At 38.7% G+C, this 144,179-nt stretch overlaps 4 protein-coding genes across 4 annotated transcripts in view; 3 read left to right on the top strand and 1 right to left on the bottom strand.

The window, feature by feature from the left end:
* The window catches only part of LOC105384582, a 3,158-nt gene extending 1,493 nt beyond the window's left edge, over nt 1–1,665 (top strand). Inside the window, exon 2 of the mRNA XM_011554846.3 lies at nt 1–1,665. This exon is cut by the window's left edge and continues 284 nt beyond it. Coding sequence (XP_011553148.3) covers nt 1–670 — 670 coding nt within the window. The 3' untranslated portion in view covers nt 671–1,665.
* Nucleotides 1,666–24,279: 22,614 nt separating this feature from the next.
* Nucleotides 24,280–30,005, bottom strand: LOC125491277 (probable cytochrome P450 303a1). Its single transcript, XM_048632842.1, has 3 exons — nt 28,835–30,005; nt 27,111–27,228; nt 24,280–24,608 (listed from the first exon to the last, which is right to left on the bottom strand). The coding sequence occupies exons 1-3, from the start codon at nt 29,896–29,898 to the stop codon at nt 24,288–24,290; spliced, it is 1,503 nt and encodes a 500-aa protein (XP_048488799.1). The 5' UTR covers nt 29,899–30,005; the 3' UTR covers nt 24,280–24,287.
* Nucleotides 30,006–42,410: 12,405 nt separating this feature from the next.
* Nucleotides 42,411–103,080, top strand: LOC105384583 (Krueppel-like factor luna). Its single transcript, XM_011554847.3, has 4 exons — nt 42,411–42,603; nt 94,699–95,062; nt 95,648–95,851; nt 98,771–103,080. The coding sequence occupies exons 1-4, from the start codon at nt 42,502–42,504 to the stop codon at nt 98,944–98,946; spliced, it is 846 nt and encodes a 281-aa protein (XP_011553149.3). The 5' UTR covers nt 42,411–42,501; the 3' UTR covers nt 98,947–103,080.
* Nucleotides 65,340–71,897, top strand: LOC125491310. Its single transcript, XM_048632933.1, has 2 exons — nt 65,340–66,023; nt 66,168–71,897. The coding sequence occupies exons 1-2, from the start codon at nt 65,588–65,590 to the stop codon at nt 66,797–66,799; spliced, it is 1,068 nt and encodes a 355-aa protein (XP_048488890.1). The 5' UTR covers nt 65,340–65,587; the 3' UTR covers nt 66,800–71,897.
* Nucleotides 103,081–144,179: the final 41,099 nt, after the last annotated feature.

Here is a 144,179-nt window from a genome sequence, read left to right as displayed (position 1 = left end):
AAAGGTCTCTCAGTGGAAGGAGGAACAAGTACCAGCCTGGAAGGTAGTTCAGAAGCCCATATGGAAGGAAATCCAAGTCCCTGTTTGGAAGGAGGTGCAAGTGCCCGACTGGAAGAAAGTATGGAAACCAGTATGGAAGGAGATCCAAGTCCCGATCACCAAAGATATCCAGGTGCCCGAATGGAAACAGTCGTACGTCCCCGAGTGGGTCAAGGAGGGAGTACCCGGCGAGAAGTACCTCGGCAAGGACGACCACGGTTGGGAGTACACCAGTCACGACTTGTGGCGCAAGAAGATGATCTGGAAGCCCGTGTGGAAGAAGGTCTGGAAGACGGTACACAAGCAGGAATGGGTCACCGAGAAGAAGCTGGAATGGAAGGAGGAGTGGAAGCAGATCTGGCGGACCGAAAAGAAACAGGCTTGGGTGACCGAGAAGAAACAGGAGTGGGTCGATGAGAAAGTGCAAGTGTGGAAGACCATCAAGAAGGAGATCTGGGTACCAGTGCAGAAGAAGATCTGGGTAGAGAAATGGAAGCAGATCCAAGTCCCAGTCTGGAAGACCATTGAAGTGCCAGCGTGGAAGAAGGTATGGAAGCCGGTGTGGGAGAAGGTGTGGGTGCCGATCCACCACGAGCACCACGAGCACCACGAGGAGCACGGCTGGGACTAGACCCCGCACCCTCCTCCGAGAGACCACCACTTTGTAAATACGGGATCGATGGCAGTGAAGTTAACTGATAGTTACCGAATGATACCAAGTATCGTCAAACGATTATAATGGATATATTTTTATTCGATTAAATTAGAAATTCAATACTCATGTAACAGTAAGTGTACACGTACATAGGCGATCTAGCGCGGAATCCCGGTCCGGATAGTCGGTGAGTTGAACAGGTTTCTATATAAAGGCGTACGCGAAGGCGATTGCGAATTACTGCAAATGCGAATGTGCAAGCCCTGGCTTGGGAGATACTCTGCTGCTTGGCTTTGCGTGCGCCTCAGACGGGAGCCCAGGGTGGCCCAGAGATACATCATTCTAACCACATTTAATATCCGAGCGAGACAAAACGTCATCTTCTTCGCTCTCATTAGTGCCAACTCTGGACTCCCGTCTCTGAAATCTGATTACTCATTGAACCAGTAGTTGTTTCAAAGTAATGTGTAGTTGAATCCAAATCTATATTTAATCATTTGTATGAATTCTAAGTGTTGTATCAATATCAATTAATACATTCCCTTTAATGAGAGAATGTTCATAAGCCAGTTGAATTATTTTTTCCTTATTTTAAAGGATTTAGTCACAAGAGTATGAAGGAGATTTTTTACTTTTAGTTTTAGGAGGCGACCTTGCGAACCATCAGTTTATTGTTTTATGTATCCGTTTGTTTGTAAAACAAACTGGTACATTTGTTTATTTTTTAGTATCTTAAGTAACCGATTTTATTTACATATACGAACATCTTTGTTTATATTTATTATATACAACAATGATTTTTGTTAAAGTACAAATTTAAAGAAAACTCAGATTTCTTCTACTTAATAATCGGTTGCTTTATGTTGTTGGCCATGGTTTGGCGTTTCAGAGTACAATGTTGTTTTAATTGTTTATTTGTAGGTACCTACAAATTTAGACTATAGATTTAAGAAATATACGAATACGAGATTAATTTGCATTTTTTATTTCCCTGTTCCACTAAACTAGATTGATCTTCAGCAGCTATTCTGTAAGATAGTCGTCACCGCGTGTTGAAACCCAATCTATAACAATAATCTAATCTAATGAATTTCATTGTTTACTTAAGTTATTTTAAATCTCTTATAATTGAATATTACATCACAACAGCGATTAAAATAATAACAAACAGCGAATAAAATAGGAACAAAATAATAATATTGAATGTTGGAATCCCCAACGAAGGATTATTTTCTGTTTGAATGGTATCATTTACTTTGACTGCCATTTTCAATCTAATGAATTTAGAAAAAATTAAGGACTTATAGGAAAAAATTGGTAAGTATGTATTTCATTGTATGACATAAGTAACCTAATTTATTAAATTCAATTATTGTCCATCTTCGTAGATAGGAACCTAGTTATACAGACTAGCTTGTATTAAGAAAGCTTGCATAGATCTGATAGTTAGCTTTGTAATAGTAATAGTAATATATTTATTGCAACTAATTATGTTAAGTTTTACACTGATCAATAAATTGCAACACTTTTACAGTTTTAGAGATATCCCATAATTAATTTCTACAGATTTTGTCTATCAACATTGTATGAGTCGTATACAATCTATTAACTGAGCCAGATTTGGGTATAGTCTCTGCATAATTCGTATACAATGTCACAGGAATCATCTTCAACGATTAATCAGCTGAAACGAGGTATAGGGTCTGACACCAGGAAGTAAAAAGTTGATCAATTAGGTACATGACATTGGATTAGTACGGCTCATACAATAAGTCGGTAGAAAAATCTTTAGAATTTATTTATAATGTTATCACGTTATCAGTTTAATTCCTGCCGGCATGTCAACAAATCTAAAGCGGGGAAAAATGCGGTATACAAGGGACTATAATAAAGGATAAATCCAAAATCCCCCAAAAAATAGCTCTTTACGATTCATTTGCCAATATTTGTGCCCAAACTAATTATAATAATAATTTATTTATTTCAGACAATTTGTCCATATAAAAACACACATTTACAAAACTTAAATTCTAATATCTACTTAACACTACTTAATAACTAAAACAGATTTTGTTCTTATGACTAGTTGCCAGACAAGTGGACTGTCATTTCTTTCTGCTATAGCAATTAGAACAAACCGATTTTCTCACCCTGATAATTATGTACGCAAACATTGACCTGCCGACGAGAACACTGATAAAATTACTTACACCCTATTTCTAGACTGGGAAGTAAGCGACTGACGATTGGTCTGGCTGGTCTTTGACCACGGTGACAAATTATCCTGGTCTATAAGCTCTAAATATAAGAAGACACGACTCGACTGTAGATGGGCGTGCTTAGAGATCAGATCATCAATAAGTAGGAATGTAGGTAAAAAGTGACACAGAAGGTAAAAGCACAAACAATAAATATCATAGTCCAGATTTAAAACACCGATCTTGGTATAAATTTAAGAGTTATTTGTTCAGATTCTCTAATGCTTTGGCATCATAATCCAAATTACACTTACACTGATCAAAAATATCACTACATCGCTATAGGTAGGTACTTCCACTCTACTCGGAAGTTTGTGAACTCTATTATTGAGATCACTTGCGCTCACCAAATCGGTCCAGCGATCATGCAATACAGGTGTGTTTTGTGGGAAGGTGACAATAATTTAGGTGTTGGTAGAATCAAATTGGGCAATAAAATGTACCTATTTGCGTCCCAGTAGGTACACCGCACAAAGTAGTTAGTCAGTTCCTTACAGTTTTCTTTAAAATGAGCATTTGTTCGCAACTTTTCAGACGTTTTTCTGAAAGTTTCAACAGTTTTAAAATGAACTTTGAAGTAAACTTTTAAAATGAGTTTGTTAGTCAATACGTATACTTACGTCTGGTAAGTTTAATGGGTCACCCACAAGGGCTTTGTCGACACAAACGTCACCCGAGTACCCCACGTATTCCATCCCTCTTGGCGACAGAACTGGTGCAGTATTATAGGGTTCCTCTGTTCTGGGTCATAGAACACCGATCCCTTAGCAACAGAAACTTTAATTCCATAATAATATTGTAATCCATTATTAGCAACGTTTTCTAACTCGCTCAATCATCATCATCAGCCAAATAATCATCCACTGCTGGACATAGGCCTCTCCCAAGGAGCGCCACAACACTCGGTCCTCGGCCTTCCTCATCCAACCACTACCCGCCACCCGCCTAAGGTCGTCAGTCCAGCGGGCAGGAGGGCGTCCCACGCTGCGTTTGCCTGTTCGTGGTCTCCACTCGAGAACTCGTCTACCCCAACGGTTATCGGTTCTTCGGCAGATATGGCCAGCCCACTGCCACTTCAGCTTGCATATTTTGACAGCTATGTCGGTAACCTTAGTCCTCTGACGGATAACCTCATTTCTGATACGATCCATCAGAGAAACCCCAAGCATAGCTCTCTCCATAGCACGCTGAGCGACTTTAAATCGGTGGACCAGTCCTACCGTCAGTGTCCACGTCTCTGCACCATACGTCATCACTGGCAGGACGCACTGGTTGAAGACTTTTGTCTTCAGGCTCTGAGGAATGGCCGAGGAGAATATGTGACGAAGTTTCCCGAATGCAGCCCAACCCAGTTGGATGCGCCTTGCAGCCTCCTTGTCGAAGTTGCTTCTGCCTAGCCGAATAGTCTGCCCGAGGTAGACATATTCTTGCACAACTTCGATTGTTGCCTCACCAACGGCGACCGGCTCCGGTTTGATGTGAGCATTGTACATGACTTTCGTCTTGTCCAAGTTCATACCGAGGCCAACACGTCGGGAAGCAGCATTTAGGCCACTTAGCATCCAGCTGAGTTCCTGCAGAGATTCTGCCATAATAACGATGTCGTCCGCGAAGCGGAGGTGTGACATGTACTCGCCATTTATACAAATGCCATGTCCTTTCCAGTCCAACGTCTTAAAGACATCTTCCAATGCATTGGTGAACAGTTTCGGAGATATCACATCCCCCTGTCTCACTCCACGTTGCAGTTGGATAGGTCTTGTCTTGTGGTCCTGTACTTGGACAGTCATAGTAGCGGCATTGTACAGACATCTCAACATCTCGATATAGCGCCAATCGATTTGGCATCTCTCCAAGGATTCCAAAACTGCCCAGGTCTCGATGGAGTCGAAGGCTTTTTCATAGTCAACAAAGGCTAGACACAGAGGCTGATTATACTCTTCGGTCTTCTGTATAATCTGCCTTACTGTGTGGATGTGGTCTATTGTACTAAAGCCTTTTCGAAACCCAGCCTGCTCTGGGGGCTGGAACTCGTCTAACTTTTGGGCAAGACGGTTCGTGATAACCCTTGAGAACAGCTTGTATACATGGCTTAAAAGCGAGATCGGTCTATAGTTCTTCAGAAGGGTTTTGTCACCCTTCTTAAAGAACAATACCACGACGCTCTCAGACCATGCCTCCGGTGTAATGCCACTGTGAAGAACCGAATTGGAGAGCCTCTGGAGCTGTTCGAGGATTGCAATACCTCCAGCTTTCAGAAGCTCTGTAGTAATTCCGTCTTCACCCGGAGCCTTGTTGTTTTTAAGCTGCTCAAGGGCTATCCTAATCTCGCCTATGTCGACGTCAGGGATGTCGTCAGTGTAGTGGCGTATTAGTGGCGCTCTGGAATCGGTGAGCTGAGCCACACACTTCTGCGCGTGTGAAGCATAAAGTTGTCCGTAAAAACCTTCGATTTCGGCAAGAACCTCCGGCTTAGAGGCAACGATATTACCATCTGCAGACTTCAACTTCGTCAAGTGGCTTCTCCCAAGTTGCTGAACGAAGACTTTTGACCCCCGATTTTGCTCAATTGCTGCTTCTATGGCGCGTGTGTTGGAGCGACGGAGATGTCTTCGTATCAGCTTCTTTATACGCTTGTTGAGTACCCGTAGTTCTGACGAAGTGTCACCTGCCGACGGAAATTCGCGTCTCTGCCTCATAAGCTCGAGTGTCTCGCTTGAAAGTTTAGACTCCTTGCTTTTGCTTCTCATGCTAAAATGTCTGTGGCCCACCTCACGAAGAGCCTTCACTATTTGGATTGTATCCGCGTCAATATCCGTAGTGGTTTCCAGCGATTCGAATCGGCTCTGTAGTTCTCTCTGGAACTCGCTCAATGAAATTATAAATTAAATTACGACTGGAAAAACTAGCGTAGTCCTCATTTCGGTCCTCTGTCTAAGCGGTTCCGACGCCGCGCCCTAGTGCCTGGATGAGGTAGGCCGAGTACTTATTGTTACATTACATTCCATCCTTAGTCGTACACCTGTGGATTTTGATTATCTGTAATCAACATTGATTCCGAACCATAGCAAGTCCATTAATAAAAAGAACATTGGCCACGGCCACTGTTAATAGCCAGCCTGTAAAGCCAACGGCTACAAATTAAGTCCAGTATGGTGGAGTTTCTATTACAGTAAATAATTGCCCGATAGTCTCATCTTATTATCCACAACCCCCCGAGTGCCCGTGACGCCCGCGTGGTGCGGCGTGTCTCTCGGATCCAGGCCAAGGAACTAGTTTCCGATTCACATTCTAGATCTAAAGATTTGTTTCGATTCGATCTACTCACAGGACATACACTCTCGAATTCGAATCTTCCCAACATGGATATGCTAACCGCGACTCTGTTGCTTCGGAATAGAGGCGGGTGTTGCGTGACCGTGCAGCGTATGGTGTTCGTAAATTGGAGTTATCGTCCGAAATACAACAATGGCCGAGCGAGTGCCTCGTGATCCGTCTTTGTTAACTTTGTATTTTATACATTCAGTGCATTTAAACAGACTGAATCCTTCAAAGTCAATAGAATAGAGAACTAAGTGTATTGCCGTATCATATACAGTTTGTAGATAATAGTATAAAAGGTAGGTTTTACGCTGATTTGAGATCCTTTCAAGATTATTTAGCTTTGGTTGAATTAAGTAACTTAGTTAAATAGAAAGCTAATAAAAACGCTGACCATTCTGACCAATATTGTTATTTAAATTAACATCACAGAATGCGAAAACATTATGTATTCGATAATTTATATTGAGTCGTGAAAAACAATGTTGAAATTAGACAATGAACACACCGACGGCGTATTTTGACGCGTCGTCGGTAGTCGGCTATACTTAATCTCAATTGTTTTCAATGGTTTTAACGTTTTTACAGGAACCGCGGGTTTTTCTGGCCACATCGACATTGATGTCTAATCTTCGTGAGTGCGCGGCACAATGGGGAAAGTTCTGATGATCGCATGTCCGCGTACTGAGGAAGACCAATGAACTCTGGAGAGACGCACACATAATTACACGTATTGTACCTATTTTGATTATAGCATGAATAACTTTATGGTAAAACATAACATCTTAGAAACAAATCAGGAAATTCGTTAAGAGACCCTTCTAGGTTACAACTAGGCCGTGTTCAGAGTGATTCAGGTAATTTTCAGTGTTCCTAAGTTCAAAAGCTATAATTTATTAAAAAAATTAAAAAACCGACTTCAAAAAACCACTAAAATGTAAGAAATAATTTAAGGTTTACACAAATTCTACTCGTATGAGACAGTACAAATATACCTAAGCAGGAACTGTTCTTTTTTGATGTTGGTGCGGTGACAAAGTAATCTGAAGAAATATGGCACCAACTTCAAAAAAGAACAGTTCCTGCTTAGGTATATTTGTACTGTCTCATACGAGTAGAATTTGTGTAAACCTTAAATTATTTCTTACATTTTAGTGGTATTTTGAAGTCGGTTTTTTAATTTTTTTAATTATTATTTTATTTAATAGTTTTTAGTTTATTTGTAATAATTTTCAATCAAGAGTAAGGTGCAAATGATACCAAAAAGTCCTGCTAAGCAATACGAATCATTCAAGCCTAAACACGAAGTAGTTGCTATATACCGTTGAGGAGTTCCCCTGACTGCCTTCCGTTTCCATCATCAGATTAGCTCAAGGTCACCATCATATTTTTTTGTTATAAGAACTATATTTACGTTCTTAATTTCATTAGAATCGGTTAATATGTGCCCAAAATGGAAATTCATACCCTGTTTTAACCCCTTTACCCACCCTTGGGGGTGAGATAAAATTCTGAAAAAAAAATGGGACCACCTGGGAGCTCAACCCAATACAACAAAAAAAGAATTTTCAAAATCAGTTCATAAACGGCGGAGTAATCGGTGAACATACATAAAAAAAAAAAAAAAAAAAAAAAAAAGATCCCGACGAATTGAGAACCTCCTCCTTTTTTTGAAGTCGGTTAAAAATTAAGTAGGTATTATTTAAAATATGTAATAATAAGTTAACTCATAATTATACATATCCGGTTCCGTGTTCCAGAATAAATAGTAAGTATACCTATACTCACAAGAATAATGGTAGATGTACGCTTTGATTAAATATTCCTTTTCAGGATGCGCCGGGCTGAAGACCATAATGATTAATTTTTAAGGTATTTTAGGCAGTTATTAGTTATTTAGGTTTTTAAACAGTGTTTCTTTGTACCTAAATACAAGTCGGTAATGGTAAAATATTATCAAAAGCTGAAGACAGAATGTTGAAGGCACCTCCTCAAGTCTTGTGGAGATTGCCATCAATTATGCAACCACATAAACAAAGCATTGTGAGAAATGAGAAGGCGTTAAGTTATTTATTTACGATCGATATTAAAAAATGTAACAGATAATACAAATATGCTAATAGACATGCTAATACGCGTTATGCTAATAAGTTGTGTCAAAGGTACTGTAATTCGTATTTTTATGTGCTAGTGTATAATGCAACAGGTCAGGGTATCGCCCACAGAATTAAAGCATAGCGTTTAGATATTTTAATAGCTTTTGTTTTGGTCAATACCTCCGCTCCGCCCGTTTCGGGTACCGCCGATATCGTTGTCGTACTTGTATTGACATAACCTCTTGTAGAATTAGTAACTACTGCATGACGCATGACATATTAAAACTTGTAGTTCTGTCAAGTTTTGTAAAGTCAACCATGAAATGAAAAGTGCGGGTTTGATTGGGTTTGATTACCAATACTCAAAATGGTGAATCTTTGTATATATGAGTACTTTATATCTTTATTTATTTTTGTGAGCATTTTTTTAAAAATATTGTTTGATTTTGAGATATTATCATAAAGACAAATTGTTGATAAGTTAATAGATAGAGACCTCAAATAGAAACACTTAGCGCAAGACGCCTCCCAGCCCACAACGCTACCTTAGACAACGATGGCAAAAATAAACAATAATATATTAAAGTTACAAGCACTTGTAAGTTCCTAAACCATTTGGCACAAATGGTTGTATGTTCTGACACGCAACCAACCCATAGGAACGGTAGGCCACGAACAAACTATGTAATTACAAATAACTAAAACAAATTATAGCAATCTAGATAATCTCAGCAAACTGGCAATCCGCGGAATAACGTTTTTTAGAGCACGTTAAAGGAAGTCGGTATTTAAGTAAAGGATACAGTGGCTTCCCAGGCCGGCTTGCACCACCCGAACCGCTGCGACTAGAATTTTAATTTATATACTGCATATCGTTTTTCACGTAAATGCAGCATTAAATAATTAATCAATACTCGTCAATTTATACAAAATTCTTACTTATTGTCTCGGTATTTATATATTTTCTTAAATATTAAGTATAAATAAAATCATTGAACTTAAAAATTATAATATGTGTAAAAAATCTTAAACCGCAGTTAAACTCGAGAAGAAATAAACCGCGGTGCAAGTGGGCCCAAGTTGAAGTGGTGCTTCGTAATCAGAGAGTAAGGAAGTTAAGTAACGGCTATGGAGGAAATGTTACTTGATGAACCCGGGGGATAAAGGCGATGGGCCCAGACATTAGGCCATGGGTACACTGAGCGATTTTACAGTCACAAATTTTCAATGATACAAAAACCACACAAACATACGTAAAAAAAATTCTATGGAATACTGAAAGAAATTGACAAGTGGTTTTCGTAACATCTGATTCGGTATTAGGTAAATATAAAATCAAATACTTATTAGGTAATGTAAAATGACTAGGTACTTAAATATAACATAGTGTAAGTAAATTACTTACCTACATCAAAATAAATATAATTCACCGACGGGGCCATAGCGTACGATTCCTAACTTTTATAGAAGATCTAGGTAATGTAAAATATTTTTGCATATATTTTTTTTTATTAATTAAAGCAAGAGAATCTAAAGAACATTTAACATTTTGATAAAATTAAATATTCACTAACTAACTAAATTATTAAAATAAGTAGGTAAATATAAACAAACGCTATACTAAATTATTATTTTTATTTAATATTTGCAGTCACAGAAAGTCTGATCCAGGCTTTACAGCCATAACCCCACGAGTCATCTGTTAGGTCAACGACGTCGCTCGCTTTGTCTCATCTTGTTCTCAACACCCGCTATGAGCGGGGGAGAGACGGGAGATGTGATGTAATTCGGGACTTCACTATTGCTTGTGATTAGGAAAAAAAAACAGTCTTAACTCGCATAGCTCATATTTTTGATGCCAGGTTAAAAATTACGATTTCAATAGACCTAATTTAAGGTTTAAAATTGTTTCATAATTCATAGTAATATTTTATAATTTATCACTGTTGACTTTTCGGAAAAGGGCTTAGTAGGCTAAAGACCATTGACTTATTATATTACTAGCGTAAGGACAGACAGGTCCTACCGCTCAAGAAAACCATTGCTAAAGACTATTATTATTTAGGCATCTTTGGTGTGTGTAAATCAGTTAGTTTGTGAGTCAGAGAAGTATGAAATTCTCCCGTTTGCAGGCTTTTAGTGTATAGTGTAATAATTTTAACAGGATACCATATCATCAGAGATATATGAAATTCAGGTAGGTACATAGTATTACCAGGATTCCTTTATGAAACACGTATAATTTGACCTACTTTTACGTAATGCTAACCTACTGCTCGTGGTTATTTATAAACCCACAACTATTTTTGGAAACACATTAATTTGAACCAAACAAGCAGCAATTGCAGTCTAAGCATAGAAATGGATACAAATAACACCGAAAGCCTGTCCATTTGAATTCGGACATTATAAACAGTAATTTAAGATTCACATCACTTTAAAAACAAAGGCTTAATTTTTTGTTTTGTTTCAAAATAATGCCCCGTAGAATCGGGCACGGTGTCTCCGTACAATCGCGTGCACAAGTGGTTGAGATCGCGGGGTCACTCCCCACGACCAAGGATGTTCGAAATTGAGATAATTGATGTTAAAAAAACTGTTTTTAATAAATAATTATTACAAGCTCTGTACATTAGGCGGAGATATCGATCAGGCCGGTGCCTGCATGTCAAGGTGAGTCGTATTGTATGCTAAGGAAACGGCTAATATTCTTTGGGTCTATTGTATGCTGCAGCTCAAATGTACGACAGGAAATCATGGAATTATGTTTTTTAATACACTGTTCCGGATACTTTTTTGTTCGCGTTAATGTAAGTAGCTGTATGTGGATGCCAAGATTATATGAAATTTACTAAGTACTGAGTGAGTAAGTATAAGTTGCCTAACTGAATTAATTTGTATATGGTAGGTACTAACTAAAGTCTATTCTATTATATCGGATACTTAATTTTATTGACAAGTGCGAATGTCAAGTTGAATAAAATCTTAAATTATATTTAACAATTTGACATTTGCACTTGTTAATTTAGTAACGGAGACAAAAAAAAAACTTTAATCATCATTTAGAACCTAGAGTCGTAGTATAACTTCAGTTGTAGGAAAAATAATAAAAAAATAATGTGAGTACCTATGTGAGGATAAATATCGAACAGTTAATCACCTGGATTTCCGTGTGAGAGAAAGTTAATTTAGCTTTTTATATCTCTATGACTTAATGACTTCATAGGCAAAGGTAAGTTTAAACAACTACTCCGATACGAATTTCTGGTTGTTTACCTACTTAACGGTAGGTTACATCAATTATAATTATGTGTATGTATTTATAAATGTAGAAAAATTAAAACAGAAATACGCTGCCAAACATTAATAATGCTAAAATTCAATATTAACTTAAAATGAGAAAAACATGTATAATATATGAAATACAAAGGAATTTATTTACACAAGTTGGTGTTTTGTCCAGCCTTTTGCAAGGAGCGCTACATACTCTTCTCTCAGCCTTTCTCATACAGCTAGTAGGTATTTCTGAAACTCAATTAAGTATTGTTCATTTTCGATATCCTACTAAATTCACTGATTTAATTATATGACAGATTCTCTGCAAGCCTCTCAGCTCAAAAAGCCTTAATATTTTCAATAGCTACGTATACTGTTCAATCTAACATTAAATATTGAATTTGGCTACTTGTTGGCGAGTACAAGTGCGTTTGCGCAGCACTTGACCACAGTTCTGATATAACATAAAGTTGCGACATTTCTGCACTCGACTGTACCTTCTCAATTACTCTGGTGAAACTGCGTGAGGTGAATTCCCATTATACTTACACCGGGCGAGTAGGTGTCCAGTGCGGCAGCAAGGAACAAGCGATAGCGAGCACTAGTACAGTCATTTGTGTCGTTTACTAGCTGACACCTGAAACCTTTCGCCGCCATTTCAGCCATTTCAACGGTAAACGACCAAATGAAAGTCTAGTAGTCAATTTTAAAACTAATTTAAGTATGTAGATAAAAAATAATTAAATGAGCCTTCCACTATTTTAGGAAAGACTATTAATTCTATTGAAGACCTAATGGCAAAACGGAGACCAAATGGTTAAAAAACTCCTCGACAGCTCCCAACTCTCTGTACTTTTCAACCTATCAAACGTTTCATCTTCCTCTCACATTGTTTCCTCGCCAACCTCTCTCGCCCGTGAGTTGGTCCACCACGTACCTGCTCAAACACCTCTTACTTGCGACACGCTACGGGAGAATCTCCGTAGTTTGCGCAACGAGCCATCCTAGGTGACGCGACAGCGGGTCACGCTGATTGGCTGCCGAGTCCAGCTGAACGACACCTGTGCTGCGCGGGCGCAACAAAGGATGACACTGATGACTCTGAAGCCGCTGTTCCGGATTTACCTAACCTATGTTAATTCAACCAGAAATGATTGTCAGTGACTAACATAATTACGCACTATAAAGTAGAATTGGAAGGATTGGCCAGTTAGGTTATTATCGATAGACGCTGACTGGCAGCCTAGGCTGGCGCCGAACGGTGCCAGGATCAAGTGGTACTGGACTCGAGGAGGCTGAATTCATGAAAACAAAAACACTCCCAGTTTTATAACGATAAAAATGATTTAAAAGGCTCATCCATTCGGCAAATATGTATACTTATGCCTTTGATATAAGTACACGTTATAGGTATCTATGGAGGTTTGCGATCAAACAAGGGTGAATTGGATTAACTTCTATTCTATTCCATTCTATTCTCTGTGGGGGTGTTAGTACCTGCACCTGGCTCTCTCGAATGGAACCTTTGTGCATATCCCCAAGGTCTAAACTGCCTTCCTAAGCTTGGACCATTTCCCCACTACGCTGGTTCACTGCGGGTTGGTTGAGCTACCACCGCTCCTGGATTAACTTATTGTTTGTGGTAATTAATTACTACGTAGTCTACGTACTTACTTGTAATTATAGCTTCTATTCCTCCTATTACATAGGAAGGAAGGAATTCCTTTCTATATGTAAGATAATCCGATAGTGGAGTATGTCCACACGTTGCCCAGTCTTGTGTTATTATGATTATACATAATACAAGGAAATCCTTAGCACGTTCAACATAACACTATACGCAAGCCAGGCCCTCTCGGCTTACTATGGCACGTTTGCAACACATAAATAAGTCGGCACAAAAAAAAAACTTATACAAAATTACTACTCGTATGTGTCTAAATTTAATGAAAGTAATGACCCGTTATGAAAGATAAGTCATAGGAACTGCCCATTAATGAAACACATTATTACAGGTATGATATCTCAGTGGCGAATGGAGAGAAGTAAAAATATCATCATCATCATCACGACCCATCACGTCCCAGCTGCTGGGGCACGGGTCTCCTTCCAAAGAAAGAAGGGTTTATGCCTAAAAATATAAGTCATAAGTAAATCAAATTCCTTCGAAATCACTACTTACATTATACAATACCTAGGTTAAAGTGTCAGGAGGATAAGTACATACCTATACATGGATAAAACATGCGTTACAAATTACACTAGTCAACTTCACTATTGTACCTAACATCATCAAAGAAACCACAAGGAAATGAAATCGAAACTGTAACAAAACCTATAAAGTGCGTGTGTGGTCACTTTTACTGACCCTAAATACCTAACCGGAGTTTTATCTAGATCTTATTGTCGTGGCCATATGAGGCAAGGTGGTTTGACAAAACCCGCGATGGCCGGATAAAAGCTGAACACTAGATCGATTGTTATTCCAAGCATTATTCTGTGATGCCATGTGAAGTAACAGAGAATACCATAATGTTACCTACCTAGTTAGTAGCGGCGCGTGTAATAAATCACTTTAATGGGCTCTTTGCAAACTGTAAGTGAAGTTATCATTTACTATTTTAATATCACTCGTTTCTCAACTTGTGTGTGTTAATCATCTCTAGCAGTTGCAATAAGTTTGTGTCAGTTTATTGGATCTTGATTGCCTGCTAAAAAGTTGAATGTGGTTTTAAATTATTATTTAAAACAATTTGTTCTCTCCTCGAGTAGTGCCAGACATATTTTTGCATAAGTTGTTCCGAGCTCATCGATCTTATCTCTCAGATAAACTGTCCGCTAATAAACATGTCAGACTGTCAGTGCGTTTCCCAATGTAATTGTATCTGTATCTCGGCGGTCAAGGCTTCACTTTCCTTATTCTCCGGTCGAATCTCGGAGAATCCACCGAGAACTGGAGGGCTACTCTATACTGACGAAAAATGAACTGACGAGAGCTGTTGTGCAATCGGTACGTTTAATACAAAGAGATAGAGTCGTGGCTCACGCAGCAACTCTTCGAAATTGAGTTTTTCGTTATTATAAATGCGATAGTAACTGTGTCTGTCTGTCTGTCTGTTACTCTTTCACGCCAAAACTACTGAACGGATTTGAATGAAATTTGGTATACATACGGTCTAGACCCTAGGAAAGAACATAGGCTACTTTTTATCCCGGAATTCCCACGGGAAAACTTTTAAAGGCGAAGCGAAGCGCGCGGGAACAGCTAGTACATAATAAAGTGACCCCCCTGAGACCGTATCATTTATTGTGATGTAACTCATAATTAGCAGGCGCGGGTCGAGATCTGGCTCGGGTCGGATCCACGCATTGTTGTTTTGAGTTTCTTTTTTTAATAGCACGCTGCTCTAATGATCGCCGCTTACTTGGTCATTTAGTTTGTTTACTCTCCGTAAGTTTACTCAAAAACCTCAGTAAAGCTAAAGCTAGGTAATGGTATTGGGGGTGCACGAGTGATCTTCTGTATCAATTTCTATGTCATATTATGTCTAGAGCACCTTGGATAGTCAGTGACACCATAAGAGGATCTGGCTACACCCATCAAAACTAGGTACCTTCACCTTTCTACATGATTCAAGATACTTGTCCTTACAAAACAGTAAAAAATATACAATTCGGAGAGACATCAAAATTAAACCAAATTCGTTCTGTATTACATATTAACGTCAAAAAACGAACGAACGAATAAGCTAATAGTTTATTCAAGCTAAGTAATAAATAAGCATAAATTGCATTGTTGTACCACCGCCATCTACATTAAACTACCGCGAACTACTAGTAGCGGTGAAAGTGCTGGCTGCCTACAAGAGGCTTGTAAGTTCATTTTAGCACGGCCAAGCGACCTCTTCCTATGGTATTATTATCGTCAGATAGATGGCAGGTTTAAATTAAATATAATATATTATCATATCATAATAATATTATTATTATGATATGCGAGGTGTGTTTATACCCACATATAATAGATATTAATTTTTCCATCTAAAATGGAACTAGGTAATTAACTAACTAATCAGACGTATGCAAATAATTTTAAAGATTTATCATTAAAGGAAATACACAGTGGTGAATAAATTGGCTCATACATATATCATATCACAATTTAGAGCATAGCCAAAATGATTAAATTACTTAAATCCCCACTTTTTATATCTTTTGCGAGAGGGTTTGTTATTTTTGGTATTATCTACCTAGGTTCGAAATAAATACCAATGCTATCTCTATGAATGCTGTTGAACTAAAATGTAGTGTAGTTATAGTCCGTAAGAGATTACTTTCCATTCGAACACGGAACAAAACTCACTAACGGTAGCATATAAGTTTAATAAAACTTAAATGAAGATGACGCTACCGTGCTTCTTAAGCTTAACCAGAAAAATATAAATTATGATACCGTTGGGGAATGTGTTATTTTAAATCCTGCACATATTTGGAGATAGGTACTTAACATTTTTTTAGCACCATAAAATCTAACGATTTGTTCTAATATTCATATTTTACAATTGCGTAAATATAAATTGCATTTCCCGCGAGCTTCGCATTGAATGATTTGAAGTGGTAAAAAACATAAGTAAGTACTAACAAACTATCACAGAATATTTATCGTTATTTCACACAAATGTTTTTTCCCGCTTACTCCCGTTCCCATGGGAATTTTGAAATATCCTGTTGTAACTAAGCTTTAAATTAACTAAGGTACCTGCATGCCAAATTTCAACCCTAGAACTAAAGAAGTATATATTTTTCATAATAAATATAATATTTTCCCTCTAATTTCCGTTCCCGTGAGAATTTCGGGAAAACCTTTTTTTCGTGCACCTCAACGGTACTTAATCTATGTCCCTTCCATATTTAAAAACCCTACTATTAAAACTATAGAAGTTTCATACAAACTTTGACACCCCTTTTCCCTCCCAGGGGTTGAATTTCGCAAAATTCCTTCTTAGTGAGCACCTAGGTCCTAAAAGGAAACCCCATACAAAATTTCAGACTATTAGCACTTGAGGTTTCTGAGATTTCGTGATAATTCAGTGTATAGTATACGTGACCTTTCGCATTTATAAATATACCTAGATAGTACCTAATACCTAAGTAAATGACTTTTTTGGGCTTTCACCGCTCCAATAAATATATTTTTATAATAAATTTCATAATAGCATGAATCTAAATACTTTGTTATTATAAAAAATACTTTGTAAGTAAAAAGTAAGTATTATATTTTTTTCAAATAAGTTTGCGTAAGAAGATTAATTTAGCACTAGATGAGGTCTCGAGTACAGACTACGAGCAGGCAATCTAACAGCCACTTTTTAACCCCCAACGACAAAGAGGTATGTTATGAGTGAATGTTTCTGTGTGTAATTGTGAATGTATGTATCAGTCTGTCAAACGGCTGAATCTTTTTTGTGGATTATCACAATATGACTTTACTGTGGAGTAGACTAACCTAGTTATGACCAACTGACTCATCCCTTTTCGTCTCACTATAGGTACCACATTTGCCCTGTAGAATAACTATCTAAAGATTATTATCCTTTAATCCAACAAAAACCTTTCTTTAAGTACTTAGCGCTCAAGGACTGAGCGTTTCTTGAAATTTCCATTTTTGTGAATTCTACTGAAAAAGCTCCGAAAAAGGCTGAAGAATCGTGAAAAGAGGTCGTGCCGTCCACTTTTATCTGCATCTGAGAAGCGCCTCTGAGTGACCCATTTACCCCCCACGTCCCGAGATCTTCATAAGTAGGTACAGTCAGCTAAATTAGTGTGAGCCCTGATTCTCATATGTACAAAACTGATACAATTGAGTCGAGTCTGGCCATAATCTCGTCGCAATCTCACCATAGTCTTCAAAAGTACTAATGAGGATCAGGGCTCTGTATAATCTGTACATAGTATGTTTTTGGCCACTTTTGTAAATTGGCTAATTTACGAACTTCCATTCTTAACCTCCTGAGACCCAGAGACCAAAAAATTCGCAACTTTCAGATTTCGGCAACCATAGCGCCCATAGAAACAAAACAGCCCTATTGAATCGAAGCACCTGAAACACGGGAATGCAAAATGGTATTAAGCTCAACGCAAGAAGAATCTCTAAGTAAAACTCAGGAAAACATCGTATTCACTTTAAACTCGGGAAAGATGTTGAGAATTCCCTGAAGAAGTACCTAACAAGTTGCCAGTACTCTTAAATGTACTAGCACTAGGATACTTTGTTACTACGTCTGAGTAAGCCCGACTTTTAGCAATCAATATTTTCCAAGGCTTCTTAGAATGTATAAATTGTAGTAGTGAAGAGCTTATTACACGATATCAGGTGAACTAATGAAGACATAGCTTATACATAACAGAAACTACCTAGTATATAATAAATAATATGTACTTGAAATTGATAAAAAAAGACTACTTGATTGTATTCTGACATGTATACATAGGTAGGTACATGAATACACTCACGAGCAATGAAAAGGTTCCAGTGACAATAGCAATAATTTACTCCTAAACGAAAAGACTAGCCGTCTACAATATTAAAGTATATTTAACGGCGCTGAAAGATTATTACCAAATAAAAACTTAAATATTTCTGTCGTTTCGGGTAGAGATTTTGTATAAGTGAAACTTTTTCATTGCTCGTGGGTGTATTATCAAGAGGAACTTGTATATAGTCGTATAAGTAGGTTTGTTAATAAGAAGTTAGTGTTAGTAAGTGATACGTAGTGGTTAGTGACCCTGACTACTGAGACGATGGTCCCGGTTTCGATTCCCGGCTGGGGCAGATATTTGTTTAAACACAGATATTTGTTCTCAGGTCTTGGTTGTGCGCGTAAGATGGTAATAGGCCCGCCCCCTATTACATTGGGACTAACATACGTACCTACCCGCTACCTCGAAAATATTCTAGAACGGGATAAGTACTAGGCTCACTTCGTTTCTGAGTTCGAGTTCGGCGCTGTCCCCTCGTCAGTACGCGTACCGCGAGGGCCACTCCACGGCGCAGCTGGTGCGGGAGGTGGTGGGCCGCGTGCTGCGCGCGCGCGACGCTCGCCTGCAGGTGGCCGTGCTCTGCTGCGACCTGTCCAAGGCATTCGACGTCGCCGACCACGACGTCATCGCCGCCAAGCTGCGACACTACGGCATCGGTGGTATGACGTTAGCCCTCCTCTCAGACTTCCTGAGAAATAGATCACAGGTGGTTGTTGGGGATAAAGGTAAGACGAGATCAGATCCACTGAGTACGACAATAGGAGTGGCCCAAGGCTCGTCGGTGTCCAACATACTGTTCTCGCTACTGCTTAACGACCTCCGCGACGCAGTTACCGGTGGGGAGGTGTTCATGCGCCGACGCCGACGATGTGGCGGCGGTAGCCACTGCACCCACTGTCGAAGTGCAGCTGAATGTTACGGCATCTCAGCTGGCTCAGTGGTTCCGACTTAACGGTCTCGTTCTTAACATTGAGAAAACCCACTTCTTACACTTTGACCTATCAGGGCGACCACCGAAGCCAATACATGTCGTAGTCGGGAACTCGAAAATAGATCAAGTAGATGTAACTACGTTCCTAGGTTTCGAGATGGACAGAAAACTGACATGGGGGCCGCATATTGATAAGATGTGCGGACGGCTCGGCGGCGCGTGCTTCGCCCTGCGGCGAGTGGCGCGGGCGTGCTACTCTAGCGACCGTGCACTCCGTGCTGCAGTACGGCACAGAGCTGTGGGGGCGCGCTGCCGACTGGGAGCGTGCCTTCAGAATGCAAAAGAGGGCAATTAGAGCGCTAGCAGGCGTCTCTTGGGATACCTCAGCCAAGCCGCACTTTAGGTCGCTCGAAATCCTCACGTTGCCGTCGGTACTGATACTGCAGATTGCACTATATGTGAGGCAGAATCTACCCACATACAAGAAGCACAGTGACGCGCACAGATACGCGACCCGGGGCGCCGACAGACTCGCTGAACTGCCGCGAAGACTCGCCAAGTTCTCCAAGACCACTCGCATCGCGGGCCCGGCAGTGTATAACTCTCTGCCAAACGATGTAACGTCCGCCACAAACATACATTGTTTTAAGTCTAGGCTTAAGAAATGGCTTGTTGAGCAAGCGTTCTATACCTTTGATGAATTATTTGGGCCATTATTTTATTTTGGGTACAATTTGGCATACTTTTACAGATATTTTTTTCAAAAATAAACTTCTTATTAATTAACCTTTCAATATTTATTTATGTTAAATAACATTTATATTATTCATTAAATACATTTGCAGCGATGTTTTCTTGCTATTTCTTAAAGTTATTGACGTTTAATCGAGGAACGATGAGAAAAAAATACTACTGCGTTACTTTCATACAAAATTATGTTTTATTGTTAGGAACATATATTTTGGTTCGTAAACATATACCAGATAAAAAGTAAGAAAAAAAACATTAATCTAACAGTTTAAATTACAAAATATTCTCAGTTTCGTTATTCATTCTATAATAAAGTTTCCCACTGCGTTACCAATCAATAAGTTTTAATGCAATACTTTTCGAAAAAAGGACAAAATAATCATAATTTTTTGCTCAAGGTTTTAGAAATAGCTCTAAATAAGGTGAATTATAATTATTATATTTAGTTTAACATTCTTTCTAATATAGAGTAGCTAAAATGTTTGTGAATACTCTCAGGAAGCGAGGGACAAATGGATAACGCTGTGGTTAATTGGTAACACAGTGGTATTTCAATCACAATCTTTATACTTTCTTCAATTAAAACTAATCATAATGTGAAAAAAACTATCAAACTAAAATTAACAGAACTCTTTGTTTAATAACAAATATTAAAATCGCTGAAAATATAACAACTTAATACTAAGAAATATTTCTCATTTTTTTTGCCTATAAAGCCGTTGTTTTTCAGCCGCTGTTTACGCCATTGAGTCTGAAATGTTATACTGTAACAATATAATATGCTCAAATGTTATATTTGTACCATAAATTGAGTAACAGATACCTGAAAACTATAAGAAAAACCCCTGAGTTACTATAGCTACAACTGCGTTACTGAAAAAGTAACGAAGTGTAGCGGTAACGCAGTTGTAAAACAATAACCTATTTGAAGTTAGTACTTAAATGAATACACATACATGGGATATCAAAATGCCCTCATAATTGTTACTAATTATTACATATATTGCATGAAATAAAATAATAAATATCTATAAAACTCACCGTATGTCGCCGGTAACTCAGTGGCGTCACAATAAATACACGCGCTTCTCTCCAGGACTCTCATCCGAAAGACTTGGTCATTTTATCCGTCCCGCTCTCCTTCCTGCACTCCGATACAAATACACAGCCATTCAAATGATCTTAGGTGTAAGAAAGTGAAAAAAAGTTTATTTATGATTGAGTTTCCTAGGGTAACCTAGTGTAGCTGTATTTTTGCTTAGGCTTGGGGACTCGGCCAGGAATATTAATTGTCCCATAATATGTTCATATAAAATCATGATTATTACTGTGAAGTAAAGTTTAAATAATGACATATTCGTTATAATATTAAAAAAAAATGTTTCCATAATATTTTTTTACACACGTTGTGCTTGTTTCATATGACTCGCTCCGAGGGACAGACAATTTTTGTATGAAAAACAATTGCGTTACCAAAAACAACAACAGAGTTACCGTAATTTGTAAATAAATAAAGTATTTTACATAAATTCATTATATTTTCTGTGACCGGTGTCTTATTTAATTGCTACAGACGGTAGCTATATTCCTGAATTTCATTATTTAATTTTTAAAAAATGTTTCTTTGTAGGGGACCGTCAATGGTCCCTAAAATAAAATAATGGCCCATTTACTGTATAATTATTCCAAATACCTATGTTACTATGACTATTGTTAATGATTGAATTTATTTTAATCATTGAATTTATTTTTAATTATTTAAATTAATGTGACTTTGACGACGTGTACACTTTTTTGTTTAATCTATTGATTAAAATTATTATTAACATAATGAATATTATAGTTACTTATAATAAATATAATATTTGTAACATAGTTTCTAACGAATTCTTTTGACGTGTAATGTAAAAACTTACCAATAAATATGTTTCAATGTTTCAATGTTTCATAACACTCTGGCGAAAAGTGGGTGCAGCAATGCTCCTCTGCCTACCCCGCAAGGGAGTACATTAGTACAAGGCGTGAGTGCGTGTTTTTTTTAGCAGACATGCTTTATTATTCATTTGCAGTGATCTGATACATCATTTTATTATGACTTTAAAGACCCTCTAGACAAAGTAAGTATTCTTGATAACAAGTATCTTTAATTCGTCTCAAGAGGTTCTATAGGAGATTTTATAAAACATGAGTTTTTCCGTAGGTGTGATGGAATCTTTCATTTCATATTTCACCAGAAATTGTCTCTCAAGTTATTATACTCATTCTATCAGACCACATTTAAGTATATGTCCCTAATAAATAAGTACTTGTATAATTTTTTTTCGACATTATTTACTTACACATTTTGTTCCGTTATATTGTATGTTATGCTTGGAAAGAAGCCCTCAAAATTCTTAAATACAGGATGCTATATTTTATGCGTAACTTACTTGTTGCAGGACAGCCGTACTCGATACCTAATAATTATTTACTACTCTAATCATAGTTCAGATTCAGATCTCTGAAATTCTCTTTAGACCTGTGTTTTGGTTAAAAAATTCATCTGCTGATTTTAATAGCTAAAAATAGACTAATGAGTAATGATAGTTGCTCCTATATGGCAGGTACACTTATATGAATGTTTGAAAGTAAATAAGAGTGATTTAATATGAATAGGTAGACATTGAGCCGTCACGAAGGACATCGATAGAATTTCTTCTTTTCAAAAATTATATCTAGGTAATTTATTTAACATTCCTGAAACTAATTTATTTGTCCATATTTCTATTACTGTGAGCTCCGTTTATCGGATCGTTGGCTGTTCTGTGAAATTTGTCTAGACATGCCTCCGTGGCACTTATATTATACGTTTGGGAATAAATACTTACAAATTTCATTATTTTTGGTTCACATAATAGCCTTAACAAGTATGGCTGCTGTCTCACATGAGTACACATACTTACATAGTATAATATACAGCTGACTTATTATGTGTCGTTAGTGTCGTTACTACAAAATTAAATATATACTCTACATAATTATTACATAAGAACCTCATAATTCTATGGTCATACTGTTGACGACGCCACGACGCTACCCAAAAGACCATGTTTTATATTATTCTTGCACCTCCATAATCAGCTGCATCGTTAAAATGGTCCTTCGAGTTCAACTTCAACAAAATTTTAGGATATACAATACAAAATGTGCACTCGGTCGAAGCCGAAGGCGAACATCGAAACTCGGCTACAAAATATGCCGTCGACGTCACATGATGTCCATCGACGTCGACGGAGCCCTCACCAAAGGCAACAGTGAGAACCGGAGACTCGGTGTCGCAGCAGCACAATGAGCGTCATCCGAAACAGACTGTCCACCACGCAGACCGTAGGTAGTGAGCACGATAGTGGGAGCAACAGAGCGAGAACTGGGCAAGCACAGGGCCTGCACATGATGTAATAACCGGGTCCCGCGCGCCCGCCGGCTGAGCCCGGCACTGATCGGGGCCTGCACCATGATGATACAACCGTGGGTCCCGCGCTGCCGCCGGGTGAAGCTGGCACTGATGTCCCGGTCCAGCAGCTCGCCGCCGCCGCTGCCCACACACCCCAGGGGGGAAGCATGTTGACGAAGCCACGACTCCTTATTATGTGGCCATGTACATACATAGTTTGAATTTAGAACCTTTTATTGTTTATAGTCTATGTCTATGTCATTGTGACTTTGTTTGATACTTTTATACCATCATTTCATTCATTGTAAAGAAACACCCTAAGACCATGTTTTATATTATTCTTGCACCTCCATAATCAGCTGCATCGTTACAAGTCATACCTTAAAAAACAAAATTATGTAGGATTTAATACTATTAAAAATGGTATAGAAGTGAATTACTTAGACAATTTAATCCAAATAAATCTTTTATTTTATTTACTTAAAGAAGGCACAAAATAAGGTAACATATCGTTGAAATGATAATCAGTCTTTTAATAAAATTATTATGCCACATGGAGTAAGTGCTATAAAATATTCACCATCACGTTATTTACCCGACTGTCGAAGAAGAAGGGTAAAGTTATTGAAGGCTGTTTTATGAAATATTTTGAACTGCGGGAGCTCGTAGGTCTACGGTAGCAGCTATTTCAGTACCTAATGAATGAAAACTTAAAAATTCACAAGACCAAAGAAGTCTAATAAAAACAAATCACGACTGGACCACGTGAGGTACGTCAGCGACAAATCGAAAAAAAAAACGATTGGTCGTGAATGAAAACTACCGACCAATCAGAAGGCGTGCTTCTACAAAACGTCACTCGACCTCACATAGTCACCTAACCATCAGCCATCTCATTAGGCGGGTCCACACCTTACGATCCAACCTTGGAGCACTCGACGAGATCTTGTTGGATCGTCTAGTGTGAATCCCTCTATTGGGCATAGCCTCAGGTCCTCGGCACGATGAGGGCTTTGAACGGCGCGGCGGAGGGCGTGGCGCCATCCACGTGATCCAGCGAGGGCAGCGGCTCGCCCGGCGCCTGGAGGAAGCTGAACCGCTGCAGCAGCGTGGTGGTGAACACGAAGATGTTGCATTTGGCCAACACCTCGCCCATGCAGCGGTGCTTGGCCAGCCCGTACGGGAAGTAGTGGTCGGGGATGGACACCTTGCCGTCCGACAGGAACCGCTCCGGCCGAAAGGCGTAAGGGTCGGGGTACACCTTCTCATCCATCAGGATGTTGGTGAAGTTGGAGACCACCATCGTGTCCTGTGGAGGGTAGTGGGTGGTTAGATTGTGATGGTTTAGGAATCTTCTGCTGTGGGTGACAGCTACAGCGGTGACTCGGCTTGGTCACCGTGGTGCAAGGATTTTGGGCGGTCAGATCGCTGAAGCCAACTGTCATTAATTTACAACACATTTTAGATGATGATTGTATTGCGACTTGTTACGAGGGAAAGCATATTCTTTAAATTATTTAATAACAGTAAAAATTAAAAATTGTGAAAAAAAATAAGACCACCCTTGAGCTCAACCCAATACAACAAAAAAAGAATTTTCAAAATCGGCCCACAAATGGCGTAGTAATACATAAAAAACATACAAACGGATTGAGAACCTCCTCCTTTTTTCGAAGTCGGTTAAAAATGCTATTAAAACACCTTCAATCACTGTCATGTCATTTTGCACTAAACGATATCAATAAAGTGTAATAGTTGTTTAAATTTAATAATCCATTGACCTACGTTATAGCACCATGTGAAATTCAATAACATGTCAATATTCACACCGCTGAAAGCTTTGAAAGTCAAAAAGTGAAATATTAAATACGTGCGCAAATTAATATTGTACATTTTGCGAAGCCACATTGAGAACTACATTAAATTTGAGGTGTCGTGGAAAATCATTTAAAGTGTAAATTTTACATCGGTAATTAATTGTACCTGATGTGTTTGCGGCGAATGCGAATAAATTATTTATTGAACTATAATATTCTGCGAAGCAGCCGCACAGAACGCTAATGTTCGATCATTCTAAATAAATAGAGCAAACTAATTTATCATTGTGAAGTTTAATAGAGGAAAACGTTGTTTTATGTATCTATTTACTTACCTAAGTATTCTGCAATGGTCCGTAGCCTTTGTCCCCATAGAAACTAACGAACTATCGAAAACAAGAATTCCTGTCAACCGTGAGCTATTGATTGGTCTGCTAAGAAAAAATCTTTATAACTTATGTGTATGTACCTACCCCAAAATTCGTAGCTTCGTTTCTGCAACTTACAATGCATACTTACACGAGGTGATAGGCAAAGCGAGGAAAACTTTGCATACCGAAACTAGACGAGCCAGTATGGGTTATGTATGAGGCTGTCGGCATGTCCCGGCAAGTGTCGACGATCATGTAGTTACGAAGTTCGGATTGGTAACTATCGATGCAAGGGCAAAGTTACGTAACTACATCGGGAATTCGATTAGGTACGACGTTCTCACTCTGGAATGTCTATTTCGTATATTGATTTGCCGAAGTTTAATACAAGTCGTCTTGATTATTGGCGTGAATCGCCGTAGTTATAATATTAAGTTATACACACATTTATGATTCTATTTAATTAATGTTAATTAATTATATTAGATATATTATGGTATCGATTATAACAAATAATCCTGATGATGATGATGTGTGTATGTTTGTTACTTCTTCACGTTAAAACGGCTGAAATGATTTTAACGAAATTTGGTATGTATTTAACTGAGAGCCTGGATTAACACATACTACTTACTACTACTTTTTATCGCCGTATTCCCACGGGAAAAGTTTTTAAGGCGAAAGCTCGCGGGAACAGCAGTAAAACATAAATATACATATAAACGTGTATAATTGTGTACCTATAATAATATTGTGACAAAACATTTTATATTATCATGCAATTTATTCACAGTGAGGTTTCCTTCGCCATTTCCTTGGAAATATAATTTTATGAAAAATCTACCTTCATTTTCGATCAGAAGCCTTACGCAAAGAGCTCTTTAATACGCTTGAGATGTCTAAGCTCGGAGCTTGGTTGAAAGTTGTAATTTTGCTTAGATTATTAAATGCATCCTGGGAAGTTCTTACGTCACGACTTCACGAGAGCGAAGTTGAGGGAAACCACAAACTTCGTACCTGCAGACCGAATTGGACGTCTTGTGCGCCCGCCGAGCTTTGTGCATGACAAATTTATACACCGAAGCCCTAGGGCTGTAAAGTAATAAGATAAACGTTGAAGCTTGTTATTTGCAAACACTAAAGGTGACTAAAGTTGAGATACTGTTTTAATTAATAATTACCAAGTCCGCGTTGTTCTAGGTTATTAGCGTTATTACCTACCCTGACTACATCCAACCAAAACAGAGCTTTGTTCTTTTCAGATTATGATTACTTATCCATCGCTGAAATTAACAATTTTATTCTACCTCTACCTACCTCTGTTACCCACAACAGCTGTGATTTCCAAAACAGCGCCCGTAGAAAGGCGTTCAAACCCGTAAAAAAAGCTATCGACGGCGCTGGTAAAAACCGCCCTTCCTCAATACGACAACTGCTACTGCTTAGAGCGAATTAACTGCACGTGACTGACAAAAACCAGAGGTCATATTAACTAGCTTTGGCGTACCCGGCGTGACCCCTGGTTCGTGCTGGCTAGGTGCACAGTTTATTCGTCTCTATCTCTTTCTGTTCTACTTATCTACCATCCATCGCTATCTCCGTCTTTGTCTCTCTCGCACATACCTTGGGTATGATGCAGCCAGCCAGCACGGTGTCCTTGAGCGCGCGGTGGGGCACGCCGAACGTGCGCCCCATGAAGTGGCGCACGCACTCGTGCACCACAGCCTCGTTGTACGGCATGCTGGAACAAGGAAGAGGAGGATGAGGCTTTGAAGTTGGAGTTATCATCATCATCACATCACATCACGACCCATTACGTCCCCACTGCTGGGGCACGGGTCTCCTTCCAATGAAGGAAGGGTTTAGGCCTAGTCCACCACGCTGGCCAAGTGCGGGTTGGTGGACCCCAACACATATCATCATCAGCCGACAATTTTCTTGTGCTGGACGTAAGCCACTCACAAAAGCAGCGTTTGTAAGGACCGCATCTTTCCTCATCTAACCACCACCGGCTCAACATCATCAACCTATAACAGCTTTTTGCTGGACGTACGTGCCGAAGCATGGCACAGGATGACATCTATAGGCTTTCAGGTTACCATTACGGCTAACTGTCTATATTTGACACTTTTCAGTACCTAGCGGGAAAAAATATGTCTTTATATTGATGTATTTGACTTGGAATGATCCAGTACAAAATACTAGTACAGTGTAAAATACTACCGAAAGCAGGCTTCATTAAATGGATCTAAATGTGTCGGTCCCTGAGACAGACAGAAAAAATCGTAAAGTAGGCCACTTTGAGAATAGGTACTGAATCGAAATGGGTCACGAGGGTTACTCTACATTGACAAAAACTAACGAATGAGGGTGGTCATGGTCATGCAATCTGTATGTTTAATAATACAGTGATATAGAATCACGGTTAGCACAGAAGCGCTTTGAAACTTTGTGTTTCGTAATGTAGAGTGACCCCGTTGATACTGCTCTAGGCGCTGCGGTGCACGGGACTGAAACAGACGTTCAACATCCGAACTTTCGTCGTTGTTTAAAAATTCTAAATGAGAAGTTAATGGAACTCTAAAATAGGCAAGACCCGTCTCGTTTGTACGTAGTAGCAAGAGAACGCCATTTCATTTGGGTCGCATTTTCTATTTGGTTTATTGAAGGGGAATTTTCAATAAATATTTTGTGTAGTGGTTTAGTTAATAAAATATGAGTAATTAAGTGTCTGGCAATATTAATAAAGTTATTAAGTATGCACCTACGTATAGATTTTTAAAATTGTAAAATAGAATATCCATAAACTTATTTTTTTTAATTCCCACAAGCGTATTAAAAATCCTCGTATGGTTCCAGGGCTTCTATCACAATCTCGGAAGCAAATTAAACTCTCGAGAGCGTCTCGGGGAAGCAATATTCCACAGCGAAGACAATCTTCCTCTATTTCATGACAAGGTAAGGTAATATAAATAATAATATGTATAAACAATTGTATATAATATATATCAGCTGTACGATACCCATATTTTAGGCTCTGTCTACCTAGCTTGGGGTCAAATAGCCGTGTGTAAGATGTCCCACATATAATAATAATTATTATTAGGTACAGTATTAGTATAAGGCAGAAAAATCTGACCCCTCTCAGTAGTGTTGTTACCATGAATGGGGGGTCAGGTTTCGCTGATGAATGTATGTAAGGGAATGTTAAAGAGAAGTATGAAAGTGAGTGCTATATGTTAAATTATTATTTTAACGATTTGGGTTTTGTGTTCCTGTTATGTTACAATGTGTGTGTGTAAATAAAAATAAATAAATATCAATACTCTGCACACGAAGGTACTCACTTGACGCGGTCGCCGAGGCAGGGCATCCGGTCGCGGCCCACCACGCGGTCGATCTCGGCCTGCGCTCGCGCCTGCACCGTCTGCTCGCGCACCAGGTACGAGAAGCAGAAGCTCATGCTCTTGGTGGTGGTCTCCGTGCCCGCCATGAACATGTCCATGCACATCGCCACCAGCTGCCCCTCCGAGTACGTGTTCCCCTCGCCCTTCTCCTTCAACACTCTGATGTAAACGTCCATAAAGTCCTTATCCTCGTTCTCGGGATTGAACCGGTCTTTGTGCTTCTTTAGCTCCGCGTTCAGAAACGCCCAGATCCTCTTGTGGGTACGGACGAAGTACTTGTAGCCGGAGAGCGTGGGCGCCAGGAAGCGCAGCACGGGGAAGTGGCTGAAGGCTGTGCCCACCATGTCGATGCCGGCGAACAGGTCGAACAGCAGCCCGTACAGCACCTGCATCTCCGGGTCGCTCGCCTTGTAGCGCAGCCCCGCCATCATGGTCCACAGCGTGTTCAGGATGTACGTGTTGAAGAAGTTGTGCATCTGAACGACGGCGGTGCGGTCGGGGCTGCTGTCGATGAGCTCCAGGATGTCCTTGACCATGGCGGTGGCCTCGAACTGCGCGATCTCGCCCATGCCCTGGCGCCCGAAGCCGAACTCCTTGAGGTGCCTCAGCAGGAACTTGCGCTGCTCCTTCCACAGCTCGCCGTCGGTCAGCAGCACCCCCCGCCGCTGGCCCCACGTGCGCGTCTGGTAGAATATGCCCCGAGGTCTTCCGTCCAAGTCTTCGTTGTAGAGCATCTCCTTGTTAGCTTCCAACGAGTTCACCATCACGATCTTGTCTTTTCCTATCTTTAGTCCCAGGGTGGGTCCATTGTGGCAGTATTGCTCGGAGAGTTTCTTCACGGCTTTGTAGAGGTAGCCGGTTTTCTCCCTGAGCCTGGAGACTTCTCTAGCGCTCCCTAGTATAGGCATCCATTTGGGACCAGGCGGAAAATTTCGTGGCTTGATAGTGTCCAGGTAGAGCAGCAGGCAGACTGCTAACACGATTATTAACACTGCCAGCCACATCTGGAAAATAAAACGTTAATATCGTTAATAAAGTTTACTGCAACGAAACCGGCGACAACATCCTTCCTCTGAGTTCATAAACCTCATTCATAAAAGCATAATTTCGCTCGGAATTATTGATATCGCATAATGTTTCAATATACAGTGGTATCAACGCCTGAAGTAAATAGAGCAGAGCGGTGTACATTGAAAGGAGGCGCAGTAATCAGGAAGTTTTATAACATTAGTTACGTGTTCAGCGCGTGCCGAGCTGTTACATAGTCGGTTATAATATACTTGTACATAAGTATGATTTGAATGTATATAGGTCGATATGACGAGCTCTGTTATAATTATTTATTATTATAGCATATGCCATTTCATTAGACTAATATCATAATAGAGACTAATATCATAGTATTTCTGTTTTAACAATTGTTTAACACATAATTTGACTAGTCATAAGGTATTAGACGTTACAGGCTTACAGCGTTAATCCACGTCTCTATGTACTTTTTGTGTTATTTATAAATAGCTATAGCAGTTTCTGAAAGGAACTACATTTTGAAATGTAAAATTGAAATATAGTTTTAGTAAATATTATGAACAATAAACGCATGAAACACCAGCATGAAGCTAATTCGCTGCGGTTTGCGGTAAGTGGTCAGTCGCATAGCATTCAAAAACTAAAAGCGAAATACTTGCTTTGCTACAGTTTTCTAACAATAATAATACGCAATAAGTGTTTAATTTAACAGTTTTCAGCGACAGGTTTTTATTCTGAGGGTGATTTTAAATGTAAATTGAAACTGTAAAATCTATTGAAGCCTATATAATAGATGAAGCCTAATAATAAAAATGCTTTCCTTAGAAAATATCTTCCAGAAGGCCCATTTTACTAAGTCCCAATTCAATGCTAAGAGCCTATAGAAAAATATAAAGAAAGAACACTTAGCGAATGGCACAACTTGGCCGTCGACTTATATTGGTACTCGTAAAGTTCTGTACAATTTTTCAAATTGAAAAGAAAAACAGAACGTTCGATGGTAGGCAAATTGTTCAAACGAAGATTCGGCATTTAACCACGGAAAACACGTCGAAATGTCGATGTCACTTCAACATTTTGCCAAATATTCCCGCTGTAGAGTCAAATAGAAACGCGCCACCCTCGGGAGCGGCGACGGTGGCCCAAACACCGCGTGGAACACTTTCGCATCCAAACGTTTGATTAAATCCGTCAATTTACAACGACAACCTAGTTTCACATGTACCGAATTTCGCCACCAGCTAATAATTTATACATTGGACATTTTGGCACCTAAACAAATATTTACGTAGATAGAGAATTACCGGGAATTCGTGATGGATGTAACACAAACGTTTTGACCCGGCGGATAATTAAATTATCGGAATTCATCTTGTTGAGCACATTAATAAGTTATCTCAATCCTTAATAAAGCGGGGGTTTTACACGAGAATACACTCGCGGGCAATGAAAAAGTTCCACTTAAAGAGCAGACACCAAAGGGCCCCAATTTTTCAAAATAATTAATCAATTTAATATACTAAATAAGAAAAATTTTAACAATAATTAGGCTTTTAGTTGGTAGTAGGTATTTAAATGTAGTTTCATATTTTAGACAGCGTGATTAAGCTAGCCTTTTCTGTTTAGGACTAATTTGGTGCTACTAATTTTGGCACTGGAACTTGTTCATTGTTCACGAGTGTACACGTATAGTACGCAATGATCGTAAATAATCTTATCGTATAAACGCCACTTTGTGTCTTCAATGGCATCTCTAATTTCACACACGAACGTGTGACTGAAACCTTTTGGAACAAACTTCACAAATTGATAGCAAACACTTCTGAAACTTTCGCAAATCGTAGCAGCCAACCTCCGAATAGTCAGAAGCGGATCAAAGCCTTAATTACTTCCATCCCACAACCACGTTATCACAAATAACTTTAAGCACAAGGAGATCCGATATCCTAGCTCACTGCACTGTGAATCTCTCGCCACCGTGGAATGATTATTCCACGTACTAAGGTTAGCGCTTAAGAAAACTCTTAGTTTGCGGCGTTACGGAATGAAACATAACTTGGTTACCTCAGTAAGTGCTCGCGCGAAAGTGTTCGCTTTCACTGAAGGTGGTTTCCGGAAGTGCGCGGTATAATAACCGCCACCCCGCCAGCAGGCGGCGGACCAAAGGGTTACTTTAGCTTCACAATTAAATTATTTGAAAACTGTCATCATGCAATCAGTACGTTTAACACAGCGAGATAGAGTCGTGGTTAGTGCAGCTGCGTCCCGAAACTTCGTTTTTCGTAAGTAAGAGTGACCCCCCTGGTACTAGGATCACTATCCAGTGCGGATAGAAACAGGTTATCTGAAGACTAGTCTTGAGGTTAGGTATACATGTACGCGCTGTTGCATGAAAGGTTAGATTTAAAAAAACCGGCCAAGTGCGAGTCGGGCTCGCGCACAAAGGGTTCCGTAGCAGCAAAATTACAGTTAAATCAACCTATCTCAAAAACTATAAGAGATACTTTGATCAAACCAAAAATCGTTGAAAGAGTTAATTAGCATGCATCACCTCTATTTTTTTTAGAATTTTATACCCCGTAGTTATAAAAATAGAGGGGGGGGGACATACTTTTTACGACTTTGAGAGCTGATATCTCAAAAACCGTTCACTTTAAGAAAAATGTTTTTTAGAAAACTTTATATCATTTTAAAAGACCTTTCCATTGATACCCCACACGGGTATGTACATCGAAAAAAAAAAATTCATCCCTCAGTTACATGTATGGGGGGCCCCACCCCCAATTCTTTTTTTTACTATTTAGTGTCATATTTTTGTAGCGGTTCATACAACACATATTCCCATCAAATTTCATCACTGTAGTACTTATAGTTTCCGAGTAAATCGGCTGTGACAGACGGACAGACGGACAGACGGACATGACGAAACTATAAGGGTTCCGTTTTTGCCATTTTGGCTACGGAACCCTAAAAAGGGTTTTATCTTATAAAAAATAATACCCATTATACCCACACATCTTAAAATAAACTAACTGTCCCTTTTGAAGTTGGCAAGGAATGCATTGCTAGTTACCTCCTGTTGACTATCCGTACTGTTAATGCCAATAAGTTATTCTCTGCATTGGGATGTTATTGATGAATTGATCCTAAAGAGTACATGAAACTATAAAAAAAATTACTATAGGCTTTAGATATTCCATATTGTGTATTTTAAGGGCCACTTGCAGTAACATACTAAATCTAGATTTAGTGTCAAATCTCGATTTAAGAAACGTCAGTCCATAATCCATATACAATTTGACAATAAATGGAGATTTAACACTAAATCTAGATTTAATATGTTGGTGCAAGTGGCCCTAAGTGTTATTGGAAAAGAAATAGCCGATCACAAGCATCAATGTGAAGCAAAATAAAACTCGACACCCAAAAAATATATGTAACCGTGGGTAGTACATAAGGAACCATTTACCCAGCAGTGAGTCACTATCATGGAATAACGAGTACTCTATACTTGCTATTCTATGGTCACTAAGTCACTATACAGGTAAGGTAACACCAAAAAAGGTTCATCCGTTTGGCTGCTACGCTACAAAAACAGTTACACAAACACACAGATACGTAAAACTTATAATACGGAGATTGAAATACATTCAGACTTTCCGTGAAAATAATAGTACATATTATAATAAAGAAACACCTAGACTTTATTTTCAGTTTTAGAAGAGAAAAACACTGCGGCTAAAACTTAATTTCTCAAAGTGAACTCTCGAAGTGTCTCAAAAACAATGCAATTAGAAAAATAACATTTTAAATTATTTTTAGAGGTGTCCGAGTAATATTTTACTCTTTAGTTCTTTACACAGTCAAAAGCTTTAACTTAATTATTTTCTGCGAGAACATAAAATAAAACTAAAATATAACAACCTTGTTGTGTTCTGTTAATGGAAAACTTATTTATAGAAGAAAGTTTTGCTTTTCTTCATTTCTAAGAATACTTAATTAAAAACAGTCCTATTTATTTCGATTCGATTTTAATGTAAGATTTTAGGTTTGTAGACAAAACATCATCTTAACCTACTTACATCTAAATTAATATCAACTTAGCTTAAATAACGGAGCTCTTATATAGGAATCAAACTAATTTAAAAGAGTATTTTTTTTCTGTACAATTTTTTTTCAACGCGTACGAAATTGGACATCTCTTGTCACTTCGGCCGGACTCCGGAATCCTGTTTTCACTGAAATGTCCTGGACACGGCTTTTGCATAATAATTTCAGAACTGTATCCGAACGAGCATATCATATTAGTACACAGAGCGGGAAATACGTTCAAAAACCGTTTCATTTTAAAGTCTGCGTGGCTCGTGTAGGAATTATTGGCTGCTCTGTTTGATTATCGTATTGTTTGGTTTCTGTTCATTTTTAACTGAGTTTAATCTTGGTATAGATACGTAATATGGTGTGATTTTCTGTTTGATTGAATAAAAATAGTGTATTAAATAAGAATGAAAGGTGTGCAAAAGTGCTAAGTAAGCCGAAAGACGGTGCCTTACTTATCATTCTGAACACCTTTTGTTTCATACTATTGGAAATTCGTGAAAACAAATTGACTCCTCAACTTCCCATACTAAAGACACGTAATATGATGAACAAAAGTTAAAATTATGTAGGTACTTAGATGCAATTAAACTTCGCGAACTTCCTGAAAAGAGTAACTAATTATACATAAAAAAAAACCGGCCAAGTGCGAGTCGGGCTCGCGCACAAAGGGTTCCGTAGCAGCAATTACAGTTAAATCAACCTATCTCAAAAACTATAAGAGATACTTTGATCAAACCAAAAATCGTTGAAAGAGTTAATTAGCATGCATCACCTCTATTTTTTTTAGAATTTTATACCCCGTAGTTATAAAAATAGAGGGGGGGGGGACATACTTTTTACGACTTTGAGAGCTGATATCTCAAAAACCGTTCACTTTAAGAAAAATGTTTTTTAGAAAACTTTATATCATTTTAAAAGACCTTTCCATTGATACCCCACACGGGTATGTACATCGAAAAAAAAATTTCATCCCTCAGTTACATGTATGGGGGGCCCCACCCCCAAGTCTTTTTTTTACTATTTAGTGTCATATTTTTGTAGCGGTTCATACAACACATATTCCCATCAAATTTCATCACTGTAGTACTTATAGTTTCCGAGTAAATCGGCTGTGACAGACGGACAGACGGACAGACGGACAGACGGACAGACGGACATGACGAAACTATAAGGGTTCCGTTTTTGCCATTTTGGCTACGGAACCCTAAAAATGGTTTTGATTAGAATAATGAACTCTTGATTCACTTATTTTTCGCTGACTCTTTTTGAACATTCTGTATCTCAAAAATGTGGTGTATTCTCTGTTTTATTCCTACGATTATTTCATGAATCCTTTTGTATTGACTTATTTTTGCGTTTAATGTAACCAATAAATTGATCTGGTGCGAATATCTACTTTTTGTATTCGTGTTGGAATTTCGATAACTATTTTAGGGTTGCCAGCCGGTGTTTTATTGCTGGAAATTTGCTTTTTGAGCCTGAGCGCATATACGATTATATTTATTTAATCCTATATAATACACTCGCGATTAATGCAAAAGTTCCACTAACTAGGTAAGTTTCTATATCACTGAAACTTTTATATATTTTTATTGTGTGTGTTTCTTTTAGGTACTTATGGAGACAAATTTTTTTATTTACTTAGGGAACAAAGGATGTATATATGAATTCGAGTTGTTGTTGTTTAATTGCACAATTTACAACAATAATAATGTACAATCGTGCCGTCTGTACAAGGTTCAGAGAGTGGTGTAAATAAGAGGTTATAAAATAAAATACCTAAACTTACTTAACAATTTAAAAACCATCGAAATTATAGCAATAATACGAGTAATATGATAGGGTAAGTAAGAGGTTATAAAATATAACACCTAAACTTACTTATGAATTTTAAAATCATTGAAATTTCGACAATAATAATATTATGATAGGTATAATTTTGTTTCTCTTCGCTGGCAACACCGGCGGGCGCTCGCCGCCAGGCCGGGGGCTGCGGTCCATGACGCGCGCCCACTCGAGCGGCGCTTCCGGGGCTCCGCTGGGAAGTGGGGCATCCAGCGCCTGGGGACACCCTTCTGTCAACGTGGACCTCGGCCGTGTACTAATGTGACTAATGACCCCGAACTCTATGCAGTTTCGGAAGCCTCCAGACTACGTCACACCTTACAGAGTGTCCTAATGCCCCAAAGTGCAGTCAAGGAGACCTGATGAAGGCCAATGATCTCACAATAAGAGTAGCAAAATAATGGAGGAAGTTAGCTTAGTGCATTTACACGATTGAAGAAGAAGACCCCGAACTAGGAAGAGCCTAGCGAGTAGTGTGGGTTTCGGACAGCGCAGATACATATATATTATATTAAAACCCAAAAATCCGATACGTTTAATACCACGGGATAACACGGGAGAAACCCTGTACAATGCAACCTGGAGGTTTCCTAGAAACTAGAGGGATCCTCCGGACCTCCTGGTTGCATTGTACTGGTGTCTCCCTGCGATGCCAGATGAAGAGGCTGTTAAAAGGAAATAAATAAAAAAGATAGTTAATTCTACTCTTGCTTTTTTTTCTGTGCATTAAAAAAAATCTGAAACATAAAGTTAACTTTTTACACTTTACATCAAAGTTAAAGCAGCCGAATTATGAGCTACGCTCGTATTGATAAGCAATTTCGCTTGAGCGCCATGAGGGGAATATTTACCCGAAATGACGCTGAATATTGCTGAAACAATTTTAAACGATGGAAATTCGATCTGGCTACTTCAGGATTCAGGCGCACGTTCACACATTCTGTTAAATTTTAACTCAATATAGTTACTTACAGATAATTGCACAGCCTGTCGAAAGATTTACTTTTGAAGTTGTAAAACTAGGGGATGAAAGGAATAATTTTAAAATGGCTCAGCAATTTTTATATGAATATGAGAACATGAGTGTTTAAATGAAGTATTTTGAAAATAAATGCACTACCTGCTGAAGATAGGACCTTTCGATTTTGTTCTCTGTCCTCGGCTTTCCACATCCTGCTAAATAAATACACATACGTTATTATATTCATAGATGGTTTCAACACACATAAACCAGTATTAAATTACTTTAGCATGATTTTGACACCTGTAAACATATACATATACATCTTTATTTTACTATCGCTTAAAAATTTACAAATGTGCAGAAATCACATCTAAGCAAAAATATGTTAATCGTCTCTACAATTTCTGTAATATTATATGATTTTTCCTTCTTGATGATTTTTAGTGTTCAGTTTATCGGGTAAATTACCCAGAGAACAGTAACGAGACTGACATAAATTTGCACTGTAGAAAATTGTTCCATTGAGTTTTTATCGTAGCTGAAGCAAAACTTTGTGACTGAAGCAAAAAAAAACAGTATTTTTTATTTAGCACCTCAATTTTATGAATTAATTTTAATACTTTACCATGGCCGAGTGTATTCTTGCAACATTCATTTTGGATTATAAAACCTTGGTGGAAATATACTTATTAGAATTGTGCTAGACTAGACAATTGATTACCTAAATGCAGAGAAGAAAAAAAAATGTTTCCATTTACTCGGGCGACTGGAATAGTTCTTTATATAGGGTGTTGCAAAATGTGGCATTCATTAACAACTTTAGTTCCAACTACGACTTTAGAGACTTCGCGATTATTTTCGTTCGTCACGCAACTTTTAATATAGGGGAAGTGGAGTAGATAATATATATATATACTAAAAAAGGCATGTCTGAAATTTTGTGAGTCTGATGGATAAATGTGAGAACTTTATTATTAACTAAGTATTATTATAATTGTGCCTCTATGCAGCGCTAAGGTTTTCTTTTTAACTGTAATGCTATGTAGTGTGATGATGAATAAATAAATAAATAACTATTGGCTTTATAAAAATCAGTTGGTTGAGGTTAGTCTTGACTACAAGCTTATATGCAGTAGATCCTTAATTACCTTTAATCACATAATTGTTCTGTAAGTTTTTTGAATAAGTAGATATTATACTGAATAGTAAACTGTTCTGGAAATCTCACTCTGAATGCCTCCTACATGGTGGTAAGTGGTAGGTGGCCAAATGATAAAATTTCACCCTGTTTATCAGCTATACAGGAATATTTATAGTAGAATATGTACCTACAAACTGAAGGCCCCCGTACAAGCTCAAGTTGCAAGTTTTCTTGCTGGAGAAAACATCGTGAATCCTCTGAGCCGGACTAATTAGAACGAGGCTATGGAAACTATTTGTTGTACAGATCGAACTTTTCCAAGTATCGACATTAGAATTTGTAATAATAATTTATAGAACCTACTGTGTGCACAGGGAAGGCTATAGTCGATATCCGTTAAATAACCTTCGATCAAGTATAGTTCTATATGGTTCGGGACTCCGTTTAAAACCACCGACATTCAACACTCTCAGTCGCATAACTTTTGAATAGCTAAGCTGTTTTTGATAGCTAACAACACTGGGGCTGTTCTTAACCATGGACAGCTAACAACACGCGGGTAACACTAGCTAGGACCCAAAAACAAATAAAAATCAAACGTTACACTACCACAGAGATATTCAGCACAAAGATACCTACATAGAGACGTTAAACACCCTTCTTTTTAAAGACCACAAACCTATTTCTCTTTTAAATAAATGTTTGCCTGCTTGTTTGTATTTTCGCGCCACCTTTGTAATTACTGGATGGGTTTTTATCCAGTTTTCTCGGAAAAATAAAACGACGTTCACAAGCAAAAGAGAGTAAAAATATACCTATATTATCAAATGTACTTACCTACAACAACATATCGGAGTGTTGTACTTGATAACAGGAACACTAATTAAGTAGGTTATAAGAAGAATGTTATTATGTTTTGATATTTATTAAGATTCTATGAAGCATTAATTTAATTAGATGTGCCCTTTGCTCAAGGTTTATGTCAACAATATCTTTGTAACACTCTGTGATCGTAGGTACAAGATGTAAAAGTAAGTAATAAAATATATTTCTACTATTGAGTGCCTGCTATGTGAATATAGGCGCCTGATAAAAAATGGTGAAGTGAGTCCCACCTCTGCAATGTTGCCGACACACGGCTTGGATGCCACAAAAAACAACCACATTTTACCGTCTGTCTACTGAGATATCTGTCTTAAGAACTCCATTTGATTAGTTGAAAATATTTCTCTCCGATGCACCGTTTTCGAGATATAAGCTAAAACCCAAAAAATCATCCCTTAATCCCCCCTCCTCCCCCCCGCTCATCACCTAGGAGTCAGGACTTTTGGTATGTTAACAACCTAAGCCCCCTGAACAAGTTTCTGAAGGAATCTCTTAGTTACCTGCTCACGCACTCTACACCTCATTCCTTGACTGGACTATATTGTATTTCCCCTGCTGCCATGTTATTTACATGTATTGGTTTATTTGGCTATACAATGCTCGTTAACTTAAACAAAATATTATTGTAGACCAAAAAGGGCCGAATATTAATTAGGTTCATAATTATTTATGTTATTCATTCAGATCATTTTAGGCTTCATCATTTTATCGGACACTTAAATTAATATAAGATAAACCTACAGAACTGTATTAATTTGTCGTTTACAGAACAGTAACTCAACTTTAACTTTGACATATAATATGAATTCATCGAGTACTTTTATTACTCTGAAGCATTTACAAACAAATCACATAAACGTCATACAAAATAGCCACCGAGCTCGGTAGTTAGACTGACACAGTCCCAATGGATCGAAGAGTGGTTTGTGGTTTATTGTTATATTTCGGACGCAAATCGAAACTACAAATTGTTTAACATGACTGTGTATAAAAGCTAACGGTTTCAAATCCAACTTTAAGATTCATTCTTACTCAATGATGTATATAGTAAAGGGCTTATACCACTTAAGTATGTAAATTCCATTAAGTATGGCATTTATTATAGAATCCTAATCCTAGCATCGTTAAGTACTATAAAAAAGTTGTATGTTGTTTAGTGTTAAAAATGCCATCACTTTCGGACAACCTCTATAAACAAGCAGACACATTCATAATGAATAACTTAGGTAAGCGTAACGTTTCAAGTATACTTAGGTACTTAATATTTTCTTCGCAACAAATATATTTTCGCACAATAGACAATTTCTTTAGATAAATATAAAAATAAAAGCTTGTGTAATAGTATTATCTCGTTCACTTAGATTCTTCGGAAAAGGTCTTTATAAGTTTGTAAACTTTTTAAGCTTGTTGCGATCCGCGTCTTTTCTATAGCGTTTTCTGAAATACAGGAAATAAATATGAGCAATTTGCTATTTAAACAGGGTGTAAAAGTGATGCTCCCAGTTTAACCTCATAAATCATTGGTTCAACTGAACAACAAAAACATGCCTTATTTCGCCAGTTTTAATAGATCGTGAGCTTTCATTCTCACGAGACTTTTCGGTGCGACAGGAATTTCACCAAGGATTTCAGCATCTTGGCTGCAGGTCTGAGGTTAAGGAAAATACTTTTTATTTTTCTATTATTATAATAGCCGGCCCTTGAAGTTGTTTGGTTAGTGTCTCGGTGCCATGATGCATCTCAAACTTCCTTATTTCCACTAGCTGTAAGGAAATTCGCTAGTAACGGACATAACTACTAAAATCTGCAATCTGAAGTGGCAGTGGGCGGGCTATAATATACTTACGTTTATATCAAAGAAGATTGATGACTAGTGGGGTAGACCACCAGGGATGTCCTCCGGTATACCATAGACTGACGAATTAAGACAGGTGGCTGGAAATAGCCTGGATGCAGGTCGAGCACATATTGTTGTGGCGCTCCTTGGGAGAGGGCCGCCATGTCCGGCACTCTTACCAGCATAGACTATTACTACCACTTTGTCCGGCCTTACCCTAACAATCCCTGGATGTCCAGTGTTCTTAACTTGAGATTTAACTTTGTGAGTTGTAGTTCGCCTTCATAAAATGTCGGTGACATAGGGTTTTTCACCATGGTGAAGTCAGTTTGGCACCAGTCTCTGACTGCCCAGGTGGCGTCGTTCCTGGGTAAGAAACAGGTGATGGTTCACCTGAATATTTGGTTCCTGCGCGTCACGAGCTGGACTGAAGGCGGTAATAAAGCTGCTGATAGTGACGGTGTTAACTATGAATAGGCCTATATTTTTCCTGGTGGGGCGGTTTTTATCAAGAATGTACTTACCTAACATACGAAGCCATAGGGTAATAGTGAATTGTTAGGATGAATTAGGGATTATTTTATAAAGCGCTCCAAGTAAGTATTTAGTTTTCATGGTTAGAAAAATATTATAAATAGAGATAATTTTAAATAAGGGAAACGATTCGAAAGATAGAGCTTTCAAATAAATTGCTCCGGACGTCCTTAAACTTAGTTGGAGATAGTTTGCAGTAGCTCGATGCTCGTGTAATTCTGTTTATTTATTTTATTTTCTTTAACTACTTACCTGTTCCCTTTGAAATAAAATCCTTGAAGTGGCCTCCTCCTGGCTCCCTAACAAGCTTGTTTACTTCCACAAATTGATAGATTTCCTTACAATCTCTACCGGGCTGATTGCAATTGACTCCCATTTTATAGGAGAGAAATGAAGTCAACAACTATAATGAGTGCCACTGTATATAGTTTTCTTCCGAGACTTCCTTTTACTGTAGGATTTCTTTGGAAAACATTAAATAGCTGGAAAAAAGCATCTTTCATTTAATAACTGAAGGACTCCTTGCAAATGGAAAAAATGCTTTTACCCGCGACCGTAAAAGTAGGGAGTATAGCACGTTTGTGGTGTTGTAATATATTTAAGTTTAAGTACTTATAACTAAATATTATGATTATATTTTATACTTAGGTACTTACTTACCTTCTTATTAAGAGTAGAACGATAAAAAAAATGCAGGAAACGGGGTCAGCCTAATAGGTGAGTTGAGCCCAGATCTTTAGAACAACTTTACTTTACTGAACTGTTTTTACTCGTAACTACCTACAATCATTTCCAAACATTTTAAGAACTCACTTAAGTGTTAAGTACATAGTTACTTATTAATATCTACTTAAGTACTTAAATGGCTACATACGGATTCAAAACCTTCGCTTAAAACACCCTCTTTTCGCGGTCAGGGTTTAAAAATAAACGCAGAAGGTACACTCCGGCCTCGCATCGTACCCACGTCCGTAAACCTATACGTAAGAAACTCTACAACTTACGTTGATCTTCGTGTCGGCTTCACGTGCTGCGAGTCCCGAACTCTCCCGATAATCTCTTTTGGAGAAAAGGACGAAAAAAGAGAGAGGGGCACAATCGCTATCTCTGTTTCTTAAATACTGAGAGCGGTGCGGGGTGCGTGGCGCGGGGTGCGGGGGCGAGCGCGTCGTGGTAACGGCCGCTGAGTCAGTCCAGTACAGCGCGCCGAGGAGGCCGCCCGCGCGTGTTCCGTGTATACTCTCGTCTCGTGGGCACATGTTAACGCAATAATGGATGTCCTGCCTAGCGGTAACCTATTCCGCGAACTGCAGGACGTGACCGACACCGGCTACTTCGAGTGGAAGCTGTCCCTCGAGGACTACTGGCAACAGGTAAGTGTCGGCTGAGCGATGACGGACCCCGGCTGGAATGCAAGCGAACGAGCTAAGCGCATTATTGTTTAACAGTTTTGAGTTTCTGATACTGACACTCGCGTAGTGAAGACCGCGCTTGCGTGGGACTGCCTACCCGCGGTCGATTTCAACGTTTCTTAACCTAAACCAGCGAAATTATTGAGCACACTTACTCCAGAGTTAGTTGAATGAATGGAGCATTCCGCCGCTGCCTCGCCGGGGCCTGCTGAGCGCCGCGTCCACTCTCGCAACAGTTTCACTCGAGTTTACACCACTGCCGACTACTTTAAACAATCTTTCCACAACTACCTATAAATACCCAATAAAGTTTTTTAACCTTAAAAAACTTTCTTGCTCCATGGATTGGAATCTAACATGATTTGCCCTATACTTTAATACATATTAGTGTATGTTGCTGAGGCCAAAAACAGAGAAATTTGCAGTAAAACGTCCACAAACTTTACTTGTGTTTATAAACACGCTGATTCTATCTTTATCTTGGTAGGTACACCGCATACCTATGCTTCTCTACCTGCCTATCTTACTTTCAGATATCGTAACCCCATTATGAATACGGTCAATTGAGTACATAATATGTGTACTATTTAACTGGTCCAACACAGTTTTTTTAAAACGTATATACCTAGTACTTATATATAAAAATTAACATATACCTACTTACACAGTATTTTGAACTCCCTTTCCTTGTTTATTTACTGCTGGTAAGTAACAGGGGGAGCAGCTATATTAAGGAAAAACAATGTACCTACTTATGGATTTAATTGCTAATTCATAATACCAAAATATTAGCAATCATCAATTAAATTCATAAGATAACTAAATCCCTAGTTGTAAAGTTATGCATCGATCTATAAAGCTTGATCTTATAATTATAATTTTTCATTGTTGTATATAAATAAAAGCGGTGTCAAAAATATTCCTTGTGGAAACAAAGCGTATAATGCACATTCTCCGCCAATAATATTGAATGTAATTTGAAAAATCCGCAATCGTTTTATCTCGATAGTGAAATATTTATGCGACTCGCAGATTATTTAATTAAAAACCTCTCGATCCAAGCTGGAATGTATTGTTATAAAAAGATAAAAATAGCTTTGGTTACTGGCTTAATGGTATGTAAAATAAACCAACATTTTTGATTTTTGAGATGTTTTATTGATTTGTTGGTTTGTATTTATATTTAATACATTTAACACTCTCAGAAACTCTTCTTTTCTTCATTGAATTTAAAAGCCTTTCCTAATTATCCTTAAAAGGTCCTCCTAAAGTATCAGTTCGTAGGTTGCCCGCCTTTTAGTTTTGTTCAATCTCATGTCACGATATTCTAGCTCAGCTGATTAGGCTTAATTATTGTCAATTAGTGTAACGAGTATTTAGGTAGTAAGTAGGTAGGTAAGTAAAAGTCGGATAATAAAAAACAAACATTCACAGAAATATAAATATGGAAGAGTGACAGAATTTAAATCTTTTTTAGTTTGTCTGAGATGCTTTACCGACAAATTGATAACATTATAAGAATTCCTTCTTTCCACTGTAAAAAGTTGTGCCCTGAAGAATTCTAAGCATTCGGAAATATCCCAGAATCAATCATTTCCAGGCTTGTTTTCCAGTTTACAGCTTCTCGGAACTCAATAGGAAGTCGTACTTCGATAATAGATTATTTTCTTTTTCACTGAAAGCATTTTGTGCATTTAAATTTTCTACATTTACATTCAGTTTAATCAGCTGATCGAAACCACTATCTGCGAACCGTTTAAATAAACTGATAACGTATGTATGGTTTTTACTTTGCGGATAATTTTCTTTTTGGTTATCACTGTAAAATATAGCATTCTACGTAGGTGTGAAAAAGTATGGAGTTATCTATTTATCATAAATGTTCGAACAAACAATTGTTATACTTATCACACATATCTATATCTGCTCTGCATACTATATCTACTACCTACTTTGATACATACACATATTTGGAGTATCACATTAATATATTACCAAGTTTAATTGAATTAATGTTTGAGAACTTTATGCATTTATAAATACTTAGACCAAAAATAAGTTTATCTTCTTTACGATTATTTTTGGAAATGTTATGTATGTATATACTTACTGTTGTTATTAGTTAAAGTTCTCATGATTCATAAATTAATTACATAAAAATTGGACGTATCAACGAGATAAATATAAATTGATTCGAATTTACTTTTTTATGTACGAATTCCCAAAATATGCAAGTAGTAGGTACTTATAAATACAGATTTTTTCCACCAGCCACCTTCCTGTTCCCATCACGAGTGGCAGTGTGTGAGTGTGAGTGTGTGAGGTTTAAATTAAGAACGCGCGCTGCGTGTTTTATCGATGTTTTCCAGTGGCTTCGTTATCTCGGCCAAATTACCTGCTCTCTACATGAACGCAAATCCCCTTCTACAAATGGCGTGTACACAAAATGCATGTTGGCAAACACCACTTTTCCAACAAAAACAGAAATACAGCGGTATTTTTTCAGCTTCGTCCTTCACTTAACTGTTTTATTTGAACTTTTTTTTCAGCGTCGCTCTTCACTTTGCTGTTAGATTAGATTAGAATCTCATTGGAATATATAAATCTACCTATATATATACATATTGCATATAGTTTTTTGATGACAATATTTATTTATAATTTTATTTTAAAACTCAACAAGTTTATCTGAATTGATACAGCTACTTCGCGCTAGTCCAAATCCGGTGATGACGTCTGGCGATCGGCCGCTTCAACCGCCAGTTCTATGAATCGTCTTCCTTATACAAAGTTGAGACCTAAACGACCGCACGATGTGCGATAAACAATGACTGTATTTCATGGACTGTTTTACATTGTTTGTCTTTCTTCCTGTTGTGTGTGTAATCTTTATCATAGAGCTGGCCGTAACATATTTTCGACTTTAATTAATTATGAACAAACACTGGCGGTATACATTCAGTGATCTCTGTTGATATTAAAAAAAAATCGACAGATTAGCTTGAAAGGTCAGTCAGTGGCACAGTGGGGTGGAGATCTTGTCCAAGTTCGGAGACGCTTCAGTTATGGGATATGGGTATTCAATTTTGTCATGTTTGGATCAATACTAAAATACCGATGTATCTATCCTGTCAGATCTTCCCATTTTAATCATTCTTCTTGTTAGTCAGTCATGTTACATTTGTTACGTTTAAAGAACCTAAACATAAACCACAACATTGTGTAAATGAATTAATCGGCTGAAATAGAAGGTACCTACGCGGATAATGGGCGAGAACACAATACGTCGAACATGTTGGTCGGATCAAGTGGTGAGTTTTGGCCGTAGCGCTGCCGATGTGCATATAATCCCCCGCACACTCTGTCCGATTCATCGTCAAAATCTGACCAGCCCGGATTATGTTTACATGCCTGATTTCCTGTGTGCCATTAGTCGATTAGTAGATGGCTCTGCTCACAATATTCAGTGCATTATACGGTTGTAAATTTTATTGTTGACGTGAAAAGGAGATTGAGATTATTTGCGCTGAGGCAGGAAATAATACGGTTATGGTTAGAAAATATATAAGCCTAAATCATCTAAATGTTTCTTAGGGAAAGATTATATATACATGCATAAGTACATGCACCATTAAATCAATATTGACTGATGTAATGACGGACAAAGAGAGACCATCGAATGACAAAATGAATCAAAGCCACTCCGAGAGATTAGTTGATTGCTGATTAAATAATCCCTCAAACGCAAAGCTTCCAACGACAATGTTTCGTTTAGAAATGAATGCAATGATTCAGTATGATAGTCCCTGAGCTATTATTCAATGATGACGGCATCATGGGCGAGCGACGGTGGGCTACAAATGGCAGGCGGCGGTCGGAATTCATGCCCAATTTGTCAATGTTTTCAGTAAAGTCAACTTAATTGGCGCACGGCCGGGTCACGGCGGTCGGCAACTGACCTGTCTGTAACTATGTTATATCAAATTAACTACATAAATTATTATGTACTTATGTATACATACATTACATTATTTGAGGCAGCATCAGCATACTCCGTGCGTAGAACTAAACGCATTAACTCGTTTCGAAGCGGCAAGAGACGCGGGTCTGTTTAAGGCCATTTGGCGGCTCATTTAAGTGTCCGTCGACTAGCTCCGGAGTCTTTGATCACCCGCATGGCGCGGCCAGTCTCACTGAGGGACCACTCCGCCTTTGAGGGGAATATTATTGAATTTAGCAATGGACCATTTTATCAATGAACCGTTTCGGAGTTCTAAATTAAGTGTGCGGTTGCTCTGTGTGCCAGTAATTAACATTTGAGATACGTTTTAACGCAACGTTAAATGTACGTCGAAATTGTGACACATTTAAATACCGTGTTTTAGATATAGAGAAAATGTGAATCATTGCAAATCAGTATGCTATTTAACGTCAGTTACAAATATTTAGCTATTATGGTGACGTATGAGTGTTGTTAAATGATGATTCATATCGCTAATTGAATTAAATTAGCTAAATAATATAATTATGTAGTGAGTGTCGTAAATTTCTGATAAACTAATCGAAATGATGATCATTCCATGACATACAGGGCAGGGGATTGGTACTCTAAGATACAAACAATATGCAAGCAGATGCCGTGGTCGTAGAGCACTAAGTGCTGGATGGATTTACTCCAACGCAACCAATTACTCGTCGGTTCTCGCGCCGGAACCCCATTCATCGGCTTAGCGAGTATTTCATCGCATACCATGCACTTGCCTATCGTTCGCAACTTTAGCCGCACAGCCAAAGGAATTTAGACGCTATCTCAACACCGCAACGCGCACACCACTCGGACCAGTCAGCATTCTTAAGCAATGCCGTGCATAATAATCGTATGATTACGTTGAAAACGCGTTGAAAACATTATCCATTATTTATCAGACAGACAGGATACGAAATGTGACTTTCAATTCATCACGCAACTGATATATTGATATTTGTACGTTAGTGTATCTTCCGTCCCGCTCGCTCTTGGCGTGGTGGTGTCTTGTCTCTGTTGCGAATGCCGAAGATGGCGGCACACGCATCAAGGGACTATTTTCACTGGGCTGATCTGCCGCGGGCCGACCGTGAGAGTATTAGCCGAGCTAGCCTGTTTCTGTATGGTGTTGTGTTGAGCGAATGTCTAATTCCAGCTCCCAGTGTAGTGTAGTAGTATAGCGGTCGGCGCAGCGTGACCTAGCCGTGAACCGGCAGTCACTACTGGCGCGTGACCAAAACCAACTGTTTCATTTCACGGGAAATCTGTGTCAAAATATGTCAATTATTTATCGTCACTGTTATAGATTGTATTCGTACGATATACAGGGAAACAGGTTACGATACGGCGTAATGTTTTTGATTCCTTAATGAATAAGTAATAACCTAATTCCAAGTAAGCGGGTACTTTAGTTCTGCGAAATGTTTTACCGTGAATATTCAACCAATAACAGGCACTTTGACATGAGTCAACTGCAGACGTTGCAAATAATATATTAGTCACGTTCACAAGCCAAGACAGGTGACGCTAAAACTATACAACTTACAGCTGACCGCAATAATATTCGTAGATTCTCAGGCGAAATTGAACCTTATGGCGAAGACGAAACGAGCAAAACAACCGATGCGCCTCGGCCATTCATAGCTGATAAAGTAACTACTAGCGATGTTGTAAATGAGATATCTGGTATGACTAATATGGTTATTAACATTACAGAATGTGTCAGGATTCGGGGTCAGTCTCGTCTTGTGAGCGTATGTCCCTCCTTGTAATGCATTTACTGTTCTGTTAAATAATCATTCTCTGAAATAGAAACTGCAACGGCAAGCGACACGAAAAATAACATAATCAATAGAGGGATCAAAGTTCTTGTTTTTGACTGACTAGACTACGAGTAGACACAAAAACCTTTGGAATAAGACGAAAGACACATGAAACGTGACGTGATATCATAAAATACTAAAGATGAATATTTCTGAATGAGTTACTTACAGTAAACAAGGTTTTTTGAATATTTATACCAACATTACTGATACATTAATATGAAATAATGAATTTAACTCAAATTTTCAGACCACTGATCATTGAGGTCTACTCTACCGGAATGGCATGGTTTTGTAAACATAGACAGATTCGGGACAGACCTCGCATATATTATGATGTCGCTAAATTACTGTGTATTGTCCTGTTGGCTGCGAGATGCATGCAATATTAACTTCAGGGCACTACGCGGAGGCAATCAGTGGTTCACTGTAAAAGATCCGCTCGTTTTTTTTTAACAAGATATAACTTTTTTTTTGTTTTTAAGAAAGAAAGAAAGAAAGAAAAACTTTATTTGTCTAAGTAACATAAGTAATTATATTGTTTAATATTTGATTTAATAAAACATCTACGGTTCAGTAATGTGGACTCGGGATTAGAGTACATAATAATACGTACACAGCAATGCCAGGTAATGCTTCGTCCTAATATTGTCTTTAATGGAGCTAATCACAGTGCGGCGAGGTAAATAAACAATGTGTTTAACGGCATACCAATCATACCATGCGTTTGTACTCGTATTCGTACATGAGAAGCATTATAATTCATTATCTGCTAGTTAATGAGATTGCAACTCTTCATTTTTCATTTGGGTCTCAGAAGCTACGGATACTTATAAAAAAGCATTTTAATTTTTAAAATAAATTATTTATTCAATATAGTTGCTATTGGTAGGTTAACGTCAGTTTTCAATAGAGCAGTATTTATTTATTTGGCTAACTACATGGGTACTTAGTAGTTATTTTTTAGCCTGTAGAGCAAGGTATGAAATTCAAGCAGATTTTATATTTAAACAAAAATATGTTTGTAGATCTAGACGGTAAGGGTTCCAAATAACACTTAGGTATACAATACCGAGAAAAACTTAGACTGCTGATGATGAGTAGAGTTAGGAAAAGTGATTGATAATGCAAGTTCTAAACTTGTAATAGACATTAATACTCGTGTGTACGATACGTGCTGGGGACGCGGCGTGGGTGTAATCTGTGCGCGAATAAGATTATCCACGATTCCACTCACAAAGTTTAAGCCAAGTTTCACTGTCTACCCAGCAGGTTAGGCCCAAGTCACACGGGCCCGTGCTTTGGAAGCTCCGTTTACATGGCAAGTGACAAGCACTAAGTATAATATTATTAAATAAACCTATGAAAATTATAATACTTATTATGTTTGTACGACGTGGACCGTTTTATGTACTTAAGTCACTCTATATTACTCACCGAATCGTAAACTACATGTTTGTGTACGATTAAATATGACTTTCATCCATAAACTTATTTACCAGTGTGGTAGATAAGACTTTCTGCTACTCAGAAACTTTCATTTCTATCCTCGAGATATGCTTTATCTAGACCCTGTGAAACAGTGACTAAGTGAACCAGAATTTAGTCATCAATTATCCACTTGTAAGCCAAGAGTCTAATAGTAGAGTCAGCAGCTGCAGACGATATTGACCAATGATTGGGGTTGTTAGGTCAATATCAATCTTGTGTCACAAACGGAGCAAGTATTAGTACTTGTACCCGTTCTGTATTATCCGTACTTTCCATATCCCTTGAACACGCTTCTCACATTGCAATGGAAGACTGTAGGTATTTTATGTCGAGTTTCAGACAAACACGCTACGAAATAACAAAGAGAACAGTTAAATATAGCCACAATGATGTGACCTAAGTTTAAACCGATTGAACAGAGATAGTCAAGAAGCATAATAACATTTCAACGGCTGAACATGGCGGCTTATCTTGTTTCTTTGTCGGGACAATTTGCACCTCAATGTTCTATCTACCTACAGATCTCGCTAATACGAATGACAAACTCCATTACTTACCTTTTCACATTTCGGTCGAGTTTTAAAAATAATGTACCTACTATACAACGCTAGTCATTAAATTTTCGAGAAAAGCGACATTGCCTTCGACCTACATAAAGAGTTAGACTTCAGTATTAGAACCTCTGTATGTACTCTACAATTAGGTGTAGGAACTAGACCATTAGGTCTATTCATAATGTACCTGGAGACTAACAGCTGGTGTAAATAGTGCGCTAGAATAGTAAGTTGTTTCTGGAATTCAAATGTGTCTGAATCACTTAAGTGCCATCATTACCTTGGCGTCAATCAATCGATATGGCGATTCAACTGCATTTTTAATTATACATCACTATTACATGGCACTCGTTCTCGTGTTTTCTTTGCACTACTTTATTATGTGGTGTAAAAATAGTTCCTAGTGATATTATTTTATTCGATTCCCGGCTGGGGCAGATATTTGTTTAAACACAGATATTTGTTCTCGGGTCTTGGATGTGCCCGTAAAATGGCAATAGGCCCACCCCCTATTACATTGGGACTAACATAACACTCTGGCGAAAAGTGGGTGCAGCAATGCACCTCTGCCTACCCCGCAAGGGAGTACATTAGTACAAGGCGTGAGTGCGTGTGTGTGTGTGTGTGATATTATTTTAAATATTTAATATATTTCTTCAGTTTTTACTTAATAGCTATCTTTTTTTGTTTCGTCACGTTAGTTTACATGACATAACTAGGTTAACTATGTAAATTAATATGTTGATTCCAGAAATTATCTTGCACATGAGTCCTAGTAATAATACTGAGATGATCTTTAATTATATTTTAGTGGTACCCCGGTGTCATATTATCAGCTTCCTGTTTAGTGTTGTATTTCCCAGAGGTTGATTCAAACGAATTTTATAATTACTTTACTTACTCAATTTACAAACTAAATTACGTTGTTCAGTCTTGCGAAATAACCTAACTCATTACTGCAAATACGAAGGCATAAGTAATCTTGAACCTATTGGAATTTATATTGCCTAGGAATATTAAATAATGACTAAGACGCATTAGAATGTCTAGATTCTAGACTCTAGAATTCACGTTCTAAAACGTTGTTGCGAAGGTCAGTTCGCAGGCTCCACGGCTAATCTGCAGATAGCTAAGTACATTTTAAACACTAAAATGTATCTAAATAGTAACCTACTGTTTCTTAATGTTTTAATAAATACCTACTTTGAGTTTTGTATGCGATCATTTTCACAGCTACCATAAAAACTGGTTTAAAAGAGAACTCCTAATTTTGTTAGTCAGGTAAAAACTTCACTCGTTTGCATGATTATTGTAGGTACTACTATTATCATGATTACTTATCTGATAAGTACAAATATTATTGAAGAAAGCGAGGTAATTATTTTGAAACAAATGGCACATGACAACATTTCAAAGTATGCAAACTTACACACAAAACAAGCACACAGTCTATACAACTGAGGGGCTATCCTGAAATCAAAACGAAGCAACATTACCTTATAATCCGAAAATCGTGGTTAAAATAAAAGAAGTTCGCAATAGGGTTCCCGCCGGCCACAACTCACGCCACCCTGCGGAGCGCTAAGATGGGCCCTCCCATAGATGAAAGTATTAATATTTCACCAGCTTTTCTGCACTCTTTATTAAAGTTTCATCAAATAAATATGCAAACAAGCCCCGCGTCAAACCTCGTATAAAATTACATTAATTACGCTGTGTAAGTTCCCTAACGATATTGGTAATTATTATTAATTTATTCTGTTTTCCTCATTAACACACGGGAGACGCTAAAAATAACATGGTTGGCGATATTGAGTGTTATTTTACTTACAATGTTGACAATATTGCACAGTTTGTGATGCTTTATGATGAGAGTGTTGAGGATGAGTCATCAATTTATCAACATAGGTAATTATTATGTTTTAAAATCAATCGTTACCACAGTTGTAAGTAACTACTGAATCTTTCACCACGATATTATTTTGCTACAATATTCCACCAGGAAACCCTTTAAAAGCGATGCTAAGCTCGAATATCAAAAATAAAATAAGGAGAGACATTTTGTTTATATAAGGAAGAAAGATTTTCTGAAATTCCTATCCATTGTATACAATAGTCGTAGTCGTAGGGGTACAATGTTGATTCAGTTGAAATAAATTAGCTTTTTCATTGGTTATGCGCGTAGACAAACAGAGAAGTCACCAACTGTTCATACAAATCATAAAGCTTTTAATATGGGTAATTTCATTACTATTTAAAAAAGTAAAGTTTAAATATTATATTTGTGGAGGAAAAAGCGGACTGAGTGCTGTAGCGTTTCTTTCGAAATATATAAATTAGGTAAAGTATACATAAGGTACCTCTAGACAGGCATTCGTCAGAGAATATATTGTATTTACTGATGATGATAAAAATGATAATTATAATGAGTTATACACACGCATTATAAATTCTAAAGTGCACTACTCCTATAATATTCTAAATGTAGCTATCCTAATAAATTATAACATTACATTAGAAATTCAGGTGATAATGATTTTATTATTAGCAACAGTTACAGTTCTGCATGTCTGAAATATTAATCATACAAGTGTTGGAAATTAATTTAGAACTATGAGCGAGTGGCGTCGGCGAATGCCCTTAATTGATTTTAGTCGAGATTGCAAATTCCGCCTTCCTTTCCTTGTCCGAAGTGTTTGGCGATATTAAAAGCAATTTCAACGATAATCCAATAGAACTCAAAGTATTAAATTTCTTTCAGACATTCTCGCTTGGCAATGCTTGAATCCTTAACTTCGTAACCAAAATAACCCTTAAAGTGTGGGAATAAGAATCTACCGAATCATGTAACTACTTAACGTAGTAGGTGTAAAATATGTTGAACTGTTTTTCGGCCGGCAGTCACGCACACCGCAACCAGGGAGGGTGAGGGACAAGGTCGGAGGGTAGAGCGAGACGGAAACAGGACCCTTCCTGAATATTCAGTTATTCGTAGCTATCTTTAGTTAACTCCGAAAATATCTGACCACTATAAAGAATCGAGATTCGAGACCCATTTGGCACCCGTGTCAAATATGTTTACTCGACAATACGATTTGTTGTGTTTACAGCGTGTGTACATTACTTAACAGAAACCATACTATTTCCGTAACAGAAATAAATACTCGCTAAGTTATACAGAAGAAGTGTGTCCATGAATTCCATCAGTCACACCCGCCTCCATTTAGTGGTTTTGTCTTGTTATAGGAACAGAGGTAAGACGAATAAATTGGGACAAAAAGTTGCGCTTAAAAGACGTTTCCAACTGTTGAGAAAATCCCGAATAGCTGGCCCTTCCCCCCGCGGGCCCGCAGCACCAGGCGCCGCGCGGGGCGGGGGAGCGCGACACAGCCTGGTCAGGTTAGATAAGCTCCTACTTGTATAGCTGTTCCAGTACCGGCAATGTAGGGTAACATTTCACCCGAGAAGAAAATAGAAACGGCGAGTCGAGGCCCCGTATACAGCAGCCAGCCTCGCGGCGTTATTTGATTAGGCGAAATTAACAGGACGTTTGTCTTTGAATTAGAATGTAAGCAAACAACCGCGCGGCGGAAGCGCTAATTGCCCTAAGTGCTCCGATACCCGATACCTGCGCTCGGAGGCGTCGAGAACAAACGAGCGGGATAGAATGTCGGAACAGATTTTAATACACGGAACAGTGGAGTCAGTAGATGACGCTGTAGTGACCGGCGTCGAGGAAGCCCGTGAAGAGGAGGTGGCACACGCGCGCGCCGTAGCCGTAGTCGATGGTCTTCTCCCCGCCGTGGATGTGCACCTTGAAGGTGTACTGCGGGAACTCCTCGCTGGCGCTGTGCAGCTCCACGTGGCCCGCGTACTCGCCGTCGCGGCCCATCAGGTACGCGTAGTCGCCGGCGCTGCGGACGCCCTTATAGGAGGGGTCCCCGATGATGAAGTCCCGGTAGTGGGTCCAGTTGGCGGCCACGCGGCGCACGACGCTGGTGCGCACGTCGCGGTGGCGCTCCTGGCTGCCCAGCACGCAGTGCGCCAGCGAGCGGAAGAGGCAGTTCCCGTCGCCCCGGATGGACACCACGCGCCGCGCCATCGCGCCACACCAACCTCTCACACGTCATGCTTGGCCAGTTTTGTGTCTGTTACTGTCTTTTTGAGGATTTTATTGTTTGTTTTGAATTGGTAACACGGCTGAAATCTGACACAGAGTTATTGAGTGGTATGTGAGTGGTGTCCATGTCCATAGACATAACGTTAGTCTGTGATCGTGTTATCTGTAGGTTTTGGGCTGAGAATAAGGTACCCTAGAACGATGATAATATCTCGGAATAATAACGACTTGGTGTCTGCAAGAACACTCGGATGAAAATGTTGATTTACAAACGAATATTCAAAAGTTTATATTACTATGTGCATGCAATTCTACGATTTCCAGCTTACACGCATAGCGCTTTAGTGGTTTGAATAAAAAGATGAGTCAATATTCAACTTGCTACGAGTATGCAGTGAATGTCGCACAGTCCGGCCGCCACTGTTACTGCCGCGCGTTGCACTTAGATTAGCCACTCGACCCGATAGTGAAAGTTGTTTCTACAAATCTTATCAACTAGATTCTTATCAGCGTCGAATCATCGTAGGTATGCCATAAACTCATTTACCATTACATTTACCTGTTTCTTTTCAATGTTGGTTCCACGATTTCGACCTCAAAGTGAAACTTGTTGTCGTTTGTCGTTCGCTTACGTATAGTACAGTACTCCTCTCACCGCAATCCGATGAAGCTTCCAGTTTCTTAACGAGAAAGACCTTTTAACACTTGTGTAATGCGATAAATTGAATCTCACATTCGTCCACGTGGGTGTCACAAACATCTGCGGAGAGTTGAGTCGTCCTCGTTGCGTAATGATTGTTGTCGCGAACTCGCACCGCCGCCGCCGCCGCCGCCGCCGCCGGTGCCGGCACCAAATTCAATGTCAATACATTAGCTCGGTGCTAGCCGCGTCGCGCCGGCCGGTGGCGTGCCATATGATATGTTTGCGGTGTTGCAGCGCCCGCCATCAATTCATCTACTGATTTGTTAAGATCGATTAATTCATTATGTTATTTAATTGTTTTGTACTGGAAAGTCAGCTTACAGCTTCCACTGGCGTACTACGCAAGGCAGCTAAATATTTAGATTACTTACTTCAGCTACAAATTTATGCAACACGCACGAAAACAAACCTAAAACTCTCAGATGCTAATCGCCTATTGGGCTCTCCTTCATCCGTCCGTTTTTCTATTATCAGCCAAACGGTTTTGTGAATGATGTCATCAGGCTAACATACATGTAGGTTGTATTGTGTCTCACAAGTGAAGACCTTCACCGATTGGTCAGTCTGTAAGGGGTCATTCCAGTTTACTAAAAGCGAAGGTATTAAACACTGCTGTCATAACCACGAGTCTATCTCGTTGTAATAAACATGTATCTTGCGAGAACTATCACCTCTGGTTCGATAGTTTTTAGTGAAGCTAGAGTGACCTCATGCTGTCGGTACAATATCGTCATTCGGGAGGAATTCGGCGTCGGTCGGCGGTAAAAAACCGATTAGTGAAACAACCGGTTCTTTTTATCTGAGGGTATGCGTTTTCGCGCGCTCGCGCCGAACCTTCGTTTTTGTTCACAACATTGTTGTGTTAGCGTAACCAACGGCCGAAATAACCTCGTTTTAACCTTTTTCTCGGAAACAAGATATATTCGCGGAGGTTTTAGGTACGTTGTAGATAGCGTCTGCTGTGTGGTGTGTGCTCTACAGTGTATACTCAGGTATAAAGTTTTCTGCTGAATATTTTACTTGACATGGAACACTCAACGTTTCTTACTACTGATTCCTGATCAAAAATAATAATCCATCCATATCAAACCCATTAATATCACATTTATCGGCCATCAAAAGAAATGACAATCTGATAGAGCGGCTATTCAATAATATTTTCTTTCTTGAGTATACTTTATCTATACCAATACAGAGAAGGCTGTGTAAAGGGAGGCAACGTTAAATGTATGCTCAAGGTTCATCCCTCGGGAACTCGATCAGGCTCGACGCGACGTGATTGTATAAAGCTCCAGTGAGAGAGGTGTTTACTGTCAACATCGTTAGGATCTGACAACGTTGTCGCCGCGTGCACATCGCACGGTAGGCAAGCAGACACCGTGAACTAACACTTGCACTCCAACTTTAATCCTTGCGCCGCACGGATCAAGAACGTCGCAAGTCCAAAGAGTTGCTCTGCACTCACGTGACTGAAGTCTATGTGCAGCTAGAAGTACAGCGAGGATCTTTCGAGGTGATATTGATGGGAGGCGCTGGAGTTTATGTGTGAAGCGTCTTGCAGCGAGGTGGTGGTTGTAGTTCCGATTCGGGCCACGTGCCAAGATTCCCGTGTTGTGCACACACACACACACACACACACACACACACACACACACACGCGTGGCTACAGTGTACTCACGCCGCACGGATGGTTGTGTTTACGAAGTCGGCTGCACAAGATTCGATTCACAGGCGGATTGCAGGTGTGTTGGCGCATGAATGAATGCTGTTTTCTCTTCTGTTGCCAATTTCGTAGACACAAAGCTCCATTGTCGAGGATGCCCAATTTGGTGCCAATGGCAATGTAGGTATTGGGATACCTATGTTTGTTGCATTAAATGTGTGTAACGTAACAAGAAATTTAACATCTATAAAAATAAGTAAGGGAAACAAAACTATGCCAATCCAAACGATTCCCCAATTTCCATCTGTCACTGACGTTCCATATTATGTCCCTGGAACTTTTTTATTGCTCACGAGTATGTTTACCGTAGAATTTAGTTTCAACCTGTACGTATAGTGTATACGCTGAAGGCCTAAAATATGTGTCAGTACATGTCATTGTATTGAGTTGGTTTGGTAATAGGTTACCTTGTTCCTGTGAGCACCTCGGGCCGGTGGTCGAAGTGATCGAATCTATGAGGCGGAGTGATTGGGAGTGATTGTTCGAGGCCGGGGAGATTGATGAGAGAATTAACTTTTTACTCGCAAACAACTGCCTCAGCTGCGGAACTTGCTTTATTATTTTATAATAATTGTATTTTAACTTAGTTTAACTCATTAATCATTTTATGAAATGTATTTGCCTGTTGCAGGACTAAAACAGCCTAACAACAATACAGGCAGGGTAATCTATGATGAACAATGCATGAACATAAAATAAAATATCATGTCCATTTACAAATTATTAATAAAGTAATAATTTTTTTCATGTATACTTTTCTTATATTATAAAAGTAATATTTTTCTCCGGTAAAATTATGAGAATGATTTTGATTGACTAAAGCATGAGTAAACTTCACCTTACTTACTTGGATTTTGGCGCGCAAATTTATTTCTTACGAAGCAGATAATTCTTTCAGATTCAGATAATTCTTTCAGAATCTGGTGTGTTACTATATAACTACTACTAACCTGTACCAGAAAGTTTAAAAATCGTCTACCCTTTATCGTATGAATCACTGAAGTGTGAAGGTAAAGCCAGTACCAGATTAACATATATCTAATAAGGTGACCCAAGCCTACCATTAGTCTCTATATGGTCTCTATAATCTGTATCTAAGTTTATGTAAACCAGCTACAGGAATCACGAAACATGGCTGAAAGCATTCTCGATCACCTTAAAATTAAAACGAAGCCCTTAGTAGCTCCATTTGTTTCTGAAATGATTCTACCATCAGATTCACATAGGTATTAAACTTATAATAATACTTCCCTTTCTCGCCTTCGGGTTAATAATGCGGCTGTCTGGATAGCATAGCGTCATCATCGGAACTAAAAATAAGAGTTACCGAATCTGCCGAAATCGTTATAAACCGGTTGTAACAGATTTGAATATATCTGTTGTGTGAAAAAAATAAATATGGAGATGTGAAAACTTGAATGTTAGGCTCAAGGTCGCCACACTTTCTATGTAGGTGTGAGTATAGTGACTAGTGACACGCTAACATAGCACTATTATGCGATGCTTACTTACTATGCGATTAAGATAATTAAGTTATCTTTATTTTATTATGCAAACTTATAATTAGCAATTATTAATATCACATTTACTTTGAATTTTCAAAAACCTACGGCTAGAATATTTAAACCTCAACGAAAATAAGAAGTGACTGTAATTTAGTTTGACTGGGGCCACGGTTCTGAACGTAAATGCACCAAGTCGTATTTTAGTTCGAAATTATGCAAAACTAGTAGTTGCCCGCAGGCTTCTCTTCGCCTTCGGGTTGCCCGTGGAACTTCCAGAACCAGTCAATCTTATCTTTGAAACCTTCTCTGGACGTTTACCAATAATTCTAAACAAAAATAAACCAAATTGGTCTTGCCGTTACGAACCTAACATTTTGCAAACAAAAATATATTTATATACCTAACATGGATTAATTTCGGGAAAAAAGTTAGCATTTACAAAATTAATTACAGTTGACTTTACTTAAGTAACGTTTTAGGGCGGATTTTAAAACATTTACCTCAAAATCCAAGGGTGATTTGGGGCTTTATTTCGTCAGATAAAAGTTAAAATTAGTGTAAAAGTAATTGATAAAGAATGTCGAGTATTCTCGTTCAATATATTCAGCCTAATTGTTGAGTCAATTAGCCGGCTAAATTATGTAGAACATTTAGAGTACGCCGATACGTGTTATCGACTCTGCCGTATATACTTTCGAGGCAACATATTAAAAAATCTTATTTATAAATCCACTGGTTTTACGTGCATTATCGTTTTGAAAGTAAGAGTTCGGGGCTAAATAATAATATATGTATCTCTTTTAACACCATGGTTGTCGTTTCCCCTACCATACTATATCGGGGAAACAGTCAGTGTCCCACCAGATGAGAACCGCTTGAAGCATGTCTTCTACTACCGTACCACCGTCCCGTAGCCCTTCAAACGTCTGTCAGATCCTTACAAGTTACGTCAGATTTGACAAGCGAGCGACGCGACGCAATATTCGGTGGTAGCAACCCCACTACAAACACCCGCACGCTGGCACGATGAGTTGCGTACGGGTATTGTTTAGAAAATTGACAAGTATGGATTTCCCCGGCGGTCCATCAGTTTGGAAATAACTTGAAAATTTACGGAACGTTTGACGGGATCGAAACTTATGTAACCTTATCTAAATTTAGGCCTAAACCCTCGTTCAACTTTATCCGATCGTGGTCGGTAAACATTAATTATTAAGCTTTAATTAAAACGCATCTTACGGATGTCTCCGAGACCGCATTGTCTATGGCTGTCGCTTGCAAATGGTGCGGTTAGTTGCGGGTTAGTTAGACAACTGAGGTGAGAAGCAATAATGTCTTGACTTGATGCTGATTGGTCGGCACTCGGCATCCAATGGCGGGACTCACATGCCTGCGTCATACTATGAGGACGAATATTATCAACGACTATAATGTTATGTATTTAATAGATCATATTATTATTATTATTATACATATATAAATGTCAATGGGCTCAGCACTTTGGAGAACATCGACGTTTTAGGGAGACTTCCTTTTACGGGTGCATAGAGGGAGAAATCCTCAAAATTTGTAGGTATCCCACTTTTAAAATGGTAATAATAATAATCACAAAATGAGTCTTTTAACAAAATCTATATTTAAGCCAAAAATCCAGGCTAAGAATAAACAAAAAAATTGAATAGTGTTACAATTATTTTCGCAGGCATGTATATTCTCAGTGGGGCATTTTTCGAGGCAATCCAGTAGCGTAGCTGCAATGGTGTGATTCCGGTATTTTATAAAAATGCCCGGCATCCGTCACGGATACTCACTATTTGTTTTAGATCGCCCTTTGTTGAAAATCCCGTTTTAAATGCAGTTATTTTATATTGTTCTATAGAATACTGTTTTATTGTGGGAGAAAAGATACCTACTTTAGAAATTTTGGCTTGCTCTTCGGTCATCTGATGTAAGGGAGTTTATCACTTGCTTATTGTAACGATATTGACTTCCCCGTGGTCGCAAGTGTTACGTTTGAACTGCACGCGTGCCATGTACGTTGTACGGGACTTGCTAATTACGCATGTGTGAAACCGGCATTCATTTAGCTAACTAGCAGGTTTCTACGACGCCAAGCTAATATTCTCTTCGGCTTCCACGACGGTCATACGATACTAACATTCAAAACTTCAAACTTCAAACTTCAAAATCATTTATTTGTGACACATAGGTTTCAGACAGGTGTTTACAAAGTCAGTTTTAAATCTACTGCTATGGTCTACCGTAAAGGTGTACAAATAATATTAGTTATAAATTGATTATATAAAATATTTAAATGTCATGCTATGTCATGCTATGATATCATACAGAAAGTCAAATTACCTACATAAATTATCAAATTGTACAGACATTAAAATAAAAAAATAATATATAACGTAACGCGTCCCTATTCCGAGGTAAATCACAACATTTGAAAGTAAGTAAGAAAAATAAGCATTTGTAACCATCAATATTGATGTGAAACATTGTCTTCTGTAAGAGTATACGTTAAATTTTATATTTCATTGTTACATTTGTTTAACCCTGAAAATCATTTTCAGGGTTCAGTACATCGAAATTGAAAACGGATCACTTATATTATCACTTCGTTGTCCACCCGCCTGTTCGAATTTCAAATGAGGCTCTTTTCTTCCTTCGTATTTTTTTATGCAGTAGATATTATTGTACTGTATTGTATAGAGAGATTTATATGTACTTTTCATCCCGGAATACCCACGGGCAAACCTTTTGGGGCGAAAGCTAGTTAATGTATAATTAAGCGAGCGTAGTCTAACAGTCTTTGAATTTACTTCCCTATAGTTGAAAATGTTGAAATTCAAATAATCTATTTCAATATGAACTCATCAATATCACAAGAAATAATAAAGCTTCGGATGACACACAACAAGCACGGCTACCTGGTAAAATTACAACGCTTCTCTCGGCCGTAATGGAAATGAATCGGTTCCCGTGATGTGGTTTACTCACCCGCCGCAGAAGCGAAAGTTTTCTCTGCCTGCGTTTTTTAATTACAAAATTGAAACCATTTACGAACTGGTCAAAGAGGTAATTTAATTAATGCAACTTGTTTGCAAGATTTTATTTGTATTTAAGGAGCAAATAAGCCTTTGATTACTTTGAGTAGAAATGTGTGGCTTTCTTCTTTACTTTATCCAATTGTCTTTAGTACTTAGACGTAAGCTTAACGCGTTGATCAACTACATAGTAAAATATATTGAATTTATGATTAATTATTTGAATTCACAGCTTATACAAATTGGTCTTCTAACTATTAAGTATATTATTACACAGAACCTATATACCTATAGTGCTATAAGGAAAAAAAATCGCACTGATTTTGCACGGTTTCACTTTCACTATAATAGAATTTAAGAGTCTCCCGAGTCAGTGCACATACACTGCACCTATGTACAGTACATGGTGTGTACATAGGTCGATGTAATCCCTGAAGCTGCAAGCTTTGTATCGTTAACTGTAATAGCCAGCGTCGCTCGAGGCCATTTGACTCTGCCCTAAAGCAATCAATGTTGCGATAGTTTGATCCTATTAATAAACTGTTTTGGATATGGCTCATCGGTGAATTTGAGGTCATGCGTCAAGTGAAGACTAAGAATAGGCAAACGTTAACGTAGCGTGGGACACCCTCCGGCTGGGACTTACGACTGGTAGCCACTAGGGGTGAGGAAGGCTGAGGTCAGTGTGTGGACCCAGAGATATTCTTTAAATAATGCACCATAGGAATGCTCGTTAGCGATGGCTTCTTATTATCTTTTAAATACCAATCTTAAAGTCAGCGTTGAGTTATCAACTCATCACATCGTAGACCGATGAAAACGGACTTTACTTGGAATTGACACATCTATTGGAGAACCTCCTTCTATTCTGGTAGCAAAATAACATAAATAGGATTTCATTTCCCAAAGCAGCTCCGGCGTGTATTGGCCGCTGCGGGAAATCCTATTTTGTTTGTATTCCTTGGTCGCCGGTGCCGGCTGCAGATACCACATTCACGTGTATATGGATTTAACAGTAATTTAGTAATTTAATAGAATGTTGAGCGTTCATCGCAAATTGAGATGGATGCTCACTGCTGACTTACGATGTGTGGTTGATCAATTTTGGTAAACACTCAATCTGTCCGCTCCAGCTCAGGCGGGGTTCCGATCAATAATAGTACTTTTACAACAAAAACCAACAAAACATCAAACTAATTCCTAACGATTTCTATAGTTTTTGACATTTATGTTGGGCGAAGACTAGAATGATAAATATATTTTGACATAATCCCATCCCAAGTGTATGTTTGGACTTGGAAATGGGAAAGCCGTGTAGTGGACGCGGCGTCACCCGCAGTTGCACCGCACACGCTAATAGAATCGACGCCGTGGCCGGTGATCCCTGAACTATGTGGATGGACGGATCATGGAATAAACGGAGCGAAAATGTCTACTAAGGCCATATTTCAAACTGGGGATAGTTCCTTCTTTAGCACTTACACTCATACATAAATGTTATTTAAATACCAATACCAATGGCGGCAGGTAAATCATCATTAATGATGTGCATTGTAATGATATTTTGCCATCATCAACAAAAAAACTCATTTACTTGCGTACATACATAGACGGAGAGACACCCCACTCCACCCCTGTTTTGTAAATAACACAAGGCAGTGAGGCTACACGTGTAAAGGTTTTGACAAGGAAATCTTCGTGAAATAATGTATGTATAATTGATCAGAAGCTGTCGATATTCAGACATCAGTGTGCCGAAGAGAGGAAACATGGGAGACAATACTGCCCCCCGCGTCCCCACATACCCCCCCGCTCCCTTCCGTCTGTCATCAACTCACCAGGTTATCACATCCACAATAAGGAAACTAAAACTCGGATATAAAATAAAATAAAAATTGCGAATTTCTGCTGCATTTATAATGCTTTGTTTTTTCCTAAGCCGCAATTACTTTTTTAATGATTGTGATAATCAGCCCTTTTTATTTAATTACAAGTTACAATATTATAGTTAAGTGGCGATTCAATCATAATAATAATTATTATGCATGGTAGTGGTCAATATAATTATTAAAATATGGTTCACATGTTCGTTTGGAAACCTACATGGTCATCTGATCACGGGCGTTACGATCAAGAGGAAAAATATTTATGCACAAAGACAATCAAACTTACACTAAAGTTACGTACACCTTTAAGCTTCCTTTACGTTATCGATAAAAAAATCCTGACAGCAAAATGATCTTAAACATGTAAGACCAAAATAGCTCCACTATTTTCATTACCATGTACTGTGACTGTGTCATAGTACTATAAGGTATAAGCCTACAACAATAGTGGGCCTCATGACGTCACCGGGTCGCTGACCGCTTGCCGCGAAGGTTGATCGTGGGGGTTACTTTAGCTAAAGTCTTGTTTGTCAAAAACCGAACGAACGATAACTGTCATGCCATATTTTCGTTTCATACATCGAAATAGTAGAGTCGGTGTAACCAGTGTATCTATCGCAAACTTGTTTTGAAAACCATTTTAGGATTCAAGAATTTGACACAATGACTTCGTATACTTTTACTTATGTTATTTTGTTTTGACGTCGCGATAGGGCCCCCAGCATTACGAAACTCAAGTATTTCTTAAGCGAGAGTGACCCCTCTGTGGCTATTGTGGAAGCACCTCTAGGCACACAACATTCGCCTATGGGTGGGTGTTAATAGCGTAATGCTACTTTACTAAACTATAATCAACTACTTCATTGGTGGTTGTTATGCTAGTGTGCGTGTATTTTTAGCTTCGATTCAGTTTGATACGGTACGTTGTACTAGTGAAGTTTTTACTATTTGATCCAGATTTCTTTATTAAGTATTTATAAAAATAAATATGAATTCATAGAACTTATTTACTAAAGAAATCAAGCATCTAAAATCTCTCAGAGGATTTCCGCCTCTCAGAAGAGGATGGAGTTCTCAATTTAGATTTTAGACAAGCCAATACGTTTCAGTTATTTACTGCAGGCGAGCCCTCCTGCCCTCTCCCCTACAGACAGAAGTGGAAGCACCAGTTTAGAATACCAGGGGGTCACTCTTTAATGAAGAAAACGAAGTTTCGGAGAGCTGCTGCGCGAGTTACGACTCTGTCTCGTTGTATTTGACGTGCCGATTGCACGACAGCTCTCGTTCGTTGGTTTTTTGCCAGTATAGAGTAACCCTCCAGGTCCGTTCATAATTGAACGCTCTAAGACTGGCCTGAACTTTGTCTGGTGCGGTAGCCTCAATTTAATAAAAAGCTTACAGGCCAGACGTTGCTATTATTGTAACTACTTCGTTATCGCGTTATGTAAGAGTATATTTTGGGTTGATGTTACATTCAACATGTGGCTCACTGTCCATGGTATAAACAAACACACTGTGTAGTGTGTAAAAGCATGTTTAGGTATCGGCGATAATTTTATTGATATCAGTAGGTTTCTGCTCCACTTTACTGGTCATGGAAATATGACCAGCAAAGGAATGGAGGACTCCTCCCGAATGGATCACTTTTCAGGCCTACTCCTTGATTTTCAAAGAGATATTCTAGTGCGCTATTGCGGGTTAGCCTGGTTTCTACAGACAATGACCTTACGACGAAACTATTCAGTATTATGTGGTCGCAAATCGCGAATTTCATGCCATTGGTGCCAAATAATCCCACTTTACTAGAGATATAACTTTTTTTCCTCTGGCAACACTGGTGCCTGCTAGTTTGGTTTTTGAAACTCCTGAGCAAAATTTCATAAATTTAGACTGAATTATCAATTTTCAATACGTTGTGTATAGTCTAAAACATAAAAGTGAACATCTTTCTTATAATTAAATAGTCCAGCACTCCAAGTGACTTCAAAAATTTTGGTTTTGCATTCTAAACAAATTTGGTGCGCGTGGGCTGTCGGCCATCATTACCTTTTTACCAAAACAAAATGATTTGCCCGGCATGCGAAAAACCAATAGGTGACCGTGAGTTATTACGATGCACCGCGTGTAATAAGTGCTACAACTTCCAATGCGTGAATATTTCGGTCTCCTACTATCAGGCTAACCTACAAAATCTGCGTCGTCTATGGCAATGTCCTGAATGTAACGGCAAGATAAATACTAGACGGCGAGGCGACAGCACTCCGATCCGCCGCCTACCTGATGCAGTCAGTGCAGGTGCGCCCGATATGGATATGTCATGTGAGGAAATAGAGCCAGCTACTGAAAATGCTGCAACTCATCGCACAGGCTCTGGAGATTCCGACAGTATCACGTACGATAAGTTTGCTGAACTGATGGACAAGAAGCTGGAATACAAACTTGGCACCAAAATAGATAGTCTGAAGTGCATTCTGGAAGGCAAACTTGAGGCCATGATAAGTAAGTTTGAATCTAATCTTACTAACATAAGTGACACCCTCTCCACCCGCCTGCAGCAGGCCTGCGATGACATAATTTCCCTCAACAAACGTCTCCTTACTGTGGAGCTAGAGAACCAACAATTACGATCTGATCTCTCCGCAGCCAATGCAAACCACAATGCTGCTGCTGGGCCTGGCTCGGAACAAGATGGAACGATTGCACAGCTGCAGGAATCTATTGCAGAACTACGCTCGGACCTCAATGAGCGGGAACAATCAGCTCTGCTTACAGATATTGAGATCTCTGGGATCCCGGAGCTTGATGGTGAGTCCCCACTTCATATAGTGATGGCTGTTGCGAAAAAGCTGGGAACTATTCTTGAGGAAAGGGACATTGTGTCTGCCATGCGCATGGGACCAAGGCGCATTGTCAGCATAAGCAGCAGTGGACCCACATCGCGGCCCCGCCCCCTGGTAATCCGTTTGGCTCGGCGTGCTACCCGTGATGAGCTGATCAAGTGTGCTAGGGTGCGGCGAGGGGCAACCACAACAGACCTTGGCTTGGCAGCTCATGACCCCAAGCCATTTTACCTGAACGAGCGTCTCACAAAATTCAACAGAATTCTATTTGGAAAGGTCAGAGTGAGTCGACAGCAAAAAAATTGGAAGCATGCTTGGACGAGGGATGGCAGAATATATGCAAGGCAAACTGATGTCTCCCCAGCCTTCCTGATCCGTTCTGAAGCTGATCTAGAGCACATTTTTGGTGTTAATTTGCCTAAATCTTCTACCTGAGCTATTTAATATATTTGTTTTTATTCAATGTGTCATTTACCTACTTAGTGTCCATTCTGCATTGGAATTTGTGTGTTCATACTTGATCATAGGCTCTGTTATTTTATATCAAGCTGATTTTGAATTGAATAACATACCGACACTGCTTTCAAACTGCAGTTTTGTCCTTTCTAACCTGTGCATTCTACATAGTTTAGTGGCATTCCAGTTTTTACATGTAGAATCCTATCATTATAATGTTCCTTTTAACTTTTGGTTGTACCTTATGTTAATATCAAAACACTTTAAAATGTTATCTAACTGTTATTATTGTTATGTAACTAGTCTGATGTTTGAAAATAGTCTAGCCTTCCTGATCTGTTCTGAAGCTGATCTAGAGCGTGTTTTTGGTGTCAATTTGCCTAAATCTTCTACCTGAGCTATCTAATATATTTGTTTTTTCTTCAATGTGTCATTTACCTACTTAGTGTCCATTCTGCATTGGAATTTGTGTGTTCATACTTGATCATAGGCGCTGTTATTTTATATCAAGCTGATTTTGAATTGAATAACATACCGACACTGCTTTCAAACTGCAGTTTTGTCCTTTCTAACCTGTGCATTCTACATATTTTAGTGGCATTCCAGTTTTTACATGTAGAATCCTATCATTATAATGTTCCTAACTTTTGGTTGTACCTCATATTAATATCAAAACACTTTAAACTGTTATCTAACTGGTGTTATTGTTATGTAACTAGTCTGATGTTTGAAAATAGTATTAATGAAACAACCCTTGCTGTCTATGTTTCTGTATTAAACATCTGTAGCATTGTCGACAGCTAATATCTTCTTGTATCTTACATGTCTAATGCTATGCTATATAGTAGTCTACTGGAAATATGAATAATTAAACAACTGTTGCTTTTTTATGATTCTGTATTAAATATATGTGGCATTGTTCACATCAATCAATCAGTGCTACTTATTCATTTGCTGGAAATTAATATTATTTGTTACATTAATGTTTTCAAAGTACACTAGAATCTTGCATTATATTATTGTGATAGCTCATAGATATGTATTACTGTACCTATATTCATGCCTGCATAATGTTTTTTTTAGTTCTGTCTGTCTGTGTGGTAATGACTGTGTGTTTGTTACTGAGACTAGTATTTATATAACATAAACTATAATACCTACAGGTTTTGTTTGCTTAGTGCTATTTCACCTACTTATATCAATATACATAAATACTGTTCTTGAATTAATTAACATGCCCACACTATTTCCATGCAGGAGCATTGGGCTGTTTTACATCTGTGTATTGTACCTACATAATTATTTTTATTATGTGATATTCCTCTGTGTACTTGTGGGTGCCTATAATCATAGACTAAATAATCCTCAATATTTTCTGATATACCTTAGCAATGAGTTGAAACTATGTAACTATTGTTTTGTGGTTGTCTTTGTGTTATATACATACTGGAGGTGTACTATGTACCAGTTAGGATGTTGCTTGCTCAATTTAAATTCAGACAGGTTGAGTGTTGAAGTGGAACAGGAGACTGATTCTTTTTCAGCCACATATGTGTGGCACAGGTGCTGTGATGATGGTTTTGTCCTTTTCATAGTATATACTGGGCATTTTCAGCTTGAAAACAAATCTGTTTTATTTATTTGTCATTTGCACTGGTTTATTATGCATACACTTTAGTAAGTGGGTAGGTATGCCACCCTGATCTCTTTTCCATGAATAATAACAAATTCTTAAAATTAGGTCTATTTAATGCAGGTTCTTTAAATACAGGACATGATGACTTTATTTTCGCAATGGATCGTTTTCAGGCAGATATAGTTGCTATAAATGAGACGTGGCTGGGCCAGGGACAGGGGGCGTGCGCGCCCTCAGTGCCGGGCTACAGGCTACGCCATGCACCCCGCCCCGCACACATGGGGCGCTCTCGCGGGGGCGGTGTTGGTTTTTATATTAAGAATAATATTAATGTGCGTTACCTAAATCACCCTTCAGTTAATGTAGAACAATACTGGATTTCAACGCGAGTTAAAGGATACCGTATAGCTATAGGTACGGCTTATAGACCGTCGTGGATAAATCTAGATGTATTTATTGATGCCTTAACAGAATCAGTAACTTCTTTTTCTAATCATGATCAAGTGGTCCTACTAGGTGATTTTAATGTTAATATGATGGATATGAGTACTAATGAAGCTAAAAAAATTAACCAATTTATTGATTACCTACATTTAAAACAAGTAGTTACTCAGCCTACACATTACTCTGTGGGTAATGAGACTCTTATAGACCTTGTTTGTACTAATATAAAAGTTAGTGATGTCACTGTCACCAATATCACCGGGTCGTTGGGACACGCCATGATAAATGTAACTTTAGCCATAAAAAAAATTAAACCCCCAGTTAAATTCTTAACTTTTAGACCTATAAATCATATAAACTTAGAAAACTTTAACAGAGATCTTTTTGCATTAGACTTCGAAGCTTTAATTAGTTGCTCTACAGTGGATTTGGCAGTAAATCAATTTAACATCTTAATAACATCACTCTTTGATAAACATGCACCTGTTAGATCCATTAGGGTTCGAGAGGGTCAGTCTCTCCCGTGGGTGACTGACTCTTGCAAGCTAATGATTGACTTACGTAACAAAGCACATGAGAAATTTAGACTAACTAAATCCGATGAACATAAAAAGCACTATAAAGATTTAAAAAAACTTGTCGTTACTAGTATAGCCAATGAAAAACGCGCCTATTTTGATCAATTTATTAATACCCAAATTAATGAACCGAAAAAGCTTTGGAAAAATTTGAAGAATAAGGTCTTAGTCGATCCTTCTAAAAGTGACAGCTTACCAGATTCTTTTAATGATCCAAACAAAATTAATGAGCATTTTTTAGATATTCCTGGTACTAACGATGTTCCTGTTTCCAACCTTGACTTTTTTACTACTCACCGTTTTGGTACTGCTGTGTTCGAGCTTAACCCAGTCTCTGAAACTGAGATTGCCAGATATATTGTTGCTATAACATCCAATGCTACAGGCATAGATGGTATTAACCGGGATATGATTTTGCTTACACTTCCACATACTTTAACAGCTATTACTGCTATCGTTAATAGGTCTATTACTGAACAGTCTGTTCCGAAGTGCTGGAAATCAGCACTAATTAACCCACTGCCTAAGGTCGACCAACCCACTTCACTTAAGGATCTAAGGCCAATTAGTATTCTACCTTTTTTATCAAAACTAGTAGAGAAAGCCGTCTACACCCAACTTATAAAATTTATTGAGGAAAACAATATACTTCCATCCTTACAGTCTGGATTCCGCAAGAATCGTGGTACAATTACTGCATTGCTTGATGTTACAGATAATATTCTGGCTGAACAGGACATAGGTAATGCGACGATTCTATCGTTGCTGGACTTCTCACGTGCGTTTGATTGCCTGGATATTGATCTGCTTCTAGCTAAATTAACTTACTATGGTATAAGTGGTCATGCCATTGATTGGTTCAACAGTTATCTGTCGAATAGAACCCAGTCTGTCAAACTAATGCTGAATAATGGCACTAGCATCACATCAAATCCTTTACCCGTTAGTCGTGGGGTACCGCAAGGCTCAATCCTTGGTCCCCTTTTGTTTATAATTTATAGCACGGATCTAACCGCTGAAATTAAATATTGTAAGTACCACTGTTACGCTGATGATGTTCAACTCTATGCATCAGTCGCACCGGATAATTTGCAAAAAGTACTGGAGGGAATCAATGGTGATCTTGATAACATAGATAACTGGTCTAAAGATAATGCATTGGTGCTGAACCCATCTAAATCGAAATATATGGTTTTGGGCTCCACTATGCAGGTCAGAAACATTATTAATACTAATGCTTTAACTATAAACATGAAAGGCCAGAGTATTGAACGCGTTCACGAGGCAAAGTGTCTGGGTTTGCTCCTTGATAGTGGTTTAAAATTTGAAAATCACATTCAGAATATTGTCAAAAACTGTTTTTTCCGTCTTAAAGTTCTATATAAAATCCGCTCCTTACTAACAGAAAAAGTACGCATTACGCTGTGTGAGACTCTAATCCTCTCTAGGCTGAATTATGGAGATACTGTTTACGGCCCTTGTCTTCTTGAGCGAACTCGGCGTCTAATACAGCGGGTGCAAAACGCCTGCTGTCGTTTTTGTTTTGACGTACCACCTCGAGGACACATTACTCCTTTTCTAAATAAAGCATCCATGCTAAACATGGAGGCCCGAAGGTACCTGCATACTTGTAGCCTAGTTTTCGACGTGTTAAAGTTTCAAAAACCTGAATACTTGTTTTCTAAACTTTGTTTCTCCCCTTTTCATGACAGGTATGGTACTAGATCTTTCCGCCCAATTTTGTCTGTCCCTAAACATGTTAGCGCCGCGTTTGAAGGAAGTTTCCGTTATCAAGCAACAAAATGCTGGAATAATATTCCACCACCTATAAGGCTCTTAAAAAATAAAATTAATTTTAAAAATAAAATAAAATTGTTTCTTCTTATTAAGCAAAAGACTTGATAACAAATTTAGTTATCTACAATAACTATTTATTCATTACATATTTTCTATATTTTTGTTACATCCGGCGCAGATCGTCTAACAATAAATACATTCATGCAATATTAATACTATGGTGGGTGCTCTGTCATCCACTGAGTACGACCCTGTGTCTCTTGCTGGTTAGCTGCACACCTTTACAACATTATCAAACTAAAATAGGTAATTTTTCTTCAAAACAATATATTTTAAGTAGTTTATTTTGCTCACAATTTATGTAATTCGGCACCCTTGGAACAATTAAATGGGAGGTAACTGAAAATCAGCGGTTTGCTCCTGGAGTAAACATCCACGCTGAGTTACTTCACCCTTTTGGTCCGCTTCAACACACAACCTGCCAAGTACAAACCTGTCTTTATCATAGCTACTATTTACCTAGTTATAAGTACAAATGTGTATATCTGTAATTGTGATTTGTTGTGTATGTAAGAAAGTGGATCAAATAAACGCTTTATCTATCTATCTATCTATCTATCTATCTAAGATATAAAAATTCACAAATCAAATAAATAAATGAAATCCTTGGCTTTGTTTGATTTATTCGCAATCACTGGCCATTCACAGCCAACAGTCTGCATGACATCGAAGAGCGCACAAGTCTTCGTTTGAATGGTAATCGACCATTGTTTTTCCTCAGTAGCGGTTTGCTTACGCATGTTGCAATCATTTGCCTCGCCCCGCTGTGTGGCTCCAGCGCTAATGCAGGTCGGTTTCTTTTCATTCCATGGCTGAATTTTAGTTCGGGGAGAAACGTAATTGTAATATAATATGATTGAAAACATATATTACTGCATATAATTATATATCTTCATCTATAAAACAAACAAAAAATTATTTCGACTTTTACAGCAGGAGGACTTTTTGCATATTTTCCATTATTACATATTTACGCTCATAATAATATAGACGACCGAATGGCGTAGTGGTTAGTGACCTGACTACTGAGCCGATGGTCCCGGGTTCGATTCCCGGCTGGGGCAGATATTTGTTTAAACACAGATATTTGTTCTCGGGTCTTGGATGTGCCCGAAAAATGGCAATAGGCCCGCCCCCTATTACATTGGGACTAACATAACACTCTGGCGAAAAGTGGGTGCAGCAATGCACCTCTGCCTACCCCGCAAGGGAGTACATTAGTACAAGGCGCGAGTGCGTGTGTGTTTTTTTTTTAATAATATAGTTAAAGCTTAAAAGTTTTTTTTTTAATATATAAAAAACTACATATTTTTAAGACGTCATTGCCGGTACCTTAATACGCACATTTCTAGAAATAATTACAAAATGAGTAAATAAGTTTTTATGACGTAGGTAAGGAAGCTCGTTTCTTTCATACGAGTATTTTTAGAATGCATTTTATAAATCCGGATGACGTTGAGTCCCTGTATTGTTTGTTTCCTATAACGTATCAAAGGAAGAGGACACGAGTGAACCCACACGTCTTGTCAGAGAAAATAGCAAACCCATTGTACGTATGACAATATTTTAAAACCAATTCAAAGGAGCTCGTTTCAAAGGAAGCACAGAGAGTGGGTTGGTGTGCTGATGAGGAAAATGTAGCATTTCATCAACTATTTTTCAAACAAGCCATGAGTATAAGCTTTGACTACAAAGGAATATTACTAGTGCTGAATATGTGTTCTGAACGCAACCGCGGGTAGCTTATGTTGGGGCACTGAGGGATTCCAAAGCGATACCGAATACAGAACCACTGAATTGCTTCAGGACCTGCCATAGTTTTTGTTATAGTTTGGTTACAAATATAATTATTTCGGGAAGTTAGACGATCAATATTCCCAGTCGGATCGTGATCTACGGCTGATCTCAATGAAACAGTGTCTTCACATTACTATTACTACTTATAGTATATAATATATAGTTTTAAAAACTCTGTCCGGCCCTGAATAGTAGACGCAATCCTCCGCGGTGACAGGTTATTCCGTGCCGGTGACATTTACTTTATTGTCGTCTAAAAAAGTTTTCTGCGAGTGGAATCACGTGGAATTTACTGCCGGCGCTCCGCTAACCACTTTCCTGACACAATGTTGGTATTTTAGTGAAATAATCCTCGGGTAAAGTGGCTTAAATAAACTTTGAAAGGCTTTGTGTAAACTTGTATAGAATAGTTGACATCGTTGCCCCGCTCGTGCGGCCTTTGTGGACACCCGTGCATTTTGAGGGGTTTCATGCCGAAGTTACACGTTATTATGTTATTTATGAGTTAACGAATTTATGCTGCATTTCTGAGCAGGTATTTTATATGAAGAGGAAAATTTTAATGAAACTTGCAATTTATAAGGGTACGACTGAGTTTTCGTTTGCCAATTGATCACAGTTTATAGTAATAGTAATAGTAATATGTTTATTGTTTCCTAGTCTCTCTATGCAATTTGCTGCTTTACGATAACAAGTGAGCAGTTGCCCTACTGGGAATGCAGCCTTATGACGCATCAATTAAGAATTGTCAATATCCATAGTGTGACGCTCAGTGAGTCATGCTCAGTGCACCTCGGGCGTGTACTCCGACATTTGAATCCTCCGCAGACACGAACAAGACTCGTTCATCCAATCGCATCGTCCGGATTGCTTGCTCTGACAAGTGGAATGGCCGTTTTCCACTGCCCGGTATTTTGACGACGGAATATCGTTTTTATTAAACCTAACAAATGACGTTTAAAATCTGTCCATGGCTGTTGAACGGACAAACCGTAATGAAGTTCATAGCTAACGATTTAATGATCAACATACCTGCTACACTAGCATTATGCCCGCGGTTTTGCAACGTACTTCTAATACTATACAATATACATACACAGTTACAAATTGGTGTAGGTACAAACACGGTAAAAGTCAAATTTACTTACAAACCACATCCACCTTTGAGTTGGGAATTAAAATACTAAAACGCAACATCGTATGAACCGTATCGGTACCTACTATCGGCAGTCATAGCTCACCGGAGCAGTGGAAAAGGCCTCAACATTCTGTACGTGAGTTTTCACAGACGCGGAATTCAGCACGCTTTTCTGTTTGTCACAAGTACTATTGGACTTTCCTCCAACGAATGGGTAACGTAGGAATTGCTGCATTTATAGTACTTAGATATATTTGTTCGCTTATGTAAGAGCGATTGTACAATTTATAGGATGAATTTGAGGATTTCCTCTTTGTTATTTCCACAAAATGCAGATAGACCAGTTTGTAAAACATAAATTACACACAATACAATTTAAAAAGAGAATTTTTAATTGTCCATTACAATACGATATTAACAAATCTGTAAAGATAAATGCGTAACGTATTTATCGATAAAGCCATACATTAAAACCGCCGTTCTTTAATTTGCAGGTAGCACACACAAGTAATCGTAACAATAATGCAGTCATCAACAGGTGCGTGTGTCAAGCGTTCATTAATTAGGGGTGGTAAATTATTTCCACGTCGGCGGTCGATTGAGTACAATTTACATGAAGTAACGCAATTTATATTGATCGGCGGCAGCCCTGCCGTCGCTGGATACTCGCTGAAACGATACCGTGGTGTAGAAACGCGGCGAATATTGCGATATTAAATTAAACCGATTTCGAACTCTACCCTAATCCGATTTTCTCGAAAACTATCCGGCCTAATGTATTAGCGGTAGGATATTAGTTTGATGTAAAATGTTACTGTTAATACCTAATATTATGACCTAAATCAGCGTTTTGTATGTAAGGTGGATCAGAATAAAGGTTACCATTACTTGTTTAGATTACCATATCTTGCATATTCTTCGTCTTAGCGTGTCCGAGACAAACATTAGCTAGAGCTGAACGCTGAATCGCGGTTATGGAATTATCCAGTCAGACAGTTGATAACCTGTTGAAGACATTTATTATTTCCATTAATTTATCGAAATTGTCTATGAATGAATAATGTTTTGATTTCTGCGTGATATCATTTTTTTTATGTAGCCTGCATCGTTTCCCACTGCAGGGCAAAGGCCTCCTTGATATCATTTACAATAAAAAAAAACGGAAGTCAGCTTTAAATGTAATTTCATGCAGCCCTTCGTAAATAGTATGAATTCAACTAGGTACTATTAACATTTCACCTCTACACTAGGTATAATACTTTAAAAGCCGAATCTGTAAATGTATTGTTTGTTTGTTATTCATTTTATCTCGCGCACACACTACAAACGGATCGGCTTATAGAATAACCGTTCTGTTTTATTTCTATACACTCTGAAACGGTGATCGCAAAGACTTTTCTCGGACTGTATGAAAAATAGCAATTTTAGTCAATCTTTAAGCTGATATAATACACAAAGCCAAACGGACAATGCCGTCAATGGACTGTGACTGGACCATTCCATGAAAATACTATTCATTTTTCTGAACGTTTACCTTTGTTATCTATAGCTTTATGTAACTCTCGTTGAGACCAAGAAGAACTGAAAGTAAATAAAGAGTTAACAAAACTGAGACATTAATTAAATACCTACTATTGTTTATTTTAAATTTACGATACACCTTCAAACCTGTTTCTTTTTCACAAATTACAAAGTATTTTCAAAATGTTTAGTAGGTAATTAAATTACTTTACTGTGATTCAGTATAGCTATACTTGTAATGATAGGAGCAGCTATTGCATTGTAACGTAAAACCAACACTTGTCCAAATCTTATGCACAATCTATATAATGTGCTTTTTTAAACTACTTTACGATTATTATAACTTCCCAGGTAGTTTAGAGTATAGCAACAACGAGGATGTCTCATGTATGCGTCACGCCTTGCCCCCCGTGGGTCACGTGGGTCACGTGGGTCACGGGGGCACACATCGTGACCCCCGCGACCCCTGATGTCGTCAATTAGTTCATTAATCTCTTCTCAACTCGAAACGACACGTAAGGGAGTCATTGGGTGATCTGCAGGATTACTCACTATATTATGGATATATGTAAAGATGTACCTACGAGCTATTATTTTCATAAAACGATACATAATAGAAGAATATCTAGCGGAATAATGTTCCGTTCGATGATGGTGAGCAAGTAAATCTTTATTTGCTTATAGATATAATTACTTTACGTTTACCTAAGAAGATTTGTCCCCTGTTTGTTTTATTCGTCATTGTCTTTGACCAAAATATTGACACTGCGATGGCGTAGCGTCATGGTCCGAATATTAATGTGTATGCATTCTAAGTGTACGCAAATATTGGCTTGACCTGGATATAGTATCCACGCGTTGTAAACCGCTACTGCGATCAAATTCTTTCTCATTTTCTCGGTTAAAAATTCATTTATATATAGCTATCAACTAAAGATAAAGGTGTTATAAGTACCTACTTTATCTGTGTGTACCTTTTTATCTGTGCGGTTTTTACTTTTACAAGGCACAAAAGCATATAATATTATTGTCTAACGACATAATATCTATGATTTCGAGAGTTTTTATTTCATTCCATTGAGGGGTAATTTAACCCAGTGTGTTCTTATCGTTAATTAATCATTCACCCAAGCAATTGCTTTCCGCTTTTATACCTCCATTATTCATAAGTAGTGTCGATAACTTAACTAACAATGTTACCTACGTCTACATACTACCCAATGATCAGACTACAAACTCAAAGTATTAATAAGTTAAACAATAGTCACACCAACAAGAATGTTTGCATAAAATGATTTCCCATTAAGACTGTCACATAATGATGTGATTACCTTGTGTGAGCTGCGCCGGCGCAGTTAGTCACCGCTGTCTGTCGCGGGCGAGTACATCCGTACTCAAGGTCACTCACATTACTCATCGGTACTCGTGTGTACTATAAACTATAAAGCTATGTGCAGACTATGGCACATTATTCGCAAACAGCACAGTGACGGCGGCAGCGCATAAAGTGCTTTCGTGGTCACTGATATTTATAAACTAGCTTTTGACTCGAGCCAATATAACCTGTACGAATTGCGGTAACTATAAATAAAATACCAAGCTTATAAGTTTAGTAAGAGTGTCAGCTTTCAGCTTACTACAAGTCGAATTTCACAAAAAAAGGTTTAGCTGTTTTTCCTGAAAGATATATATTAATACAAAGTTAAAGTTAGAGCGTAGCCTCTTAACTTTTCAAATACTATTACTATAAATCTGAAAAAAATGTTCTATACCTAAACCATCAACGAAAACTTAAGCGGACATACATCTATCATACATAGTTATTTTTATACAAAGCAACCAACTTATGACGTGCAGATGCCCTAACTAAATGGTAATGAATTAAAAAAAAGAGTCAAGCTACGGAACCTTTTCATGTGCCTGTCCGACACGCTTTTGGCCGTTTTTTTGCGTTTATAGTACATATTAGTAGGATATTAGCTGCGATAGCTGGTTTCCTAGTGCATTCCGTGGACAATGTCCGATGATATACGGGGCTTAACTAGATGTACATAGGTATAAGATAGGTTGTATAAGCAAGTAGGACAACTCTATTCTCTTTCGTTTGCATGTTGAACCGATTTAATTTCCGTCTTCTTTTATATTGTTGGTTGCTCCTGTTTATAATATGGATATTTTATTTATAGACTAGTTGAGAGAGGGTTGAAAATGTTTGCTACAGTTTTCACTGAGTCAGTTGTAGATATTTGTAAAAACTTAGCTGCGCAAAGGATCTACCTATTTTGATGAAGATTTGATGATAGGTCATCAGTAGCCATAACTCATTGCCCATATTCCGAATCGGTGCAGGTGCTAAAGTTAAAGTTATAACTTTGTTTCCATAGCGGTGGAATGCATTTCAAACGAGGACAATAACGTTATACAATACTATTGTATGCACTAACTAAAGCATAAAATCCTCTTAGTACTTTTTAGTTTACACAATAGAGTTTTAAAAGTTTTATTATAGTTCTGATATGAAATGATTGCAGCATTCACATTTATTTTACTCACATCTGTTGTGCTACTTCTACATTCATTCATAAGTGTTTCTATTTAAAGCTTATTTCTGTGCAGTTATGAGTGATATCAGTTTTAGATACGTACACACAAACTCACTCCATCTTCTTCTATTATGGTAGTGTTTCGAAGAAAACATCTAAGTTTATACAGGTTCTTTTATGAAAAGTTAAAATAGAAGTAGTAAGTATTTTTTTTTCCTTTTACGTATAAGTATTCTAATTTGATGTACCTACATGATAGTTGCCAACGATTATAGGTACTGTATGGAATTACCAAGTTATTTATGCAATTCGTGTATTCAGAAAATTGCACAGATATTGAAAAAAAAATACTGGATCTCACAACTTTTTACGGTTCTGAACCGGCTAATCTTTTGTACTCAGGTCCAATATTACAATGATGTGTGTGATATGAATTTAAATAATATTATGATGGATTGAGTTTGTTTCGTTTGAATAAACTCTATGCTCAAATATGAAAAAAAAAATACCTTACATCATGAAATAAAAACTACAGGTCGGTATATATTATTCTAATTTTGAATATATAACTAGGTAGGTACCAAAGTAAAAAAAAGAAATAACTTCAAACATCTAAAATCTATAATAAGGTACGCGTCATAAATCGCTGCTCATCTCATAACAGACCCATCACAAACTTTACCAGCTTATTATAAGTTAGTGCTCCAATAGTTGGGCGTCACGTATTATAATGCACCGATACTTTCAAAACTTGGTTCTGTATAACGACTTCAGGTGTCTGTAGGGTTACTCTATACTGACGAAAAACGAACGAACAAGAGCTATCGGGCAATCGGCAAGTTAAATACAACGAGATAGAGTCGAAGCACGCGTAGCAGCACTCCGAAATTTAGTGTTTCGTCATATGGAGTGACCCCCACTCTATATAGTTTTGCTTGTAACTAGTAACTACAAGCAAAACTTTAACACACCTATTATTCATGTGGGTTAAACAGGGACTATGATAGTTTACTCGCAGTAAGAACGGCTACAGTATGCGCTGCTTATTCATTAGGCCTGGGTCTCCTATTTACGCCGCAGGTCGCGTCCAGCGTCACGCCGTAGGCCGCGTCACGATGCTCACTATAGAAATGTACTGATGCAGTCTCCCTCACACGCCGACGTTGGCGCGTAGACGTAGTGAGCATCGTGACGCGGCCTACGGCGTGACGCTGGACGCGACCTACGGCGTAAATAGGAGACCCAGGCCTTAAACAAGTGGGCGAACGAAGCTCATTGTCGTATTAATACAATTAACTTTTTGAAGTCACTGACCCTACCATGTAATCCTACCGAGCTTTCTATTATAAGTTTTTTTTTTACTACGACAGTCGAGAAAATAACAAAAAAAACTTATGGTTATATTTTAAACACTGCAGGGTTGACGTGCTTTATACACTAATGGAGACTTGGACCTAAATATTGAATCAAGATTTACTGTTAAAATATCGATGAATGTTACTGAAATCAAGATGACAAACTTATAGATTTAAGATTTTGGTGCAAATCGTCTTTAGTGTTTAGAGCACGTAACCTTGCAGTGTTGGTACAGACAGTGCAGTTTTATCACACGTGATATCTATATTTAACCTATATTACCTACCTGACGATTTATTAAGTCGATAATCGTAAATGCGGAAATTCAACTCCCATTCGGATTTCTGTAAATGATTGTGTATGCTATTTATTTTAATCCCCCGCAATTTGCGAAACCCGAACATCATCACCCAAGTGTTCAAACAATTATTGTAAAAGCTTTGTTCCCGCAAAATTGTTTTCATAGTCCACACACAAATATTTTAATATGTAAGAATTAATCCATTATTCCATTAATTAGCAAAGTCAATGAAACTGTGTGGATTCAGCCGGTGCAGTCTTGTCCTGCGTCCTTAGTGCGAGTTTTGATAGTTTACTCATACGGAGATCTTTGCGTATTCATCACTGCACTCATATTATATCGTCACAATTGAGTAACTGGAGTTGTTGTAGGTGTTGTAACAAAACGGTAACTGTCATAGTTTAAGTAGGTATACTATTAAAACTTGCACTTGGCACACCGTCGCAACTGCATCCAGACCTGCGAGGTCACAGACAGACTGACGGAATGTTTGTTTGTGACATTATACATACATTACGTATATTACGGTTACGGGTTACGACTGAGAATTGATTTGTGTGAATGTTTCTAACGTCTCGCCTTCACGATAGGCTACTTGTCTATTATTGTCTATTGTAAAAAGTGCGATCGTGACTTTTTAATAGGTACTCTAAGCTTAGGATACCGTAAAGCATCATTCTTGAGCTATATGGTAGCAATCATAACCTGACCATAGATTAATACTTTTTTTACCTTGTGTACCTACCTACGTGATCCTCACGATACGGGTCCGCCTAGTGACTCGTGTGAGGATCAAACAATAATTGTCATCTTGTATACCTATACAAGAATGCACTAGAAATAACAAAAAACTTAAATCGTCGTAAACCATAAACGTAATACGTATAAGTATTTCGTTCGTTCGTACATCTACATAAACACCACTGCTACACACATCACACACAACACGTCCCCGGATTTATAACAGATGAAGCTGGTCCCTTCATCATCAGGGATCGATTTTAAAAACTCCGCCTGTATACTTTTAGGCGCAGGCCACCGTACATTACTTATTTTATTTTTAATTTTATGTTCCGTTGTGTTGTTATGTTTTGTTATATGAAATAAATGAATTTTGTATAAAGCCATAATCAGCAGTTACCTAGCAATAAGAATTAATAAAGTTAAGTACAGACAATAAACAATAGAAACAGAATACGACAATCTGCGGCAATCGTTATCTAAAACAGTCAAGCGCTTTTTCAACTGGACATAAATTCCGATAATAAATGTAAGAGTCAATAGGTTAAATGTTGAAGTGTTGAATGCATTGGGACAGGTCAAGCGCAGGGGCTTGTTCCACTAATTTATATAATGACATTACTGAGCACGCGACAGGCAGATTGTTCTTTAAGTCGTAGGTACTTTCTGTTCGTTTTTAACCCTGAAAGAGTTCCTAAACGACACGGGCGTAGTGTAGCTTGGCACTCGTGTCAAACGTATATTTAATAACTCCTTGAATATGATATCTTGAATATGTTGGATATCTACTTTATCTGGAACGATATGGCAATATGCGAGAATATTTAATATGTTTGGCGCTTTCTGTGTGGCGCTGATTCTGCTAAAATAAAACCAGATACACAATTATTTGTCAGTTACTCGTAATGTCATTAATTGACACAATTATTCCATAGCTCACTCACTAACTACCTCAGAGTGTCCAACCATAAAGCAAGCACGTCAATGCCGCAATATTTTTGTCATAAAGTGAAAAAAATCAGTAACAAGATGAGTGGCGGGGGCTTGTTTGTCTCTGCGGTCGAATGTACCGTCTGCTTGCCGTTTGATTGGGCCAAAGTACGTGCCACCTTTGTCGTGTGGTCTAAAGTCTTGAGAGATGTTGTCAACGCATAGTCTAAACGGCTAAACGTAGGCACTTGAAATTTAATAGGGACGTAGCGTAGCTTAGGTATAGGTACCGTAGACTCCCACAAAAACGGGAGTTAGCGGTTGAAATTCGGCAGTTAACTTAGGCTGTTTTTATCAGCATGCGGATTTAATCACGCACGCGTTCATACAAGTATTGATTGTAACGCGTGGAATATGCAAGTGAGATGCGGGAAAATGGCTTGCTATCCCGCGTGAATGATGAAATCTGCATGCTGTTAAAACAGCCTTAAAGCTTAGTTACAATAGGATATTCCAAGATATCTAGATGTTTTCAATTGAACATGTCTGCACACCTTAGTATAGTTATGGTTTAAATTTTGTTTTGAAGTAAGTAAGTTTTGTTTTGTTATGAAGTATGAAAAAACCAAAACTGCATAAGTTTGATGCTTGAAATTAATCATTTATAAATGAGTATTCTGTCATTGCCATAAAAGTTTTTGCTGTATGAAGTCATAAAAATATTTTTTAGTCAAGTGTCTTGGTACTTATTTGTCAATAATACCACCATGGCATGTCATTGGGTAGGTAGTTCGGGAGTCGTCCACGGAAAATAATTTTAAGGCGAAGCGAAGCTCTCGGGTGTAACGTGTAGACGACCGAATGGCGTAGTGGTTAGTGACCCTGACTACTGAGCCGATGGTCCCGGGTTCGATTCCCGGCTGGGGCAGATATTTGTTTAAACACAGATATTTGTTCTGGGGTCTGGGATGTGCCCGTAAAATGGCAATAGGCCCGCCCCCTATTACATTGGGACTAACATAACACTCTGGCGAAAAGTGGGTGCAGCAATGCACATCTGCCTACCCCGCAAGGGAGTACATTAGTACAAGGCGTGAGTGCGTGTTTTTTTTTTTATTATTTATTGTAAAACTTACCACCACATGAGAAATTCCGTCTCCATTAATTCGTCGTCCGCCACGGCTTATGGCTTGTCCCGGGCAGCGAGCCGGGACCCCACTGTGGGTCCCGACCCGGCGCAGAAACGGGTCACACGATCGATTCCGGGACGAAACGCGACAATCGAATGATAACGATTACGCCAGTGTGCGTGCACCTTTATAACCAGTGTTCATTTTTGACTGTATGTTTTTAGAATTTTCATCCTAATCCATTGTATGTTTCACAATGTCTGTTTATCCATGGGATAATTTTGTAAATAACGAACGCGAGCCTCCCGCTTTTCGCGATATATTTGAATATTGACTTTTCATCTCATTAAGTACCCGCCTTACGTGTATTATCCATGCATATGATAGCAGAAATGTTTTTTTTCCTCCTCGGTTGTAAAGAATCCCACTCAGCGTGAGCTATGAGGTCCGCCGAGCAGCGACGTGTCCTGTATCACGGTGACCCATTTTCCTTTCCCAAACCATTCATAAATGTACCTATTGTTATTTTTATTTGGGCCAGCACTGCAAAAAGAGAGCAAAATATGGGCTGGCCGGTCGCGTGAAAAAAATATGACTGCAAAATCCTATCTTCGTCGATTTTTTTGTATCTGATTTGATTATTTTCATCGTATTATCTTGAGTATTATCGATATCTCCCTAATATTATGGAGTGAACAGATTTTTTAAGCGCCCATAGTCGAGCGGTCCTCAGTGATCGTAACTGATCATATAGTACGTATAACATGATGAAATTAAAAGGAAAACTACCTATCTCAGGTAAGTAGACTTGTACGGAACCCTGAGTGCGCGAGTCCAACTCGCACTTGGCCGGTTTTTTTTCATTTGTATATATTTTAAAGATTCATCCAATGTATTGTCAGGGGCAGATTGTTCATGTCATGAGTAGTCACGACTAAACCCGTCTCCAGGGGGTTAATACAAACAGAACTAGGTAGGTACGTATATGACGATAATTAATAATTTGAAGGGCATGTCCTGATGAGGACACATTCTTTACTACCAGTACCTAGAGGTACAGTCAGTTACATGTGTAGTAACTATATACCAATGAAGCTGACCGTATTGTCTACAAATCAAATACATTATACCATCGGTAGTGTCCGTACACACATTCTAAGAGTAACAGATGACAAATACGAGTATATAAATGCTAAAGCATTGGTAAACCATATAGTAATACAAATACGTCAATCTTATAACCCCCCTATCATGGTTGTCGGTTAACATGGCCGCGTTGTGGTTAAGAATGCTGCCTCGATGCCGGTGAGAGCAGGAAGGTTACTCTATGCTGATGAAAACCGGCCAAGTGCGAGTCGGGCTCGCGCACAAAGGGTTCCGTAGCAGCAAAATTACAGTTAAATCAACCTATCTCAAAAACTATAAGAGATACTTTGATCAAACCAAAAATCGTTGAAAGAGTTAATTAGCATGCATCACCTCTATTTTTTTTAGAATTTTATACCCCGTAGTTATAAAAATAGAGGGGGGGGGGACATACTTTTTACGACTTTGAGAGCTGATATCTCAAAAACCGTTCACTTTAAGAAAAATGTTTTTTAGAAAACTTTATATCATTTTAAAAGACCTTTCCATTGATACCCCACACGGGTATGTACATCGAAAAAAAAAATTTCATCCCTCAGTTACATGTATGGGGGGCCCAACCCCCAATTCTTTTTTTTACTATTTAGTGTCATATTTTTGTAGCGGTTCATACAACACATATTCCCATCAAATTTCATCACTGTAGTACTTATAGTTTCCGAGTAAATCGGCTGTGACAGACGGACAGACGGACAGACGGACAGACGGACATGACGAAACTATAAGGGTTCCGTTTTTGCCATTTTGGCTACGGAACCCTAAAAAACGAACGAACGGGAACTGTCGTGTCATCGGCTAGTTTAGTAAATCGAGATAGAGTCGTGGCTTGCACAGCCACGCTCCGATACTTCGTTTCTCGTCGTATAGAATGACCCCCCAGGAGTCCCCCTACTGCATATTCATCAGAGCTGGCGCGGCAGCAAATTGCATCAGCACCGCATAAGGGAGCCAATCCGCGCCCTGCTGCCGTGAAAATAACCAATCACATCATTCCGTGTTCGCGGCGAATTTTCAGAGATGTTGATTTCAGGATTGTGTGCGGTTCTTTTATAAAATCTGAAGATTAACGTAAAAGTTACTTATTCATGACTTCATGACGGCAAGATCACAGTTTTAATATCATCGTAGTTGACACTACGACTACCATAAACTAAAGTCAAATTTTAATTTCCCAGTTATTACAATTCTAAAGCATAAAAGTTTATTTGGTCATAAATTCATAATAGTCAGGGATTTAGGTGGTTTAGAATTGTTAAAAACTTTAACTTGAGTATGTGCAGCCGAAGTTGGTAAGCGGTACATTGTGCTCATTTGTAACATGAGTCGACTGACGATTCCGTATGTAGAGTCCGATCACTATAACTTGGTTGTACTTTAGAACAGAGGAATCCTAACTAATATTATAAATGTGAAAGTAACTGTGTCTGTCTGTCTTTGTGTCCGTCTGTCTGTCTGTCTGTTACTCTTTCACGCCAAAACTACTGAACGGATTTGAATGAAATTTGGTATACTTATGGTCTAGACCCAGAGAAAGAACATAGGATACTTTTTATCCCGGAATTCCCACGGGAAAACTTTTTAAGGCGAAGCGAAGCTCACGGGCACAGCTAGTATAGAATAAAAAGTTGAATGGCTTGTAGCGTGGATCTTTCTTCATGTGGGAGATGTCCATTGTAGTAGCCTCCATTCATGCTTCATCTTATAGTGAAATGTTTTAACGTATTACTCGTATGTTACAATATAATGCATCCTTTATGTCTTGAAATAGATGTCCATTCAGAGATAAAAGTACTTACCTTGGTAATTAAAGCATATAATAATCCCGAAGAGCTTACTTAGGTACTTAATAATTGTTCCGTATTTATGTATTAACGAGGCATAGATTTTAAAGCCTTAAAATCATTTCATTGAAAAAAAAAACTTTAAAATCATTTCATCGCCATTTTATGGCAAATTCATTCACATTGTGTATGCAGTTCTCAAAATAGTAATTTTAACAGAGATTAATAAAATGGCGTATTGTACTAAAAGCATTGACTTCCGAACCTCATCTACTCAATGCATTAATTATACATTTTATATAAAAGCTTTTTTAACGGACACACGAAAACGTTGGTCCGAGGTCTAAATGAAAAATCTCAGTTTGCTATTTGTTTGCGACTGCGAGGAGAATAGACCAGCTGTTTCTGGTTGTACCCATTGCTAAGTATAGGTAATCAGGGGTGTAGGACTGTAGGTACAGCGGTTAACCGGTCACAGCTTCGTGTCATATATGTCCAATATTCCCCCAGTTTGCCCCAGTTTCCAATGTTCTGCTTATAAATGTTGGCGCAGCAGTACGTAGAACAAGTTGCACTGTGAGCAACCACCGGGCGCGCGGGATGAATAGAATTGATATTTATGCATCGAACTTTACGTATGAAAGCTCGCATAGTTGCTTCTGTTGTATTTAGACCATTCGTATTTACCTATTCCGTATGTAGGGCGAACCAAAAATGGTATTGCAAGCAAAAGCCGGTAGCGCAGCGAGTAATCCCGCATATTTTTCCGTTTTTATTCCAAGCCATATATTCTATATTTAAAATGTTACTCTTATTTCCATTATTCCGTCTATCTGTAGATTTTCAATATTTACAAGTGCACGGTTTCCTCCAAACGTGCTATAGTCGAAGCCAGCGACAAATTCTAATTCTTATCTGCATAATGTACCAGGTAACTATTTTCCAAAATCTCTTCTTGAAATCCCGAAATTTCTTTCAGTCAACCTTGATTGATATTTTGTGTTCATCAGATGCCATACATTATCGTCGCCGATACACTATAGCGTTGCATAGCTGTTCAATACGTCAGATCCATACAAATTAAATGAGTGTTAATATAATTGTTAATTACTAATGTACGTAAGTTGGTCATACTGTATTTGATCCTGTCTGCAAAAAATGAGACAATTTCCAATCTGAAATAAAATATTTCATTACCTTTCGAACACTATCAATAAGGCATTAAAGGATTAACTTCGCTTCCATAATTGAAAAGCCCCAATGTAAACACGACGACCGCGAGCAAAAAATCCATTATGATGGAGCTGGGAGACCATCGAAGTGTAAACTCTTTATCATATGAAAGGTATTCTCTGCACGTCTCTTCATACGCCTGCTAATGCGTATGACGTATTCCTGAAGCGACTGACACCTGACCGCTTGTCTATCGCATTCTCTCCCACACGCCTTATAACCACGGATATAATTTCTTATCCGGCTGATGCACTGAAATAAACCTATGACTATGCTTGCAAGCTTTGCTTTTAATTATTGCAAAAATTGTATTTTCATTTCTCCCAGAATTAAAATCTAAAACGTTGATAGGTGTGAAGCAGATATGCGCCGCATAAAGACCGAGTCATAAAAAAACAGGTTGTTCTCTGTATTTTACAGAGTATGTAAAAATAAAAATAGAGTGGAGAAGCTATCAACGTGGCTACTCTTCAGATTTCCGAACAATTTTTCTGGTGAAATTTCATTTTTCCAATGCAAATATGACTTTTGAATTTATACCGCAGCGTAGCGACTTTTTTACGTCTATTTTCTCTGCCTATGTCTATTACTTTCAACGTTAGGTCGATGCGGAAATTATACTATACGGTATTTGTTTTGTTAAATATATTTTTTCAGATTTGCCTGTGGCTGTAGACAGTACCTACCTAACTATTGATTGTATTTCCTCATGCCTTTAGCTCCGTATTTCAACAATTACAATTGTAAATGGAAGAGAAGCTCAGCTCTGGTCAAACCATCTGCAGTGCACGGAGGTTATTATTTCTGATGCTGATGGCTTTTCCATTGAACATCACTTGTCCGACTGACATGTGCAGGAGCTTTTGAGGGGCAGCTTTTAGCTTTGCAAAGCTTTTAGCAGTGAGTAAGCTGCCACAGTCATCGAATGCTGCCCCGAGGCCAATCTGTCGATGTATTACTGTGCGATGTACAGCTCGGCTCAAACAACTTGCTAGTTCTGAACCTGGCTGAGATACACCTTTGTTCTTTGTACATGTTTGAAGAATAAATGGGTCCTTGTCAAACTAACAAACCGCCTATTTATTTTTTCAGAGATTGTCAGTTGGGTAGTTTGACAAGGTACACAGGTGTATTCGCTGCCAATTTCACTACTATCAAGTTGTTTGGACTGAACTGTAACACTACACGGTTGTTTATCTACCGATAGCAAGTACTTACATGAATAAATGATATTTATAATTATTAAGAGGCAATTTTTAACTGACTTCGAAAAAAGGAGGAGGTTCTCAATTCGTCTGTATGTATTTTTTTTAATGTATGTTCACCGATTACTCCGCCATTTATGGACCGATTTTGAAAATTATTTTTTTGTTGTATCGGGTTGAGCTCATGGGTGGTCCCATTTTTTTTCAGAATTTTGCATTGAGTTATTCTACATAATTATGAACTTAAACATTGCTCATCGTTAATTCAAATAATGACAGCGCTGTATTCCATACTCAAGTTCTGCTCAACTCGAAGTACTCAGGTGTAAAATTAACAGTAAGTTAGTTGCCCTAAGCAGCAACTTCCCGGATGAGGAATGCCGTGGAGACAATAATTATTGTGGTGCGTAATAGATCTACATAATGTTCTTTTATAGACGAATATAATAGAAATGATAAGCCAACCAAAACTAGAACTATGTCATCGTAAACTCCATTATAATCGCCTTTAAACCATGCGGAAAGAAGGTAAACAATGCTACTACGTACACAAGCCACTTAGCACAGTTTCAGGCATTGAGCAGCTTACAAGTTAACTTTATACGAGTTCACTAGTTCGGATGTAGCTAAGTGCCGCACAACACTGCTCGGTTCAGAATTAGTTAACAAGCGATTTTAGTCTGCGCTATTCACTTTATTTTGTGGATAATGAATGAATTTTTGCAAAGTAATTATGCTGACACTTCAGCATAATTACTTTGCAAAAATTCATATATTGGTACTGCTGTTTAATAATTATTATGAAAATTAAAAATTAAAATAAGTATTGTTTGTATCTAAAAAATATATGCTAAAAGATCAGTTTCTGTTGACTGTACACAAGGAGACGAAATCCATTAATGTACAGAACAACCTGTAGGTATAAAAAAACTTCTACCAACTATTGCTATGAAGTTAAAGGTACTTAGTTGAAAAATATTCTGACATAGGTATTTCGTTATTGAACTTGGGCCGTGAATACTTCATACTTGAGTGCTTTCTCCGTCACTCCTATGTAACCAAAACCTGATTATCTACTAATGTACCTGCTGAAAAATCTCGTTTTGATTCAAAATTCTTAATAGTCTTGTGATACCCCTAAGTTATGAGTAATTGCGAACCTAAGGAAATACTTTAAATATAACTACTAACATATATGTCAACGTACTATATTTTTATGCACCTATGGCTTCAATGTTAAACGACTCAAAGGCTCGCTGGCTTGTTAACAAACCCCGACACCTACCGAAGTAAGGAATTATGCAGTCATGGTGTAACATGCAAATCTCGCAATCTATCGACACACCCCCACAGCAAGCGGAATAACCCAACACCGAAAATCAGGGGTGTTACAATAAGTATAATAGTATATAATATGATTGCATTGATGTATATTACATACGTAGATACACTTACTAAAAATAATACTGAAATAATCATTTAAAGGTTATTAATCGTACTTGATGGATTCAAAAGCAGTGTTCATTGTATGCAGGTGTATTATATTAGAACCTTTTTTCGTGAAAACTACAGGAATTTTAATATGCAACGGGACAAATGCAAATTTTATGTGTGAAAAATTCATTTAAAGTTGTAGTGAGTTTGCAGTGGCTCGCACAGATGTAGAATGCAATTTTAGCAAACCAGATTTAAATTAGCTGGCGAACTATAATTTGTATATTTCATTCATTATTCAAATAGTACCCACAGTGTTTTTGGATTTTCCGAGAGTGAGTGCCGATGTTTTATTTTTCAACTTTATGTTTATCAAGCCTCAGACTAAAGGCTGTTTGGATATTTACATTTTTAAAACACAAGATTATAGGGCACTCTGCACAAATACGTTCAACGACATTACATAGCATTGAGTACATCTGAGACCCACGATACGATGCTGTCAATTTTTTTACTTCTTAGTTCGATTACAACTACTTACAATATAAAACAATAATACATCGCGGACTCGGGTGTACACACGGCAACGTCAAATGGTTGGCAGGGCACACTAACGTAGTGTATGTGTGCACACTAACGTTGTCTATGTGTGCATAAACGCAGAAATCGGTTTACACACCAGTAACAAACCACACACACGCACACACAACAGCACAAACTAGTTTGCGCGTAGGCAAACGCCCGTATACCAGCTGTGACATAAAAATATCAACCGGTAGTGTTAGTTAAATAGTTATAAAATTGAAGTGAAGCAAAATTTCACTGCTTGAGTCTATACATTTCGTAGCTCATTGGTAGAATGTTAGACTTATGAAACATAGGTCGTGAGTTCGAGTCCACTAATGGTTATTTTTATTTTTATTTTACTTAATTCAAATTTTGCGTTATTTAAACGCTGTTGAGTATAAAATTAATTTATTTGAAACTGACAAATGACCACAAGCTGCATAGCTGTCGACTATTTCTCTTCGCCAAAAATATATGATTCGTTCTTCATTTGAGAATTAAAACCATTCTACCCTCATACAATATGAATAAACGATATTAGTTTTTAGTTTTAGTGACAATTCACCTCTGCGTCTGCATAGTGATTCACTTTGTGATTTGACAATTTAATTAATTACTCTTCGCAGTCACTATGGAAAGTCTTAACTTAAACTAAACCATGTTCAAAAAGGCGGAGATAATTGTATTTATATGAACAAAATATTACAATTAGTGAAATCGCAAGACGTTTAACGGTAAGTAACATAGAATGGCAAACATTTTATTTGACTGTTAGAATATTTGTATTTGTATATGCTAAGTATTTGTTTTTTTTTGTTTGCAGAGGAGAACTGTTCAATTATGGGTTCACCGATACGCAGATTCGGGACATGTAGACAGTAGTCGTCTATACGGATGCATCACCACGCCATCGAGAAATCGTAGCTTCACATAGCGCTGATCCGTTCTGCAGCACCCGTTCTACGGCCACAACACATAATCTATCTATCCCTACAATCCGTACGGGTTCACTTGAGTGCTGCTGGGTTGCGGTGTCGGAGGCCGGCGAAGAAAATTGCTCTAACCGATCAGCATCGTCGAAACAGAGTGCGTTTTGCGACTGACTATTTTAAACTTTGATTGGTGCAACAATGTTGTGATATTTAGTGATGAAAAGTCAGACAAGGATGGACGTAAGATATTATGGCGAAAAAGTTGTGAAAATTATAGTTATTGGGGTTAGCTCAGTAATTTTTATTTTTCCATTTGTATAAGATATTAGTTAGTTATTTTGTTAAATACTTATCATTATTTACAATTATGGGTAAGCCAATGTGTTAATGATGTTATTGTTACTGAGGTGAGAATAAGTTATCTTATTTCTAGCTAATTAACATGTTGATTCATATAACTAATGACTTGCCTATTTACTTTAGTAAAACAGCCAGTCCATCCTTGTCTGATGTTTATTATGATTTAAAACTGCAAATTGAAAATTTTCCTTATTAATATAAACTACAACTATGTTTTAAAACGAAAAACAACAAAAACGTAACATCCTTAATGTTTATGTTACGGCAAGAATAAATTTGGTAATTTTAACACTTAATAACTTGTTTCATTTACTTTCTGTGTTGCTTTTATTCGTATATACTACAATACTATTATTAACCATCTTAAAAAATAAATAAAATTTATTAAAAAACAAAAAAGGATTATTGTAAGTTCAGTGGGAATTGAACCAGCATACCGATTCACGTAAGTCTTGTATCATAACAACTGAGCCATTCAATCTATTACAATGCCTTGCAAAATTTTGCTTCATATCATAAAAACAATGAATCATTGTCACTGGCACAACTACATGCTTACAATATCCGTGTGTGGCTTGCCCAGAACTAAATAATTACGTCGACGTCGCCGACACACACATACACTACCTGCGTTAGTGTGCCCTGCCAACCATTTAACGTTGCCGTGTGTACCATGCGATGCGCGATTACAACCAATCGCTTGTGAGTTACGAATACGAGTAGATATAATTACCCCGGCAGTTTCAGTGGAGTCGTGACTAGTATGTGAGTACGTTGCATTGGTAATACAATCAGCGCTGGCATCTCGTATGAATGAACACGGGTCAGCGAGTCAGGCGTTCCTTCACCCAGCCAGAGGTGTCTCATCTAATAATAGCTAAAGGGAAAATTTGCTTTAAGTATAAATATGTATGTATTGACCTACTTATTCTGAGATTGCGATAGGCAGAACATATATATTGACCCACTTATACCCTGATTCCGAAAGGTATTGATGTACTCATTCCAAGTTTAAGGAAATATTAATTTATCTCGTAGATTTGTACACGTATTTTTGAACCACAAATTTAATATCATTATAAATAAATATATAATTAAATATAAACTTTAGCAAAGATGGTATTTATTGCAATAGAGTTATATACATGAGTGTATTAGCTTTAATGTTTATGATCAGCTCCTTCAGATTTTCTACGTAGGTCTTCCATTTTAAAATGTAAACTGATCTTCCCATATCCTAAGATTCCTCAGAAAATAATAAGGCAAACAATCAAACAGTAAGCAAACGATATTCGATTAAATACAATTCATATACAAGAGTTACGATCACTTCATTATAATATGTGGGGACCAATCTACCAATCTGAATCAGACACACTAAAGTTAAACTCTAAGCGATAAGTCGTACCTTTTACATGTATTCGGTCAGGGGTTAAAAACCCCAAGAATACATAATAATTATACGCTAAAATGATAATAGTTACTCTTGTGTTGTAGCAGCGTGGAGTGTGGATGTGAGAACTCGGCGCATTTACATTCCCGCGTGTGGCAGGCGGAACACAAAAAGCATATTATGATTTTAACGTTTTCATTTTACACGTTTTCTCTCAAACAATGAATCCATTCATAAAAAATCCTTGTTTCTTCAATCGAGTACACACGTAGTGGGAGCGTAGAGCGATGTGCGTTCCAGTTTAGACCGTGATCTCGTGCAGCGAAGGTTTAAATTAAAACGCATGCACGATGTGCATTAACCGTTAAGTCAAAATAAGCCGCCATTGTCCAAATGGTGACGTCACGGTACACAGGGCCCGGCTACATGCAGCCTCGTGCTTTGTACGCACTGACTGATTCGAAAGATAAAAATAACTACAATGTACCCGCGTCCTAAAGCCAACGGCTGTGCTTTACTTAAACACAACTCTAATCACAGACAATACAGTGCAAATTTGGACGCAGCCGAGTTACCTCGTTTGTTCCGGGTGCTCATTGTAAACCCCCGGGTATGAAATGTTTCACGTGACCTACATTACCTACTCCGTAAAATTTGTACAATGAAAATTATTAAATAAACGGTGCGTCTCTATGTGAGTTATTCAAGTAAGAACGCACCGCAATACTCTTCCTCTAGCTGCCGGTATTTTAGCGGTTTCAAATTTAATAAAATGTAATAGTTGAAAGTTAATTTGTTGAAGAATTATTTCCTTTGAGGGATGGATGGAATATTTCTGGTGTGAATATTAAAATAGTAGCCACAGAGCTGTGTGGAACTCGCGGCTTTTTAAACATAATCTCTTTCGCGGAATGCCAACTATCTTTTCATGAAAAGTCATAATCTCATTGGCTGAAAAGTATAAAAAGCTTCAGAGGGGAAAATTATTAATTAATGGCACTTATTTTATCGCTTCTCTATTTTGCAGGCGATCTCCTTACAATTTCTCTAGAAGAGGAAATTTAATCCTGTTAATTAATACATACTTCGTGCTTATGAACTGAAGAAGCTTTTCTTCCAATAATTATTAATAGATACCTTGTTTACCTAGATATTTCTAGTACCTCCATCGTTTACCCAGATGTCTAGATTGTCTAGTATCTTCTCTCTCAGTGGATCAATATACTATCGACTAAAGAGTGCATTTTCTTCTGTCAATTAGTTCTAAATCCCGAGCTTTTCCACTCTTCTAAGCGAGCTTTACTTGTTGCAATAAATAAAGTTAATTAAATATCTACCTATACTGAAGTTGTCTATTCATGTTTTCAAACCAAGTTATCATCATTGTGTGAATTCGATAAAAATATAAATTATAAGTTTTAAAGGAACAGTTAACGCTTTAATTGAAAGTTTGTTTTAAAGAAACATATTTAGAACTAAATAGGTAGGTAATTAATGAATACCGTCAACACATTTGTATAATTAAAGAAAAGGGTTTGAAACATTTCATGAATAGAATAATGGTTACAAATACAATTTTGACGTAACCTCTCCCATTATAATTTTACTCTCGGACATCTCTAAAACTGCCAAACTCAAAACGTCCCCCATATCATTGGATCTGGAAAATGGTATAGTTCTATTTAACAAGCCGAATTATATAGCCAGTTGCTGTCTGCCCAGAAAGTGCTGAACGTGAGAGGAACAAGTGCCGATCGCACGACAGCTCTCGCTCTCGTCAGTACAGACTAACCCTCCACTACGACACTTGGAAAAGCTCCATTCTGTAGTAACCCTGAACTCTGTCCATCCGCAGACATGCTACGAGATGGAGAGGTACCTACGCGAGGAGCCGCGCTGCAAGCGGCGGGAGAAGCCCAAGGAGGAGGACTGGGCGCGCTCGGAGCCCGCCTCGCCCCCCTCACCCCCATCACCCCCCCTTCTCGAGGTGGTCGCCGTGAAGAGCGAGCCGCCGAGTGACTGTGACGAGCCAGCACGCTACTTCGAGCCCTATACCGTAGTCAAAAGGTCCCGAATAGCGCAGAAGTTAAAACAGGAGGAGTGGACGAAGAAGTTAAAACAGGAGGAGTGGACGAAGAAGGAGCCGTCGCGGATAGCGGCGCCGCTGCTCGAGGTCATCGTGGTGAAGAGCGAGCTGCACAGCGACTCCGACGAACCACGTGAGTTCACACTATTTCACCAGAATTGCTTTAGGAAGAGAGTAGAGAGAAACTTTCAAAATAAATTCGTTTTATAACTCATAGCTGTTCCCGCGAGCTTCGCTTCGCCTCAAAAAGTTTTCCCGTGGGAATGCCGAGATAAAAAGTACCCTATGTTCTTTCCCAGGGTCTAGACCGTGTGTATACCAAATTTCCTTCAAATCCGTTCAATAGTTTTAACGTGAAAGAGTAACAGACAGAACAGTTACTTTCGCATTTATAATATTAGTTAGGATTATCTTCAATCCTGGTGCTACTAGTACTAGCACGATTGCCTTTGAATAGTTTCCAAATAATTAAATAGGCATATAGTTTCCTTTGTGATAGCAGTGGGAATTTTAACGACACTTTCATCCTAACAGCACTCCAGACCTTCTGACTTATAATACCCTTTGCGGCAACATCTATCTTCGATCCGCATAAGCTTAGAAGTCTAGATATACAAAATCTTTCTCGAAGAACCCTCCCTTTTCAATGGCAACACCTTCGCTTCTCCATACCTTTGACTCCCACACCTCCTCTGACCATACCTATCTCTTGTTCCAGACGAGCGGGCGCCAGCGCCCGTGCGGCGAGCGCACACGGCGCGCCACCACTCGCATTCGCACTCGCACTCACACTCACACTCGCACTCGCACGCACATGTGCTGAGTGACCCGCGCCGCCGCGTGCATCGCTGCGAGTTCCCCGCCTGCGACAAGGTCTACACCAAGAGCTCGCATCTCAAGGCGCATAAACGGACACATACGGGTGAGACTTACCTTTATTTTTACCCTCAAATTTCAGTTTACAAAAGGCTTAGGCAAGAAACATCGTGATACTGGAATTCTTTACTTTTTGTCTAACACAAAGATCGAGTATCACGATGACGCTTGCAAGTTTCATGTAAACTGATACCAAATTAGGTAACACAGGTGTAGAATGAAGAAGAGGCAATAACAGCGATACATTCCATCCTCAAGTTCTGTCAGACGTTGTCAGTAGTGAACCTGGCACTGTGTCTGTTTATATATTTGTGTAGAAAATTGATAAAGTGAATGGGAATCCTGAGGTCCCCTTCATGAGTTTTAATCTCCGCGTTGTAGATGTAATGCGTTGAATACTTTGAACAAACACAACACCTCGATAGAGAGCCGATTAGCAAGGTTTCCGTATTCCGTTGGAACTAGCAGTATCCCTCATTCATCACAATACAAACTTACTTTCTCTTTTTCTGATTCTGATTTTCAAGATAAACTACTTATTAGTATCAAGGGAACCGTGGGCAAGCTTTAACTGATTTGTTCTCACATTACCTATCGTGATTTATCGGAAAGATACTTCATAGGCTTGTATTCTCCAAGAGGGCATCACAAGCGGCTTATTTTACCTATTTACAAAGACTCTTTTAATAAAGTATTTCTTGTCGGTATATTTTCTTTCAGTAAAATTTCGGATGGGTAAATAAAATTATGATCTCAGAAAAGGTTTGAAATGAAATTATATTTTCACTCCAATCCTAAAATACACCCATAATACTTAGTAAATGTAACATACCTCCGGCAGTTTTTTACGAATTTATTGCTATGGCCGCCTTTAGTAGTGAATAAAGATAAAATAACATTGAAGTGAACTTACGGCACCTCGCGCTACTAGGTATCCATATTATTTGCGACAAAGAGATTATTAACTTCTAAGGTACAATACGTAACTCTAACATAATGATCTGCTAACTTTTCTTATAGTAAGTGATGTGAATATAATACATATTGTATGTATATCACGCCCAACTTGGAAGCAAAGAGCCTCGCTGTTGGATGAAAGTTTAAAAACACTTATTTTCTGAGATATTTTTCTACAAAGTTTTAAATGACGTTCGGTGAAGTGAGGCCGCCAGAGGCCGTAATGTAGTTAACATCTCAGGAAATTGTTCATTAAATTGATGGAAAGTAAATATTTAAAATATTGATAAAATGCTGGCCTGGCACTGCCAATTAATGCAGCTTGATCAGCCTTCGGGTCTACTAATGGAAAAAATAACTGCATTATTTAATAATTTATTAGGTCATTCTTTTCGCAACCTCCTCCGCAACATGGATCTGAGCATCGTAACTTGTGACGTACGTACCGAAGGCTTAATGATGTGAGCAGATGAAAGTGCGTTTCCCGAGAGGAGCCACGCGTCGCGCGGAAGTGAAACCGGAATGCGCCCCGAGTAGCGCACTAGCGGAACCGGCCCCACGCACGGGAATTGCTGCCTAGGTTTTCCTATTTTTAAACCAGTTTCAAATAAACTAAACGAAAAGCTCTCTAGCCTTCAATTTAAATGTTTTCCCAGTATTTTACAGTGTGATTTTTTAAACAAATGAAACAAGTTGGCCTTAGGTACTCAGTTATCAAAGTATTTTCATCAAATCATTCCGATCCGATAGCAGTTCAAAAATGTCTGACTGCTCTGCTTTATGAATCAGAAGTAAAATGGATTCCACTGCAACTTTAATAGAGCTGGGACGGCGGCCGCGGACAAGTTTTTCAATGCACAGACGCAATCCTGCTGCAGTTCAAATTGTATTTACAACTAACACGGCCCCATTAAAACTCTATGAAGCAACTATTCCGCTTCGGAATACTCGTGGAGAATGCGCCTGCAATAACATCCGCCGTGCCTCCTGCAGCGCGGAATATTCATCGCAGGAGGAAGATCATTTCCTCGCCCCTCGTAATTGCAGCTCGGGGTTTGCAAATGAGAGAATTTTCTAGGCCAATGCGTCGCGCGACAGTTTGCACAGAGAGCGTCCATCGCCGTCCGAGCGGCGGCGGGACCTCTGATTGTGTTTGTAGTGCGCCGATGTATTTGCGGCGTGCTGATAGTGTGCCCGGCGCGGTGGCTGGTAGCTAGTGCAAGGTTGAAGAGTGCATAAAGTCCGTTCACCGTCCTAGTTAGCCGGTCCATTGAGCCGCGAGTAATCCCTCCCTCCTGTGGGACGGGAATCACCCGCTACAGGTTTTTCCCATTTTCCCTGTCTTCACCGCGGCAGCTCGTTAGCGCTGTTACTAACTTGGAAATGCACTCAGTTGTTTCTTTATCGGGTGTTTCTAGCCCGCTTTATGTAATCTAGATTGTAGATCTAGATCAATGGACTGAATCGCTTCAGTATTTTGTAGTTTTAAGTCATCGTAAATTCTTCGTCATAACTTTTTCCGCATTTGGATAAGAGTTGTTTTAAAGGTTATTTCGTGATTTGAGTTATGTGGTTTTACGGCTACTTTGTTTGTTGTGAGTAGTAAGAAGTAGTTTAGTAGGACAGCCAACTACATTAGATATACTGCATCAAATCCACAGGGAGTTTGTGCACGGAATGTAGCCATTTTTCCGCCTTCGTTACAATATATCGTGTCATGCGACACGACATGTTTTAAAATATACTTACCTACTTGTCCCTTTTTACTAGCGACATTTATTCGGAACATCAATTAGCTTACGGGTTATTTAAATCTATACTTATGTATAGGCCTACTCAAACCGCAGAGTAAATTATAAACGTACTTATGGAAATAGAGGGACCGAAGTATACCACTACTATAAGTCGATAATCGATAAATCTGCGATTCGAGTATGCCTTAAATCAAGTAGGTATGTTAGTAACTACTCTAACTACCATCATTAACCCCACACTCCGTATGTTCCAGGTGAGAAGCCGTACAAGTGTTCGTGGGAGGGCTGCGAGTGGCGGTTCGCTCGCTCGGACGAGCTGACGCGCCACTACCGCAAGCACACGGGCGCCAAGCCGTTCCGCTGCCGGCACTGCGAGCGTTGCTTCTCGCGCTCGGACCACCTGGCGTTGCATGCCAAGCGACACGCGTAGCAGGCGGCCAGCGAACGCCCCAAGAAAGCGAACGTCAAGAATTAAGCGCGCGGTTGGTCGAATCTTTAGGTGTTAGGTTTGCGTTGGTAGGTTTGTTTAATTGTTTTGTTGTAATGATTGATGATGTTCGCGAAGATGTTAAAGTGATTTGGTTGAGTTAGTTTTCGTACATTCGGTTTTGTCATAATTTGAGTTAATAAATGTGTTAGGAAGTGTAGTTCCTAAAGATTCGACCGATCGCCAGTCTCTTGGATCCGACAAAAACAAAACATCGTGTTTGTTTTGTTTTTATGACGAATTCAAGAGGGTCCCCGTGTCCGCTGCGTCTATAACGAGCTGACTATGGGAATTAATTCGCACAAAGCGTTCCTACTTTCTGTACGAGTCGTGCGCGCGTCCTCATTTTGGTTGTGTATCGGAATTGAATGTGTAGCGTATCGGGGCCGCTTGTTGCGCGGTGTGTTGCGCGGTGTGTTGCGCGGTGTGTTACGGACGCGCGCGCGGCGGGGCTTACGTTCGCGCCTGTTCGTGTTGCATGCCAAAGAAGCCGCTATGACCGTAGCTCGAGTCAAAACCTCATCGCACCTAATACATTAAAATTAATTTTACCTTGTATTCAAATTGTAAGTGTAACTATGAATCTTATATTCGTTTCGGCACCGGTCTCCGGATTATTATTGTTACGGTTACTTTATTGTTGCATTATGAGAACAATTTTATATTCGCCGTTGTTTATTGTGTAAAATGTTTTGTAGGCTTTTTGTACAGAGAGGTTTTTTTATGTTGCGCGTTCCGTGAGCGGGCGGGCGAGTGTTGTGCCATCGCCGGGGCGCCGGCTTGTTAACCTGCATTTCGAGACGTGACATATAAGTTATTGGACAGTGCGACCCCCGGCCGCCTGCCCCCGGGCCCCACCGACGCCGGGGGTCCTAGTGTAGGTCGATGTGCGTCGCGTTACCTGAATCACAAGCGATGTTTGGAACGAGTCATAAGCGATCTATCGTTACTCTAATTCTTTAAAGGTGACGATCGTTTTTTATATAAGTATGTTATTATGAATAAATTGTTTAAACAAAAGTCTAATGCCGACTGTAAAGGTGTTGGCGTCGATCCAATACGTTAGTGACTCGTACCAAAGATCAGTTTAGAATGTTAATGAATAATTTTGCATCGTTATTATTATTAAGGTATGTATGCATGTTGAGCGATGTTCTCTACCACTTTAAGTATTGTTTGCTGGTTTCATTCCGTAAGTTGATCTGGTGTGTCTGCTTGCACCTGGTCGCGTGCCGTGTCGCCGGTCGCTGTCGCGTTGACACGGGCAGCGGCCGGCTAGAAGCGTCGGCGACGGTTAGGCGGTGCTTTCCTATTATTTCTACTGCTGAAATTAGATATATGTCTGTATCTTATAATACAAACCCTGAGTACTAAACTTATAACACCATCAGATTACACCAATATATTAACTGTTATTTACCATTATACAGATAACTATATATACCTATAACAGATGATAACTATTGTAACTATGTCTAACTTTTAACTAACCTATCTATGAAGAAATATACACTTATATGATGTCACAACTGTGGGTACTGTGAACCGTGCGTCTGATCTTGCCGTAAGACTCCAGATCTAGCTAGACAACGGAAAAAAATCTGACTCTCAATCTCAATAATCGACAAAACCGGGCCAGACAGCACCGTCACAGTATCTAGCAAGCAGCCATAACCTTAAATTATAATCAAAGTTGTAATATTTAGTGTTCTACAGTAAAGTTGAAATATTTTTATTAGTAGTATGTAACTCTGTGTGCGCGAAGTATGAAGTATCACTGCACGTGGTGTTGGACACAGTCGCATTATTTTTAGGCAAATATTTTCAAATTGACGCCAGTCTGTGGACACGTTGAGTTGTAATGCCTGTGATACAAGTGATACCTACAGGTAGAACTTTTTTCATTCGAAATTTATAGGAAAATCTTTTTAAAGCTTCGAATTTCTAGTAAAATTTATAAATTTGAGCGTTTGCAATACATTGCTAGGTCAGTGGCTACTTAATTATATGAATGTTGCTGACGCACATTATTTGTGAAGTTGTTGGTTCAAACTGACGCCACTAACTAATATTTCTGGCTATGGGCAAAATGCACTATTTTTTTTTAACCTGACACAGAAACGTTATAGAAGTATCATATGTAAACCCTTATAAAATCTCATTGGTAAACAAAAGTTTAGGCGCACCGTTTAAATATGAAAGGGAGAGCAAAAAAACTATCAGTATCGTTTATTTATAATCACGAAAACGTGAAATTATTTTATTATTCCAAAACAAACAGTATTTTATTTTAAAGTCTTATCGTTAATTGAGTGAATCGCACAGTTTTTTAAAACTTTTTTCATGTATTTAGATAATATAATAAAGTAAAAATAAAAAAATAGATTTAATGACAAAAAAATGATAATAAGAAGTAAATTGTGTAACTGCCATTTATTGAATGTTGTTCCCGGGGCCATGTAGTCTTCCCGACTGTTAGCTGATATTGACATGAGAGCCCGGGAACCACGGGCCACGCGGCGTCTCTCCGGACCATCGCTGAAGCAATGGGGACCGTAGCACCCATTTGTCACTTGTATTTGTAAAGAAAACTGCCTGAAACATAATGTCCTAGTAGACGGACAACAAGCGGCGTTGGGCTTCCGCCCTGGCGCGCTGTGTTCGATATTAAAAACACTCCGGATAGACGTATTGTCTTCACGTATCCTAAAGGGGCATTCGGAACGAAGGTGCATGGTAGTCGTTGCAGTACTTTGCGATAAAGTCTGAATAATTTGTAATTTTAATCTTATGATCGATAAATAATCCGCGTAAAACTGCAGCCGTCTCGGAAAGACGTCGCGCCTCGAAGCCCAACCGCACTGCCAAATAACATAACTAACACATTTTTACAATAAGTTTATACCAACCTTTCGTACGAACACTGTTCAATATTTACATCCTATTTTATACCAGGTTATTGATCACATAGAATATTATCTATAAAATATTGTAACATTGCGGTCTTTGAATTTTTCAATTACTTTCACCCGATTTTATTAATAGTGTAAACATCATTGTTAGTGTATAACATGGATGAATGCAAGCTACAACGCGTGGCTACCACTAGGAACCGTTCTACTGCCGTCGGTCGCGCGATGGTGCGATGCGATGTTATCCTCCGATATATCCGTTGCCATCATTAACTGTGTGTACTATTTTGGGGCGACGAAATCACTCTCGAAGGGCGTCTTAACCGAATGTAGCCGAATGGTCGTTATCGTTGGCCGCACGAGCGGTGGCAATAGGACCGTTCCTTGCATAACTACATAATACGTAATTGAATAGAATAGAGCTCATAAATACATACAATCGAATTTAGCTTTAAAAATATCAAAGAACATTCTGCCATAGACAAGGAAATCTCATCAGAGCGACTGACTCCATGATGACTCACTAGCGAGCTGCTATCACCTCCACAACTCGTGTTATTTCATAAGATGCTTTAGATAATCGTTCACATAAGGTTGTTGGTAAAAAGGAACGTATGAATTATAATAGTTTTATGTGACCTAAGGTCGGCTGAGGTTGTTGCGTTTATCAGTCTCTGCGACTTGAGTGTGAGTCGTACGTGAGTCACGCAGGCTCCATCGGGGCTCCTCCACCGTAGCTGTGTTAGATCCGTGCCACGCGATGACCATCTGTTGCAAAGAGATAGCTGGTTCGCTCGACTCGCAAGGACTGAACCAATCAAATAAAAAGGTTAAATTCTGATATATCATTGCATTATTCAATATTATACAAATTAATATTTAAACCATCGTGTCAATATTTGTCATCTCTTGAACCGTATTTCGTAGTGTAGTTTCGTATCTGAATGTCGTCACTAATCAATCAAAAAGTCCGCGGACAATGGAGCCAGTGCAGTGAGTGCTGCGATGGAATGTGCTCAAGTATGTAGTTACATCTCACGCCACCTCACTTCACTGGCGCCACTGTCTTTACGCAATACAAAATAGATATATTTAACAATCTGATCGTGCATGTATGTGTGTTTAATGTGCTTAAAGGCAAAATTTAGGAAAAAATAGATAATAATAAAAAAAATGCACGGATGGCTGTCATCAAACGCAAATTAGTAGTCGATTTTAGATATACAAAATATTTAGGTACCTGTACCTATTCTAGAATTGAATGTATGTACCTATATATGTGGAATAATAATAAAAACTGATCGCTAGTAAATATTAGATATTATAACGAAATATATAAATGTGAAAGTAATGGTATTTCAGCTACAGTATATAATATTTTATCCTTTAAAGTAATTAACAGAATGTTTTCAATTATACTTGAAATGTATCAAACAGTTCTTTGAATTGTATTAAAGAATATAAGCCATTTGTAATACAAATAATAATATGAGAATTTGTCGCCATTGGGTACAGCGGTGTTTCAAATACTTAAAAAGTATTTCTTGAGATAATGATTTTATATACTTTTTAATAATCTTTGACTTTTACTATTACTATTAGTAATAATACTTAATCATTTATGATCAAGTGGGGTTTATTACATTTTTCTATGTATTTACATATTGAGTAAGTACCTACAATGCCACGCATTGCTTCGCAATACATTACATTACACATGACATGCGTTTAATGTACTAAATTCCGACTACATCACTTCTACTAGGACCTTAACTTATTTTTCTTGCTTTACTTTATATAAATAAATAAAATCTTAACACAAAGTAAAAGTAACAAGAGGTAGATTATAATCGTGCAATATTTTTATTCGTCTAATATTACTTATCAGAATGTTACTTTTTGATCCAATCGAATAAAGCAAAGCTTAAGAAAATATAAATTTATATTTTAAATATTTAGCTAAATATAGTTTGAATATTAATTGAAAATTAAATATAATATTATAATGTACGTAGGTTATATTTAGTTCATTATATATTTGTGATGATTAAAATATCGCTTTATTGAATATGTTGAAAGAAAATTGTGAGTAATGGAAATTAAATATTTATGTTGTTTTCGTCGCTTTATTGGCTTGGATCTCGCTATTGTTGTATATACATATTTTTATTACTCCTTGTATTAGGTACTTGTGCAATGTTTCTATGTATGAACGGAATCGTTGTCTTTTGTTAATTATGTATTCATGTTTACATCACGATTGAGATTCATTGAAAGTATTTTTTTATTTGACTATGACTTAAATTGACTATTTTATATGACTTAAATTGGTAATTAATTTGCTAAGACACTACACTGTTAGAAACAAACCTCTAAACTCCATATTACAGAACACGAAAGATATGATTTAAGTAATGTGCTGTGCTGTGTAAGTGAATCCCTACCCTACGCTACTTGTATTAAAGACGACATTCCATTGCCTTCTCATTCAGTCGGCTTGTAACTACTTACAACATTTGAAACCAAAATAAGTTATTATTCATTAGCGTATGTATTTAAACCATAGTTTAACTTTAAACGAGCGACGGCTTTGCATTATTCTTCCAACAGCCGTTTGACTTTGTATATCTGATAGTTATAAATAATATAAAAATTGATATATAGGTATTATTTACTTATTTTCCATGTGAGTGGACGGATGGAAGGGGCGCCCCGCACTAGCGGGGTGGCACTGTACATGTCGCATTATTGCATTTTTTAAGTAATAGAATATATATATATATAATGTTTCTGATATGTGGACTCGTGTGTTTTATTCTTGACCCTTGTTTTAGAAAAATCCCGTTTAAAGATCATGGCTAAGAATGTATACATAAAGGATGCTGGTTACCAGCTTTTTCTATGGATATTTTGGCTAATCAGTGCTGATATCCAGCTATCTTGCGTATATATAGACCCTATAATTAAGGTTTTTGAAGGATCAAAGCCAGCTGTCAAGCCCAGAAATTATGATGTAGACCAAAGAACAACACGGACTCGGGTTCGGACACTTTGGACGGACTGAATGCTATACTTAACTTATCTTTTATCCACATACACGGCATCAAACCGTCAACTCATGATACCACTCTCATGCTACATGATTGAGGTCGGGTACTTTTGCCCCATACTAAATACCCAACCCATAGGTACCTAAGTACTATTCGTACTTTTTTAATGGCTATTTGTTGTATTTGCCAAATACAAAATATGTGCAAATTTGGCAATAAATTTGGCGATTATATTGACCACACATGGCAGTTTTGCAAAATAGGAATAGCCAAGTGGGGCAGTAGCATAACACAGCAAATATTGTAGGTCTTTGATTTAAAGCGCCATCTATCATTTACCCTAGTTACTACGTCATGAAGCCACATTTGAGATTCTAAGTTTACACGTTTACTCTAACCAGGCAACACTGGTCCCTTTGACATAAGCTGTTGTCAATACTTTACGACAGAGGTCGGCTTCTGTAGAAATCAATTTTACTGAAGTAAAGTAGGTAGTACCATCTATCGTATTAATTCGTAACAACAATATAAGCAAATCACCATAGTCGGAAGCATAGACTTAGTCTATGGTCAGTGGTCACTGGAACTGTGGAGCGCCACCTATGTTGCAGACGCTGCATTATCATGACAGCCACCGTACATAAAAAAGTTTTACAAAAGATCTTTTAAAACTAATAATATTCTGTAGATGGCAGTTTTCATAATTTTATTAAACCTTGATATAACGATGATAACGATGCCGATACCAACTTATGATCGTCTACCACTATGGGCGACTGGATTAGAATCACTTTAATTTTAATTTATTTCGTCAGATCAGTACAACTTCCTCACCTAATATTATTATGTGTACGATAGTACATAACTAGGTACTTTTATAGGGGGCAGCAAAAACGAACTACACATTCTGAAAAAGAGAAATACCTACTTAAATATTTGCTTAAACTTAAGAAATGGGTTATGAAATTTGGAAGGGACGCGGACGTAGCTTAGGTCCCACAGAAATTCCCACGGGAAAGGGAGTTAGCGGGAAAAAACCTTTGTGTAAAATAAATATCGATAAATATTCCGTGAAAGTTTGTAAGTAGGTTTTTTTTATACCACTTTAGTCAAAACTAAACGGATTTTGATAAAACTTAAAGCTTAAAATCATCAGAACAAACGAGCTTAATTTTTTTGCGGAATTCCCAGGAAAAACCTTTCAAGGTGAAGCGAAGCTCGCGGGCAATGCTTTTTATATAGGTAGTAGGTTAGTTACTTAAACTAAAGTATTACTGGAACTGAATATTATTTTGTGGAAAGTAATAAAATACCCCTTACTGTCTCCTTCAACCATTCATCAGTCAGCCCCAAGCACTCTTAACTGTCCCGAAGCAACAGGTGGCATTTACAATAAGTGTAGTTCGATATTCATAGCTGCTTCACTTCACAAGTTCACACCTCCCTAACCACTGACCTATTATGACAGGTAGGTAACATGTATTCACCTATTCTGTGAGGATGACTGAGGACCACCTGAGGACCGTTTTTCAGGAGGCAATAATGTTCCATCCATAACACTGTTTTTCAGAAGCCAATGAACCAGTTTCCACGTGATGAAGCTTGGCCAGGCTGCACGCTTTGAGCTGAAAAGCGTTGAACCTTCAGTGCAAATAGTGATTTGCATTTAAATGTCGTCAATATTCGCAACGGTTCCAGCTTTCCGAGGCATCCAGGCACCAGAAGTCACACGATTTTGTCGGATGTTATGAATGTACACTCACTAACAATGAAAAAGTTCTAGTAGCAATAGCACCAAATTACTCCTAAACGGAAATGACTAACTTGATGCAATATTGAAGTATACTTAACAGCGCATCAGGATGTCACCAACTAAAAACATTACCCTCCTCCTTCGGCGGTCGGGTAAAAACATAAATATTTTAATCGAACTTTCATTTAGTTAGTTGTTTTTGAATTTTATTTTAATTTAAAAAATTGGAGCCATATCGGTGTGTGGAACTTTTTCATTGCTCGTGAGTGTATTAACTATTTTAATAAAGACTTCATAAACTAAGGGCAGTAATAAATATTAAATAGTTTTTATCTTGCTCTGACAGTATAATGTCAGAGCAAGAGGTCATAGATTTAATTTTGTTTAACTTTGTAGTGCAAGACGCCCTAAAAACTAAGGGAGTCTACACACCAAACCCGCCGACCCGCCGGTGTCGGCGACTTTGTTTCAAGAATCATGTCGGCGACTCGTACCCGCGCGTGCAAGTACTAAAAAAGTTGTACTGATTTCTTGCCGCCGACTAACTCACCGACACAGCCCCATGACACATGTTGGCGGGTTGGCGGGTTTGGGTCGCCGACACCAAGCCGCCGGGCTGTGTCGGCGGGTTTGGTGTGTAGACTCCTTAATGCTGACTTTGCTGACAATGAAGAGACAGTAACCTAATTTACCTAATGTTGCCTTCCCGAATTTGTTTGTTAATGACGTGGTAAACTCGGTTTTATTTAGCTTCATCGTAAGCATGTAATTTAGTCGAAATTACTATATAATTTGTAAAAAACGACTTTACATATAATAATAATAATATAATATGTGGGGACATCTCACACACGGCCATCCGACCCCAAGCTAGGCAGAGCCTGTGTTATGGGTATCGGACAGCTGATATATCTACACAAATACATAGATAGATACATATTAAATATAAATATCACAGGTATAAAATATCATATATAGGTAGTAAATACTCGAAAAAAACGAATGCTAAATATTGCTCAATATGTCTACTGCTACACATACTTAATGAATGCTTGTCCGTTGCCGCTACTCTCGTTTGTACATATTGATCTAATGTTGGAGTCAACAAGTGATACAGTTTGCGCCGCCGACCGATAATGAAGTAGGATCCGATGTACGGGAATAGACACATGGCGGCCTTAACGCCAATGAACCGTACAAAATATATTCTGAAATCTATACATAAGTAAGTACTGACAAAAAACTGGAGGACAAGGCCTGTCGCCTGTGCTACGAAAATTAAGAGTTACAAAAAAGAAGCTAAGGAGGTAAAAGTAGACTCACTCTCACAGAATAATCAGGTACCTACTTGTTATTTTCTTTGAGTTTCGGTCTGAATGTTTGCGCAGATCTTTGTAATTATTTTTTTAATACGATGTAGATAGGGGCCGTCAATTAATCACGTGAGGCTCAAAGGGGGGGGGGGAGGGGGTACGGAAAACCTCACGAAACATCACGAGGGGGGAGGGGGGGGGGTCTGGTTAGACATCACGTGTATTAATTTTTGACAAAAAGCGCTAGGTATTTCTGACCCAAAATTTTGAACGGCGCATAATTTTGAACAATTTGTAGTATGACCTTGATTGACTCGCCCGCCGCAATTTTCGTTATATTTTTTCTAGTCAAAAATAGCCTTTACATTGTACTTTCAAAAAATACACGTGATCCAAGAGGGGGGAGGGGGGGGGTGTTCCCAAACCTCACCAAATATCACCAGGGGGGAGGGGGGGGTCAAAAAATGGGAAAAACGACCTCACGTGATTAATGGACGGCCCCATACACCGAATAGCGATATTTGTAAGTTTTGTCTACTTTCCTTGCCCCCAAAGGGGTAATGGTGCCGGTTATAACCAGCTGGTTCGAAGAACACACACATGTTAAGTAGACTGTAAATAGGGTTTATTGCGCACAAACTTTTAATAGATACAAAATGCGTGGTGAGTACGGCGAGGTAGTAACCGGAAGTCCCTTAAGGTTTTATACAGTGTTTCCAGTAGGTAATAATGACTTGTCTATGGTTCAGTTCTGGACATTTCTATACCTACATTACCTACCTTGATCTTTAATTCGGCGGAATTCTGACAGTTATCTACTTTTGACATGTCAGAGATCACAAACCTTTATTGGCTGAGCCCTTTTTAGGGTTCCGTAGCCAAAATGGCAAAAACGGAACCCTTATAGTTTCGTCATGTCCGTCTGTCCGTCTGTCCGTCTGTCCGTCTGTCACAGCCGATTTACTCGGAAACTATAAGTACTACAGTGATGAAATTTGATGGGAATATGTGTTGTATGAACCGCTACAAAAATATGACACTAAATAGTAAAAAAAAGAATTGGGGGTGGGGCCCCCGATACATGTAACTGAGGGATGAAATTTTTTTTTTCGATTTACATACCCGTGTGGGGTATCAATGGAAAGGTCTTTTAAAATGATATAAAGTTTTCTAAAAAACATTTTTCTTAAAGTGAACGGTTTTTGAGATATCAGCTCTCAAAGTCGTAAAAAGTATGTCCCCCCCCCTCTATTTTTATAACTACGGGGTATAAAATTCTAAAAAAAATAGAGGTGATGCATGCTAATTAACTCTTTCAACGATTTTTGGTTTGATCAAAGTATCTCTTATAGTTTTTGAGATAGGTTGATTTAACTGTAATTTTGGTAAGTTTATTATATTTGCTGCTACGGAACCCTTTGTGCGCGAGCCCGACTCGCACTTGGCCGGTTTTTCAATACGAGTCTGGAGGGCCACTACCAAAATCAAACGAACGAACGAACAAGAGCTCGGCTCTATCTCGTTGTATTAAGCGTGCCGATTGCGTGACAATTCTTGTTCGTTCGTTCGTCGATTTAGAGAGTGACCCCCCTGAACATCTTGGTCTAAACTACTCTATACATTTTATTTGTTAGTGAATGTACCTATCCATTTTATTAAGTGCGGCGCTCCAAATTAAAAGGGAATAATTACGTCCCTTTACATCACAAAAATAATATACTTAATTAAAGTATAAATTAAAAAATAAAGAAAAAATATAATTGATAATTAAAATATCTAATCGATTATTAAATAATAATAAGAGCGGTGGTAGCTCTGTCGGGTAAGCGCCCGCTTCTCACGCAAGAGATGCGGGTTCGAATCCCGGCGCTGACATGTACCAATGAATTCTTTTAGCTTAAGTACAATGTATACCGTCGCTCTTACGGTGAAGGAAAACATCGTGAGGAAACCTGCATATCTAGATTTAGCACATCTAGATAAATGTGATCCCACCAACCCGCAGTGGACCAGCGTGGTGGGAAATGGTCCAAGCTTAGGAAGGCAGTTTAGACCTTGGGGATATGCACAAAGGTTCCACTCGAGAGAGCCAGGTGCAGGTACTTACATCCCCAAAGAGAATAGAATAGAATATCTAATCATTATTAATACTTACTGATTATTATGAAACTTAGACTGCTCAATGTAAGCCATTAAAAAAATTAATAGTGGCAATCGGTTCAATCGTTTCGGAGATATGCGTGGACAAACATTATAAACATACATAGGTACATCTATAAAATTTTGCAAGTATATTTGTTTGTTGTGCAGTCCCAATAATCTTACATAAGTACATATGAGTATGTACCGAATAGAGAATCTTTTTTTGAAATCGATTAAAAAGGTTTACTATCCCTGAATTTAGTAGGAAGTGATGCCAGCTAAAGAATAAAATAAAGTAATTAATATGAATTCCATACATTATCTGTCATTTTAATTTTTTATTGCCCAGAAATGGATCCAAATTTTTCCTTTTTTCGGTTAAGAGCTTTTTAAGTAGCATCACTTTTGAAATGTCAGAATTCCGTCGAAAGATCCAGGTATACTTTCCTTTTCAATAAACTACGGAACCATCGAGGAATAAATACTTAATAATAGTAGTTTACACCAATATCTGATCCGGCCTGGAATATAAACAGCGAGGACTATCGTTCGTAATATTTCTGTAAAGCTAGAAGCTAGAGCAACAATAATGGGGTCACTCTCTAAATCTATGAAATGGACTCCGAAGGATTAAAAACACTGCTAAGCTAACCACGGCTCTGTCTCGTTTCATTAAGCGTGCCAATTGCGTGACATTTTCGTCCGTTCGTTCGTCGATAGTGACTCGCCCCAGGTACTAACCACAGTTCGTTCTACGGTAAACCCAGTGTTCACAGTTTAGTTATTCTTGAGATTGGTTTTAGATTGCCCGAACCTGCAAGGTGAACTTTGATTCGCCCGGGTCGCCTCGCCCGGGTCGCCTTCCCCGGGCGGCCATGGCCCGGGTCGCCACGGCACATCCGTGCCTCGGACCGGGGTGGCTTCCCGGACACGAACTTTAACATAAACTTTGCGAAACTTAGCTTTTCAGCCACATCAATGTTCTTTAGGACCTCTTGTATTATGGCTCAGGTACAAGTAAGTCCTTTTGAGTTTACCCGAGTCTCGTAACTTTTAAGTTAAGTAACATAACGTTTGTAATTAAGTACTTGAAATTATATCTAGGTGGTATCACAACTATGTATTGAAATGGTACAAAACACACAGTCATATAAATAAATTCCAGGCAACCTTTGGCAAAAAATCGTGAAAATGAAGAATAGGTACTTACTTCATAAATAAATATAGAAAATACTTGGATATATAGTTAAAAAAAAACATTTTAAAACGGAGTATAAAATGTGTTTACTTGAATAAATTATTTCAAATTAACATTTCCGACATGCACGCCACAAACGGTTTTTGTTTTAACCAAACCAAATTATTAATTAAATGGTTCTTTAGTCTGTTTAAGTCGACAGCGTGCATCTGAATAGCCCGTGCAGGGGCACACTGATGCCTGCACCGGAGCTAGCTAGTGGCCGACAAACCATTAGAAAATCTATCCCAGTTCCGATAAACTCGTCGGTTTTGAGCCATTTAAACCTTACAACGCTGGCACAAATGTACTGCTCGATGCCTGAATTTCAATTCACCGAACTGTTACCGTGATTAAGCTATTCGCATGCTTGTTTGAGATATGCGTGTTCAATAAACGCTAATTAAGCGAATTCCTTCGTCGAAACGCAATGTGCGCTCAACTGAATATTCGTGGTTAAATATTCTCCAATATTATCTTTGGTTGGAATCACGAGCTTTCGAAGGTTCTTCCTCAGATTGGTGTAGAGAAAAATGATAAATGTCAACACTGAAAAATATTGTAGTTTAATATACTCGTAATAACGACCAAATTAAATTTGTGAAAAAATCTACTCTCTATAGCAGTGTTTTTCAACCTGTGGGTCAGGCGCGAAGCTTCTGTAGGGGGGTCGCCAAAGGGCGAAAAAACTGGGAACTTTAGTAAAAAAACAATAAAGACCATTACATAGTATTAATTTATCAAGAAAGACTCTTACTTTAAAAATACTTTTACTTAAAATTTTCTTAAATGCGAAGGCTGAGCTTGTTTTTTATTAATTAAATTATCTCATCGTGGATCTGTTTTAGTACAATAGACCACATCCACACCGTAAGGCAGATTACACAGAAGACCGAAGAGTATAATCAACCTCTGTATCTAGCCTATGTGGACTATGAAAACGCCTTCAACTCCATCGAGACATGGGCAATTTTGGAAGCGTTGCAAAGATTTCAAATCGACTGGCGCTATATGGAGGAGTTGAGGAGTCATATGTATAAATGGCGAGTACATGTCACACCTCTCTGTTTCGCGGACGAAATTGTTATTATGGCAGAATCTCTGCAGGAACTCAGCTGGATGATGGAAGTGGCCTAAATGCTGCTTCCCAACGTGTAGGCTTCGGGGTATAAACTTGGACAAGACGAAAGTCATGTACAATGCTCACATCGAACCAGAGCCGGCAATCGTTGGTGAGACAACAATTCATTCGGAAAACTTTGTCAGCACATATTCTTCTTGGCCATCCCTGAAAGCCTGAAGACTAAAGATCTCAACCAGTGCGTCCTGCCAGTGATGACGTATGGTGCAGAGACGTGGGCACTGACGACGGTAAGACTAGTCCACCGATTTAAAGTCGCTCAGCGTGATATGGTGAGAGCTATGCTTGGGGTTTCTCTGATGGATCGTATCAGAAATGAAGTTATCCGTCAGAGGACTATGGTTACCGACTGTTGATGATCCTTTTTTGATTTATAAAAAGAAAGTACGGTGACAAGTAACATGACATTTTGAAATAAAATAACAAACTTTGAGATCAATAATAAAAGCTATTGAAGGAAGATCATTTCTATTTATTGTGAGATATTTGACCAATTCTCTACATTTGTGGTCCAATCGAGTCCGGCATGGATCGACCACTATGCCGTAGTGCTAGATTAAACAAAAATGAAGTAAGTGCTGACCAAGAAAGTAGGCCTGACGACCAACAGCCGAGGGTGCCGTGCTCCGATCGATCATCGAGCGCGCGCTCCAGCGCCGCGACCATGCGCCGGCTGGCGGAGGCTCGGGCGGCTCGAGAGCTTGCCGAACTGGAGGAGAGACGGCTGGAAATTGAACAACGGCGCCTGGAAGAGCAACGACAGTTGGAGCAACGGCGCCTGGAGGCTGAGCGCGCAAGGATAGAGGCTGGACTAGAGGAGGAAAAGGCCCAAATAGAGGTCGAGGAGGTGGAGAAGGCCTCAAGTCGTGCCTCGCTTTCACGAGTGGTACATTGGCTTAATCAAAATCACTCGCCCAAGCCTGAAGCGAATCGAAGTGACAAATTGCTAGGCCGCCTGTCAGCCAGAGACCTGCCTACGTTCTCTGGCGATGCACTCGAATGGCTGCGTTTCAAACACGCCTTCGAGTCGACGACTAGAATAGGCCAGTACTCGGAAGACGAAAACGTAGCCCGCCTACAGAGATGCCTGCGTGGAGAGGCGTGGGAGACGGTAGCGGCCCGCATCATCACCGTGTCCTCGGCCCAAGAGATCATGAAGACCCTCGAAATGCGCTTTGGAAGACCAGATCTTATAGTGCAGAAGATTATTGGAGAAATAAAGAAAATACCGAAGCTAAGTGGCTCTAGGACGGAGTTAGTGACGCTCGCGACTAAAGTTTCGAATTGTTTAGCTGCAATCACAGCGACCAACTGTTCAGATTATTTATACAGCCCGGATTTGGTAATGGAAATTGTAAATAAATTAACTGAGAACTTAGTTTATAGGTGGATAGATTATAGCGTTACCCAAGATGCCGCCCGCCGTCCGAAATTAGCCGCATTATCCGATTATTTGATGCGTGAGGCCGAACTAGTGTGTAGGGCTGGGGTAATGGAGCCGCAACTAAAGACTAAGACTTTTTCCTCAGGTTTTGGCCGTCATCCTGTGCTCGCGATGGTCGATGATTATTCCGATTCCGGTGCGGCCAATGCGACTAATGATTATTCCGATTCCGGTGCGGCCAACGCGACTAATATGGCTTCGATCAATGCAGTTTCTTTTCAGAAGCGCGGTGGGCAGACCAACACAACACGACCATACTGTCCCTTCTGCGAGAAAGATGGTCACGACTTGGACAGCTGTTCTCCACTTAGTTCTAGGTCTGTGGACGAGAGATGGGACTGGATTTGTAATAAGAAGCTGTGTTTCAAATGTTTCAGCCCCAAACATCGACGTGAGCGCTGCAGGTCCAGACGTCAATGTGCCACGTGTAGTCGTGGGCACCACACATTGCTTCATCGCGAAGACTGGCTAAATTGGACCAAAAGTAAGCAGTCTAATGGCGATAATGATAAAACGACTGAGACTACGGCCAACTTATGGACTAAACCCGAACAAGAGGGGCGGAGGTATGTAGGAGTCTTACCTGTCAATGTGGAGGGTCCTGCTGGTAGCGTCCGCACGTGTGTCATGATAGACGGGAAGTCTACCATAAGCTTGATAGACTCCCGCCTAGCTGAAAAAATTGGTGCAGAGGGTCCTCGCGTGAACCTTAATTTGCAGGGCGCTGTCGGCGAAACGAAAAGAGAGAACGATAGCCTTGCAGTTGCCGTGACGTTACACACTTCTACGGGTTGCTTTTATTTGCCGAAAATACGTACTGTAGACTCACTCCGCTTGCCCACACAAAAGGTCGATAGAAAATTAATAGAAAGTTGTCTACATTTACAGGATGTGCCGCTAGAGGAGTATGATGGCTATCCGGAGATTCTAATTGGCCAGGATTATTTACAGCTGATATTGATAAGAGAGAACCGAGAAGGACGAGCGAACGAGCCTGTTGCTTCGCGGACTAACCTAGGCTGGGTACTTCACGGATTCGTATCATCTAGTTGTAAGGTAAACAAAGAATTCACAAACCATCTCCATCACTCTGAAGCTGACGTCGAATTACATGACTTGGTTAAGGATTATTTTCGTGTCGATAGCCTTGGTGTAAAACATGAGGAGAATGATAAGTTTTCACCAGGTGAACAGCGAGCTATGAGTATTCTCGACGCGAAGACCAGGAAGATCGGTGACAGATGGGAGACCGGGCTGCTGTGGAGATCGGATGACGTCGCTCTGCCGGAGAATAAAGGGAGCGCAGTGCAGCGACTGAAGGTGATAGAGAGGATGATGGACGTTGACCCCGCTTTCTCGATTGACTATTCGAAGCAGGTGGATAATTTACTGGAAAAACATTATGCAGAAGAAGTCCATGAAACTTTGGCCGGCCCAAGACTTTGGTACTTGCCACATTTCGGAGTACGCAATCCGTCTAAACCGGGAAAGCTTCGCCTAGTACATGATGCGAGAGCAGAAACAAAAGGCATTTCTCTGAATACGGAGTTGCTAGCAGGCCCTGACCTTCTTAATTCATTAGTTGGTGTTTTGTTCCGTTTCCGAGAGAGGGCGGTAGCAGTTACGGGAGATATCAAAGAAATGTTTATGCGTGTCAAAATAAACGAAGAGGATCAGAAATCACAACTATTTTTGTGGCGTGGGATGAATAGAGATCAACCTCCCCGTACGTACAAAATGACTTCGATGATTTTTGGCGCGAAATCATCCCCGTGTACTGCTACGTACATTATTAGAAAGAATGCTGACCAATATGCTGAATCTCATCCGCGCGCCGTGATAGCTATTAAAAGAAGACACTATGTAGATGACTATTGTGATAGCGTGGACACAGTTGAAGAGATGAAGCAACTAGTAGCCGACGTCACTGCGATTCACCATGCTGGTGGATTCGAGATAAGAGGCTTCGTATCGAATAAACCTGAATGTCTTCCTGAGCCAACAGAGACGCCGTCGGTTAGCTTATTGCAAACGGAGAGCTCTCAGCGTACCTTGGGAATGATATGGAAGCCACAGAAAGATGCTCTTGGGTTCGACCTGAGTTTCAAGAAGTTGGAAGCAGACATTGTCGACGGATCACAAAAACCCACTAAACGTCAAATGCTTAAAGTCATAATGTCTATTTTCGATCCTTTAGGTTTCCTTGGTCCACTGTTAATTCGAGGCAAAATTTTGTTGCAGCAACTTTGGCGAAGCGGCGTGAAATGGGACGAGTTAATAGGTGATACCTTTACACGAACCTGGAGTGAATTCCTGATAGATTTAAAGTCGTGTGGAGCAAGGGCGTACCCAGGATTTCAGCTAGGGAGGGGCAGCTCATACCTGTTACGAGATGATGGTCGGTCGGGTTGTATTTAAGTAACAAAAAATTATGAAAATTTACTTTTATCATTAGTTTTTGTCAATTTATTATTAGTAGGTAACACGCTATCACCATAATTCATAAACATCCTACCTCCGCGCGAGCAAATTTTACAGAAGACAAAAAAAAATTGTACCTACTTCTACTTAGGATACCCCCCAATGTGTTTTTGTTACTAGACTAAAAAAGTGGTTACGGATTCAACGGCGTTATGAAAAATAAGCTATTTTACTTACTTTTACTGACTTACGATCTTTGGCCAATCTCTATGTGAATACTATTAATGGAGATACGTGTTTTTCCTGGAAATACAAGTTATTCGGACTTCAAAGTATGCAAAATACTTTTCTCGTTGATGGACTTACGCTATTCAAATATAGATAAACCTCTCTACCTTTTCCTATTATAGTACGACAAACTTATCTGTTCCGGTGAGAGCAAACTAAATTGATCCATATCTGTACGAGCCGCAACTCGTACATCGCCGCGTCAGCGGATCATTTTACAACAAACCAATAATTTTCCATGTATTCATTAGTATACTTTCAGCAATCGCGTCGGTTACTCATCCCCATCATTATCATAAGGCATTGGTTATCAATAAATCAATTTACAGTTACAAAAACTCTTATCATTTATCTACTGTACGGTCCGTACCGTACATGTTGGTCCTTCGAAAAATCAGGACATCGCGCGTGTTTAGTTCAAGTTTCGCATAGAACATTGGATTGCAGTGACTTGGATTGTAACGTGTGAGTGTTCTGGATATCAGCACTTTGGAATCAGTTCACGGAGCCTGTATCAATAGCAGGAGCTTCGAACGGAACTACAGCAAGTATCATCGCCGAGTTTTCAAGTAAGATCATTCCATTTACTTGTGAGCTTATCATATCATAAATTACCATGGAAATGGAGAATATCATCGCTAATCAAGATCAAATCATAGGTGCTATAAAGCAGCTGCTGTCCAACTTCAAAACGGATGGCGCTGAGCGTAAGACACCTGAATTTATCAAACGTAGATTGGACACTCTTGAATCTTATTGGAAGGAGTTCCAATCAAATCATATCAACCTGTGTAAATACGAAGACCGCTCAGGGAAATATTTCACTGAAAATATTTATCAACAAACTAACGATCTTTATCTATCAGCTAAATCATTTATCATGAATTATCAACCATTGCCAATCGGAGAGCAGGGGAAACCTGCTGCCTTCACCTTAAAGCCATCAGCATTATCAAGGTCGCACTCGCCCTCGGGAGGTGCTCCCGCCTCCACCACGTACTCGCAGGGTACTAACAGCAAGCTGGATGAAATGCTGCGCAGGCAAAGCAGCAATTTCAGAGCCTTTTCACGCACTGTAGCATACATAGATCTCGATATTATCAAGGAGAAGTGGGAATTTCAAGACGCTCTAAAAACATTGGAATCTCGCTGGTCTATTATCGATCAACTTCATTTAGAAATCGATAGCGATCTAAATGGGGGATATGAAGAATATCAAAATAGTTTCAGTAGCAATGAGAACATGTACAACAATTTAAAAAGGTCAATTAATCAGAAAATGTGGTCTATGAAACACAACGATCAAATTACTCCAAAGGTCGAAATCCCAACCTTTGAGGGAAACTATCATACGTGGACATCGTTTAAGGATTTATTTCTGGAAACTGTTCATAAAAACGCATCATTATCAGCAGCCCAAAAAATGCAATTTCTTAAGTCCAAGGTTAAGGGAGAAGCACAGAAATTAATTCAACATCTATGTATCAGTTCCGACAATTATGAAATCAGTTGGGAGATTCTCAACAACAGATACAATAACAATAAATTAATTTTCAACTCTCATATGAGCATTCTCATGAACCTTCCGTCTATGCAATTTCAATCAGCAAATCATATCAAACGACTGCATGACACCATAAATGAATGTCTATTCGCGGTACAAAACCTAGGCGTCGACATCGTCACTTGGGACCCCATGCTTGTCTTTATACTCAGCCAAAAACTAGACTCCGAATCAAATAATGAATATATCACCTCGCTAAAAAACCCGAAGGAATTGCCATCATTATCCGAATTCATAAAATTCCTGGAAACGAAATTCATATCATTAGAATCAAGCCGTCGTAAGCAGGACAAGAATCAGCAAAGTACATCATCATCATCTGAAACTAAAAGGCCTTATCAAGAAAAAACTAACTTTAATCAATACCGATATGATCAGAATAGCCCCAGGAAATTCTACAACAATGCAACGCAAAAACCATATCAGTCCGGTAAAGCAACCGGATCATCAATTAAATGTGCCTATTGCAACAACACCGATCATGCCATATTTTATTGCAAGAAATTTCTGGAAATGCCGATTGAATTGAAAAAGAAAACAGTCCGCCAATTGAATTTATGCAACAATTGTCTTTATTCGCACTTTAACATGCCGTGTTTTTCCGAGAAAAGGTGCAAGGAATGCAACGGTCATCATAATTCGTTGTTACACGAGGCGCCGAAGGCCGGAAACAACATGGAATCAGGTCGGCCAGCAACAAAATCAGACAATATTAGTCGCAATCATAGCCACGTTTCGCAAGATGATATTTCGGAAATATTATTATCAACTGCGATTATCAATGTACAGGCGAAGGACGGGAAGAGCCATAAACTACGAGCCCTAATTGACCAGGGATCACAAACATCTATCATATCAGAAAATGCGAGTCAGCTGCTGCAACTGCCTCGACAAAGGTGCAAGGGTATCATTTATGGAGTAGGATCCAAGGAAAATACGTGCAAGGGAATAATCAATATCAAATGCTCATCATTATCAAGCGACTATGCATTTAATACAGATGCTTATATCATGCCAAAACTATGTAGTAAAACAATTACCAAATCAATCGTTCCCGAAGCCCTCATGGGAATACCTAAATAATATCAAATTAGCAGACCCAGAGTTCTACGTCAGCCGGCCTATCGATATTTTATTAGGAGCTGATGTGTACTCATCAATCATCATGGGAGGGATTATCAAAGAAGACGACCACAGGCCTATCGCACAACAGACTCAATTAGGCTGGATATTGTGTGGTAACGTAAAGTCGCTTCACTGTAACGTTGTCCTAAACTTTACGGATGACATTCAAAGATTCTGGACAGTTGAAGACATTCATGAAAGTTCGGACCTATCAATCGAAGATCAAGAATGTATCAATTTTTATCAGGAAACTACGAAGAGATTATCAGACGGTCGCTATGAAGTTAGGATTCCCATCAAAGAAGGAGGTCTACAACAATTAGGCGAATCCAGGCCAAAAGCCATAGCGCAGTTTAAACAGTTAGAAAAACGACTTAAGCGACAACATCAGTTAGCAGAAAAATATAAGTTGTTTCTACAGGAGTACGAGCAACTCGGACACATGAAACGCGCAGCGCGTGACTGTAATGTGAGCTACTACCTACCGCACCATGCCGTAGAGCGCGCCGATTCTACTACTTCGCAAGTCCGTGTTGTTTTTAATGCAACTTCAGCGACGTCAACCGGTTATAGTCTCAATGACATACAGAAACAAGGTCCAAATTTGCAGCAAAACTTGTTCGAACTTATATTAAAATGGAGACAGTATAAAATAGCATTCGTAGCGGACATTGAGAAAATGTTTCGACAGATATGGTTAAATGAAGATGACCAAAAATTACATAAAATCATATGGCGAGAATCGGATGATCAACCATTGCAAGACTATAATTTAACCACAGTTTCCTATGGTGGAAAATCATCGCCTTTCCTTGCGATGATGACCTTGAAGCAGTTAGCTCGCGACGAAGGTCATAAGTATCAAAGTTCGGCAAAACATGCACTTGAAAATCATTTTTACATGGACGATTTAGTCAGTGGAAGCCATGATATCAATACCGCAAAGCAACTTGTATCCGACTTATTGAAGCTTTTAAGTTCCGGAGGCTTTCATTTGCGAAAATGGACCTCGAACCAACCTGAAATATTGGAAGCAGTAGATCAACAACAACAAACAAGTCAAGGTGATTTCTCATTTAAACAAGCAGAATCAAGCAAAACATTAGGGTTACGCTGGAATCCAGTAACAGATGAGTTTCGATTCCAGATTAATCTTGAAGATTTCTCTGATAAAACCACAAAACGAGCACTCTTATCAAACATATCAAAGATATTTGATCCCTTGGGTTGGCTTTCCCCATTGACCACCAAATTGAAGCTTTTGTTCCAGAAAACCTGGCAGACTGGAATAGAATGGGATGAAGAAATACCAGAATGTATCAAATCAGAGTGGATGAAAATTCAGAGCGACCTCCAAACTATCAACGACATACAGTTACCAAGATGGTTATGTATGAAAAAATGCAGCACCATAGAGCTTCATGGTTTCTCAGACTCGTCAACGAAGGCCTATGCTGCCGTCATATACTGTAAAATATCCGAAGAATCAGTTTCATCATCAGAGTCCACAATTGTACTGGTAGCAGCCAAAGCAAGAATAATATCAGAGAGCAAAAGTATATCATTGCCGAGACTGGAACTGTGTGCAGCTCATTTGTTATCAAAACTGATGAGTCATGTAGTGACTAGCTTAACAGAAGCAAAAGAAATCAAGGTTTTCGGCTGGAGCGATTCCACTGCAGTCCTTGGGTGGATCCAAGGCGAACCAACGAGATGGAAGCCGTTTGTAGCAAATCGTGTTCAGCAATTAACAAAAATCATGCCACCCGAAGGCTGGAGATATATCGAGTCTAGTCAAAACCCTGCTGATTGTGCCAGCCGTGGCATCTCAGCCGAGCAATTGAAGAATAATCAGTTATGGTGGCAAGGACCAGAGTGGTTATCATCTTTTAATCATCAGAACGAAAAGGTTAAACCTTCGTATACCACAAATGAAGAGGAAAAGAAATCAAAACAAACATTAGCGTCGGTCAAGACGGACGAACGCGACATCATAAAAGAAATTGTAAACAATCATAGCAATATTACTCGACCAACACGAGTCCTAGCGTGGGTGATGCGCTTTTTATCAAAAAACAAAGACAAGCCATGTTACCTAACCGCGTCAGAACTTAATCAAGCAAGGATGAAAATCATTATGAACGAGCAGCGTTCTGAATTTGCAGATGAAATGGAATCAATACAAAAAGGCAATAAAATTAATCCTAAAAGCAAACTGTATCAATTGAACCCATTCATGAAGGATGGAGTTTTACATGTCGGTGGACGAATCAAAAACGCACATATTGTTGAAAATATGAAGCATCCCATCATCATCCCCCACTCAGGCCACCTGACAAACTTACTAATAGATCAAGGACATATGATGACATTTCACGGAGGCGCCCGCCTTACTTTATCATGGTTGCGTCAGCAATACTGGATAATCGGAGGTAACAGAGCTGTGAAACAAAGATTATCAAGGTGTGTTATCTGTAAGAAGAAGAATCCACCTAAACAATATCAAATCATGGGCGATTTGCCAGAAGCACGAACAAACGTAACACGACCGTTCTATCACACCGGAATCGATTACACCGGGTTTGTGGATATCAAAATGAATAAAGGACGAGGAGCAAAAACAACAAAAGGATACATTGCTGTTTTTGTTTGCATGGCAACGAAAGCAGTCCACCTGGAGTTGGTCTCGGACCTTTCATCATCAGCAATGCTCGCCAGCCTGCGCAGAATGGCAGCGAGGAGAGGAGTTCCAGGTCATCTGTATTCTGACTGCGGAACCAACTTTTGTGGAGCTAGCAGGACACTCCAAAAAGAGTACATCAACCTCAAAGAAACTCTAGATGAAGAGTTCTTCGCAGCAATATCAGAAATGAACTTAGAATGGCACTTCAACGCGCCTGCCTGGCCTAGTGCAGGAGGATTGTGGGAGGCTGCGGTGAAAAGTCTTAAATATCATCTTGTAAGAGTAATAGGAAACCAAAAACTTACATTTGAAGAATATTCGACTATCCTATGTCAAGTGGAAGCATGCTTGAACACAAGGCCACTGTGTGCTATCAGCGAAGATCCTGACGACATCAACTATCTAACTCCAGCTCACTTTCTCTCAAGCGGACCACTTCTAACAATCATCGAGACGGAGAAAGATGAAAGAACTAGATGGAGACTATCTCAAAAAATATTCCAAGACATATGGAAAAGATGGCAGACTGAGTACTTATGTCAACTATCAAAGCGCAGTAAATGGCAACAACCACAAGAAAATATTAATATCAACGATCTGGTGGTCGTACGTGACGACAATCTCCCAGCTGGAAAGTGGGCGATGGGCCGCGTGCTCGAAGTCCATCCCGGGCAGGACGGCTACGTGAGAGTCGCCACCATCAAAACACAGAACGGCATCTATAAAAGACCCGTGGTAAAGTTATCAAAACTACCTGTAAACACAGAAAACCAAAGAGAGGAGCCTGTAAGAAAAGAAAGAGAATCAAAAGGATATCCGAGAAAGACAGGAAGTTATCTTTCTATCCTTATGGTTTTACTATTTATGTTTGTATCGGCACAATGCAGTTATCAAATATCAGCATTTAATAATAGTCAAAGAATTTACTTCGACAAAATATCAAACATGCGACTCGTAAAGGATGAATGGAAGCTGATTGCGTATTACGATTTACAACCGTATTGGCAAGGTACAAAACTTCTTCAGCAATATATCAATCATATGGACAACATCTGCACAAAGGTCATTGAACATAAACAATGTGACGTAGTAATACTACAATTACGTCACGATTACGAGGAGATCGAGTTTAATAACCAACTCGTACTGAATCAGCAAAACAGCGCGCGACCGAGACAGCGGCGCGGGCTTATCAACGGTGTCGGGTCGCTAGCCAGGAGCCTGTTCGGAGTACTAGACGATGAATTTGCCGAACAATATCAAAGAGACATAACACTTATAAAATCCAATCAGAATCATTTGGCATCATTATGGAAGAATCAGACATCGGTTATAGAGGCTGAATTTAATCTTTTACAAAGAGTAGAAACCGCCATGGACAAGCAGCATAAGATTTTTAATAAACACATAAATGAGTTTGAGCAGACGATCAGTAACACACAAGCTGAATTGAAAAATTCAAGATCAATGAACGACTTTGCACTAATGTCAATCTCTGCGAATAGCTTATCAGTGAACTTGAGAAATATTCAAGATACCTTGATGGATACTATTACAGACATTCATTACGGAAGGTTCAATATGCATTTACTAACACCAAAACAAGTTCGGGACGAACTAAATATCATATCTGGGCAACTTCAAGATTTATCTCTACCTATCAAGAATATACAGACCGATATGTATGAAATATACCACATGCTAAAGGTCAAGGCCAGCATGAAACCTGACTATTTAATTTTTGAAATCAGAATCCCCCTCGTGACAAGAGACAACTACGAAATATACAAGCTCATTCCCATTCCTTTTGAAAGAGAAGGTAAAATGATGAATGTAGTGCCCATAGCCAGTCATTTAGCGATAAACCTGCATAAAGATCTATTTATTGAGATATCAGAAATCGATATACAGAACTGCCTTAGAGGCGACACACAAACTTATATCTGTTTATTATCAAGACCAGTGAATCAGATGACATCAGATATCAACCATTATTGTATCAGTAACCCATCAACACAACAGTGCACTACAACAACTTCAGCGTGTCGGGATACCTGGCTTGAGCTTAGCAACGTCAACACATATTTATATTTCTGTTGCGGACAATGCACGGTTCGACTCATGTGTGAGAGTTACGTCACCACTCAACAGCTGAGCAATGCTGGCATAGCAAAAATCAGCGAGGATTGCATTGTAAAAGGACAATCATTTACAATTTTCGCACATAGACAGATCAGCAATCAGATAACAATATCATCAGATTTGGCAAAAATCGAGATTCCCCAAATAAATAACATTCTAAATATATCAATACCAAGCACTGAACTAGTAGAGGATATCATGAACGTTAGCGATCATAAAAGGATATTGACCAATATAAGGAATAGCATAAAACAGATGAAAGCAGAAGGAGTGTTGTCAGAGAGTCTATCACAACATGACATTCATCATTATGTAGCAATTTATCTGGTGATCGGAGCAGCAGCAGTGGTGAGCGCGGTGTACGCGTGCCGGGGCCTGCGCGCGCGCCGCGCTCCCGCCGGGCCTGCCTGCGCCTGCAGCGTCGCCGTGGCAGCGGCAGCCGGCCCATTTCAGCAGCATCAGTGTAGTGTACATAGTGTAAAGGCAGAGCTATCGAGTGTTCAAGTAGATAATCAAAGTGTGCCGTGTTTCAGTGAAAATCCACTAAGTGCGCGGAGTGTCGTGAATAAGGCTACTTCGCCTATTTTTCGTAATCCATTCAAACATTCGGTTAAAATCAATCGCACTAGAGACTTTACAATTTAGAATTTAAAACAAAAATGGCATCATCTTGTTATTAGTTTACATCATCCCCATCATAAATTAGTTATTAATATTAAATACTTATTATCATCAGTATCTATAATTAAATCAATTGTTTTCATCTCTCGCCGGGAGCATGTACGAGCCGCAACTCGTACATCGCCGCGTCAGCGGATCATTTTACAACAAACCAATAATTTTCCATGTATTCATTAGTATACTTTCAGCAATCGCGTCGGTTACTCATCCCCATCATTATCATAAGGCATTGGTTATCAATAAATCAATTTACAGTTACAAAAACTCTTATCATTTATCTACTGTACGGTCCGTACCGTACAATATCTCATTATTAACTAATGAATTACTTTGATATAGATTAGATGGGTTTATTGAAACCACAAGAGCGAATTACCACTACTGGCAAACTTAAAATCTTATAGAATGAAGAAATATTATTCATTTACGTGAGCTGTCACCGGAACAGATAAGTTTGTGGCACTGTACTTAAAATTTTGAGTATTTTTGATGTACTTAATAAAATGATTATATAATCAGCAATCATCTTTATAAGCAGTAGAGATCATAAATAAGTACTAGGCAGGCTGAGTCCATGATCCCGCCGTCGCCGTTGAAACCCTAGTGGTAAGCACGCTGTTTCCCAGGGACTAGGAATCATCATCTGACGAGCAAGGAGTGACAGATCGAGAGTTGGAACAGAGCGCAAAAAACAGTTCCTAGCCCCGATGGCATACCCAGACCGTGTGTGGGTGCTGGCGCTCAGAGCTGGTTTGTCTGTCAGTTTATTTGTCTGAAATTCTTCTGCGTTCGTTCACTGTCGGATGCAGATGGGAACCGCGGGGATAGTTGCGCTTGCCTTGGGGAACCTTTAGGGGCACTCTTAAATAGCATGAATTGCCTTCCTACCTCCAGCAAATAGTCAGAGATCCAACAGGTACATTAAGTCAGAACCGTCAGTCCGATCAGAGAGGGTTTATTTTCGTAGAAGGAGGTCAGTTGCGTAGTTCCACAGGGGTCGGTCTTAGACACCTCTGCAATTAAACGTGGCATACAACACTGTCCTGCAAATCAAGCTCGCAAACGGTATTAACACAATGCATTCTGGTGATGACCCAGAGAAGGTGGCTGAGCGTCCTCCGAGGATGACATCCCAAAGACAAAAGTTTCCGTATTCGGCATGGACCACCGCCTAGGCCTTAAAACAGCGACCCTCCTGACACCCTAGAAACTCTCAATGAGCAGGGAGCCACCAGATCGGTCATTCGCGGATCATTTCAAGATGTTAGTTCCCCGGAATCAAAAAGTAGCTGGTGCTCTGCACGCCATGCAGTGCACGGGCTACTTACAAATCTGGAGGCTCTCGCAAAGGACTCCATCGCCCAATAACAATGTTAAGTACTATAATTTATTCATGTAGTACTTAATAAAAACAAAGTCAAAAACCTAGTTTTATTGGGAAAACGTACGTTTAGTCTTGCCTCCATCGCTCGTTGTATGGGAGTAGGAGTTTTTTTGTGTAAAAATCACGACTTGTTAGGAGAAAAAAAGAACTTAATTTGCTCTGAGTTCAGTTTTTTTTATCGATTTACAAGTAATACGAATAGATGCGCCTTGAAAAAACGCTTCTATTGATACCAAGAAGTCATTTTCGCCAAAAAGATAAGTTAAGAGGTTTACGATTTAAGGTGACGTACCTAATGCTTTTATGAATGCTTTAGTAGTTAACACGTTTTAAATTTTAATTCCCACTTGGCAGGAAAATTTACGTGTATTTTATCTTCTAGGGGGGGGCAGCTGCCCCCCCCTGCCCCTACCTGGGTACGCCCTTGGTGTGGAGAGTTTATGGTACCTCGTTGTTATGGTTTCAGTGCTTTCGATCAGTTTCAACTGCACGTTTTTGTGGATGCCTCAGAACAAGCATTTTCGGCAGTAGCTTACTTGCGTAGACACAACGGTGAGGTAGCCTTTGTAGCTGGAAAATGTAGAGTCGCGCCATTGAAATTGATTACCATACCTCGTCTAGAGCTTCAAGCGGCTCTCATGGGTGCTCGACTAGGCGCCACTGTTCAAAGGGAGCATGACCTGAATATTGTGGATCGTTTTTTTTGGACAGATTCCAGAGTAGTGTGGCACTGGTTACAGAACAACCCGCAAGACAAGAAATCGTTCGTCTCGAATCGAATATCCGAAATCAGAGAGCTGTCAAATTCAGATGAATGGAAGTGGTTACCAGGCGAGTTAAATGTTGCCGATGAAGCGACAAGGGCAAAGCGACATGACGCCACAAAACTCAAATGGACGACAGGCCCTGATTTCTTGAAACTTACTGAAGATAGATGGCCAAAGATTACGCCGCCTACTATCTTAGATGACATTGAATATACAATGGCGACACGTACCCGACCAGCAATGCCACTACCTGACATTAATCGTTTCTCAAGATGGTTACGTTTGATACGAGCATCAGCTAACGTCATTTTATTTGTTGAGAGGCTCCGAAATAAATCACGAGTGTCTTTGGAGAGTCGGCATATGGATCGTGCTGAGCAATTGTGGATCATACATAGCCAGCATGAAAGCTTTAGCGAAGATATAGCCAGAATCGAAACGAACAAGCCGATCGAGAAATGCAGCAAGCTTAAGAACTTATGCTCGTATATAGACGACAGTGGAGTTTTGCGACTGAAAGGAAGAGCAAGGGTGGTTCGAGACGTAGACACGGGTACACTTGATCCTGTACTGCTGGACGGAAAGCACCAGTACACGCGATTAATGATACGTCATTACCATGAAAAGGCCTTCCATGGGAATACCGAAACCGTCGTGAACGATCTGAGACAGAAGTACTGGGTGATAAATCTGCGATCAACTGTCAAGGCTGTTCAACACAGCTGTTTGATTTGTCGTCAACGAAAATCTCAGCCTTTACACCCCCCTACAGGAGACTTACCATTAGCGAGATTAGCTCATCATCACAGAGTATTCGCACACTGTGGGCTGGATTACTTTGGTCCCATGACTGTTACGATCGGGAGACGGCACGAGAAACGGTACGGTGCACTGTTCACGTGCATGACGACCAGAGCCGTGCACATCGAGTTGGCCGGCAGCTTGACTACTGACTCGGCCATCATGGCGCTGAGACGCATGATGAACCGGAGGGGAAACCCAAAGGTCATTTATTCCGATAACGGAACCAACTTCCGAGGCGCGAACACTGAACTTAAAAGGGTACTGAAGGAGGTAGATCAATCGGAAGTATCGAAATTTTTGACCAATGAAAGGATCGAGTGGCGCTTTAATCCACCGCTGGCTCCGCACATGGGCGGCTGCTGGGAGAGATTAGTGCGGAGCGTTAAAACATCGCTGAAAACGGTCCTCAACGAACAAGCACCAAAGGAGGAAACGCTGATGACATTGCTGACAGAGGTTGAGCACACGCTGAACTCACGTCCCTTGACGCACGTCTCTGTGTCGGAGAGTGATCCAGAATCTCTTACACCTAATCATTTTCTAATGGGTGGACCATCTAATGTACCCTGGTTGGGTAACTGTGATCAGGTTTCCCGAAAGTGCTGGAGAGACGCGCAACGGTTAGCCGACGCGTTTTGGAAGCGATGGCTGCGTGAGTACTTGCCCACATTGGTTCCTCGACCGTCTCGAGTACAGGATTGTTTGTTAGTCGAGGGGTCTTTGGTTTTGGTGGCGGATCCTTCTCTACCTAGGAATGTTTGGCTTAGAGGAGTGGTTGTTAAAGTTTTCCCTGGGCCCGACGGTTTATGTAGAGTAGCGGACATTCGGACGTCGGGCGGCATATTGCGGCGACCACTAACTAAATTAATAGTGTTAGGTAGCTCTGAATGAATTTATTTTGTACCTTTAATTTTATTTTGTATCTTTTAAATTTATGTATTTTTTTTGGCCGGGAGAATGTTGATGATCCTTTTTTGATTTATAAAAAGAAAGTACGGTGACAAGCAACATGACATTTTGAAATAAAATAACAAACTTTGAGATCAATAATAAAAGCTATTGAAGGAAGATCATTTCTATTTATTGTGAGATATTTGACCAATTCTCTACACCGACATCGCTGACAAAATATGCAAGCTGAAGTGGTAATGTGCTGGTCATATCTGCCGAAGAACCGATAACCATTGGGTAAACGAGTTCTCGAGTATAGACCACGAATAGGCAAACGCAGCGTGGGAGGCCTTCCTGTTTGGATCAAAGACGACGACCACAAGTATATATTTTTTGTAAAGCCAGGTATTTTGTCTTTTTATTTTCATTTCACCCTTGAAAACTTTTATTCAAGATATTTTAATGCTCAAAAAAGTCGGAAAGAAAAAGCTAATTTCAAAAAAGAAATTCCGGGTCGCAATGGCATTAGTCGTACGTACCTATGTACAATTGTACATGGCCACACGTATCCGATGTGTGTAATTGTAAAATAATGTGTTTTTAAATCCGATAAGTATGCGTACCTACTACTTCGAATCCTAATCATGGAGACCATAAATACGTCGTATGGAATGAATATTGTGAATACTGTAACAGTGTAACATACACATACATACATGATATAAAACCGAAAGGGTCAAGGGGGTCGCGAAATATTTTTTTATTCCAGGGGGGTCGCGTCATGAAAAAGGTTGAAAAACACTGCTCTATAGTAACAACGTTTCTTATTACTTATGCGTATAGCTCATGTAACAGGTTGTTATACAAACAAAAATACAAACAAATATTCTGATATTCGAATTTCGACGTAATTATGTTTTTTTCTTAAGTAGGTACCTATACGTATGAACAAATACAAAAGGCAATTATGTAGACTAATTCAAGTATAATTCATAACAAGTACATTCTAATTGGTACTTCAAATGGCTTACTATTTTATTTGAAAAATATTGTACAATTGCTTAAATCTTTCTCAAGAGTTGTTAATGTCTGTCAAGTGATCTTATATGTACCTAATTATCTAAGTAAAACTGTAGGTTTATAAAACCGGCAAAAAAATAATTTTGAGGACAATTCATAACGAATGTCTTAAAATGTCCTAAAAAATCGTACATCTGTTTGCAGATTTGCATTTTTTTACAGTTGCGTTTATTAAAATTACTCATGGCGTTAAAAACGTATATATAAACGGTATGCCTAATTTACAACAAGTTATACTATATTATTGCAAAACTTTTTGACCTCGTTTAATTTTTCTATTCAAACATTAACGCACCAGGTTTCAACGTATTGAAAATTTTAACACATTCAGTTTATTCGTTATTTATAAACTAGCACTACCAATAAAGCTATAACAGCTGCTAGCCGTAGAAGGTATCGTCGGGGAAAGGTCTACGCTCACGATTTCAAAACAAGAACCTGTGCGTAGTCTCTGTCGTGGTGTAGTCAACGCGGGAAGGCTTAATTTTCTTCGGGATTATGTATCTTACTTATGATCTTTTATTTAAGCAAAGGACTGTTATCAAAGTAGGAGTATAACACAAAATAAGTAGGTATTCCAATTTTAATAAAATGTTGTTTATCTATGCTTACATACCTATATTTTACAGTTCTCTTTGTATACTATATCAACAGGAAAAACGAAAAGTGGCGATGGATCGCTCATATTTTCGAAAGATCAGACGACCAACCACCTAAACAGGCCGTGTGTTGGAACTCGGTTGGAAGAAAAAGGGAACGTACAAAATCTACACGAAGGGTCACTTTTACCAAACGCTAAACGTATTTATATCAAATTGACGTATGACAGGCTACTAAATACGTTTAGCGTTTGGTGAAATTCCACCTAACATATTGAAAAAACAAATATCACTTTTGGAACTAACTTTGCCTTACATTTTGACAGTGACAGTTGACGATACGCAACGTTAACGGGGAGGTTCGAAACTTGTGCTCGCGACTCTGCTTCCGCTAAGTTGAGGAGGCAACAGCGATGCCATTGACGTTCCATCTTGTCACTGGAACTTTTTCATTGCTCATGAGTGTAACCAGACAATCAGGTTGATAAACAGACAAACCACGCTCCTGGGTTGCGTCCTCGACAGTACACCAGGTCCTGAACGCTCAGTGCGGAGGCGCCGTGGGGTGGCCAGCACATTGGGAGGATATTGAAATAGGCAGTAAATTTTGCCACCGAAACATTATCTGACAGTTTCCATACAAAGTTTGTGTTACTATTCTATGTCGATACGCAGACGGTAGCATTTCCTTATTGTTTAGCTGAAATACGAGCGACCAGTGGAGGTTCAACTGAACACGTTGTGTATATTTCCGAAACATTTAGGTAAATATTATGTTGTTATGTATTTCATGTAAAATCAAAAGGATGCATATAATGATAGCATAATATAGCTTGAAAAATATTTCGATGTAATAGCGGCTTTAATATACTATATTGATCAGCTGTATTTGATTGAGATCAGCACGGTACAAGCCTGTAATAAAAAAAAGTATTAGATAGATATGTAGATAGAACCATGTTACTGATAAGTTTCTTCTTTACAATAATACATGAAACTACAACTGTATAGTATTTGGTACTATTAACATTACCTATATTCAGTCCTTAAATAGGTTGCAATCCGATCAAACTAATGAACGAATGCGTTTCCACTCTAAATGAGCTAATAATTCAAAATTCGAATACCACATTTCTACTACTGTATGCCTGGTTTCAGTTGAATTGTGCGTCATTATTACATGGACATCCTGTATACGTAGGTACAGGATGGTCAGATGATATCATTCAAATAGATATCCATCTTGGCTATAGCAATGACTTTGTTTGGCAGTGTTTTTGTTAGTCAGCTTTTGCACTTAATTTTGTTTACTGTATACAATCCGGTGCTACCAAACTTTCATATAATTTATTACAAACCATAATGATGTTTACATACCTGAGTAGGTATATCGGCTACATTATTACGTGATAATCGGACGTTCTGGATCTCCATAATTATATGAATGAGTTCTGAAACTCTGTTTCTGTAGACGGCCGAAGGGCAACACTACCTAGGTAATACAATTGTTAGCTTGTTTATAACACTAGAGCCAGACTTGGGTTAGCCACATGGTAAGAGTATTGTCTAGTCAGATTAGTCTCAGTCGCTGACTGCCCAGGAATAGGATGCGCCGGGCGTATGTATAACACAGGTTATACGTCACTCCAGGACGCTCCTTTTGTGCTAAACCTGTATATAAACTCGTATCTTGTCGATATGTATAACGTTTCCCCCAACCCAGTAACCATCGTCTTTAACTTACTAAAATAATTAGTCGATATAATTTTAGAGTAAGACTTGTTTTTATAGAATAATCCATTTATAAGCATGGCGAGACGTCTTCTTTACTACACACATACTCGTATAGCTACCACCAAACAGTGTAATTCACCTTCACATACATTGAACTATCAACAATCTCGCCGGCCACATCTTTTCGTTTTCGCCTCATCGCAAGCATTTAGCACTTTAACAGTAAAGTTCTAAGAGTGAAATCTGCGTAACTGGGTGTTTGGGATATCTGGGCAATATCAGCATTTCATGCTGTCAGCTGGCAGGAGCCGCGAGGTGCGTTGCCAATATCTCTCGAATAAGTAGTATTTCTGGGTCGTTTGGTGTTGACCTAGAGATTAAAATCACTTGGCTGGAAATTGCGTTGCCAAGCAAAGAGTTTAGCGCGAGAAGGTTTTTAATATAAGAGAGGTCTAGGAAAATCCCTGACGGGCAACGTAAACAAGCCACCTACTCACTGTAACTTGCTTATTATAACGATATTGCACTATAAATAAACTACTTAGCTTTCTTCTCGGTATAATAATGGCCTCGGGCTCTGGTTCTTATATTGCTCGTCAGCTTGTAATACCAAAACTGTCTCTTTTGTTTTTCTAAACGAAGCAAAAACAAAGAGAAATTTAATTACGAAAACAAATCCGGCTCCACCTGCGCCTCAAAATTCTCGGTATTCATTTAGTTAGCGACATTTTACCGGGCGTAATTCGCCAAAATAGATATTTTACAACAAGCTCTATACAATTTCAAATTTAGTCCGTGGTTTTAATATTCAGAACTGTTTCCTGAGTTTGAATGTAACTGTTTCAGTGCTACATACAAGCATGGTGGAAGCTCTGTGCGGCCGCGCGCTGCTGGGCAAGCGTCATGTGTTTTGTTGTTTGATGCACGGAATTAGCAATTTTGATGTCCCAACACATCACATTGAGCACTCCTATCTCTATCCTTCTAATTACATGTCCGTCTTGCATCCTTGTTACACATGATGGCCTCGGGAATACATACTGCATGTTGTTAGCATAATTCTTGTGTCTGTAGTAAATAGTAGAGCGGAAATTGTACCGTGCGGTTTTAGTATATACTTATAGGTATAGTCCGACTTACACATAATATAAAGCTCTGGTTCTACGATCTGTTATATGTACTTTCCTCATACATACCTAATTATTTATTCAGCGCACACTTAATTTCCGTTCGCATAATAATATCTAGGTATGGTTACCTCCACAAATGAGGGTACCAGAATTTTATTAGCGGCTCAGCGGACTTACTCTTAATATTATATTACATTTACGTAATTATATTAAAAACTTTTTCTTTATGATAAAATGGTGTATGTACAGTACGTGGCAGCCATCACAGTTTGATGCGAAGTGCAAACATAGCCTGATTCGCGAGAAGCCTGCGAGAGGTGGAAAGCTGTTAAATATTCAGTCCGCGTCCGCACTTTCAGTATCTATCGGAAGCCTTTACTTTGTTCGCTTGCAAATTTTAATACGAGCCAAATAGAATATGAGCGGCCTTATCGGCGAGGAAATAGGAAGAGTTATTATGATTTCCCGTAAGAATCCAATCTCGCGCAAAAAAGGGAGGGCTCAATCGAAAAGAGACTGAAGCTTTATCGAAATTAGGTTGCAAACTGGCGAGTCATGAGGGAATCTCGCGATAAGTTACCAAGTGATTTGTATCGGGGTCCGGACGTGAGACGAATGGCCCCTCCCGCACCCCGCACTCCGCACCCCGCACCCCGCACCCCGCGCCCTTTCCCCACACCCTATACCTCGCCCTAACGCTCCGTTTAAGGTGAAAAGTATAAAATAGTTAAGGTTCTAAATGACCAAACGCTGTAGGTTATCTATAACATCAATAAGTTTAAAAAAAAACTTCCTCAATGTCCATAATTATAAAAAACAAAGCGACAGTGTTTCTACTGAGATTTCCCTGATAACGTAACCTTATAGTACTCACTTCCCAGCATTCCCTAATGCATCCCTAAAAGCATAAACTATACCGTTTTACTTTGAACACTTTCAACAACAACCGCATTCAATAATTAGAATGGTCTTCAGCTGATTAAAGTTGATAATTCAGCTGTTATTGGATTTAATAGTTTGCGATAGATTGCACAGTTTGCTAGCACTTGGATAAGTTCTACTGTGGTGCTGCGAGTTGGGAGTTCGGAACTGAAACATGGCATCAAGTGGATTACAGACGATAAACAAGTGAAGCAGAATCGCTGACATTCTGTAGTTTCAGACTCTAACTACAAAGTATTGAACGGTCAGCTTCAGTGGCTAGTTAGGTATACATTTTTGTACCTTGTCAAACTAAGTAACATACCGTCAATGTGTGAATGAGTAGGCGGTTTTTGCATTGGACAAGGTACGAAAGTGTACAGTTAGGTATTAATAAAAGTGACTGTAAAGATAAAATAAAAATATATGTGTTCATTTCTTCTATCGTTATTCCTGTCCTTTACTTTTTTCCCATGTGTAAAAAAAAACATAAAAAAGCATTATCTCTTTCACTTGAAATTAGTTCGTTGGGTACAAAACCAGCTATAAAAGCGGGTGATTTATTTACGGACAACCCGTACTCAAACCAAGCCGTGCACGTGTGTGCTCGTGAACAACATAAATAAAAACCTACCTGACGAGTGGCTGAAGACTACAAAAGACTGAAGTAACAAAGAAAAAGAGGGTAGAAACGATTTAATTACCCATTTGCCTACGAGCCGGTACACGGAACAAAACAGAAAAGAAAAATCAACAGCGTCCTTTTCCTATTGTGCTCTTAGCGTTACCTCTCGCTCACTCCCTGTAGTTTGTCCCTTTTTACCCTGGTTGCGTTTACACATCACTTAACAGGAACAATTCATCGCTCGACCAATCAATGAGCCTCATGTTTAGACTCATTAGTTGTTTCCACGGCTTAGGACTGATAGTTCTGGCATAGATTGAAGGATCGACTCTCAGGTGTGAGTAATCTCAAGGTATGAATATCAACATTGTCAAGTTAGATACTTTACTAGTACAAGCACTACTGGTTAGTTTAACCATCAAGAAGATAGAAGATTTAATAGTTTTTTTTTTTTTTAATACTAAAATTGTGGCTTTTGATTGTTATTGTTTTACAATTTATTAGTACCATTGACATAAAATATTTAACTTGACTTTTAGATAAGTACCTAGTATAAAATACATAGTTAACGTAACATCTATGAAATAGTGCAAAGTGGCTATCATACGCAGCGTATGAAACTGAAATGTCATATATTGATTTTATTCATTGATGAGATGGAAGATTTACGCATTCCCACGGGACATCGTTTTGAAATATAATAATATGCTAACTAGCTGTGCTAACTGAAGTGTCTACCTAGATTCATGAAGTATCAAAAAAAACTTTTTGAAATAAAAATGAAATGAAAATAGCTACGAGCTACGAAAACTGTAGCATAGAGTTTCGTAGCGCTACGAGAATGCGTAGCGAGGAGCTACAGAACAAACTCGTTTATCAAAGTGTTGGTATTACGAAACTTTTAAATTAGCATACTTAAGTTAAGTTTTAGCAACGGATGTATGACTGACGACCTTAGGCGGGTGGCGGGTAGTGGTTGGATGAGGAAGGCCGAGGACCGAGTGTTGTGGCGCTCCTTGGGAGTGGCCTATGTCCAGCAGCGGATGATTATTGGCTGATGATGATGGATGATGAACGGATGTATCATTTCTGCCCAATAATTTTGATACAAATAATTACGAATAATGTAAGCTAGTCACACTCACAAAACAACAGTGAAAAAGTTATGTTCTGTGTTTTCTAGAGGCAAATTTTAGCTAGAAACAGAAAATAAACTACCTACTAATAGTGGAAAGTTACTATTGTTTACGGAATATGATATTATGTTGTTTCGGAAAACTGTTGTGCGAACCAAGACTCTATCTCGTTCCATTAAACACACGGATTGAATAGCAGCTTTCAAAACCTCGTATTCATCAGCAAGAATAGCTCTCTTGTGTTATCTGATATCGAATGGAAGGCTGTTCTAAGTAACGTTATCGCAAGGCCACTTTGTTAATAAAGTGTAATATTTAGTTACCGAGCTATTGTGCTCGTAAGACGAGGCTTCGGCCGGCCATTAGGCCCTGATTATATTACCTTGTTAAATAATAACACGATACTTCTTCACCAGCGGCGTGGGCAGACAGCTTCTGATATATCTGTATACAGGATGATGGTTTATTAGAATATGTTTTGTATCATTTGCAGTCAATATTTTAGCTTAATATGAGTAATTCGACTCCTATGACTCGTCCATTGCAGATATTTTAGTTTTGTATTTCATTTTCGTCAAAAAGTGTCTGTGATGTTTTAATAATTATCTATAAAAACTAAACTTAATCAAAGAGTCTGCAACAATAAACAAGGTGCAATCTCTTAACCGACTCTCTTAAATGCAATTATAAGGAAATTTATGGAATTCCCGAGAAACGTTTTCCATTTTACCGCTCAATTTTATTTCCCGCCGTAGATTTCCCAGGAATTGATCGACTTTCATCCGATTAGCGTCGTTGCAGGCCACTGCTTTCAGCTTTCAGGCTTACTCTTACTTCAGGTGACTCATCCAAAGCTTTATTGCGCGTAAACGGCAGCTTTGTGCATGCGGCAGAGTGTAGTGGGCAGCGAAGCAATAGAGCCATGGGATGGGACTTGTTATGATTATTTCAAATAAAAGTGAAGTCACACATATAGGTAACTTATATAACTTTTCTATACCTCTACCTACATAAATAGTTATAATACCTAATGGGCTGCAAGAAAAGAGCCTGCCTGTTTGTGGTAAGATTGTCTCAATTTCACCTTTTACTAGGGATTAGATTTTTTTACCCATTTTATTACCCGTAGTACATACCAAAACTGCCAAAATTATTGGTTCAGTTGTTTTACATATAACAACTAGGAATTATTTCATTAAAACCAGATACAAGTATGTGAGTAACATCGCAGTAGGTAGGTACATGATTAAATCGCACAATCTGGCATTGTAGCGAATACCGTCACGTAATTGCAGTCTCGCCCGATCTCGTAAGTTCCTGTAATTCGGCAAGAGACATAGAGCTGTAAATGTAATCTTCACGATATGCTGAGCTGCTGTAGACTTGTCTTAGTCGTAATGTTCTGTAATTAACTAAGAAGATGCTATACGATTGTTTTGTAACCATACTGATAATGTTTTTTAAAGTTACGTAGTATTAAAATAAGTAATTTATTGGAAATTTGGCAGCGTTTAGGATGTGTCCGAGTTAGTTTTGATGATATGTCAGAAAATGTTGTCATGTAGTAGGTACCTAATTATTAAGACCTTGTTTAACAAACAGAATAAGTCCATAGTTTCGCTTTGTCGGCCCATTAACAAAATAAATCCCAATTATTCCGGTTGCCCCCGCGCTCGCACGCCGCGGTGCACGGTAAAACATTTCACTGAAACATTTTATTATTATTACGGCACACGTTGCGCTCCCGCCTGACAGCTGGAATACTGAGAAATGAAACAGTACAATGCACTTAAGAGTATTAACGTGTAATGTAAACAAAAACATAGAAACGTGTTTGTGTTTCTGCGGTGGAAGTTGCTAGTTCCGCGGAGCGAGGTGCGCGCTTCTCGGAAACGTATGGGGTTGCTGGTGTAAATGTCGCAGGCATCTGGTTTAATCTCCTGTTTGATTGAACCGCTAGCCCGTTCATTGGATGACGCTATTCAGTTGTATGACTAGGCCGAACGTTGATTGTACAAGCGTCACAAAACGTCCAACTAGTTAGCGGACTTAAAATCAGTCAGGTGGTGAATAAAACAAATATGGCGTCTAACAGCGAACAGCTGACACAAAAAGCACTTGTTATTATTTTATCTTATCTTATTTTTTGCAAGTAAATTAGATTTAAAGTGCGTTATTTATGTTAAAATAGTGTGACAACATGGATTTTTCTATTATTACACCGCCGGCGGATAGTCTCAAAGAAAAAAATTGCTGAAACTGGATAATTATGAACAACAATATCAAGGTAATTTGTGAGATGAGAGCTTTGTAACATAGTCTTTTTGTTGACTCTTGTCTGGTCATGTCCATCCTAACCAGACATTACAAAGTTGCTATACTATATCCCATTTAACGACTTCGCTGAATAACGTTCAGTCAAGACGTTGGACGTTACAGTCAACCACTTGACGAGTTGTTCTTTAGTCATTCAACTGAGTAGCGTCATCCAATGAACGGGCTAGCGGTTCAATCAAACAGGAGATTAAACCAGATGCCTGCGACATAAACACCACCTCACCTAGCTCGTTTACAGTTGGCAGATTCCATTATTTATTCAATATGAAATAAAAATCATTTATTGCAGCCTTAGGTAGTTAGACTTTTGCAAATAAACCGCTTAGCACCTGTTTTTGTTCAATGGGAAACTTAATAATAAATAAAAATTGTTCCTACCGTTTATTACTCTACATAATATCATTTTAAATCCGCCAAAAACTGTTTTTTTTTTTATTAAATTTAATTCTGATTACACTAAGACTGCATCGTGTTACTGGATGACGGGGCGACATGTCCCGCGTTCTTCTAGTCACAGTGACGACTCAGTTTTATAGCGGCCATAGAGGACGACAACGCTTATTAAAAAGGACTTATTAAGTACTCAAATTAATCATCATTTTGACGTTTTTAGGGGTCCGTACCTCAAAAAGAAAAAAGGAACCCTTATGTTGGCTAAATGGTTGGTCCAAAAGAGGTTGGGCGTTTTGGGACCTATGTCAAAAAATTCACAGATGTAGTAGGTACCTACTACTTATTAAAAAGAAAACTATCTCAGGTAAAGTAGACTTCACAAGTTTACGAGTAAAAGTCAACATTGTGATTACAACTTACAATTAAAGTTGCAGAATTGACCATGACGTATATCGATGTATGGCAAAATAAAATTTCAACTGCAAAGTTAAGTTTGCTTTTTGAGAGAGCTTATCTTTGTACGCATATTGTGTGTAACCCTCAATGAGTCCATCTCGCTCTTGGCCGGTTTTTTTAACTAATGATACGTCATTGTTCTGTTATATTAATTTTTCTGTTATATCTTCTGTTATATTAATTTATTAATATTTTGGTTGCAATGAGAGTAAATATTAATATAATTATATTCATATACCTATTGCATATTTTATGTAATATCTAATATGATTAGACATATTGGTCTACAACGTACATTTATTTATTTATGCTTTTATTGCACAATTTACAAAACTAGATATACAATTAGGTGGACTTAATGCTAAGAGCATTCTCTACCAGTCAACCTGCAGGAGGTTCAGGAGCAGAAAGTAGGGAAATGCAAAAAAAAAACAAAAATCACAATCAATCAATGAATCTCACAAAAAAAACCTACACAAAATCTACCATAATTATACATACACATATAAAAAATTATATAATTATATAAAATTACATCAATTGAGTAGTTATAAAAAAATATATCAATAATTTTTTTCTATGAAACAGCAGCTTTCTTGAGTTGGCTCTACAGTGAAAGTGGGTTAGCCATATTAACTGCCGATGGAAATACACTGATGAAGCTTTTTGGTCACTTTAGTATAGACCTTCAGAGTAGCTTAGATCTAGAGCTATTAAAACAAACTAGGCAGGGGTTTATGTCTTACGTAATCCCCAAGGACAGACGGGGATGATTCGCCATCCCCACCCACCCCATCCCATACACCATCCTCTGTGCCATCCAACCTCACAATGACACGTTTATATTGATTTATTTATGGTGATATAGAATGGAGAAATATCATTGTTATATTGAGCCATAGTTTCGCAACGGATAAGGTCTCGTCTTATCAGTGGACAGGACAAGTGTTAGAATCCTGCCCAACTACACTCACGGGCAATGAAAAAGTTCCATTGAGAAAATCACCAACAATAAACGGAAAAAACTAAGTTAATGTCGCCTTTTGCCATATTTAAGTACTTATATTTAACGGCGCATCAGAATAATACCAATTAAAAACGTAAATATTTTGTTCCATGTTTGTAAATGTATTTTTAAAAAACGGCTTATTTTATGTCTGCACTTCATAAGTGGAACTGTTTCTTTGCACGTTTGTGTAATCACACCATGTGCTCTTGCGGTGAAAGAACACGTAGTAAGGAAACCTGTAAATCTATATTCTAGATGTTTAACTTAAGTGTGTGGAACTCATTCCAAACGAAGTTACGGCTTATAAAAATTAACTGCGAAAAATGGGTGGCTTACTTTCGAGTCACCTCTGACTACCCCATTGGGGATTACAGTCGTGAGCGCTGACCATTATGTTATGTTACATTTGGGCATACCTACAACACTCACAAATAGGGAACTTAACTTAAAATAAAGCATACCTACGTAATGAATAAAATATGAACACTGTTAAATTATCATAAATATAATATTGATGCGAAGGAGACTTTGCTTATTCGCAGCGTGTGATTTTAATTGACATTTCCCTCATTATGCTAAGCGCGTATGTCGGAATATTTCACTCGCACGTTCACCTATCACACTCGCGGTACCTACAGATACGGCTCACTCTTGAAATCAGAACACTATTTCTTGTAACTTATTTACAGATGTACCATTGCGCATATAAGGGAAGGTATGAAAAAATATAAGCTCATTCAAAAATAAAAAAGTATTGATCTCTCATAAATTGAATGACAATAACAGATCGATTTAAAAAATCAGATTTTAATTCCAATTTATCCCGTTTTACCTCTTATGTACAGAAAAAATACAAATGATTAGATCTTTACCTTGCGGCCACAGTGACTCAATTACAAAATGACTTTATTACCCGACTTCCGAAAGAGGAAAGTATAGTTTTTTATAAACATAACTGTTGCTAGCTTCTTTAATGTTCCTTAAGTTATAAAAAATATATGTCGCTAGCTTGTTAGGTATGGCCGGTTCACACATGGATCCTACATACGCTATCGACGAAAATAAAATGTAAGTAAGTAGGTACACGATAAAACAGAGACAATGTGTGTACCGGCCGGTATTTGTTATTTGATTGCATAGCAATGGCTTCCCCACAATGTACTATCGACTATCCCTAAATGATTAAGATAATGATTTACAAATCTCAATAAGTACTTAATTAAATCCAGTTTAAAAAATTTAGTAACTACAACCATACCACCACCGACTAGGCAGCATCACTCTCCTGTCAGACATATATTATTTCAGAAACTTTATTAAGACTCACCCTGTATATTATGCATTTAACTTTATTAGTATTCCTGTAAGTACTTGATTGTACGGAAGTCGGCATTATGATATAATTAGGAATAAGATTCTAAAAAGTGGGCTTTACAATACTAAACAGATTAATCAATTGAAAAGTCGGCATGCAGTGACAGTTTTGAAAAAGTTGGCATAGTACGATAAGTTGAATGAAATTTTGTAAAAAGTCTGCATGCAGAGATCTCTAAGAACCTACTTAATTTTGAGAAAGTTGGCATAGTGCGATAATTTGTATCAAATTTTATATTAGTAGACATTTTGCAGAAAGGCGGCATTCAGCTACTAGATCCTCTTTTCTTTATATTTTTTGAATATAAAAGTAGTTGAATAGTAAACCTAGGCAATATGCAGATGCGAGCGGGTGACGGGCGGCGGCGGCGGCGGCGGCGCGATGGACCGTGAATTTACAAGAAACAGCTGAAGGGCGGCGGGGCACGTCACGACTCACTCGATACTAACTAAATAAGATATTTTGCTTACTTGGGAAAATATGAGTCTTATGTGAACTAACTAGCACAGGCAATAATAATTATTTATAAGAAATCTTTTTGTACATGCTGCTGTAGGTATTTGTCATGAGAAATAGCAATAAGGCTATTTAAAAAAGAAATCAAGAGTAATTTAATGAGACCCCCTTGAAAATTATACCATAATTATTAAAATATGTAGGATGAGAAAGTATTTTGCTCCGCGGTGCTGAAACTATATATCATCTGATAAACCTACTTGTATATGTACACAATTGTAGCGAAATAGTTCGTGATCTTCAAATACATAGTTTATTTGTAATTACGTCCATTCGTTACACGACATTTCCGGACAGGACTTCGAAAACCAACACATTCCCACATCTTGAACGCTCTCGTCAACTTTGCTTGGTTCACCTCCGATCTCACAGCTATCTGATTCAGATTAGAGCAAACTAAACCGGATTAACTAATTAAACGGCGAGTTGAGTCGAGCCGAAACTTGCGAGGTGATACCGGCGCCGGCCGAGATCGATGCATCCAAGTTAACCACCCGTTTGCACAGCGGGCAATGTCATGAATAATTCCATAGTTAGCTTAGTTAGCTAGATTCTGTTGGCGAGAGACTGAATTGAGATAACTCGGGCTCCATTCATTAGGCGCCACCGGCGACGCTGTCCGAATACGGAACAGACGCCGCGATAAGGGTTCAATATTTTAAAATTTAAGATATCCTTCCGATTTTACAAGCTTCAAAACGTAATAATGTAGGTACTTACTTACTTTATAATAAAACCGGCAGCCTTTTGTCCTGTAATGTCATACATCAAACTGGAAACCATGCAAAAGCAAACCTACATAGAGGCAAGTGAGTAGGTAAAAATACGGGCATTGCGAAACGGTGGTTGGCGCATTGTGAAAAACCTTCAAACAACAAGAAATTGTGTAAAATATCAGTTGTAAAAGTTTGAAAAAATACTCGCTACTGAAACACGGACACGTGGCCGGCGAACGTTGTTACAAGAAAACATAGTTTCAGAGTTCCGTGAAGTTGACAACAAACGGTATTCAGAGAGGCTATTTGCGGTTCCCAGTTGCGAAGCCTCCTTGTTACACCTGTATTGTTGGCTTGCATACTACTTAACATACCTACATACCTGTGAATTTGAGATAGGAACAAAAAACTTTATGGACCACCGAAGGATTTTTGAAAAGAAAATAAAGGTTTCTTTACCTAATCACTTTCAAATTATCATTCTACTGAAATTGAAACGTACTAAAAAGGGTTCAGGAGGGTAAATGCTTGGGACCGCAAGAATTTTATGCTTCGTATACACAAATACTTACTAACCTTTATGTAACACATCGGCCCATTGGCCACAGATAATATAGAGCGATCGCACTCTGACTACGTACTTTCTTTAATTGTTTCTCCATTTACATTCATTCCTATAATGGCTCGTAGTTACCAAAGGCCATATCGATACAGTTTGGTCCGTTTGTCATCATCAAAGGCTAATTATATCGATTGTACACTGGTAGAATAGAGTAGAACTATTCGCAGCACAGAGGAAACGTCAAAAAAATCGTGGCTTAAGGTCATAGCTCATTAGAGCCACCCAACAGGATAGAGACCAGTGGCGACTTCTTGTGAGTTGTGTCTGAGGCCAAGATCCACTTCGGGTCGCTGAGTCAGCGGGGTAAGTAGTAACTCCAACTCCGCACCGTCTCGCTTCGTGTGGTTAGTATTCTTTGTATGAACTTGTATGGTTATGCGCTCACTACATCAACTACGTAGCATTACCACATCGCCTCAGTCGTATGACCTCCACGCGCGGACGGCGGGTGGACCATATATAGGCACGGGTCTCATAGCGAGTAGGCACGGGTCTCTTTCAAATGAAGGAAGGGTCTAAACCACTATGCGGGCCTAGTACAAGTTGGTTAGTATAATATAACTTACAAAAAAATTAAACATTAATACCTACCATCACAACAAAACTATATTATTAATAAAATAAAAACAGGAATAAGACAACATAGGGCGCATACAGACTACGTTCTACGTAATAGGGCTTCGGAATATCACTTAGTTAAATGGAATCACCACAAATTCAAAGGAAAGCTGTACCCAGAAAATTGAATGCGCGTCGAGTGAAAAAATATTTTCTTTATCAAGCTG

This window comes from Plutella xylostella, chromosome Z (genome assembly GCF_932276165.1).
Source record: "Plutella xylostella chromosome Z, ilPluXylo3.1, whole genome shotgun sequence".
NCBI lineage: Eukaryota > Metazoa > Arthropoda > Insecta > Lepidoptera > Plutellidae > Plutella > Plutella xylostella.
This window is presented reverse-complemented; position numbering and strand designations above follow the sequence as displayed.

Bases quoted from the DNA above. Each gene is read 5' to 3' on its own strand.
- LOC105384583 (XM_011554847.3), top strand. From the start codon at position 42,502: ATGGATGTCCTGCCTAGCGGTAACCTATTCCGCGAACTGCAGGACGTG. The intron at 95,063-95,647 runs GTGAGTTCACAC...CTCTTGTTCCAG, and splicing joins CAGCGACTCCGACGAACCAC to ACGAGCGGGCGCCAGCGCCC. The intron at 95,852-98,770 runs GTGAGACTTACC...CGTATGTTCCAG, and splicing joins GCATAAACGGACACATACGG to GTGAGAAGCCGTACAAGTGT.
- LOC125491277 (XM_048632842.1), bottom strand. From the start codon at position 29,898: ATGTGGCTGGCAGTGTTAATAATCGTGTTAGCAGTCTGCCTGCTGCTC. The intron at 27,229-28,834 runs GTGAGTACCTTC...TCCTTGTTCCAG, and splicing joins TGCCTCGGCGACCGCGTCAA to CATGCCGTACAACGAGGCTG. The intron at 24,609-27,110 runs GTATGTGCGAGA...TACCCTCCACAG, and splicing joins CTGGCTGCATCATACCCAAG to GACACGATGGTGGTCTCCAA.
- LOC125491310 (XM_048632933.1), top strand. From the start codon at position 65,588: ATGATTTGCCCGGCATGCGAAAAACCAATAGGTGACCGTGAGTTATTA. The intron at 66,024-66,167 runs GTAAGTTTGAAT...ATCTCTCCGCAG, and splicing joins CAAACTTGAGGCCATGATAA to CCAATGCAAACCACAATGCT.